At 62.5% G+C, this 104384-nt stretch overlaps 6 non-coding genes and 20 pseudogenes across 6 annotated transcripts; all 26 read right to left on the bottom strand.

The window, feature by feature from the left end:
• Window positions 1-2256: 2256 nt before the first annotated feature.
• LOC142861311 (uncharacterized) lies at window positions 2257-2375 on the bottom strand (annotated as a pseudogene).
• Window positions 2376-6269: 3894 nt separating this feature from the next.
• Window positions 6270-6388, bottom strand: LOC142861310 (uncharacterized; annotated as a pseudogene).
• A 3898-nt stretch (window positions 6389-10286) lies between these two features.
• Window positions 10287-10405, bottom strand: LOC142861309 (uncharacterized; annotated as a pseudogene).
• Window positions 10406-14283: 3878 nt separating this feature from the next.
• On the bottom strand, window positions 14284-14402 carry LOC142861308 (uncharacterized; annotated as a pseudogene).
• Window positions 14403-18305: 3903 nt separating this feature from the next.
• LOC142861405 (5S ribosomal RNA) lies at window positions 18306-18424 on the bottom strand. The gene has a single exon (XR_012912646.1). It is a non-coding gene; the product is annotated as a 5S ribosomal RNA (ribosomal RNA).
• A 3784-nt stretch (window positions 18425-22208) lies between these two features.
• Window positions 22209-22327, bottom strand: LOC142861404 (5S ribosomal RNA). Its single transcript, XR_012912645.1, has one exon. It is a non-coding gene; the product is annotated as a 5S ribosomal RNA (ribosomal RNA).
• A 3796-nt stretch (window positions 22328-26123) lies between these two features.
• On the bottom strand, window positions 26124-26242 carry LOC142861402 (5S ribosomal RNA). The gene has a single exon (XR_012912643.1). It is a non-coding gene; the product is annotated as a 5S ribosomal RNA (ribosomal RNA).
• Window positions 26243-30031: 3789 nt separating this feature from the next.
• Window positions 30032-30150, bottom strand: LOC142861401 (5S ribosomal RNA). Its single transcript, XR_012912642.1, has one exon. It is a non-coding gene; the product is annotated as a 5S ribosomal RNA (ribosomal RNA).
• A 3791-nt stretch (window positions 30151-33941) lies between these two features.
• Window positions 33942-34060, bottom strand: LOC142861396 (5S ribosomal RNA). The gene has a single exon (XR_012912641.1). It is a non-coding gene; the product is annotated as a 5S ribosomal RNA (ribosomal RNA).
• A 3785-nt stretch (window positions 34061-37845) lies between these two features.
• Window positions 37846-37964, bottom strand: LOC142861385 (5S ribosomal RNA). The gene has a single exon (XR_012912640.1). It is a non-coding gene; the product is annotated as a 5S ribosomal RNA (ribosomal RNA).
• Window positions 37965-41746: 3782 nt separating this feature from the next.
• On the bottom strand, window positions 41747-41865 carry LOC142861307 (uncharacterized; annotated as a pseudogene).
• Window positions 41866-45758: 3893 nt separating this feature from the next.
• On the bottom strand, window positions 45759-45877 carry LOC142861305 (uncharacterized; annotated as a pseudogene).
• A 3903-nt stretch (window positions 45878-49780) lies between these two features.
• On the bottom strand, window positions 49781-49899 carry LOC142861304 (uncharacterized; annotated as a pseudogene).
• A 3905-nt stretch (window positions 49900-53804) lies between these two features.
• LOC142861303 (uncharacterized) lies at window positions 53805-53923 on the bottom strand (annotated as a pseudogene).
• A 3781-nt stretch (window positions 53924-57704) lies between these two features.
• Window positions 57705-57823, bottom strand: LOC142861302 (uncharacterized; annotated as a pseudogene).
• A 3904-nt stretch (window positions 57824-61727) lies between these two features.
• LOC142861301 (uncharacterized) lies at window positions 61728-61846 on the bottom strand (annotated as a pseudogene).
• A 3770-nt stretch (window positions 61847-65616) lies between these two features.
• LOC142861300 (uncharacterized) lies at window positions 65617-65735 on the bottom strand (annotated as a pseudogene).
• A 3914-nt stretch (window positions 65736-69649) lies between these two features.
• On the bottom strand, window positions 69650-69768 carry LOC142861299 (uncharacterized; annotated as a pseudogene).
• A 3800-nt stretch (window positions 69769-73568) lies between these two features.
• LOC142861298 (uncharacterized) lies at window positions 73569-73687 on the bottom strand (annotated as a pseudogene).
• A 3888-nt stretch (window positions 73688-77575) lies between these two features.
• LOC142861297 (uncharacterized) lies at window positions 77576-77694 on the bottom strand (annotated as a pseudogene).
• Window positions 77695-81489: 3795 nt separating this feature from the next.
• On the bottom strand, window positions 81490-81608 carry LOC142861296 (uncharacterized; annotated as a pseudogene).
• Window positions 81609-85494: 3886 nt separating this feature from the next.
• On the bottom strand, window positions 85495-85613 carry LOC142861294 (uncharacterized; annotated as a pseudogene).
• Window positions 85614-89512: 3899 nt separating this feature from the next.
• Window positions 89513-89631, bottom strand: LOC142861293 (uncharacterized; annotated as a pseudogene).
• A 3800-nt stretch (window positions 89632-93431) lies between these two features.
• On the bottom strand, window positions 93432-93550 carry LOC142861292 (uncharacterized; annotated as a pseudogene).
• Window positions 93551-97439: 3889 nt separating this feature from the next.
• Window positions 97440-97558, bottom strand: LOC142861291 (uncharacterized; annotated as a pseudogene).
• Window positions 97559-101447: 3889 nt separating this feature from the next.
• Window positions 101448-101566, bottom strand: LOC142861290 (uncharacterized; annotated as a pseudogene).
• Between the last annotated feature and the right edge of the window lie 2818 nt (window positions 101567-104384).

Raw genomic sequence — 104384 nt, 5'->3', positions numbered from 1 at the left:
TTGTGGGCATGGCCCGCTGGGGCTCTGCCCGACCCAGGGCTGAGAGATGCCACCTCCCAGCTCTGGGTCCCTGCAGGAAGTGTTGGCAAGCACAGGGCCGGTCCTCCAAAGGCCCAGGTGCAGGGAGCCCAGGCCAAGCAGCCTGTGGAAGAAGCCACATGCTGTGCCACCCCGGGGAACACGACTGCAGGCCACGGCCCTTCCCACCTCCTCCTCCTCCTCCTCCTCCTCCTCCTCCTCCTCCTCCTCCTCCTCCTCCCACCCCGCCCCCGCCCCCGCCCCCACATGGCACAGGGCCCAGAGACACCTCAGACACTTGCTACCCAAAGTGCAAAGGGCATCAGTTGCTCCTCCAAACCGCCCCCCCCAGCCCAGCAGACCGCGTTGTCCAGCCAGCCCCCGGGCCTCCCTGGGGTGCCCAGCACAAAAGTGCAGACACCCACCGGACCCTCAATCTCAGTTTTCGGATGTTTTTGCCACTCTAAGGACCCGCAGGCCAGCTGGGCCTTCTGGCAGGACAGAGAGCCCCGGAATCCGACGTGGAGAGCTGGGTGTACGTCCCCATGAGGAGGCGGTCCCCACCTCCGCGGCTATCCCCTTGCGGGGAGCGGCAGCCGCGGGGCCTCAGAGAAGACACCAGGCTGGGCCCCCACGGCACAGCGGGAGCACGTCCCCCGCAGGCCACTTAGCGATGGCGGCCAGCCGGCGGACGGTTGGGTTGCGCGAGACGCTGCGGACGGTGACGGCCCGGGCGGGGAGGAGCGTGTCAGGCAGGGGCAGAGGACGGGAAGGAGTCAGTCAGGCAGGGGCCGTGGAGGGGACGGGCTGGGTAAGGGTTAGGGTTAGAGTCAGGGCACAAGTCACAATCGCAAAGACCTGGAAGCGACCCGAGTGCCCATCGACCCACGAGTGGGTAAATAAAATGTGGCGCGTGGACACCACGGAGTGCTATTCGGCTATGAGGAGCAGCGGTGAGGGGGCACCTCTCGTGGTTCTCCTGGCCAGAGCTGGAACCCGTTCCAGTAAGCCAAGTATCCCAAGAATGGACACACGAGCACCACGTGCTCGCGCTCACCAGCAAATGGGTACGAACCGATGGACACCTAAGTGGACACAGAGGAATCACCTTCTTCGGGTGGGTGTCGGGCGGGTGGGGGGAGGGGATGGGCATACACATCCATTAGGAATGGGGTGGGTGCGCACCGACTGGGGGATGGGCGCACTTGAAGCTCTGACCCGAGGGGGGAGGCTGGGAGAGGGCAACGCACCCGACCTTAACATTGGTGCCCCCACAATATGCTGGAACAACATGAGAGGTAAATGAATAAGAACACGGGGGGGGGGAGGGGGGCACGGGCAACACATGTCACCTTAATACTTGGACTCCCATCATCTGCTTGAAAAGAGAGAGGAAAGAAAATGCAATAATAGAGATAAGAGACACTTTTTAAAAATAATGAATCCGGCCGGGCGCTGTGGCTCACGCCTGTAATCCTAGCTCTTGGGAGGCCGAGGCGGGCGGATTGCTCAAGGTCAGGAGTTCAAAACCAGCCTGAGCAAGAGCGAGACTCCGTCTCTACTATAAATAGAAAGAAATTAATTGGCCAACTGATATATATATAAAGAATTAGCGGGGCATGGTGGCGCATGCCTGCAGTCCCAGCTACCCGGGAGGCTGAGGCAGAAGGATCACTCGAGCCCAGGAGTTTGAAGTTGCTGTGAGCTAGGCTGACGCCACGGCACTCACTCTAGCCTGGGCAACAAACCGAGACTCTGTCTCAAAAAAAAAAAAAAAAAAAATGAATCCGAAGAGAAAAGTAAAAGGAGGCCTGTGGAGCAGGTCTGGGTGTGACTCCGGATCCCCCAACATCAGGTGCCACCACCAAAGATTCCTACGTGTAGCCCATAGAACCCCAAAAGCAACGGGACGAGTTCTGGTCACATACTCCCTCAAAATGACATCCTGGCCTTCTTCTGGAACTCCCTCCCCTCTCAGACTCTCAAGGTTTCCTCCAGCGTGTGTCGGTTCCCACAGAGCAGACCTTTGGTCTGAGACCTGACAGTCCAGAAGCCACGCATGCTGCCGCGTGGCGGCGGTGTCGCGGCTCGGGACAAGAGGAGGCCCCACGGTGCGGGCTGGGGCGCCAGGCACCGCGGCGGGCGCTGAGGGTGGGGGTCACCCCCACCCCGGGCCGCCCCCGCACTCCCAGAAACGGGACAGAACCAGAGGCAAAAAAAAAAAAAAAAAGAAGAAGAAGCCTACGGCACCCGGGATTCCCGGGCGGTCTCCCATCCAAGTTCTAACCAGGCCCCACCCTGCTTAGCTTCCGAGACCAGACGGGATCGGGCGCGTTCGGGGTGGTGTGGCCGTGGACGGCGGAGGGCGCCCCTGCCCCGCTCAAGAAGCCGAGCCTCTCTGCGCTTCCCCGCCGCCTCCTCCCGCCCCAGGCCCCGCGCCGGGCCGGGCCTGTTGAGTTCTGTTGAGTTCGCCGGCCGGGTCCGGCGGGCTCCGAGGGACGGGGGTGACAGGCGGGGCGGGCAGGGAGCGGCGGGCCGGGGTTGGGGGCTGTCTCTCTATACACACACACTCACACTCACACTCACTCACTCACTCACTCACACTCACACAAGATGCGCCTCCACGGCTGGACCCGCCAAGGTGGAGCCCTTCCAGCCCCCCTCCTCTCCTCGCCTGGCCTCCTTCACCTCCCCGCCCCCCACCCCCAGCGCGCCGCGGCCGCTGACTTTGCACGGGCGGGCGGGGCGCTCGCCCTTTGACCCCAGCCGGGGGCCGCCCTCCCCCACAACCCCTTTCAGCTGCGCCCCCCACCCTGTGGCCCGGCGGCCGCCTATTCCCCCGGGCCAGGGCTGGGGCACAGCGCACGGGGGAGGGGAGCGAGTGTATGGGGCGTGTCTCTCTCTCTCTCTCTCTCTCTCTCTCTCTCTCTCTCTCTCTCTCTCTCTCTCTCTCTCTCTCTCTCGACGTGTCCCATGGGTGGGGTGGGGTGGCGTGGTTTGTGGGGCGCTGAAGAAATCAGTCCCCTCCATCTCCTCCCTCTGGAAAACACCCAAGCCCTTTGAGAACTGCCCGCACCGCTACCGTGGGGGCCGGGACCCTCCTCTGTGTCCTCCTGTGGCCCAGTCCAAGGGGCCTGGGCCTGGCCGGGGCTGCATTGGACCCCAACCACCCTGGCGTGTGGACTCGCTAAAAATCGGCGATTAGATATTGGATTCCAGCGTCATTGAGGTCATTTCACTAATGAGTGCACCGCAAAGAGTTTCCTAATCCATCTGTGAGGGTGGCAACCGAAAGAGAATTTGAAAGCTGACAGAATAGGCGAGGAAAGGCATAGGAGATTTCCACACCCAGTAAGGAAGCCTTTCCCGAAATGGAAGAAAGAAAGGAGCAAACAGAGACACCGGTAGCCCGCCCGGATCACAGTCTGCCCCTGAGAGAAAGTACCCTGACCAGGTTCACCCGTGGGTGGGTGGCGAGCTAGCGGCATTCAGAAGAGCCAGGCCCGCAGTCTGTGCAGAAGACACCTGCACTCGGGCGTGTGTGGCGGCACGATTCCCAAGCAGCTCCAGATGTTAAACCAAGGAGAAGCCAGGGAGTTCCCAACGCCCCAGGTGTCCTCAGCCCACGACTGGCTGCTGTGGGAATGCGAAGCCCGGCTCCTTGTCTCAGAGCGGGGCAACCAGGAGGTGTGATGTCCACCCCGGGGTTCCCAGGAGGATCAGGCTGAAGCTGGGACTTGGCCTGAAAGTGTCCCCTCGCATGGCCACCCCCTTCCCCTTCCTGCTCCTCTACTCCTGGTGCCCCTCCATCCAGGGGCCAGACCTTAAAGAGTCACCCGCAAGAGAATCCTGGTCCCAAAGGAGCCTTCTGGGGGACCCGTGCTGAGAGAGGTTGTGGGCATGGCCCGCTGGGGCTCTGCCCGACCCAGGGCTGAGAGATGCCACCTCCCAGCTCTGGGTCCCTGCAGGAAGTGTTGGCAAGCACAGGGCCAGTCCTCCAAAGGCCCAGGTGCAGGGAGTCCAGGCCAAGCAGCCTGTGGAAGAAGCCACATGCTGTGCCACGCCGGGGAACACGACTGCAGGCCACGGCCCTTCCCACCTCCTCCTCCTCCTCCTCCTCCTCCTCCTCCTCCTCCTCCTCCCACCCCGCCCCCGCCCCCGCCCCCACATGGCACAGGGCCCAGAGACACCTCAGACACTTGCTACCCAAAGTGCAAAGGGCATCAGTTGCTCCTCCAAACCGCCCCCCCCAGCCCAGCAGACCGCGTTGTCCAGCCAGCCCCCGGGCCTCCCTGGGGTGCCCAGCACAAAAGTGCAGACACCCACCGGACCCTCAATCTCAGTTTTCGGATGTTTTTGCCACTCTAAGGACCCGCAGGCCAGCTGGGCCTTCTGGCAGGACAGAGAGCCCCGGAATCCGACGTGGAGAGCTGGGTGTACGTCCCCATGAGGAGGCGGTCCCCACCTCCGCGGCTATCCCCTTGCGGGGAGCGGCAGCCCCGGGGCCTCAGAGAAGACACCAGGCTGGGCCCCCACGGCACAGCGGGAGCACGTCCCCCGCAGGCCACTTAGCGACGGCGGCCAGCCGGCGTACGGTTGGGTTGCGCGAGACGCTGCGGCCGCCCTGCTACCGGGTTCCTGGGAGGGCGTCCTGGAACCAGCGTCCACACCAAGCCCTTGGAAGGCCCAGGCGACGGAGGAGCCCCGTCAGGCAGGGGCCGAGGACGGTGACGGCCCGGGCGGGGAGGAGCGTGTCAGGCAGGGGCAGAGGACGGGAAGGAGTCAGTCAGGCAGGGGCCGTGGAGGGGACGGGCTGGGTAAGGGTTAGGGTTAGAGTCAGGGCACAAGTCACAATCGCAAAGACCTGGAAGCGACCCGAGTGCCCATCGACCCACGAGTGGGTAAATAAAATGTGGCACGTGGACACCACGGAGTGCTATTCGGCTATGAGGAGCAGCGGTGAGGGGGCACCTCTCGTGGTTCTCCTGGCCAGAGCTGGAACCCGTTCCAGTAAGCCAAGTATCCCAAGAATGGACACACGAGCACCACGTGCTCGCGCTCACCAGCAAATGGGTACGAACCGATGGACACCTAAGTGGACACAGAGGAATCACCTTCTTCGGGTGGGTGTCGGGCGGGTGGGGGGAGGGGATGGGCATACACATCCATTAGGAATGGGGTGGGTGCGCACCGACTGGGGGATGGGCGCACTTGAAGCTCTGACCCGAGGGGGGAGGCTGGGAGAGGGCAACGCACCCGACCTTAACATTGGTGCCCCCACAATATGCTGGAACAACATGAGAGGTAAATGAATAAGAACACGGGGGGGGGGAGGGGGGCACGGGCAACACATGTCACCTTAATACTTGGACTCCCATCATCTGCTTGAAAAGAGAGAGAAAAGAAAATGCAATAATAGAGATAAGAGACACTTTTTAAAAATAATGAATCCGGCCGGGCGCTGTGGCTCACGCCTGTAATCCTAGCTCTTGGGAGGCCGAGGCGGGCGGATTGCTCAAGGTCAGGAGTTCAAAACCAGCCTGAGCAAGAGCGAGACTCCGTCTCTACTATAAATAGAAAGAAATTAATTGGCCAACTGATATATATATAAAGAATTAGCGGGGCATGGTGGCGCATGCCTGCAGTCCCAGCTACCCGGGAGGCTGAGGCAGAAGGATCACTCGAGCCCAGGAGTTTGAAGTTGCTGTGAGCTAGGCTGACGCCACGGCACTCACTCTAGCCTGGGCAACAAACCGAGACTCTGTCTCAAAAAAAAAAAAAAAAAAAAAAAAAAATGAATCCGAAGAGAAAAGTAAAAGGAGGCCTGTGGAGCAGGTCTGGGTGTGACTCCGGATCCCCCAACATCAGGTGCCACCACCAAAGATTCCTACGTGTAGCCCATAGAACCCCAAAAGCAACGGGACGAGTTCTGGTCACATACTCCCTCAAAATGACATCCTGGCCTTCTTCTGGAACTCCCTCCCCTCTCAGACTCTCAAGGTTTCCTCCAGCGTGTGTCGGTTCCCACAGAGCAGACCTTTGGTCTGAGACCTGACAGTCCAGAAGCCACGCATGCTGCCGCGTGGCGGCGGTGTCGCGGCTCGGGACAAGAGGAGGCCCCACGGTGCGGGCTGGGGCGCCAGGCACCGCGGCGGGCGCTGAGGGTGGGGGTCACCCCCACCCCGGGCCGCCCCCGCACTCCCAGAAACGGGACAGAACCAGAGGCAAAAAAAAAAAAAAAAAGAAGAAGAAGCCTACGGCACCCGGGATTCCCGGGCGGTCTCCCATCCAAGTTCTAACCAGGCCCCACCCTGCTTAGCTTCCGAGACCAGACGGGATCGGGCGCGTTCGGGGTGGTGTGGCCGTGGACGGCGGAGGGCGCCCCTGCCCCGCTCAAGAAGCCGAGCCTCTCTGCGCTTCCCCGCCGCCTCCTCCCGCCCCAGGCCCCGCGCCGGTCCGGGACTGTTGAGTTCTGTTGAGTTCGCCGGCCGGGTCCGGCGGGCTCCGAGGGACGGGGGTGACAGGCGGGGCGGGCAGGGAGCGGCGGGCCGGGGTTGGGGGCTGTCTCTCTATACACACACACTCACACTCACACTCACTCACTCACTCACACTCACACAAGATGCGCCTCCACGGCTGGACCCGCCAAGGTGGAGCCCTTCCAGCCCCCCTCCTCTCCTCGCCTGGCCTCCTTCACCTCCCCGCCCCCCACCCCCAGCGCGCCGCGGCCGCTGACTGCGCACGGGCGGGCGGGGCGCTCGCCCTTTGACCCCAGCCGGGGGCCGCCCTCCCCCACAACCCCTTTCAGCTGCGCCCCCCACCCTGTGGCCCGGCGGCCGCCTATTCCCCCGGGCCAGGGCTGGGGCACAGCGCACGGGGGAGGGGAGCGAGTGTATGGGGCGTGTCTCTCTCTCTCTCTCTCTCTCTCTCTCTCTCTCTCTCTCTCTCTCTCTCTCTCTCTCTCTCTCTCTCTCTCGACGTGTCCCATGGGTGGGGTGGGGTGGCGTGGTTTGTGGGGCGCTGAAGAAATCAGTCCCCTCCATCTCCTCCCTCTGGAAAACACCCAAGCCCTTTGAGAACTGCCCGCACCGCTACCGTGGGGGCCGGGACCCTCCTCTGTGTCCTCCTGTGGCCCAGTCCAAGGGGCCTGGGCCTGGCCGGGGCTGCATTGGACCCCAACCACCCTGGCGTGTGGACTCGCTAAAAATCGGCGATTAGATATTGGATTCCAGCGTCATTGAGGTCATTTCACTAATGAGTGCACCGCAAAGAGTTTCCTAATCCATCTGTGAGGGTGGCAACCGAAAGAGAATTTGAAAGCTGACAGAATAGGCGAGGAAAGGCATAGGAGATTTCCACACCCAGTAAGGAAGCCTTTCCCGAAATGGAAGAAAGAAAGGAGCAAACAGAGACACCGGTAGCCCACCCGGATCACAGTCTGCCCCTGAGAGAAAGTACCCTGACCAGGTTCACCCGTGGGTGGGTGGCGAGCTAGCGGCATTCAGAAGAGCCAGGCCCGCAGTCTGTGCAGAAGACACCTGCACTCGGGCGTGTGTGGCGGCACGATTCCCAAGCAGCTCCAGATGTTAAACCAAGGAGAAGCCAGGGAGTTCCCAACGCCCCAGGTGTCCTCAGCCCACGACTGGCTGCTGTGGGAATGCGAAGCCCGGCTCCTTGTCTCAGAGCGGGGCAACCAGGAGGTGTGATGTCCACCCCGGGGTTCCCAGGAGGATCAGGCTGAAGCTGGGACTTGGCCTGAAAGTGTCCCCTCGCATGGGCACCCCCTTCCCCTTCCTGCTCCTCTACTCCTGGTGCCCCTCCATCCAGGGGCCAGACCTTAAAGAGTCACCCGCAAGAGAATCCTGGTCCCAAAGGAGCCTTCTGGGGGACCCGTGCTGAGAGAGGTTGTGGGCATGGCCCGCTGGGGCTCTGCCCGACCCAGGGCTGAGAGATGCCACCTCCCAGCTCTGGGTCCCTGCAGGAAGTGTTGGCAAGCACAGGGCCGGTCCTCCAAAGGCCCAGGTGCAGGGAGCCCAGGCCAAGCAGCCTGTGGAAGAAGCCACATGCTGTGCCACCCCGGGGAACACGACTGCAGGCCACGGCCCTTCCCACCTCCTCCTCCTCCTCCTCCTCCTCCTCCTCCTCCTCCTCCTCCTCCTCCCACCCCGCCCCCGCCCCCGCCCCCACATGGCACAGGGCCCAGAGACACCTCAGACACTTGCTACCCAAAGTGCAAAGGGCATCAGTTGCTCCTCCAAACCGCCCCCCCCAGCCCAGCAGACCGCGTTGTCCAGCCAGCCCCCGGGCCTCCCTGGGGTGCCCAGCACAAAAGTGCAGACACCCACCGGACCCTCAATCTCAGTTTTCGGATGTTTTTGCCACTCTAAGGACCCGCAGGCCAGCTGGGCCTTCTGGCAGGACAGAGAGCCCCGGAATCCGACGTGGAGAGCTGGGTGTACGTCCCCATGAGGAGGCGGTCCCCACCTCCGCGGCTATCCCCTTGCGGGGAGCGGCAGCCGCGGGGCCTCAGAGAAGACACCAGGCTGGGCCCCCACGGCACAGCGGGAGCACGTCCCCCGCAGGCCACTTAGCGACGGCGGCCAGCCGGCGTACGGTTGGGTTGCGGGAGACGCTGCGGCCGCCCTGCTACCGGGTTCCTGGGAGGGCGTCCTGGAACCAGCGTCCACACCAAGCCCTTGGAAGGCCCAGGCGACGGAGGAGCCCCGTCAGGCAGGGGCCGAGGACGGTGACGGCCCGGGCGGGGAGGAGCGTGTCAGGCAGGGGCAGAGGACGGGAAGGAGTCAGTCAGGCAGGGGCCGTGGAGGGGACGGGCTGGGTAAGGGTTAGGGTTAGAGTCAGGGCACAAGTCACAATCGCAAAGACCTGGAAGCGACCCGAGTGCCCATCGACCCACGAGTGGGTAAATAAAATGTGGCACGTGGACACCACGGAGTGCTATTCGGCTATGAGGAGCAGCGGTGAGGGGGCACCTCTCGTGGTTCTCCTGGCCAGAGCTGGAACCCGTTCCAGTAAGCCAAGTATCCCAAGAATGGACACACGAGCACCACGTGCTCGCGCTCACCAGCAAATGGGTACGAACCGATGGACACCTAAGTGGACACAGAGGAATCACCTTCTTCGGGTGGGTGTCGGGCGGGTGGGGGGAGGGGATGGGCATACACATCCATTAGGAATGGGGTGGGTGCGCACCGACTGGGGGATGGGCGCACTTGAAGCTCTGACCCGAGGGGGGAGGCTGGGAGAGGGCAACGCACCCGACCTTAACATTGGTGCCCCCACAATATGCTGGAACAACATGAGAGGTAAATGAATAAGAACACGGGGGGGGGGAGGGGGGCACGGGCAACACATGTCACCTTAATACTTGGACTCCCATCATCTGCTTGAAAAGAGAGAGGAAAGAAAATGCAATAATAGAGATAAGAGACACTTTTTAAAAATAATGAATCCGGCCGGGCGCTGTGGCTCACGCCTGTAATCCTAGCTCTTGGGAGGCCGAGGCGGGCGGATTGCTCAAGGTCAGGAGTTCAAAACCAGCCTGAGCAAGAGCGAGACTCCGTCTCTACTATAAATAGAAAGAAATTAATTGGCCAACTGATATATATATAAAGAATTAGCGGGGCATGGTGGCGCATGCCTGCAGTCCCAGCTACCCGGGAGGCTGAGGCAGAAGGATCACTCGAGCCCAGGAGTTTGAAGTTGCTGTGAGCTAGGCTGACGCCACGGCACTCACTCTAGCCTGGGCAACAAACCGAGACTCTGTCTCAAAAAAAAAAAAAAAAAAAAAAAATGAATCCGAAGAGAAAAGTAAAAGGAGGCCTGTGGAGCAGGTCTGGGTGTGACTCCGGATCCCCCAACATCAGGTGCCACCACCAAAGATTCCTACGTGTAGCCCATAGAACCCCAAAAGCAACGGGACGAGTTCTGGTCACATACTCCCTCAAAATGACATCCTGGCCTTCTTCTGGAACTCCCTCCCCTCTCAGACTCTCAAGGTTTCCTCCAGCGTGTGTCGGTTCCCACAGAGCAGACCTTTGGTCTGAGACCTGACAGTCCAGAAGCCACGCATGCTGCCGCGTGGCGGCGGTGTCGCGGCTCGGGACAAGAGGAGGCCCCACGGTGCGGGCTGGGGCGCCAGGCACCGCGGCGGGCGCTGAGGGTGGGGGTCACCCCCACCCCGGGCCGCCCCCGCACTCCCAGAAACGGGACAGAACCAGAGGCAAAAAAAAAAAAAAAAAAGAAGAAGAAGCCTACGGCACCCGGGATTCCCGGGCGGTCTCCCATCCAAGTTCTAACCAGGCCCCACCCTGCTTAGCTTCCGAGACCAGACGGGATCGGGCGCGTTCGGGGTGGTGTGGCCGTGGACGGCGGAGGGCGCCCCTGCCCCGCTCAAGAAGCCGAGCCTCTCTGCGCTTCCCCGCCGCCTCCTCCCGCCCCAGGCCCCGCGCCGGGCCGGGCCTGTTGAGTTCTGTTGAGTTCGCCGGCCGGGTCCGGCGGGCTCCGAGGGACGGGGGTGACAGGCGGGGCGGGCAGGGAGCGGCGGGCCGGGGTTGGGGGCTGTCTCTCTATACACACACACTCACACTCACACTCACTCACTCACTCACACTCACACAAGATGCGCCTCCACGGCTGGACCCGCCAAGGTGGAGCCCTTCCAGCCCCCCTCCTCTCCTCGCCTGGCCTCCTTCACCTCCCCGCCCCCCACCCCCAGCGCGCCGCGGCCGCTGACTGCGCACGGGCGGGCGGGGCGCTCGCCCTTTGACCCCAGCCGGGGGCCGCCCTCCCCCACAACCCCTTTCAGCTGCGCCCCCCACCCTGTGGCCCGGCGGCCGCCTATTCCCCCGGGCCAGGGCTGGGGCACAGCGCACGGGGGAGGGGAGCGAGTGTATGGGGCGTGTGTCTCTCTCTCTCTCTCTCTCTCTCTCTCTCTCTCTCTCTCTCTCTCTCTCTCTCTCTCTCTCTCTCTCTCTCGACGTGTCCCATGGGTGCGGTGGGGTGGCGTGGTTTGTGGGGCGCTGAAGAAATCAGTCCCCTCCATCTCCTCCCTCTGGAAAACACCCAAGCCCTTTGAGAACTGCCCGCACCGCTACCGTGGGGGCCGGGACCCTCCTCTGTGTCCTCCTGTGGCCCAGTCCAAGGGGCCTGGGCCTGGCCGGGGCTGCATTGGACCCCAACCACCCTGGCGTGTGGACTCGCTAAAAATCGGCGATTAGATATTGGATTCCAGCGTCATTGAGGTCATTTCACTAATGAGTGCACCGCAAAGAGTTTCCTAATCCATCTGTGAGGGTGGCAACCGAAAGAGAATTTGAAAGCTGACAGAATAGGCGAGGAAAGGCATAGGAGATTTCCACACCCAGTAAGGAAGCCTTTCCCGAAATGGAAGAAAGAAAGGAGCAAACAGAGACACCGGTAGCCCGCCCGGATCACAGTCTGCCCCTGAGAGAAAGTACCCTGACCAGGTTCACCCGTGGGTGGGTGGCGAGCTAGCGGCATTCAGAAGAGCCAGGCCCGCAGTCTGTGCAGAAGACACCTGCACTCGGGCGTGTGTGGCGGCACGATTCCCAAGCAGCTCCAGATGTTAAACCAAGGAGAAGCCAGGGAGTTCCCAACGCCCCAGGTGTCCTCAGCCCACGACTGGCTGCTGTGGGAATGCGAAGCCCGGCTCCTTGTCTCAGAGCGGGGCAACCAGGAGGTGTGATGTCCACCCCGGGGTTCCCAGGAGGATCAGGCTGAAGCTGGGACTTGGCCTGAAAGTGTCCCCTCGCATGGCCACCCCCTTCCCCTTCCTGCTCCTCTACTCCTGGTGCCCCTCCATCCAGGGGCCAGACCTTAAAGAGTCACCCGCAAGAGAATCCTGGTCCCAAAGGAGCCTTCTGGGGGACCCGTGCTGAGAGAGGTTGTGGGCATGGCCCGCTGGGGCTCTGCCCGACCCAGGGCTGAGAGATGCAACCTCCCAGCTCTGGGTCCCTGCAGGAAGTGTTGGCAAGCACAGGGCCAGTCCTCCAAAGGCCCAGGTGCAGGGAGCCCAGGCCAAGCAGCCTGTGGAAGAAGCCACATGCTGTGCCACCCCGGGGAACACGACTGCAGGCCACGGCCCTTCCCACCTCCTCCTCCTCCTCCTCCTCCTCCTCCTCCCACCCCGCCCCCGCCCCCGCCCCCACATGGCACAGGGCCCAGAGACACCTCAGACACTTGCTACCCAAAGTGCAAAGGGCATCAGTTGCTCCTCCAAACCGCCCCCCCCAGCCCAGCAGACCGCGTTGTCCAGCCAGCCCCCGGGCCTCCCTGGGGTGCCCAGCACAAAAGTGCAGACACCCACCGGACCCTCAATCTCAGTTTTCGGATGTTTTTGCCACTCTAAGGACCCGCAGGCCAGCTGGGCCTTCTGGCAGGACAGAGAGCCCCGGAATCCGACGTGGAGAGCTGGGTGTACGTCCCCATGAGGAGGCGGTCCCCACCTCCGCGGCTATCCCCTTGCGGGGAGCGGCAGCCGCGGGGCCTCAGAGAAGACACCAGGCTGGGCCCCCACGGCACAGCGGGAGCACGTCCCCCGCAGGCCACTTAGCGACGGCGGCCAGCCGGCGGACGGTTGGGTTGCGCGAGACGCTGCGGCCGCCCTGCTACCGGGTTCCTGGGAGGGCGTCCTGGAACCAGCGTCCACACCAAGCCCTTGGAAGGCCCAGGCGACGGAGGAGCCCCGTCAGGCAGGGGCCGAGGACGGTGACGGCCCGGGCGGGGAGGAGCGTGTCAGGCAGGGGCAGAGGACGGGAAGGAGTCAGTCAGGCAGGGGCCGTGGAGGGGACGGGCTGGGTAAGGGTTAGGGTTAGAGTCAGGGCACAAGTCACAATCGCAAAGACCTGGAAGCGACCCGAGTGCCCATCGACCCACGAGTGGGTAAATAAAATGTGGCACGTGGACACCACGGAGTGCTATTCGGCTATGAGGAGCAGCGGTGAGGGGGCACCTCTCGTGGTTCTCCTGGCCAGAGCTGGAACCCGTTCCAGTAAGCCAAGTATCCCAAGAATGGACACACGAGCACCACGTGCTCGCGCTCACCAGCAAATGGGTACGAACCGATGGACACCTAAGTGGACACAGAGGAATCACCTTCTTCGGGTGGGTGTCGGGCGGGTGGGGGGAGGGGATGGGCATACACATCCATTAGGAATGGGGTGGGTGCGCACCGACTGGGGGATGGGCGCACTTGAAGCTCTGACCCGAGGGGGGAGGCTGGGAGAGGGCAACGCACCCGACCTTAACATTGGTGCCCCCACAATATGCTGGAACAACATGAGAGGTAAATGAATAAGAACACGGGGGGGGGAGGGGGGCACGGGCAACACATGTCACCTTAATACTTGGACTCCCATCATCTGCTTGAAAAGAGAGAGGAAAGAAAATGCAATAATAGAGATAAGAGACACTTTTTAAAAATAATGAATCCGGCCGGGCGCTGTGGCTCACGCCTGTAATCCTAGCTCTTGGGAGGCCGAGGCGGGCGGATTGCTCAAGGTCAGGAGTTCAAAACCAGCCTGAGCAAGAGCGAGACCCCGTCTCTACTATAAATAGAAAGAAATTAATTGGCCAACTGATATATATATAAAGAATTAGCGGGGCATGGTGGCGCATGCCTGCAGTCCCAGCTACCCGGGAGGCTGAGGCAGAAGGATCACTCGAGCCCAGGAGTTTGAAGTTGCTGTGAGCTAGGCTGACGCCACGGCACTCACTCTAGCCTGGGCAACAAACCGAGACTCTGTCTCAAAAAAAAAAAAAAAAAAAAATGAATCCGAAGAGAAAAGTAAAAGGAGGCCTGTGGAGCAGGTCTGGGTGTGACTCCGGATCCCCCAACATCAGGTGCCACCACCAAAGATTCCTACGTGTAGCCCATAGAACCCCAAAAGCAACGGGACGAGTTCTGGTCACATACTCCCTCAAAATGACATCCTGGCCTTCTTCTGGAACTCCCTCCCCTCTCAGACTCTCAAGGTTTCCTCCAGCGTGTGTCGGTTCCCACAGAGCAGACCTTTGGTCTGAGACCTGACAGTCCAGAAGCCACGCATGCTGCCGCGTGGCGGCGGTGTCGCGGCTCGGGACAAGAGGAGGCCCCACGGTGCGGGCTGGGGCGCCAGGCACCGCGGCGGGCGCTGAGGGTGGGGGTCACCCCCACCCCGGGCCGCCCCCGCACTCCCAGAAACGGGACAGAACCAGAGGCAAAAAAAAAAAAAAAAAAGAAGAAGAAGCCTACGGCACCCGGGATTCCCGGGCGGTCTCCCATCCAAGTTCTAACCAGGCCCCACCCTGCTTAGCTTCCGAGACCAGACGGGATCGGGCGCGTTCGGGGTGGTGTGGCCGTGGACGGCGGAGGGCGCCCCTGCCCCGCTCAAGAAGCCGAGCCTCTCTGCGCTTCCCCGCCGCCTCCTCCCGCCCCAGGCCCCGCGCCGGGCCGGGCCTGTTGAGTTCTGTTGAGTTCGCCGGCCGGGTCCGGCGGGCTCCGAGGGACGGGGGTGACAGGCGGGGCGGGCAGGGAGCGGCGGGCCGGGGTTGGGGGCTGTCTCTCTATACACACACACTCACACTCACACTCACTCACTCACTCACACTCACACAAGATGCGCCTCCACGGCTGGACCCGCCAAGGTGGAGCCCTTCCAGCCCCCCTCCTCTCCTCGCCTGGCCTCCTTCACCTCCCCGCCCCCCACCCCCAGCGCGCCGCGGCCGCTGACTGCGCACGGGCGGGCGGGGCGCTCGCCCTTTGACCCCAGCCGGGGGCCGCCCTCCCCCACAACCCCTTTCAGCTGCGCCCCCCACCCTGTGGCCCGGCGGCCGCCTATTCCCCCGGGCCAGGGCTGGGGCACAGCGCACGGGGGAGGGGAGCGAGTGTATGGGGCGTGTGTCTCTCTCTCTCTCTCTCTCTCTCTCTCTCTCTCTCTCTCTCTCTCTCTCTCTCTCTCTCTCTCTCTCTCTCTCTCTCGACGTGTCCCATGGGTGCGGTGGGGTGGCGTGGTTTGTGGGGCGCTGAAGAAATCAGTCCCCTCCATCTCCTCCCTCTGGAAAACACCCAAGCCCTTTGAGAACTGCCCGCACCGCTACCGTGGGGGCCGGGACCCTCCTCTGTGTCCTCCTGTGGCCCAGTCCAAGGGGCCTGGGCCTGGCCGGGGCTGCATTGGACCCCAACCACCCTGGCGTGTGGACTCGCTAAAAATCGGCGATTAGATATTGGATTCCAGCGTCATTGAGGTCATTTCACTAATGAGTGCACCGCAAAGAGTTTCCTAATCCATCTGTGAGGGTGGCAACCGAAAGAGAATTTGAAAGCTGACAGAATAGGCGAGGAAAGGCATAGGAGATTTCCACACCCAGCAAGGAAGACTTTCCCGAAATGGAAGAAAGAAACGAGCAAACAGAGACACCGGTAGCCCGCCCGGAAAAGAGTCTGCCCCTGAGAGAAAGCACCCTGACCAGGTTCACCCGTGGGTGGGTGGCGAGCTAGCGGCATTCAGAAGAGCGAGGCCCGCAGTCTGTGCGGAAGACACCTGCGCTCGGGTGTGTGTGGCGGCGCGATTCACAAGCAGCTCTAGACGTTAAACCAAGGAGAAGCCAGGGAGTTCCCAACGCCCCAGGTGTCCTCAGCCCACGACTGGCTGCTGTGGGAATGCGAAGCCCGGCTCCTTGTCTCAGAGCGGGGTTCCCAGGAGGATCAGGCTGAAGCTGGGACTTGGCCTCCAAGTGTCCCCTCGCATGGCCACCCCCTTCCCCTTCCTGCTCCTCTACTCCTGGTGCCCCTCCATCCAGGGGCCAGACCTTAAAGAGTCACCGCAAGAGAATCCTGGTCCCAAAGGAGCCTTCTGGGGGACCGGTGCTGAGAGAGGTTGTGGGCATGGCCCGCTGGGGCTCTGCCCGACCCAGGGCTGAGAGATGCCACCTCCCAGCTCTGGGTCCCTGCAGGAAGTGTTGGCAAGCACAGGGCCGGTCCTCCAAAGGCCCAGGTGCAGGGAGCCCAGGCCAAGCAGCCTGTGGAAGAAGCCACTTGCCGTGCCACCCCGGGAACAGGACTGCAGGCCCCGGCCCTTCCCACCTCCTCCTCCTCCTCCTCCTCCTCCTCCCCCCCGCCCCGCCCCCACAGGGCACAGGGCTCAGAGACACCTCAGACTCTTGCTACCCAAAGTGCAAAGGGCATCAGTTGCTCCTCCAACTTCCCCCCCCCCCGCCCAGCAGACCACGTTGTCCAGCCAGCCCCCGGGCCTCCCTGGGGTGCCCAGCACAAAAGTGCAGACACCCACCGGACCCTCAGTCTCAGTTTTCGGAGGTTTTTGCCACTCTAAGGACCCGCAGGCCAGCTGGGCCTTCGGGCAGGACAGAGAGCCCCGGAATCCGACGTGGAGAGCTGCGTGTACGTCCCCATCAGGAGGCGGTCCCCACCTCCGCGGCTCTCCCCTTGCGGGGAGCGGCAGCCCAGCCGGCAGCCGCAGGGCCTCAGGGAAGACACCAGGCTGGGCCCCCGCGGCACAGCGGGGGCACGTCCCCCGCACTCACGCGACTTAGGGACGGCTGCTGGAGACTGCTGCGGCCACCCTGCTGCCGGGTTTCTGGAGGGCTTCCTGGAAGCAGCATCCACACCAAGCCCTTGGAAGGCCCAGGCGACGGAGGAGCCGGTCAGGCAGGGGCCGAGGACGGTGAGAGGCCGGGCGGGAAGGAGCGTGTCAGGCAGGGGCAGAGGACGGTGACAGGCCGGGCGGGGAGGAGCCGGTCAGGCGGGGGCCCAGGACAGTGACGGGCCTGGCCGGGGAGGAGTGCGTCAGGCAGGGGCAGAGGAGACGGGCTGGGTAAGGGTTAGGGTGACAGTTAGGGCACAATTCACAATCCCAAAGACGTGGAAGCGACCCGAGTGCCCATCCATCCAGGAGTGCATCAATAAAATGTGGCGCGTGGACACCACGGAGTGCCATTCGGCTGTGAGGAGCAGCGGTGAGAGGGCGCCTCTCGTGTTCTCCTGGCCAGAGCTGGAACCCGTTCCAGTAAGCCAAGTATCCCAAGAATGGACACACGAGCACCACGTGAGCGCGCTCACCGGCAAATTGGTACGAACGGATGGACGCCTAAGTGGACAGAGAGGAATCACCTTCATCGGGTGGGTGTCGGGCGGGTGGGGGGAGGGGAGGGGCATACACATCCATTAGGCATGGGGTGGGTGCGCACCGACTGGGGGATGGGCGCACTTGAAGCTCTGACCCGAGGGGGGAGGCTTGGAGAGGGCAAGGCACCCGACCTTAACATTGGTACCCCCACAATACGCTGGAACAACATGAGAGGTATATGAATAAGAACACAGGGGGGGCCGGGCGCGGTGGCTCACGCCTGTAATCCTAGCTCTCTGGGAGGCCGAGGCGGGCGGATTGCTCCAGGTCAGGAGTTCGAAACCAGCCTGAGCAAGAGCGAGACCCCGTCTCTACTAAAAATAGAAAGAAATTAATTGGCCAACTAATATATATAGAAAAACACAGCCGGGCGTGGTGGTGCATGCCTGTAGTCCCAACTACTCGGGAGGCTGAGGCAGCAGGATTGCTTGAGCCCGGAGATTGAGGTTGCTGTGAGCTAGGCTGACGCCATGGCACTCACTCTAGCCTGGGCAGCAAAACGAGACTCTGTCTCAAAAAAAAAAAAAAAAAAAAGAACACAGGGGGGAGGGCGGCACGGGCAACACATGTCACCTGAATACTTGTACTCCCATCATCTGCTTGAAAAGAGAGAGAAAAGAAAATGCAATCCTAGAGGTAAGAGACACTTTTTAAAAATAATGAATCCGAAGAGAAAAGTAAAAGGAGGCCTGTGGAGCAGGTCTGGGTGTGACTCCGGATCCCCCAACATCAGGTGCCACCACCAAAGATTCCTGCGTGTAGCCCATAGAACCCCAAAAGCAACGGGACGAGTTCTGGTCACATACTCCCTCAAAATGACATCCTGGCCTTCTTCTGGAACTCCCTCCCCTCTCAGACTCTCCAGGTTTCCTCCAGCGTGTCGGTTCCCACAGAGCAGACCTTTGGTCTGAGACCTGACAGTCCAGATGCCACGCATGCTGCCGCGTGGCGGCGGTGTCGCGGCTTGGGACAAGAGGAGGCCCCACGGTGCGGGCTGGGGCGCCAGGCACCGCGCGCGCGGGCGCTGAGGGTGGGGGTGACCCCCACCCCGGGCCGCCGCCGCGCTCCCAGAAAGGGGACAGAACAAGAGGCAAAAAAAAAAAAAAAAAAAAAAAAAAAAGCAGCAGCCTGTGGCACCCGGTATTCCCAGGCGGTCTCCCATCCAAGTACTAACCAGGCCCGACCCTGCTTAGCTTCCGAGACCAGACGAGATCGGGGGCGTTCAGGGTGGTGTGGCCCTAGACGGCGGCGGAGGGCGCCCCTGCCCCGCTCGAGAAGCCGAGCCTCTCTGGGCTTCCCCGCCGCCGCCTCCCGCCCCAGGCCCCGCGCCGGGCCGGGCCGGTTGAGTTCGCCGGCCGGGTCCCGCGGGCTCCCAGGGACGGGGGTGATGGGCGGGGCGGGGCGGGGTGGGGGGCTGTCTCTCTCTACACACACACACACACTCACACTCACTCACACTCACACAAGATGCGCCTCCACGGCTGGACTCGCCAAGGTGGAGCCCTCCCAGCCCCCCTCGTCTCCTCGCCCGGCCTCCTTCACCTACCCGCTGCCCACCCCCAGCGCGTCGCTGCCGCTGACTGCGCACGCGCGGGACGCTCGCCCTTTGACCCCAGCCAGGGGCCGCCCTCCCCCACAACCCCTTTCAGCTGCGCCCCCCCCTCGCCCTGTGGGTGGGCTGCCGCCTATTCCCCCGGGCCAGGGCTGGGGCACAGCCAGTGTATGGGGCGTCTCTCTCTGGGGATGTGTCCCATGGGTGGGGTGGGGTGGCGTGGTTTGGGGGGCGCTGAAGAAATCAGTCCCCTCCATCTCCTACCTCTGGAAAACGCCCAAGCCCGTGGAGAACTGCCGGCACCGCTTCGTGGGGGCCGGGACCCTCCTCCGTGTCCTCCTGTGGCCCAGTCCAAGGGGCCTGGGCCTGGCCGGGGCTGCATTGGACCCCGACCACCCTGGCGTGTGGACTCGCTAAAAATCGGCCATTAGATATTGGATTCCAGCTTCCTTGAGGTCATTTCACTAATGAGTGCACCGGAAAGAGTTTCCTAATCCATCTGTGAGGGTGGCAACTGAAAGAGAATTTTAAAGCTGACAGAATAGGCGAGGGAAGGCATAGGAGATTTCCACACCCAGCAAGGAAGACTTTCCCGAAATGGAAGAAAGAAACGAGCAAACAGAGACACCGGTAGCCCGCCCGGAAAAGAGTCTGCCCCTGAGAGAAAGCACCCTGACCAGGTTCACCCGTGGGTGGGTGGCGAGCTAGCGGCATTCAGAAGAGCGAGGCCCGCAGTCTGTGCGGAAGACACCTGCGCTCGGGTGTGTGTGGCGGCGCGATTCACAAGCAGCTCTAGACGTTAAACCCAGGAGAAGCCAGGGAGTTCCCAACGCCCCAGGTGTCCTCAGCCCACGACTGGCTGCTGTGGGAATGCGAAGCCCGGCTCCTTGTCTCAGAGCGGGGTTCCCAGGAGGATCAGGCTGAAGCTGGGACTTGGCCTCAAAGTGTCCCCTCGCATGGCCACCCCCTTCCCCTTCCTGCTCCTCTACTCCTGGTGCCCCTCCATCCAGGGGCCAGACCTTAAAGAGTCACCGCAAGAGAATCCTGGTCCCAAAGGAGCCTTCTGGGGGACCGGTGCTGAGAGAGGTTGTGGGCATGGCCCGCTGGGGCTCTGCCCGACCCAGGGCTGAGAGATGCCACCTCCCAGCTCTGGGTCCCTGCAGGAAGTGTTGGCAAGCACAGGGCCGGTCCTCCAAAGGCCCAGGTGCAGGGAGCCCAGGCCAAGCAGCCTGTGGAAGAAGCCACTTGCCGTGCCACCCCGGGAACAGGACTGCAGGCCCCAGCCCTTCCCACCTCCTCCTCCTCCTCCTCCTCCTCCTCCCCCCCGCCCCGCCCCCACAGGGCACAGGGCTCAGAGACACCTCAGACTCTTGCTACCCAAAGTGCAAAGGGCATCAGTTGCTCCTCCAACCCCCCCCCCCCCCCCCGCCCAGCAGACCACGTTGTCCAGCCAGCCCCCGGGCCTCCCTGGGGTGCCCAGCACAAAAGTGCAGACACCCACCGGACCCTCAGTCTCAGTTTTCGGAGGTTTCTGCCACTCTAAGGACCCGCAGGCCAGCTGGGCCTTCGGGCAGGACAGAGAGCCCCGGAATCCGACGTGGAGAGCTGCGTGTACGTCCCCATCAGGAGGCGGTCCCCACCTCCGCGGCTCTCCCCTTGCGGGGAGCGGCAGCCCAGCCGGCAGCCGCAGGGCCTCAGGGAAGACACCAGGCTGGGCCCCCGCGGCACAGCGGGGGCACGTCCCCCGCACTCACGCTACTTAGGGACGGCTGCTGGAGACTGCTGCGGCCACCCTGCTGCCGGGTTTCTGGAGGGCTTCCTGGAAGCAGCATCCACACCAAGCCCTTGGAAGGCCCAGGCGACGGAGGAGCCGGTCAGGCAGGGGCCGAGGACGGTGAGAGGCCGGGCGGGAAGGAGCGTGTCAGGCAGGGGCAGAGGACGGTGACAGGCCGGGCGGGGAGGAGCCGGTCAGGCGGGGGCCCAGGACAGTGACGGGCCTGGCCGGGGAGGAGTGCGTCAGGCAGGGGCAGAGGAGACGGGCTGGGTAAGGGTTAGGGTGACAGTTAGGGCACAATTCACAATCCCAAAGACGTGGAAGCGACCCGAGTGCCCATCCATCCAGGAGTGCATCAATAAAATGTGGCGCGTGGACACCACGGAGTGCCATTCGGCTGTGAGGAGCAGCGGTGAGAGGGCGCCTCTCGTGTTCTCCTGGCCAGAGCTGGAACCCGTTCCAGTAAGCCAAGTATCCCAAGAATGGACACACGAGCACCACGTGAGCGCGCTCACCGGCAAATTGGTACGAACGGATGGACGCCTAAGTGGACAGAGAGGAATCACCTTCATCGGGTGGGTGTCGGGCGGGTGGGGGGAGGGGAGGGGCATACACATCCATTAGGCATGGGGTGGGTGCGCACCGACTGGGGGATGGGCGCACTTGAAGCTCTGACCCGAGGGGGGAGGCTTGGAGAGGGCAAGGCACCCGACCTTAACATTGGTACCCCCACAATACGCTGGAACAACATGAGAGGTATATGAATAAGAACACAGGGGGGGCCGGGCGCGGTGGCTCACGCCTGTAATCCTAGCTCTCTGGGAGGCCGAGGCGGGCGGATTGCTCCAGGTCAGGAGTTCGAAACCAGCCTGAGCAAGAGCGAGACCCCGTCTCTACTAAAAATAGAAAGAAATTAATTGGCCAACTAATATATATAGAAAAACACAGCCGGGCGTGGTGGTGCATGCCTGTAGTCCCAACTACTCGGGAGGCTGAGGCAGCAGGATTGCTTGAGCCCGGAGATTGAGGTTGCTGTGAGCTAGGCTGACGCCATGGCACTCACTCTAGCCTGGGCAGCAAAACGAGACTCTGTCTCAAAAAAAAAAAAAAAAAAAGAACACAGGGGGGAGGGCGGCACGGGCAACACATGTCACCTGAATACTTGTACTCCCATCATCTGCTTGAAAAGAGAGAGAAAAGAAAATGCAATCCTAGAGGTAAGAGACACTTTTTAAAAATAATGAATCCGAAGAGAAAAGTAAAAGGAGGCCTGTGGAGCAGGTCTGGGTGTGACTCCGGATCCCCCAACATCAGGTGCCACCACCAAAGATTCCTGCGTGTAGCCCATAGAACCCCAAAAGCAACGGGACGAGTTCTGGTCACATACTCCCTCAAAATGACATCCTGGCCTTCTTCTGGAACTCCCTCCCCTCTCAGACTCTCCAGGTTTCCTCCAGCGTGTCGGTTCCCACAGAGCAGACCTTTGGTCTGAGACCTGACAGTCCAGATGCCACGCATGCTGCCGCGTGGCGGCGGTGTCGCGGCTTGGGACAAGAGGAGGCCCCACGGTGCGGGCTGGGGCGCCAGGCACCGCGCGCGCGGGCGCTGAGGGTGGGGGTGACCCCCACCCCGGGCCGCCGCCGCGCTCCCAGAAAGGGGACAGAACAAGAGGCAAAAAAAAAAAAAAAAAAAAAAAAGCAGCAGCCTGTGGCACCCGGTATTCCCAGGCGGTCTCCCATCCAAGTACTAACCAGGCCCGACCCTGCTTAGCTTCCGAGACCAGACGAGATCGGGGGCGTTCAGGGTGGTGTGGCCCTAGACGGCGGCGGAGGGCGCCCCTGCCCCGCTCGAGAAGCCGAGCCTCTCTGGGCTTCCCCGCCGCCGCCTCCCGCCCCAGGCCCCGCGCCGGGCCGGGCCGGTTGAGTTCGCCGGCCGGGTCCCGCGGGCTCCCAGGGACGGGGGTGATGGGCGGGGCGGGGCGGGGTGGGGGGCTGTCTCTCTCTACACACACACACACACTCACACTCACTCACACTCACACAAGATGCGCCTCCACGGCTGGACTCGCCAAGGTGGAGCCCTCCCAGCCCCCCTCGTCTCCTCGCCCGGCCTCCTTCACCTACCCGCTGCCCACCCCCAGCGCGTCGCTGCCGCTGACTGCGCACGCGCGGGACGCTCGCCCTTTGACCCCAGGCAGGGGCCGCCCTCCCCCACAACCCCTTTCAGCTGCGCCCCCCCCTCGCCCTGTGGGTGGGCTGCCGCCTATTCCCCCGGGCCAGGGCTGGGGCACAGCCAGTGTATGGGGCGTCTCTCTCTGGGGATGTGTCCCATGGGTGGGGTGGGGTGGCGTGGTTTGGGGGGCGCTGAAGAAATCAGTCCCCTCCATCTCCTACCTCTGGAAAACGCCCAAGCCCGTGGAGAACTGCCGGCACCGCTTCGTGGGGGCCGGGACCCTCCTCCGTGTCCTCCTGTGGCCCAGTCCAAGGGGCCTGGGCCTGGCCGGGGCTGCATTGGACCCCGACCACCCTGGCGTGTGGACTCGCTAAAAATCGGCCATTAGATATTGGATTCCAGCTTCCTTGAGGTCATTTCACTAATGAGTGCACCGGAAAGAGTTTCCTAATCCATCTGTGAGGGTGGCAACTGAAAGAGAATTTTAAAGCTGACAGAATAGGCGAGGGAAGGCATAGGAGATTTCCACACCCAGCAAGGAAGACTTTCCCGAAATGGAAGAAAGAAACGAGCAAACAGAGACACCGGTAGCCCGCCCGGAAAAGAGTCTGCCCCTGAGAGAAAGCACCCTGACCAGGTTCACCCGTGGGTGGGTGGCGAGCTAGCGGCATTCAGAAGAGCGAGGCCCGCAGTCTGTGCGGAAGACACCTGCGCTCGGGTGTGTGTGGCGGCGCGATTCACAAGCAGCTCTAGATGTTAAACCAAGGAGAAGCCAGGGAGTTCCCAACGCCCCAGGTGTCCTCAGCCCACGACTGGCTGCTGTGGGAATGCGAAGCCCGGCTCCTTGTCTCAGAGCGGGGTTCCCAGGAGGATCAGGCTGAAGCTGGGACTTGGCCTCCAAGTGTCCCCTCGCATGGCCACCCCCTTCCCCTTCCTGCTCCTCTACTCCTGGTGCCCCTCCATCCAGGGGCCAGACCTTAAAGAGTCACCGCAAGAGAATCCTGGTCCCAAAGGAGCCTTCTGGGGGACCGGTGCTGAGAGAGGTTGTGGGCATGGCCCGCTGGGGCTCTGCCCGACCCAGGGCTGAGAGATGCCACCTCCCAGCTCTGGGTCCCTGCAGGAAGTGTTGGCAAGCACAGGGCCGGTCCTCCAAAGGCCCAGGTGCAGGGAGCCCAGGCCAAGCAGCCTGTGGAAGAAGCCACTTGCCGTGCCACCCCGGGAACAGGACTGCAGGCCCCGGCCCTTCCCACCTCCTCCTCCTCCTCCTCCTCCTCCTCCCCCCCGCCCCGCCCCCACAGGGCACAGGGCTCAGAGACACCTCAGACTCTTGCTACCCAAAGTGCAAAGGGCATCAGTTGCTCCTCCAACCCCCCCCCCCCCCCCCCCCCCCCCCCCGCCCAGCAGACCACGTTGTCCAGCCAGCCCCCGGGCCTCCCTGGGGTGCCCAGCACAAAAGTGCAGACACCCACCGGACCCTCAGTCTCAGTTTTCGGAGGTTTCTGCCACTCTAAGGACCCGCAGGCCAGCTGGGCCTTCGGGCAGGACAGAGAGCCCCGGAATCCGACGTGGAGAGCTGCGTGTACGTCCCCATCAGGAGGCGGTCCCCACCTCCGCGGCTCTCCCCTTGCGGGGAGCGGCAGCCCAGCCGGCAGCCGCAGGGCCTCAGGGAAGACACCAGGCTGGGCCCCCGCGGCACAGCGGGGGCACGTCCCCCGCACTCACGCGACTTAGGGACGGCTGCTGGAGACTGCTGCGGCCACCCTGCTGCCGGGTTTCTGGAGGGCTTCCTGGAAGCAGCATCCACACCAAGCCCTTGGAAGGCCCAGGCGACGGAGGAGCCGGTCAGGCAGGGGCCGAGGACGGTGAGAGGCCGGGCGGGAAGGAGCGTGTCAGGCAGGGGCAGAGGACGGTGACAGGCCGGGCGGGGAGGAGCCGGTCAGGCGGGGGCCCAGGACAGTGACGGGCCTGGCCGGGGAGGAGTGCGTCAGGCAGGGGCAGAGGAGACGGGCTGGGTAAGGGTTAGGGTGACAGTTAGGGCACAATTCACAATCCCAAAGACGTGGAAGCGACCCGAGTGCCCATCCATCCAGGAGTGCATCAATAAAATGTGGCGCGTGGACACCACGGAGTGCCATTCGGCTGTGAGGAGCAGCGGTGAGAGGGCGCCTCTCGTGTTCTCCTGGCCAGAGCTGGAACCCGTTCCAGTAAGCCAAGTATCCCAAGAATGGACACACGAGCACCACGTGAGCGCGCTCACCGGCAAATTGGTACGAACGGATGGACGCCTAAGTGGACAGAGAGGAATCACCTTCATCGGGTGGGTGTCGGGCGGGTGGGGGGAGGGGAGGGGCATACACATCCATTAGGCATGGGGTGGGTGCGCACCGACTGGGGGATGGGCGCACTTGAAGCTCTGACCCGAGGGGGGAGGCTTGGAGAGGGCAAGGCACCCGACCTTAACATTGGTACCCCCACAATACGCTGGAACAACATGAGAGGTATATGAATAAGAACACAGGGGGGGCCGGGCGCGGTGGCTCACGCCTGTAATCCTAGCTCTCTGGGAGGCCGAGGCGGGCGGATTGCTCCAGGTCAGGAGTTCGAAACCAGCCTGAGCAAGAGCGAGACCCCGTCTCTACTAAAAATAGAAAGAAATTAATTGGCCAACTAATATATATAGAAAAACACAGCCGGGCGTGGTGGTGCATGCCTGTAGTCCCAACTACTCGGGAGGCTGAGGCAGCAGGATTGCTTGAGCCCGGAGATTGAGGTTGCTGTGAGCTAGGCTGACGCCATGGCACTCACTCTAGCCTGGGCAGCAAAACGAGACTCTGTCTCAAAAAAAAAAAAAAAAAAAGAACACAGGGGGGAGGGCGGCACGGGCAACACATGTCACCTGAATACTTGTACTCCCATCATCTGCTTGAAAAGAGAGAGAAAAGAAAATGCAATCCTAGAGGTAAGAGACACTTTTTAAAAATAATGAATCCGAAGAGAAAAGTAAAAGGAGGCCTGTGGAGCAGGTCTGGGTGTGACTCCGGATCCCCCAACATCAGGTGCCACCACCAAAGATTCCTGCGTGTAGCCCATAGAACCCCAAAAGCAACGGGACGAGTTCTGGTCACATACTCCCTCAAAATGACATCCTGGCCTTCTTCTGGAACTCCCTCCCCTCTCAGACTCTCCAGGTTTCCTCCAGCGTGTCGGTTCCCACAGAGCAGACCTTTGGTCTGAGACCTGACAGTCCAGATGCCACGCATGCTGCCGCGTGGCGGCGGTGTCGCGGCTTGGGACAAGAGGAGGCCCCACGGTGCGGGCTGGGGCGCCAGGCACCGCGCGCGCGGGCGCTGAGGGTGGGGGTGACCCCCACCCCGGGCCGCCGCCGCGCTCCCAGAAAGGGGACAGAACAAGAGGCAAAAAAAAAAAAAAAAAAAAAAAAAGCAGCAGCCTGTGGCACCCGGTATTCCCAGGCGGTCTCCCATCCAAGTACTAACCAGGCCCGACCCTGCTTAGCTTCCGAGACCAGACGAGATCGGGGGCGTTCAGGGTGGTGTGGCCCTAGACGGCGGCGGAGGGCGCCCCTGCCCCGCTCGAGAAGCCGAGCCTCTCTGGGCTTCCCCGCCGCCGCCTCCCGCCCCAGGCCCCGCGCCGGGCCGGGCCGGTTGAGTTCGCCGGCCGGGTCCCGCGGGCTCCCAGGGACGGGGGTGATGGGCGGGGCGGGGCGGGGTGGGGGGCTGTCTCTCTCTACACACACACACACACTCACACTCACTCACACTCACACAAGATGCGCCTCCACGGCTGGACTCGCCAAGGTGGAGCCCTCCCAGCCCCCCTCGTCTCCTCGCCCGGCCTCCTTCACCTACCCGCTGCCCACCCCCAGCGCGTCGCTGCCGCTGACTGCGCACGCGCGGGACGCTCGCCCTTTGACCCCAGGCAGGGGCCGCCCTCCCCCACAACCCCTTTCAGCTGCGCCCCCCCCTCGCCCTGTGGGTGGGCTGCCGCCTATTCCCCCGGGCCAGGGCTGGGGCACAGCCAGTGTATGGGGCGTCTCTCTCTGGGGATGTGTCCCATGGGTGGGGTGGGGTGGCGTGGTTTGGGGGGCGCTGAAGAAATCAGTCCCCTCCATCTCCTACCTCTGGAAAACGCCCAAGCCCGTGGAGAACTGCCGGCACCGCTTCGTGGGGGCCGGGACCCTCCTCCGTGTCCTCCTGTGGCCCAGTCCAAGGGGCCTGGGCCTGGCCGGGGCTGCATTGGACCCCGACCACCCTGGCGTGTGGACTCGCTAAAAATCGGCCATTAGATATTGGATTCCAGCTTCCTTGAGGTCATTTCACTAATGAGTGCACCGGAAAGAGTTTCCTAATCCATCTGTGAGGGTGGCAACTGAAAGAGAATTTTAAAGCTGACAGAATAGGCGAGGGAAGGCATAGGAGATTTCCACACCCAGCAAGGAAGACTTTCCCGAAATGGAAGAAAGAAACGAGCAAACAGAGACACCGGTAGCCCGCCCGGAAAAGAGTCTGCCCCTGAGAGAAAGCACCCTGACCAGGTTCACCCGTGGGTGGGTGGCGAGCTAGCGGCATTCAGAAGAGCGAGGCCCGCAGTCTGTGCGGAAGACACCTGCGCTCGGGTGTGTGTGGCGGCGCGATTCACAAGCAGCTCTAGATGTTAAACCAAGGAGAAGCCAGGGAGTTCCCAACGCCCCAGGTGTCCTCAGCCCACGACTGGCTGCTGTGGGAATGCGAAGCCCGGCTCCTTGTCTCAGAGCGGGGTTCCCAGGAGGATCAGGCTGAAGCTGGGACTTGGCCTCCAAGTGTCCCCTCGCATGGCCACCCCCTTCCCCTTCCTGCTCCTCTACTCCTGGTGCCCCTCCATCCAGGGGCCAGACCTTAAAGAGTCACCGCAAGAGAATCCTGGTCCCAAAGGAGCCTTCTGGGGGACCGGTGCTGAGAGAGGTTGTGGGCATGGCCCGCTGGGGCTCTGCCCGACCCAGGGCTGAGAGATGCCACCTCCCAGCTCTGGGTCCCTGCAGGAAGTGTTGGCAAGCACAGGGCCGGTCCTCCAAAGGCCCAGGTGCAGGGAGCCCAGGCCAAGCAGCCTGTGGAAGAAGCCACTTGCCGTGCCACCCCGGGAACAGGACTGCAGGCCCCGGCCCTTCCCACCTCCTCCTCCTCCTCCTCCTCCTCCTCCCCCCCGCCCCGCCCCCACAGGGCACAGGGCTCAGAGACACCTCAGACTCTTGCTACCCAAAGTGCAAAGGGCATCAGTTGCTCCTCCAACCCCCCCCCCCCCCCCCCCCCGCCCAGCAGACCACGTTGTCCAGCCAGCCCCCGGGCCTCCCTGGGGTGCCCAGCACAAAAGTGCAGACACCCACCGGACCCTCAGTCTCAGTTTTCGGAGGTTTCTGCCACTCTAAGGACCCGCAGGCCAGCTGGGCCTTCGGGCAGGACAGAGAGCCCCGGAATCCGACGTGGAGAGCTGCGTGTACGTCCCCATCAGGAGGCGGTCCCCACCTCCGCGGCTCTCCCCTTGCGGGGAGCGGCAGCCCAGCCGGCAGCCGCAGGGCCTCAGGGAAGACACCAGGCTGGGCCCCCGCGGCACAGCGGGGGCACGTCCCCCGCACTCACGCGACTTAGGGACGGCTGCTGGAGACTGCTGCGGCCACCCTGCTGCCGGGTTTCTGGAGGGCTTCCTGGAAGCAGCATCCACACCAAGCCCTTGGAAGGCCCAGGCGACGGAGGAGCCGGTCAGGCAGGGGCCGAGGACGGTGAGAGGCCGGGCGGGAAGGAGCGTGTCAGGCAGGGGCAGAGGACGGTGACAGGCCGGGCGGGGAGGAGCCGGTCAGGCGGGGGCCCAGGACAGTGACGGGCCTGGCCGGGGAGGAGTGCGTCAGGCAGGGGCAGAGGAGACGGGCTGGGTAAGGGTTAGGGTGACAGTTAGGGCACAATTCACAATCCCAAAGACGTGGAAGCGACCCGAGTGCCCATCCATCCAGGAGTGCATCAATAAAATGTGGCGCGTGGACACCACGGAGTGCCATTCGGCTGTGAGGAGCAGCGGTGAGAGGGCGCCTCTCGTGTTCTCCTGGCCAGAGCTGGAACCCGTTCCAGTAAGCCAAGTATCCCAAGAATGGACACACGAGCACCACGTGAGCGCGCTCACCGGCAAATTGGTACGAACGGATGGACGCCTAAGTGGACAGAGAGGAATCACCTTCATCGGGTGGGTGTCGGGCGGGTGGGGGGAGGGGAGGGGCATACACATCCATTAGGCATGGGGTGGGTGCGCACCGACTGGGGGATGGGCGCACTTGAAGCTCTGACCCGAGGGGGGAGGCTTGGAGAGGGCAAGGCACCCGACCTTAACATTGGTACCCCCACAATACGCTGGAACAACATGAGAGGTATATGAATAAGAACACAGGGGGGGCCGGGCGCGGTGGCTCACGCCTGTAATCCTAGCTCTCTGGGAGGCCGAGGCGGGCGGATTGCTCCAGGTCAGGAGTTCGAAACCAGCCTGAGCAAGAGCGAGACCCCGTCTCTACTAAAAATAGAAAGAAATTAATTGGCCAACTAATATATATAGAAAAACACAGCCGGGCGTGGTGGTGCATGCCTGTAGTCCCAACTACTCGGGAGGCTGAGGCAGCAGGATTGCTTGAGCCCGGAGATTGAGGTTGCTGTGAGCTAGGCTGACGCCATGGCACTCACTCTAGCCTGGGCAGCAAAACGAGACTCTGTCTCAAAAAAAAAAAAAAAAAAAAGAACACAGGGGGGAGGGCGGCACGGGCAACACATGTCACCTGAATACTTGTACTCCCATCATCTCTTGAAAAGAGAGAGAAAAGAAAATGCAATCCTAGAGGTAAGAGACACTTTTTAAAAATAATGAATCCGAAGAGAAAAGTAAAAGGAGGCCTGTGGAGCAGGTCTGGGTGTGACTCCGGATCCCCCAACATCAGGTGCCACCACCAAAGATTCCTGCGTGTAGCCCATAGAACCCCAAAAGCAACGGGACGAGTTCTGGTCACATACTCCCTCAAAATGACATCCTGGCCTTCTTCTGGAACTCCCTCCCCTCTCAGACTCTCCAGGTTTCCTCCAGCGTGTCGGTTCCCACAGAGCAGACCTTTGGTCTGAGACCTGACAGTCCAGATGCCACGCATGCTGCCGCGTGGCGGCGGTGTCGCGGCTTGGGACAAGAGGAGGCCCCACGGTGCGGGCTGGGGCGCCAGGCACCGCGCGCGCGGGCGCTGAGGGTGGGGGTGACCCCCACCCCGGGCCGCCGCCGCGCTCCCAGAAAGGGGACAGAACAAGAGGCAAAAAAAAAAAAAAAAAAAAAAAAAGCAGCAGCCTGTGGCACCCGGTATTCCCAGGCGGTCTCCCATCCAAGTACTAACCAGGCCCGACCCTGCTTAGCTTCCGAGACCAGACGAGATCGGGGGCGTTCAGGGTGGTGTGGCCCTAGACGGCGGCGGAGGGCGCCCCTGCCCCGCTCGAGAAGCCGAGCCTCTCTGGGCTTCCCCGCCGCCGCCTCCCGCCCCAGGCCCCGCGCCGGGCCGGGCCGGTTGAGTTCGCCGGCCGGGTCCCGCGGGCTCCCAGGGACGGGGGTGATGGGCGGGGCGGGGCGGGGTGGGGGGCTGTCTCTCTCTACACACACACACACACTCACACTCACTCACACTCACACAAGATGCGCCTCCACGGCTGGACTCGCCAAGGTGGAGCCCTCCCAGCCCCCCTCGTCTCCTCGCCCGGCCTCCTTCACCTACCCGCTGCCCACCCCCAGCGCGTCGCTGCCGCTGACTGCGCACGCGCGGGACGCTCGCCCTTTGACCCCAGCCAGGGGCCGCCCTCCCCCACAACCCCTTTCAGCTGCGCCCCCCCCTCGCCCTGTGGGTGGGCTGCCGCCTATTCCCCCGGGCCAGGGCTGGGGCACAGCCAGTGTATGGGGCGTCTCTCTCTGGGGATGTGTCCCATGGGTGGGGTGGGGTGGCGTGGTTTGGGGGGCGCTGAAGAAATCAGTCCCCTCCATCTCCTACCTCTGGAAAACGCCCAAGCCCGTGGAGAACTGCCGGCACCGCTTCGTGGGGGCCGGGACCCTCCTCCGTGTCCTCCTGTGGCCCAGTCCAAGGGGCCTGGGCCTGGCCGGGGCTGCATTGGACCCCGACCACCCTGGCGTGTGGACTCGCTAAAAATCGGCCATTAGATATTGGATTCCAGCTTCCTTGAGGTCATTTCACTAATGAGTGCACCGGAAAGAGTTTCCTAATCCATCTGTGAGGGTGGCAACTGAAAGAGAATTTTAAAGCTGACAGAATAGGCGAGGGAAGGCATAGGAGATTTCCACACCCAGCAAGGAAGACTTTCCCGAAATGGAAGAAAGAAACGAGCAAACAGAGACACCGGTAGCCCGCCCGGAAAAGAGTCTGCCCCTGAGAGAAAGCACCCTGACCAGGTTCACCCGTGGGTGGGTGGCGAGCTAGCGGCATTCAGAAGAGCGAGGCCCGCAGTCTGTGCGGAAGACACCTGCGCTCGGGTGTGTGTGGCGGCGCGATTCACAAGCAGCTCTAGATGTTAAACCAAGGAGAAGCCAGGGAGTTCCCAACGCCCCAGGTGTCCTCAGCCCACGACTGGCTGCTGTGGGAATGCGAAGCCCGGCTCCTTGTCTCAGAGCGGGGTTCCCAGGAGGATCAGGCTGAAGCTGGGACTTGGCCTCCAAGTGTCCCCTAGCATGGCCACCCCCTTCCCCTTCCTGCTCCTCTACTCCTGGTGCCCCTCCATCCAGGGGCCAGACCTTAAAGAGTCACCGCAAGAGAATCCTGGTCCCAAAGGAGCCTTCTGGGGGACCGGTGCTGAGAGAGGTTGTGGGCATGGCCCGCTGGGGCTCTGCCCGACCCAGGGCTGAGAGATGCCACCTCCCAGCTCTGGGTCCCTGCAGGAAGTGTTGGCAAGCACAGGGCCGGTCCTCCAAAGGCCCAGGTGCAGGGAGCCCAGGCCAAGCAGCCTGTGGAAGAAGCCACTTGCCGTGCCACCCCGGGAACAGGACTGCAGGCCCCGGCCCTTCCCACCACCTCCTCCTCCTCCTCCTCCTCCTCCTCCCCCCCGCCCCGCCCCCACAGGGCACAGGGCTCAGAGACACCTCAGACTCTTGCTACCCAAAGTGCAAAGGGCATCAGTTGCTCCTCCAACCCCCCCCCCCCCCCCGCCCAGCAGACCACGTTGTCCAGCCAGCCCCCGGGCCTCCCTGGGGTGCCCAGCACAAAAGTGCAGACACCCACCGGACCCTCAGTCTCAGTTTTCGGAGGTTTTTGCCACTCTAAGGACCCGCAGGCCAGCTGGGCCTTCGGGCAGGACAGAGAGCCCCGGAATCCGACGTGGAGAGCTGCGTGTACGTCCCCATCAGGAGGCGGTCCCCACCTCCGCGGCTCTCCCCTTGCGGGGAGCGGCAGCCCAGCCGGCAGCCGCAGGGCCTCAGGGAAGACACCAGGCTGGGCCCCCGCGGCACAGCGGGGGCACGTCCCCCGCACTCACGCGACTTAGGGACGGCTGCTGGAGACTGCTGCGGCCACCCTGCTGCCGGGTTTCTGGAGGGCTTCCTGGAAGCAGCATCCACACCAAGCCCTTGGAAGGCCCAGGCGACGGAGGAGCCGGTCAGGCAGGGGCCGAGGACGGTGAGAGGCCGGGCGGGAAGGAGCGTGTCAGGCAGGGGCAGAGGACGGTGACAGGCCGGGCGGGGAGGAGCCGGTCAGGCGGGGGCCCAGGACAGTGACGGGCCTGGCCGGGGAGGAGTGCGTCAGGCAGGGGCAGAGGAGACGGGCTGGGTAAGGGTTAGGGTGACAGTTAGGGCACAATTCACAATCCCAAAGACGTGGAAGCGACCCGAGTGCCCATCCATCCAGGAGTGCATCAATAAAATGTGGCGCGTGGACACCACGGAGTGCCATTCGGCTGTGAGGAGCAGCGGTGAGAGGGCGCCTCTCGTGTTCTCCTGGCCAGAGCTGGAACCCGTTCCAGTAAGCCAAGTATCCCAAGAATGGACACACGAGCACCACGTGAGCGCGCTCACCGGCAAATTGGTACGAACGGATGGACGCCTAAGTGGACAGAGAGGAATCACCTTCATCGGGTGGGTGTCGGGCGGGTGGGGGGAGGGGAGGGGCATACACATCCATTAGGCATGGGGTGGGTGCGCACCGACTGGGGGATGGGCGCACTTGAAGCTCTGACCCGAGGGGGGAGGCTTGGAGAGGGCAAGGCACCCGACCTTAACATTGGTACCCCCACAATACGCTGGAACAACATGAGAGGTATATGAATAAGAACACAGGGGGGGCCGGGCGCGGTGGCTCACGCCTGTAATCCTAGCTCTCTGGGAGGCCGAGGCGGGCGGATTGCTCCAGGTCAGGAGTTTGAAACCAGCCTGAGCAAGAGCGAGACCCCGTCTCTACTAAAAATAGAAAGAAATTAATTGGCCAACTAATATATATAGAAAAACACAGCCGGGCGTGGTGGTGCATGCCTGTAGTCCCAACTACTCGGGAGGCTGAGGCAGCAGGATTGCTTGAGCCCGGAGATTGAGGTTGCTGTGAGCTAGGCTGACGCCATGGCACTCACTCTAGCCTGGGCAGCAAAACGAGACTCTGTCTCAAAAAAAAAAAAAAAAAAAGAACACAGGGGGGAGGGCGGCACGGGCAACACATGTCACCTGAATACTTGTACTCCCATCATCTGCTTGAAAAGAGAGAGAAAAGAAAATGCAATCCTAGAGGTAAGAGACACTTTTTAAAAATAATGAATCCGAAGAGAAAAGTAAAAGGAGGCCTGTGGAGCAGGTCTGGGTGTGACTCCGGATCCCCCAACATCAGGTGCCACCACCAAAGATTCCTGCGTGTAGCCCATAGAACCCCAAAAGCAACGGGACGAGTTCTGGTCACATACTCCCTCAAAATGACATCCTGGCCTTCTTCTGGAACTCCCTCCCCTCTCAGACTCTCCAGGTTTCCTCCAGCGTGTCGGTTCCCACAGAGCAGACCTTTGGTCTGAGACCTGACAGTCCAGATGCCACGCATGCTGCCGCGTGGCGGCGGTGTCGCGGCTTGGGACAAGAGGAGGCCCCACGGTGCGGGCTGGGGCGCCAGGCACCGCGCGCGCGGGCGCTGAGGGTGGGGGTGACCCCCACCCCGGGCCGCCGCCGCGCTCCCAGAAAGGGGACAGAACAAGAGGCATAAAAAAAAAAAAAAAAAAAAAAAAAAAGCAGCAGCCTGTGGCACCCGGTATTCCCAGGCGGTCTCCCATCCAAGTACTAACCAGGCCCGACCCTGCTTAGCTTCCGAGACCAGACGAGATCGGGGGCGTTCAGGGTGGTGTGGCCCTAGACGGCGGCGGAGGGCGCCCCTGCCCCGCTCGAGAAGCCGAGCCTCTCTGGGCTTCCCCGCCGCCGCCTCCCGCCCCAGGCCCCGCGCCGGGCCGGGCCGGTTGAGTTCGCCGGCCGGGTCCCGCGGGCTCCCAGGGACGGGGGTGATGGGCGGGGCGGGGCGGGGTGGGGGGCTGTCTCTCTCTACACACACACACACACTCACACTCACTCACACTCACACAAGATGCGCCTCCACGGCTGGACTCGCCAAGGTGGAGCCCTCCCAGCCCCCCTCGTCTCCTCGCCCGGCCTCCTTCACCTACCCGCTGCCCACCCCCAGCGCGTCGCTGCCGCTGACTGCGCACGCGCGGGACGCTCGCCCTTTGACCCCAGGCAGGGGCCGCCCTCCCCCACAACCCCTTTCAGCTGCGCCCCCCCCTCGCCCTGTGGGTGGGCTGCCGCCTATTCCCCCGGGCCAGGGCTGGGGCACAGCCAGTGTATGGGGCGTCTCTCTCTGGGGATGTGTCCCATGGGTGGGGTGGGGTGGCGTGGTTTGGGGGGCGCTGAAGAAATCAGTCCCCTCCATCTCCTACCTCTGGAAAACGCCCAAGCCCGTGGAGAACTGCCGGCACCGCTTCGTGGGGGCCGGGACCCTCCTCCGTGTCCTCCTGTGGCCCAGTCCAAGGGGCCTGGGCCTGGCCGGGGCTGCATTGGACCCCGACCACCCTGGCGTGTGGACTCGCTAAAAATCGGCCATTAGATATTGGATTCCAGCTTCCTTGAGGTCATTTCACTAATGAGTGCACCGGAAAGAGTTTCCTAATCCATCTGTGAGGGTGGCAACTGAAAGAGAATTTTAAAGCTGACAGAATAGGCGAGGGAAGGCATAGGAGATTTCCACACCCAGCAAGGAAGACTTTCCCGAAATGGAAGAAAGAAACGAGCAAACAGAGACACCGGTAGCCCGCCCGGAAAAGAGTCTGCCCCTGAGAGAAAGCACCCTGACCAGGTTCACCCGTGGGTGGGTGACGAGCTAGCGGCATTCAGAAGAGCGAGGCCCGCAGTCTGTGCGGAAGACACCTGCGCTCGGGTGTGTGTGGCGGCGCGATTCACAAGCAGCTCTAGACGTTAAACCAAGGAGAAGCCAGGGAGTTCCCAACGCCCCAGGTGTCCTCAGCCCACGACTGGCTGCTGTGGGAATGCGAAGCCCGGCTCCTTGTCTCAGAGCGGGGTTCCCAGGAGGATCAGGCTGAAGCTGGGACTTGGCCTCCAAGTGTCCCCTCGCATGGCCACCCCCTTCCCCTTCCTGCTCCTCTACTCCTGGTGCCCCTCCATCCAGGGGCCAGACCTTAAAGAGTCACCGCAAGAGAATCCTGGTCCCAAAGGAGCCTTCTGGGGGACCGGTGCTGAGAGAGGTTGTGGGCATGGCCCGCTGGGGCTCTGCCCGACCCAGGGCTGAGAGATGCCACCTCCCAGCTCTGGGTCCCTGCAGGAAGTGTTGGCAAGCACAGGGCCGGTCCTCCAAAGGCCCAGGTGCAGGGAGCCCAGGCCAAGCAGCCTGTGGAAGAAGCCACTTGCCGTGCCACCCCGGGAACAGGACTGCAGGCCCCGGCCCTTCCCACCTCCTCCTCCTCCTCCTCCTCCTCCTCCCCCCCGCCCCGCCCCCACAGGGCACAGGGCTCAGAGACACCTCAGACTCTTGCTACCCAAAGTGCAAAGGGCATCAGTTGCTCCTCCAACTTCCCCCCCCCCGCCCAGCAGACCACGTTGTCCAGCCAGCCCCCGGGCCTCCCTGGGGTGCCCAGCACAAAAGTGCAGACACCCACCGGACCCTCAGTCTCAGTTTTCGGAGGTTTTTGCCACTCTAAGGACCCGCAGGCCAGCTGGGCCTTCGGGCAGGACAGAGAGCCCCGGAATCCGACGTGGAGAGCTGCGTGTACGTCCCCATCAGGAGGCGGTCCCCACCTCCGCGGCTCTCCCCTTGCGGGGAGCGGCAGCCCAGCCGGCAGCCGCAGGGCCTCAGGGAAGACACCAGGCTGGGCCCCCGCGGCACAGCGGGGGCACGTCCCCCGCACTCACGCGACTTAGGGACGGCTGCTGGAGACTGCTGCGGCCACCCTGCTGCCGGGTTTCTGGAGGGCTTCCTGGAAGCAGCATCCACACCAAGCCCTTGGAAGGCCCAGGCGACGGAGGAGCCGGTCAGGCAGGGGCCGAGGACGGTGAGAGGCCGGGCGGGAAGGAGCGTGTCAGGCAGGGGCAGAGGACGGTGACAGGCCGGGCGGGGAGGAGCCGGTCAGGCGGGGGCCCAGGACAGTGACGGGCCTGGCCGGGGAGGAGTGCGTCAGGCAGGGGCAGAGGAGACGGGCTGGGTAAGGGTTAGGGTGACAGTTAGGGCACAATTCACAATCCCAAAGACGTGGAAGCGACCCGAGTGCCCATCCATCCAGGAGTGCATCAATAAAATGTGGCGCGTGGACACCACGGAGTGCCATTCGGCTGTGAGGAGCAGCGGTGAGAGGGCGCCTCTCGTGTTCTCCTGGCCAGAGCTGGAACCCGTTCCAGTAAGCCAAGTATCCCAAGAATGGACACACGAGCACCACGTGAGCGCGCTCACCGGCAAATTGGTACGAACGGATGGACGCCTAAGTGGACAGAGAGGAATCACCTTCATCGGGTGGGTGTCGGGCGGGTGGGGGGAGGGGAGGGGCATACACATCCATTAGGCATGGGGTGGGTGCGCACCGACTGGGGGATGGGCGCACTTGAAGCTCTGACCCGAGGGGGGAGGCTTGGAGAGGGCAAGGCACCCGACCTTAACATTGGTACCCCCACAATACGCTGGAACAACATGAGAGGTATATGAATAAGAACACAGGGGGGGCCGGGCGCGGTGGCTCACGCCTGTAATCCTAGCTCTCTGGGAGGCCGAGGCGGGCGGATTGCTCCAGGTCAGGAGTTCGAAACCAGCCTGAGCAAGAGCGAGACCCCGTCTCTACTAAAAATAGAAAGAAATTAATTGGCCAACTAATATATATAGAAAAACACAGCCGGGCGTGGTGGTGCATGCCTGTAGTCCCAACTACTCGGGAGGCTGAGGCAGCAGGATTGCTTGAGCCCGGAGATTGAGGTTGCTGTGAGCTAGGCTGACGCCATGGCACTCACTCTAGCCTGGGCAGCAAAACGAGACTCTGTCTCAAAAAAAAAAAAAAAAAAAAGAACACAGGGGGGAGGGCGGCACGGGCAACACATGTCACCTGAATACTTGTACTCCCATCATCTGCTTGAAAAGAGAGAGAAAAGAAAATGCAATCCTAGAGGTAAGAGACACTTTTTAAAAATAATGAATCCGAAGAGAAAAGTAAAAGGAGGCCTGTGGAGCAGGTCTGGGTGTGACTCCGGATCCCCCAACATCAGGTGCCACCACCAAAGATTCCTGCGTGTAGCCCATAGAACCCCAAAAGCAACGGGACGAGTTCTGGTCACATACTCCCTCAAAATGACATCCTGGCCTTCTTCTGGAACTCCCTCCCCTCTCAGACTCTCCAGGTTTCCTCCAGCGTGTCGGTTCCCACAGAGCAGACCTTTGGTCTGAGACCTGACAGTCCAGATGCCACGCATGCTGCCGCGTGGCGGCGGTGTCGCGGCTTGGGACAAGAGGAGGCCCCACGGTGCGGGCTGGGGCGCCAGGCACCGCGCGCGCGGGCGCTGAGGGTGGGGGTGACCCCCACCCCGGGCCGCCGCCGCGCTCCCAGAAAGGGGACAGAACAAGAGGCAAAAAAAAAAAAAAAAAAAAAAAAAAAAGCAGCAGCCTGTGGCACCCGGTATTCCCAGGCGGTCTCCCATCCAAGTACTAACCAGGCCCGACCCTGCTTAGCTTCCGAGACCAGACGAGATCGGGGGCGTTCAGGGTGGTGTGGCCCTAGACGGCGGCGGAGGGCGCCCCTGCCCCGCTCGAGAAGCCGAGCCTCTCTGGGCTTCCCCGCCGCCGCCTCCCGCCCCAGGCCCCGCGCCGGGCCGGGCCGGTTGAGTTCGCCGGCCGGGTCCCGCGGGCTCCCAGGGACGGGGGTGATGGGCGGGGCGGGGCGGGGTGGGGGGCTGTCTCTCTCTACACACACACACACACTCACACTCACTCACACTCACACAAGATGCGCCTCCACGGCTGGACTCGCCAAGGTGGAGCCCTCCCAGCCCCCCTCGTCTCCTCGCCCGGCCTCCTTCACCTACCCGCTGCCCACCCCCAGCGCGTCGCTGCCGCTGACTGCGCACGCGCGGGACGCTCGCCCTTTGACCCCAGCCAGGGGCCGCCCTCCCCCACAACCCCTTTCAGCTGCGCCCCCCCCTCGCCCTGTGGGTGGGCTGCCGCCTATTCCCCCGGGCCAGGGCTGGGGCACAGCCAGTGTATGGGGCGTCTCTCTCTGGGGATGTGTCCCATGGGTGGGGTGGGGTGGCGTGGTTTGGGGGGCGCTGAAGAAATCAGTCCCCTCCATCTCCTACCTCTGGAAAACGCCCAAGCCCGTGGAGAACTGCCGGCACCGCTTCGTGGGGGCCGGGACCCTCCTCCGTGTCCTCCTGTGGCCCAGTCCAAGGGGCCTGGGCCTGGCCGGGGCTGCATTGGACCCCGACCACCCTGGCGTGTGGACTCGCTAAAAATCGGCCATTAGATATTGGATTCCAGCTTCCTGGAGGTCATTTCACTAATGAGTGCACCGGAAAGAGTTTCCTAATCCATCTGTGAGGGTGGCAACTGAAAGAGAATTTTAAAGCTGACAGAATAGGCGAGGGAAGGCATAGGAGATTTCCACACCCAGCAAGGAAGACTTTCCCGAAATGGAAGAAAGAAACGAGCAAACAGAGACACCGGTAGCCCGCCCGGAAAAGAGTCTGCCCCTGAGAGAAAGCACCCTGACCAGGTTCACCCGTGGGTGGGTGGCGAGCTAGCGGCATTCAGAAGAGCGAGGCCCGCAGTCTGTGCGGAAGACACCTGCGCTCGGGTGTGTGTGGCGGCGCGATTCACAAGCAGCTCTAGACGTTAAACCAAGGAGAAGCCAGGGAGTTCCCAACGCCCCAGGTGTCCTCAGCCCACGACTGGCTGCTGTGGGAATGCGAAGCCCGGCTCCTTGTCTCAGAGCGGGGTTCCCAGGAGGATCAGGCTGAAGCTGGGACTTGGCCTCCAAGTGTCCCCTCGCATGGCCACCCCCTTCCCCTTCCTGCTCCTCTACTCCTGGTGCCCCTCCATCCAGGGGCCAGACCTTAAAGAGTCACCGCAAGAGAATCCTGGTCCCAAAGGAGCCTTCTGGGGGACCGGTGCTGAGAGAGGTTGTGGGCATGGCCCGCTGGGGCTCTGCCCGACCCAGGGCTGAGAGATGCCACCTCCCAGCTCTGGGTCCCTGCAGGAAGTGTTGGCAAGCACAGGGCCGGTCCTCCAAAGGCCCAGGTGCAGGGAGCCCAGGCCAAGCAGCCTGTGGAAGAAGCCACTTGCCGTGCCACCCCGGGAACAGGACTGCAGGCCCCGGCCCTTCCCACCTCCTCCTCCTCCTCCTCCTCCTCCTCCCCCCCGCCCCGCCCCCACAGGGCACAGGGCTCAGAGACACCTCAGACTCTTGCTACCCAAAGTGCAAAGGGCATCAGTTGCTCCTCCAACCCCCCCCCCCCCCCCCCCCGCCCAGCAGACCACGTTGTCCAGCCAGCCCCCGGGCCTCCCTGGGGTGCCCAGCACAAAAGTGCAGACACCCACCGGACCCTCAGTCTCAGTTTTCGGAGGTTTCTGCCACTCTAAGGACCCGCAGGCCAGCTGGGCCTTCGGGCAGGACAGAGAGCCCCGGAATCCGACGTGGAGAGCTGCGTGTACGTCCCCATCAGGAGGCGGTCCCCACCTCCGCGGCTCTCCCCTTGCGGGGAGCGGCAGCCCAGCCGGCAGCCGCAGGGCCTCAGGGAAGACACCAGGCTGGGCCCCCGCGGCACAGCGGGGGCACGTCCCCCGCACTCACGCGACTTAGGGACGGCTGCTGGAGACTGCTGCGGCCACCCTGCTGCCGGGTTTCTGGAGGGCTTCCTGGAAGCAGCATCCACACCAAGCCCTTGGAAGGCCCAGGCGACGGAGGAGCCGGTCAGGCAGGGGCCGAGGACGGTGAGAGGCCGGGCGGGAAGGAGCGTGTCAGGCAGGGGCAGAGGACGGTGACAGGCCGGGCGGGGAGGAGCCGGTCAGGCGGGGGCCCAGGACAGTGACGGGCCTGGCCGGGGAGGAGTGCGTCAGGCAGGGGCAGAGGAGACGGGCTGGGTAAGGGTTAGGGTGACAGTTAGGGCACAATTCACAATCCCAAAGACGTGGAAGCGACCCGAGTGCCCATCCATCCAGGAGTGCATCAATAAAATGTGGCGCGTGGACACCACGGACTGCCATTCGGCTGTGAGGAGCAGCGGTGAGAGGGCGCCTCTCGTGTTCTCCTGGCCAGAGCTGGAACCCGTTCCAGTAAGCCAAGTATCCCAAGAATGGACACACGAGCACCACGTGAGCGCGCTCACCGGCAAATTGGTACGAACGGATGGACGCCTAAGTGGACAGAGAGGAATCACCTTCATCGGGTGGGTGTCGGGCGGGTGGGGGGAGGGGAGGGGCATACACATCCATTAGGCATGGGGTGGGTGCGCACCGACTGGGGGATGGGCGCACTTGAAGCTCTGACCCGAGGGGGGAGGCTTGGAGAGGGCAAGGCACCCGACCTTAACATTGGTACCCCCACAATACGCTGGAACAACATGAGAGGTATATGAATAAGAACACAGGGGGGGCCGGGCGCGGTGGCTCACGCCTGTAATCCTAGCTCTCTGGGAGGCCGAGGCGGGCGGATTGCTCCAGGTCAGGAGTTTGAAACCAGCCTGAGCAAGAGCGAGACCCCGTCTCTACTAAAAATAGAAAGAAATTAATTGGCCAACTAATATATATAGAAAAACACAGCCGGGCGTGGTGGTGCATGCCTGTAGTCCCAACTACTCGGGAGGCTGAGGCAGCAGGATTGCTTGAGCCCGGAGATTGAGGTTGCTGTGAGCTAGGCTGACGCCATGGCACTCACTCTAGCCTGGGCAGCAAAACGAGACTCTGTCTCAAAAAAAAAAAAAAAAAAAGAACACAGGGGGGAGGGCGGCACGGGCAACACATGTCACCTGAATACTTGTACTCCCATCATCTGCTTGAAAAGAGAGAGAAAAGAAAATGCAATCCTAGAGGTAAGAGACACTTTTTAAAAATAATGAATCCGAAGAGAAAAGTAAAAGGAGGCCTGTGGAGCAGGTCTGGGTGTGACTCCGGATCCCCCAACATCAGGTGCCACCACCAAAGATTCCTACGTGTAGCCCATAGAACCCCAAAAGCAACGGGACGAGTTCTGGTCACATACTCCCTCAAAATGACATCCTGGCCTTCTTCTGGAACTCCCTCCCCTCTCAGACTCTCAAGGTTTCCTCCAGCGTGTGTCGGTTCCCACAGAGCAGACCTTTGGTCTGAGACCTGACAGTCCAGAAGCCACGCATGCTGCCGCGTGGCGGCGGTGTCGCGGCTCGGGACAAGAGGAGGCCCCACGGTGCGGGCTGGGGCGCCAGGCACCGCGGCGGGCGCTGAGGGTGGGGGTCACCCCCACCCCGGGCCGCCCCCGCACTCCCAGAAACGGGACAGAACCAGAGGCAAAAAAAAAAAAAAAAAGAAGAAGAAGCCTACGGCACCCGGGATTCCCGGGCGGTCTCCCATCCAAGTTCTAACCAGGCCCCACCCTGCTTAGCTTCCGAGACCAGACGGGATCGGGCGCGTTCGGGGTGGTGTGGCCGTGGACGGCGGAGGGCGCCCCTGCCCCGCTCAAGAAGCCGAGCCTCTCTGCGCTTCCCCGCCGCCTCCTCCCGCCCCAGGCCCCGCGCCGGGCCGGGCCTGTTGAGTTCTGTTGAGTTCGCCGGCCGGGTCCGGCGGGCTCCGAGGGACGGGGGTGACAGGCGGGGCGGGCAGGGAGCGGCGGGCCGGGGTTGGGGGCTGTCTCTCTATACACACACACTCACACTCACACTCACTCACTCACTCACACTCACACAAGATGCGCCTCCACGGCTGGACCCGCCAAGGTGGAGCCCTTCCAGCCCCCCTCCTCTCCTCGCCTGGCCTCCTTCACCTCCCCGCCCCCCACCCCCAGCGCGCCGCGGCCGCTGACTGCGCACGGGCGGGCGGGGCGCTCGCCCTTTGACCCCAGCCGGGGGCCGCCCTCCCCCACAACCCCTTTCAGCTGCGCCCCCCACCCTGTGGCCCGGTGGCCGCCTATTCCCCCGGGCCAGGGCTGGGGCACAGCGCACGGGGGAGGGGAGCGAGTGTATGGGGCGTGTGTGACTCTCTCTCTCTCTCTCTCTCTCTCTCTCTCTCTCTCTCTCTCTCTCTCTCTCTCTCTCTCTCTCTCTCTCTCGACGTGTCCCATGGGTGGGGTGGGGTGGCGTGGTTTGTGGGGCGCTGAAGAAATCAGTCCCCTCCATCTCCTCCTTCTGGAAAACACCCAAGCCCTTTGAGAACTGCCCGCACCGCTACCGTGGGGGCCGGGACCCCCCTCTGTGTCCTCCTGTGGCCCAGTCCAAGGGGCCTGGGCCTGGCCGGGGCTGCATTGGACCCCAACCACCCTGGCGTGTGGACTCGCTAAAAATCGGCGATTAGATATTGGATTCCAGCGTCATTGAGGTCATTTCACTAATGAGTGCACCGCAAAGAGTTTCCTAATCCATCTGTGAGGGTGGCAACCGAAAGAGAATTTGAAAGCTGACAGAATAGGCGAGGAAAGGCATAGGAGATTTCCACACCCAGTAAGGAAGCCTTTCCCGAAATGGAAGAAAGAAAGGAGCAAACAGAGACACCGGTAGCCCGCCCGGATCACAGTCTGCCCCTGAGAGAAAGTACCCTGACCAGGTTCACCCGTGGGTGGGTGGCGAGCTAGCGGCATTCAGAAGAGCCAGGCCCGCAGTCTGTGCAGAAGACACCTGCACTCGGGCGTGTGTGGCGGCACGATTCCCAAGCAGCTCCAGATGTTAAACCAAGGAGAAGCCAGGGAGTTCCCAACGCCCCAGGTGTCCTCAGCCCACGACTGGCTGCTGTGGGAATGCGAAGCCCGGCTCCTTGTCTCAGAGCGGGGCAACCAGGAGGTGTGATGTCCACCCCGGGGTTCCCAGGAGGATCAGGCTGAAGCTGGGACTTGGCCTGAAAGTGTCCCCTCGCATGGCCACCCCCTTCCCCTTCCTGCTCCTCTACTCCTGGTGCCCCTCCATCCAGGGGCCAGACCTTAAAGAGTCACCCGCAAGAGAATCCTGGTCCCAAAGGAGCCTTCTGGGGGACCCGTGCTGAGAGAGGTTGTGGGCATGGCCCGCTGGGGCTCTGCCCGACCCAGGGCTGAGAGATGCCACCTCCCAGCTCTGGGTCCCTGCAGGAAGTGTTGGCAAGCACAGGGCCAGTCCTCCAAAGGCCCAGGTGCAGGGAGCCCAGGCCAAGCAGCCTGTGGAAGAAGCCACATGCTGTGCCACCCCGGGGAACACGACTGCAGGCCACGGCCCTTCCCACCTCCTCCTCCTCCTCCTCCTCCTCCTCCTCCTCCTCCTCCTCCCACCCCGCCCCCGCCCCCGCCCCCACATGGCACAGGGCCCAGAGACACCTCAGACACTTGCTACCCAAAGTGCAAAGGGCATCAGTTGCTCCTCCAAACCGCCCCCCCCAGCCCAGCAGACCGCGTTGTCCAGCCAGCCCCCGGGCCTCCCTGGGGTGCCCAGCACAAAAGTGCAGACACCCACCGGACCCTCAATCTCAGTTTTCGGATGTTTTTGCCACTCTAAGGACCCGCAGGCCAGCTGGGCCTTCTGGCAGGACAGAGAGCCCCAGAATCCGACGTGGAGAGCTGGGTGTACGTCCCCATGAGGAGGCGGTCCCCACCTCCGCGGCTATCCCCTTGCGGGGAGCGGCAGCCGCGGGGCCTCAGAGAAGACACCAGGCTGGGCCCCCACGGCACAGCGGGAGCACGTCCCCCGCAGGCCACTTAGCGACGGCGGCCAGCCGGCGTACGGTTGGGTTGCGCGAGACGCTGCGGCCGCCCTGCTACCGGGTTCCTGGGAGGGCGTCCTGGAACCAGCGTCCACACCAAGCCCTTGGAAGGCCCAGGCGACGGAGGAGCCCCGTCAGGCAGGGGCCGAGGACGGTGACGGCCCGGGCGGGGAGGAGCGTGTCAGGCAGGGGCAGAGGACGGGAAGGAGTCAGTCAGGCAGGGGCCGTGGAGGGGACGGGCTGGGTAAGGGTTAGGGTTAGAGTCAGGGCACAAGTCACAATCGCAAAGACCTGGAAGCGACCCGAGTGCCCATCGACCCACGAGTGGGTAAATAAAATGTGGCACGTGGACACCACGGAGTGCTATTCGGCTATGAGGAGCAGCGGTGAGGGGGCACCTCTCGTGGTTCTCCTGGCCAGAGCTGGAACCCGTTCCAGTAAGCCAAGTATCCCAAGAATGGACACACGAGCACCACGTGCTCGCGCTCACCAGCAAATGGGTACGAACCGATGGACACCTAAGTGGACACAGAGGAATCACCTTCTTCGGGTGGGTGTCGGGCGGGTGGGGGGAGGGGATGGGCATACACATCCATTAGGAATGGGGTGGGTGCGCACCGACTGGGGGATGGGCGCACTTGAAGCTCTGACCCGAGGGGGGAGGCTGGGAGAGGGCAACGCACCCGACCTTAACATTGGTGCCCCCACAATATGCTGGAACAACATGAGAGGTAAATGAATAAGAACACGGGGGGGGGGGAGGGGGGCACGGGCAACACATGTCACCTTAATACTTGGACTCCCATCATCTGCTTGAAAAGAGAGAGGAAAGAAAATGCAATAATAGAGATAAGAGACACTTTTTAAAAATAATGAATCCGGCCGGGCGCTGTGGCTCACGCCTGTAATCCTAGCTCTTGGGAGGCCGAGGCGGGCGGATTGCTCAAGGTCAGGAGTTCAAAACCAGCCTGAGCAAGAGCGAGACTCCGTCTCTACTATAAATAGAAAGAAATTAATTGGCCAACTGATATATATATAAAGAATTAGCGGGGCATGGTGGCGCATGCCTGCAGTCCCAGCTACCCGGGAGGCTGAGGCAGAAGGATCACTCGAGCCCAGGAGTTTGAAGTTGCTGTGAGCTAGGCTGACGCCACGGCACTCACTCTAGCCTGGGCAACAAACCGAGACTCTGTCTCAAAAAAAAAAAAAAAAAAATGAATCCGAAGAGAAAAGTAAAAGGAGGCCTGTGGAGCAGGTCTGGGTGTGACTCCGGATCCCCCAACATCAGGTGCCACCACCAAAGATTCCTACGTGTAGCCCATAGAACCCCAAAAGCAACGGGACGAGTTCTGGTCACATACTCCCTCAAAATGACATCCTGGCCTTCTTCTGGAACTCCCTCCCCTCTCAGACTCTCAAGGTTTCCTCCAGCGTGTGTCGGTTCCCACAGAGCAGACCTTTGGTCTGAGACCTGACAGTCCAGAAGCCACGCATGCTGCCGCGTGGCGGCGGTGTCGCGGCTCGGGACAAGAGGAGGCCCCACGGTGCGGGCTGGGGCGCCAGGCACCGCGGCGGGCGCTGAGGGTGGGGGTCACCCCCACCCCGGGCCGCCCCCGCACTCCCAGAAACGGGACAGAACCAGAGGCAAAAAAAAAAAAAAAAAGAAGAAGAAGCCTACGGCACCCGGGATTCCCGGGCGGTCTCCCATCCAAGTTCTAACCAGGCCCCACCCTGCTTAGCTTCCGAGACCAGACGGGATCGGGCGCGTTCGGGGTGGTGTGGCCGTGGACGGCGGAGGGCGCCCCTGCCCCGCTCAAGAAGCCGAGCCTCTCTGCGCTTCCCCGCCGCCTCCTCCCGCCCCAGGCCCCGCGCCGGGCCGGGCCTGTTGAGTTCTGTTGAGTTCGCCGGCCGGGTCCGGCGGGCTCCGAGGGACCGGGGTGACAGGCGGGGCGGGCAGGGAGCGGCGGGCCGGGGTTGGGGGCTGTCTCTCTATACACACACACTCACACTCACACTCACTCACTCACTCACACTCACACAAGATGCGCCTCCACGGCTGGACCCGCCAAGGTGGAGCCCTTCCAGCCCCCCTCCTCTCCTCGCCTGGCCTCCTTCACCTCCCCGCCCCCCACCCCCAGCGCGCCGCGGCCGCTGACTGCGCACGGGCGGGCGGGGCGCTCGCCCTTTGACCCCAGCCGGGGGCCGCCCTCCCCCACAACCCCTTTCAGCTGCGCCCCCCACCCTGTGGCCCGGCGGCCGCCTATTCCCCCGGGCCAGGGCTGGGGCACAGCGCACGGGGGAGGGGAGCGAGTGTATGGGGCGTGTGTGACTCTCTCTCTCTCTCTCTCTCTCTCTCTCTCTCTCTCTCTCTCTCTCTCTCTCTCTCTCTCTCTCTCTCTCTCTCTCGACGTGTCCCATGGGTGGGGTGGGGTGGCGTGGTTTGTGGGGCGCTGAAGAAATCAGTCCCCTCCATCTCCTCCCTCTGGAAAACACCCAAGCCCTTTGAGAACTGCCCGCACCGCTACCGTGGGGGCCGGGACCCCCCTCTGTGTCCTCCTGTGGCCCAGTCCAAGGGGCCTGGGCCTGGCCGGGGCTGCATTGGACCCCAACCACCCTGGCGTGTGGACTCGCTAAAAATCGGCGATTAGATATTGGATTCCAGCGTCATTGAGGTCATTTCACTAATGAGTGCACCGCAAAGAGTTTCCTAATCCATCTGTGAGGGTGGCAACCGAAAGAGAATTTGAAAGCTGACAGAATAGGCGAGGAAAGGCATAGGAGATTTCCACACCCAGTAAGGAAGCCTTTCCCGAAATGGAAGAAAGAAAGGAGCAAACAGAGACACCGGTAGCCCGCCCGGATCACAGTCTGCCCCTGAGAGAAAGTACCCTGACCAGGTTCACCCGTGGGTGGGTGGCGAGCTAGCGGCATTCAGAAGAGCCAGGCCCGCAGTCTGTGCAGAAGACACCTGCACTCGGGCGTGTGTGGCGGCACGATTCCCAAGCAGCTCCAGATGTTAAACCAAGGAGAAGCCAGGGAGTTCCCAACGCCCCAGGTGTCCTCAGCCCACGACTGGCTGCTGTGGGAATGCGAAGCCCGGCTCCTTGTCTCAGAGCGGGGCAACCAGGAGGTGTGATGTCCACCCCGGGGTTCCCAGGAGGATCAGGCTGAAGCTGGGACTTGGCCTGAAAGTGTCCCCTCGCATGGCCACCCCCTTCCCCTTCCTGCTCCTCTACTCCTGGTGCCCCTCCATCCAGGGGCCAGACCTTAAAGAGTCACCCGCAAGAGAATCCTGGTCCCAAAGGAGCCTTCTGGGGGACCCGTGCTGAGAGAGGTTGTGGGCATGGCCCGCTGGGGCTCTGCCCGACCCAGGGCTGAGAGATGCCACCTCCCAGCTCTGGGTCCCTGCAGGAAGTGTTGGCAAGCACAGGGCCAGTCCTCCAAAGGCCCAGGTGCAGGGAGCCCAGGCCAAGCAGCCTGTGGAAGAAGCCACATGCTGTGCCACCCCGGGGAACACGACTGCAGGCCACGGCCCTTCCCACCTCCTCCTCCTCCTCCTCCTCCTCCTCCTCCTCCTCCTCCTCCCACCCCGCCCCCGCCCCCGCCCCCACATGGCACAGGGCCCAGAGACACCTCAGACACTTGCTACCCAAAGTGCAAAGGGCATCAGTTGCTCCTCCAAACCGCCCCCCCCAGCCCAGCAGACCGCGTTGTCCAGCCAGCCCCCGGGCCTCCCTGGGGTGCCCAGCACAAAAGTGCAGACACCCACCGGACCCTCAATCTCAGTTTTCGGATGTTTTTGCCACTCTAAGGACCCGCAGGCCAGCTGGGCCTTCTGGCAGGACAGAGAGCCCCAGAATCCGACGTGGAGAGCTGGGTGTACGTCCCCATGAGGAGGCGGTCCCCACCTCCGCGGCTATCCCCTTGCGGGGAGCGGCAGCCGCGGGGCCTCAGAGAAGACACCAGGCTGGGCCCCCACGGCACAGCGGGAGCACGTCCCCCGCAGGCCACTTAGCGACGGCGGCCAGCCGGCGTACGGTTGGGTTGCGCGAGACGCTGCGGCCGCCCTGCTACCGGGTTCCTGGGAGGGCGTCCTGGAACCAGCGTCCACACCAAGCCCTTGGAAGGCCCAGGCGACGGAGGAGCCCCGTCAGGCAGGGGCCGAGGACGGTGACGGCCCGGGCGGGGAGGAGCGTGTCAGGCAGGGGCAGAGGACGGGAAGGAGTCAGTCAGGCAGGGGCCGTGGAGGGGACGGGCTGGGTAAGGGTTAGGGTTAGAGTCAGGGCACAAGTCACAATCGCAAAGACCTGGAAGCGACCCGAGTGCCCATCGACCCACGAGTGGGTAAATAAAATGTGGCGCGTGGACACCACGGAGTGCTATTCGGCTATGAGGAGCAGCGGTGAGGGGGCACCTCTCGTGGTTCTCCTGGCCAGAGCTGGAACCCGTTCCAGTAAGCCAAGTATCCCAAGAATGGACACACGAGCACCACGTGCTCGCGCTCACCAGCAAATGGGTACGAACCGATGGACACCTAAGTGGACACAGAGGAATCACCTTCTTCGGGTGGGTGTCGGGCGGGTGGGGGGAGGGGATGGGCATACACATCCATTAGGAATGGGGTGGGTGCGCACCGACTGGGGGATGGGCGCACTTGAAGCTCTGACCCGAGGGGGGAGGCTGGGAGAGGGCAACGCACCCGACCTTAACATTGGTGCCCCCACAATATGCTGGAACAACATGAGAGGTAAATGAATAAGAACACGGGGGGGGGTGGGAGGGGGGCACGGGCAACACATGTCACCTTAATACTTGGACTCCCATCATCTGCTTGAAAAGAGAGAGGAAAGAAAATGCAATAATAGAGATAAGAGACACTTTTTAAAAATAATGAATCCGGCCGGGCGCTGTGGCTCACGCCTGTAATCCTAGCTCTTGGGAGGCCGAGGCGGGCGGATTGCTCAAGGTCAGGAGTTCAAAACCAGCCTGAGCAAGAGCGAGACTCCGTCTCTACTATAAATAGAAAGAAATTAATTGGCCAACTGATATATATATAAAGAATTAGCGGGGCATGGTGGCGCATGCCTGCAGTCCCAGCTACCCGGGAGGCTGAGGCAGAAGGATCACTCGAGCCCAGGAGTTTGAAGTTGCTGTGAGCTAGGCTGACGCCACGGCACTCACTCTAGCCTGGGCAACAAACCGAGACTCTGTCTCAAAAAAAAAAAAAAAAAAAAAATGAATCCGAAGAGAAAAGTAAAAGGAGGCCTGTGGAGCAGGTCTGGGTGTGACTCCGGATCCCCCAACATCAGGTGCCACCACCAAAGATTCCTACGTGTAGCCCATAGAACCCCAAAAGCAACGGGACGAGTTCTGGTCACATACTCCCTCAAAATGACATCCTGGCCTTCTTCTGGAACTCCCTCCCCTCTCAGACTCTCAAGGTTTCCTCCAGCGTGTGTCGGTTCCCACAGAGCAGACCTTTGGTCTGAGACCTGACAGTCCAGAAGCCACGCATGCTGCCGCGTGGCGGCGGTGTCGCGGCTCGGGACAAGAGGAGGCCCCACGGTGCGGGCTGGGGCGCCAGGCACCGCGGCGGGCGCTGAGGGTGGGGGTCACCCCCACCCCGGGCCGCCCCCGCACTCCCAGAAACGGGACAGAACCAGAGGCAAAAAAAAAAAAAAAAAAGAAGAAGAAGCCTACGGCACCCGGGATTCCCGGGCGGTCTCCCATCCAAGTTCTAACCAGGCCCCACCCTGCTTAGCTTCCGAGACCAGACGGGATCGGGCGCGTTCGGGGTGGTGTGGCCGTGGACGGCGGAGGGCGCCCCTGCCCCGCTCAAGAAGCCGAGCCTCTCTGCGCTTCCCCGCCGCCTCCTCCCGCCCCAGGCCCCGCGCCGGGCCGGGCCTGTTGAGTTCTGTTGAGTTCGCCGGCCGGGTCCGGCGGGCTCCGAGGGACCGGGGTGACAGGCGGGGCGGGCAGGGAGCGGCGGGCCGGGGTTGGGGGCTGTCTCTCTATACACACACACTCACACTCACACTCACTCACTCACTCACACTCACACAAGATGCGCCTCCACGGCTGGACCCGCCAAGGTGGAGCCCTTCCAGCCCCCCTCCTCTCCTCGCCTGGCCTCCTTCACCTCCCCGCCCCCCACCCCCAGCGCGCCGCGGCCGCTGACTGCGCACGGGCGGGCGGGGCGCTCGCCCTTTGACCCCAGCCGGGGGCCGCCCTCCCCCACAACCCCTTTCAGCTGCGCCCCCCACCCTGTGGCCCGGCGGCCGCCTATTCCCCCGGGCCAGGGCTGGGGCACAGCGCACGGGGGAGGGGAGCGAGTGTATGGGGCGTGTGTGACTCTCTCTCTCTCTCTCTCTCTCTCTCTCTCTCTCTCTCTCTCTCTCTCTCTCTCTCTCTCTCTCTCTCTCTCTCTCTCGACGTGTCCCATGGGTGGGGTGGGGTGGCGTGGTTTGTGGGGCGCTGAAGAAATCAGTCCCCTCCATCTCCTCCCTCTGGAAAACACCCAAGCCCTTTGAGAACTGCCCGCACCGCTACCGTGGGGGCCGGGACCCCCCTCTGTGTCCTCCTGTGGCCCAGTCCAAGGGGCCTGGGCCTGGCCGGGGCTGCATTGGACCCCAACCACCCTGGCGTGTGGACTCGCTAAAAATCGGCGATTAGATATTGGATTCCAGCGTCATTGAGGTCATTTCACTAATGAGTGCACCGCAAAGAGTTTCCTAATCCATCTGTGAGGGTGGCAACCGAAAGAGAATTTGAAAGCTGACAGAATAGGCGAGGAAAGGCATAGGAGATTTCCACACCCAGTAAGGAAGCCTTTCCCGAAATGGAAGAAAGAAAGGAGCAAACAGAGACACCGGTAGCCCGCCCGGATCACAGTCTGCCCCTGAGAGAAAGTACCCTGACCAGGTTCACCCGTGGGTGGGTGGCGAGCTAGCGGCATTCAGAAGAGCCAGGCCCGCAGTCTGTGCAGAAGACACCTGCACTCGGGCGTGTGTGGCGGCACGATTCCCAAGCAGCTCCAGATGTTAAACCAAGGAGAAGCCAGGGAGTTCCCAACGCCCCAGGTGTCCTCAGCCCACGACTGGCTGCTGTGGGAATGCGAAGCCCGGCTCCTTGTCTCAGAGCGGGGCAACCAGGAGGTGTGATGTCCACCCCGGGGTTCCCAGGAGGATCAGGCTGAAGCTGGGACTTGGCCTGAAAGTGTCCCCTCGCATGGCCACCCCCTTCCCCTTCCTGCTCCTCTACTCCTGGTGCCCCTCCATCCAGGGGCCAGACCTTAAAGAGTCACCCGCAAGAGAATCCTGGTCCCAAAGGAGCCTTCTGGGGGACCCGTGCTGAGAGAGGTTGTGGGCATGGCCCGCTGGGGCTCTGCCCGACCCAGGGCTGAGAGATGCCACCTCCCAGCTCTGGGTCCCTGCAGGAAGTGTTGGCAAGCACAGGGCCAGTCCTCCAAAGGCCCAGGTGCAGGGAGCCCAGGCCAAGCAGCCTGTGGAAGAAGCCACATGCTGTGCCACCCCGGGGAACACGACTGCAGGCCACGGCCCTTCCCACCTCCTCCTCCTCCTCCTCCTCCTCCTCCTCCTCCTCCTCCTCCCACCCCGCCCCCGCCCCCGCCCCCACATGGCACAGGGCCCAGAGACACCTCAGACACTTGCTACCCAAAGTGCAAAGGGCATCAGTTGCTCCTCCAAACCGCCCCCCCCAGCCCAGCAGACCGCGTTGTCCAGCCAGCCCCCGGGCCTCCCTGGGGTGCCCAGCACAAAAGTGCAGACACCCACCGGACCCTCAATCTCAGTTTTCGGATGTTTTTGCCACTCTAAGGACCCGCAGGCCAGCTGGGCCTTCTGGCAGGACAGAGAGCCCCAGAATCCGACGTGGAGAGCTGGGTGTACGTCCCCATGAGGAGGCGGTCCCCACCTCCGCGGCTATCCCCTTGCGGGGAGCGGCAGCCGCGGGGCCTCAGAGAAGACACCAGGCTGGGCCCCCACGGCACAGCGGGAGCACGTCCCCCGCAGGCCACTTAGCGACGGCGGCCAGCCGGCGTACGGTTGGGTTGCGCGAGACGCTGCGGCCGCCCTGCTACCGGGTTCCTGGGAGGGCGTCCTGGAACCAGCGTCCACACCAAGCCCTTGGAAGGCCCAGGCGACGGAGGAGCCCCGTCAGGCAGGGGCCGAGGACGGTGACGGCCCGGGCGGGGAGGAGCGTGTCAGGCAGGGGCAGAGGACGGGAAGGAGTCAGTCAGGCAGGGGCCGTGGAGGGGACGGGCTGGGTAAGGGTTAGGGTTAGAGTCAGGGCACAAGTCACAATCGCAAAGACCTGGAAGCGACCCGAGTGCCCATCGACCCACGAGTGGGTAAATAAAATGTGGCGCGTGGACACCACGGAGTGCTATTCGGCTATGAGGAGCAGCGGTGAGGGGGCACCTCTCGTGGTTCTCCTGGCCAGAGCTGGAACCCGTTCCAGTAAGCCAAGTATCCCAAGAATGGACACACGAGCACCACGTGCTCGCGCTCACCAGCAAATGGGTACGAACCGATGGACACCTAAGTGGACACAGAGGAATCACCTTCTTCGGGTGGGTGTCGGGCGGGTGGGGGGAGGGGATGGGCATACACATCCATTAGGAATGGGGTGGGTGCGCACCGACTGGGGGATGGGCGCACTTGAAGCTCTGACCCGAGGGGGGAGGCTGGGAGAGGGCAACGCACCCGACCTTAACATTGGTGCCCCCACAATATGCTGGAACAACATGAGAGGTAAATGAATAAGAACACGGGGGGGGGTGGGAGGGGGGCACGGGCAACACATGTCACCTTAATACTTGGACTCCCATCATCTGCTTGAAAAGAGAGAGGAAAGAAAATGCAATAATAGAGATAAGAGACACTTTTTAAAAATAATGAATCCGGCCGGGCGCTGTGGCTCACGCCTGTAATCCTAGCTCTTGGGAGGCCGAGGCGGGCGGATTGCTCAAGGTCAGGAGTTCAAAACCAGCCTGAGCAAGAGCGAGACTCCGTCTCTACTATAAATAGAAAGAAATTAATTGGCCAACTGATATATATATAAAGAATTAGCGGGGCATGGTGGCGCATGCCTGCAGTCCCAGCTACCCGGGAGGCTGAGGCAGAAGGATCACTCGAGCCCAGGAGTTTGAAGTTGCTGTGAGCTAGGCTGACGCCACGGCACTCACTCTAGCCTGGGCAACAAACCGAGACTCTGTCTCAAAAAAAAAAAAAAAAAAAAAAATGAATCCGAAGAGAAAAGTAAAAGGAGGCCTGTGGAGCAGGTCTGGGTGTGACTCCGGATCCCCCAACATCAGGTGCCACCACCAAAGATTCCTACGTGTAGCCCATAGAACCCCAAAAGCAACGGGACGAGTTCTGGTCACATACTCCCTCAAAATGACATCCTGGCCTTCTTCTGGAACTCCCTCCCCTCTCAGACTCTCAAGGTTTCCTCCAGCGTGTGTCGGTTCCCACAGAGCAGACCTTTGGTCTGAGACCTGACAGTCCAGAAGCCACGCATGCTGCCGCGTGGCGGCGGTGTCGCGGCTCGGGACAAGAGGAGGCCCCACGGTGCGGGCTGGGGCGCCAGGCACCGCGGCGGGCGCTGAGGGTGGGGGTCACCCCCACCCCGGGCCGCCCCCGCACTCCCAGAAACGGGACAGAACCAGAGGCAAAAAAAAAAAAAAAAAGAAGAAGAAGCCTACGGCACCCGGGATTCCCGGGCGGTCTCCCATCCAAGTTCTAACCAGGCCCCACCCTGCTTAGCTTCCGAGACCAGACGGGATCGGGCGCGTTCGGGGTGGTGTGGCCGTGGACGGCGGAGGGCGCCCCTGCCCCGCTCAAGAAGCCGAGCCTCTCTGCGCTTCCCCGCCGCCTCCTCCCGCCCCAGGCCCCGCGCCGGGCCGGGCCTGTTGAGTTCTGTTGAGTTCGCCGGCCGGGTCCGGCGGGCTCCGAGGGACGGGGGTGACAGGCGGGGCGGGCAGGGAGCGGCGGGCCGGGGTTGGGGGCTGTCTCTCTATACACACACACTCACACTCACACTCACTCACTCACTCACACTCACACAAGATGCGCCTCCACGGCTGGACCCGCCAAGGTGGAGCCCTTCCAGCCCCCCTCCTCTCCTCGCCTGGCCTCCTTCACCTCCCCGCCCCCCACCCCCAGCGCGCCGCGGCCGCTGACTGCGCACGGGCGGGCGGGGCGCTCGCCCTTTGACCCCAGCCGGGGGCCGCCCTCCCCCACAACCCCTTTCAGCTGCGCCCCCCACCCTGTGGCCCGGCGGCCGCCTATTCCCCCGGGCCAGGGCTGGGGCACAGCGCACGGGGGAGGGGAGCGAGTGTATGGGGCGTGTGTCTCTCTCTCTCTCTCTCTCTCTCTCTCTCTCTCTCTCTCTCTCTCTCTCTCTCTCTCTCTCTCTCGACGTGTCCCATGGGTGGGGTGGGGTGGCGTGGTTTGTGGGGCGCTGAAGAAATCAGTCCCCTCCATCTCCTCCCTCTGGAAAACACCCAAGCCCTTTGAGAACTGCCCGCACCGCTACCGTGGGGGCCGGGACCCCCCTCTGTGTCCTCCTGTGGCCCAGTCCAAGGGGCCTGGGCCTGGCCGGGGCTGCATTGGACCCCAACCACCCTGGCGTGTGGACTCGCTAAAAATCGGCGATTAGATATTGGATTCCAGCGTCATTGAGGTCATTTCACTAATGAGTGCACCGCAAAGAGTTTCCTAATCCATCTGTGAGGGTGGCAACCGAAAGAGAATTTGAAAGCTGACAGAATAGGCGAGGAAAGGCATAGGAGATTTCCACACCCAGTAAGGAAGCCTTTCCCGAAATGGAAGAAAGAAAGGAGCAAACAGAGACACCGGTAGCCCGCCCGGATCACAGTCTGCCCCTGAGAGAAAGTACCCTGACCAGGTTCACCCGTGGGTGGGTGGCGAGCTAGCGGCATTCAGAAGAGCCAGGCCCGCAGTCTGTGCAGAAGACACCTGCACTCGGGCGTGTGTGGCGGCACGATTCCCAAGCAGCTCCAGATGTTAAACCAAGGAGAAGCCAGGGAGTTCCCAACGCCCCAGGTGTCCTCAGCCCACGACTGGCTGCTGTGGGAATGCGAAGCCCGGCTCCTTGTCTCAGAGCGGGGCAACCAGGAGGTGTGATGTCCACCCCGGGGTTCCCAGGAGGATCAGGCTGAAGCTGGGACTTGGCCTGAAAGTGTCCCCTCGCATGGCCACCCCCTTCCCCTTCCTGCTCCTCTACTCCTGGTGCCCCTCCATCCAGGGGCCAGACCTTAAAGAGTCACCCGCAAGAGAATCCTGGTCCCAAAGGAGCCTTCTGGGGGACCCGTGCTGAGAGAGGTTGTGGGCATGGCCCGCTGGGGCTCTGCCCGACCCAGGGCTGAGAGATGCAACCTCCCAGCTCTGGGTCCCTGCAGGAAGTGTTGGCAAGCACAGGGCCAGTCCTCCAAAGGCCCAGGTGCAGGGAGCCCAGGCCAAGCAGCCTGTGGAAGAAGCCACATGCTGTGCCACCCCGGGGAACACGACTGCAGGCCACGGCCCTTCCCACCTCCTCCTCCTCCTCCTCCTCCTCCTCCTCCTCCTCCTCCTCCCACCCCGCCCCCGCCCCCGCCCCCACATGGCACAGGGCCCAGAGACACCTCAGACACTTGCTACCCAAAGTGCAAAGGGCATCAGTTGCTCCTCCAAACCGCCCCCCCCAGCCCAGCAGACCGCGTTGTCCAGCCAGCCCCCGGGCCTCCCTGGGGTGCCCAGCACAAAAGTGCAGACACCCACCGGACCCTCAATCTCAGTTTTCGGATGTTTTTGCCACTCTAAGGACCCGCAGGCCAGCTGGGCCTTCTGGCAGGACAGAGAGCCCCGGAATCCGACGTGGAGAGCTGGGTGTACGTCCCCATGAGGAGGCGGTCCCCACCTCCGCGGCTATCCCCTTGCGGGGAGCGGCAGCCGCGGGGCCTCAGAGAAGACACCAGGCTGGGCCCCCACGGCACAGCGGGAGCACGTCCCCCGCAGGCCACTTAGCGATGGCGGCCAGCCAGCGGACGGTTGGGTTGCGCGAGACGCTGCGGACGGTGACGGCCCGGGCGGGGAGGAGCGTGTCAGGCAGGGGCAGAGGACGGGAAGGAGTCAGTCAGGCAGGGGCCGTGGAGGGGACGGGCTGGGTAAGGGTTAGGGTTAGAGTCAGGGCACAAGTCACAATCGCAAAGACCTGGAAGCGACCCGAGTGCCCATCGACCCACGAGTGGGTAAATAAAATGTGGCGCGTGGACACCACGGAGTGCTATTCGGCTATGAGGAGCAGCGGTGAGGGGGCACCTCTCGTGGTTCTCCTGGCCAGAGCTGGAACCCGTTCCAGTAAGCCAAGTATCCCAAGAATGGACACACGAGCACCACGTGCTCGCGCTCACCAGCAAATGGGTACGAACCGATGGACACCTAAGTGGACACAGAGGAATCACCTTCTTCGGGTGGGTGTCGGGCGGGTGGGGGGAGGGGATGGGCATACACATCCATTAGGAATGGGGTGGGTGCGCACCGACTGGGGGATGGGCGCACTTGAAGCTCTGACCCGAGGGGGGAGGCTGGGAGAGGGCAACGCACCCGACCTTAACATTGGTGCCCCCACAATATGCTGGAACAACATGAGAGGTAAATGAATAAGAACACGGGGGGGGGAGGGGGGCACGGGCAACACATGTCACCTTAATACTTGGACTCCCATCATCTGCTTGAAAAGAGAGAGAAAAGAAAATGCAATAATAGAGATAAGAGACACTTTTTAAAAATAATGAATCCGGCCGGGCGCTGTGGCTCACGCCTGTAATCCTAGCTCTTGGGAGGCCGAGGCGGGCGGATTGCTCAAGGTCAGGAGTTCAAAACCAGCCTGAGCAAGAGCGAGACCCCGTCTCTACTATAAATAGAAAGAAATTAATTGGCCAACTGATATATATATAAAGAATTAGCGGGGCATGGTGGCGCATGCCTGCAGTCCCAGCTACCCGGGAGGCTGAGGCAGAAGGATCACTCGAGCCCAGGAGTTTGAAGTTGCTGTGAGCTAGGCTGACGCCACGGCACTCACTCTAGCCTGGGCAACAAACCGAGACTCTGTCTCAAAAAAAAAAAAAAAAAAAAAAAATGAATCCGAAGAGAAAAGTAAAAGGAGGCCTGTGGAGCAGGTCTGGGTGTGACTCCGGATCCCCCAACATCAGGTGCCACCACCAAAGATTCCTACGTGTAGCCCATAGAACCCCAAAAGCAACGGGACGAGTTCTGGTCACATACTCCCTCAAAATGACATCCTGGCCTTCTTCTGGAACTCCCTCCCCTCTCAGACTCTCAAGGTTTCCTCCAGCGTGTGTCGGTTCCCACAGAGCAGACCTTTGGTCTGAGACCTGACAGTCCAGAAGCCACGCATGCTGCCGCGTGGCGGCGGTGTCGCGGCTCGGGACAAGAGGAGGCCCCACGGTGCGGGCTGGGGCGCCAGGCACCGCGGCGGGCGCTGAGGGTGGGGGTCACCCCCACCCCGGGCCGCCCCCGCACTCCCAGAAAGGGGACAGAACCAGAGGCAAAAAAAAAAAAAAAAAGAAGAAGAAGCCTACGGCACCCGGGATTCCCGGGCGGTCTCCCATCCAAGTTCTAACCAGGCCCCACCCTGCTTAGCTTCCGAGACCAGACGGGATCGGGCGCGTTCGGGGTGGTGTGGCCGTGGACGGCGGAGGGCGCCCCTGCCCCGCTCAAGAAGCCGAGCCTCTCTGCGCTTCCCCGCCGCCTCCTCCCGCCCCAGGCCCCGCGCCGGGCCGGGCCTGTTGAGTTCTGTTGAGTTCGCCGGCCGGGTCCGGCGGGCTCCGAGGGACGGGGGTGACAGGCGGGGCGGGCAGGGAGCGGCGGGCCGGGGTTGGGGGCTGTCTCTCTATACACACACACTCACACTCACACTCACTCACTCACTCACACTCACACAAGATGCGCCTCCACGGCTGGACCCGCCAAGGTGGAGCCCTTCCAGCCCCCCTCCTCTCCTCGCCTGGCCTCCTTCACCTCCCCGCCCCCCACCCCCAGCGCGCCGCGGCCGCTGACTGCGCACGGGCGGGCGGGGCGCTCGCCCTTTGACCCCAGCCGGGGGCCGCCCTCCCCCACAACCCCTTTCAGCTGCGCCCCCCACCCTGTGGCCCGGCGGCCGCCTATTCCCCCAGGCCAGGGCTGGGGCACAGCGCACGGGGGAGGGGAGCGAGTGTATGGGGCGTGTGTCTCTCTCTCTCTCTCTCTCTCTCTCTCTCTCTCTCTCTCTCTCTCTCTCTCTCTCTCTCTCTCTCTCTCTCTCTCTCGACGTGTCCCATGGGTGGGGTGGGGTGGCGTGGTTTGTGGGGCGCTGAAGAAATCAGTCCCCTCCATCTCCTCCCTCTGGAAAACACCCAAGCCCTTTGAGAACTGCCCGCACCGCTACCGTGGGGGCCGGGACCCTCCTCTGTGTCCTCCTGTGGCCCAGTCCAAGGGGCCTGGGCCTGGCCGGGGCTGCATTGGACCCCAACCACCCTGGCGTGTGGACTCGCTAAAAATCGGCGATTAGATATTGGATTCCAGCGTCATTGAGGTCATTTCACTAATGAGTGCACCGCAAAGAGTTTCCTAATCCATCTGTGAGGGTGGCAACCGAAAGAGAATTTGAAAGCTGACAGAATAGGCGAGGAAAGGCATAGGAGATTTCCACACCCAGTAAGGAAGCCTTTCCCGAAATGGAAGAAAGAAAGGAGCAAACAGAGACACCGGTAGCCCGCCCGGATCAGAGTCTGCCCCTGAGAGAAAGTACCCTGACCAGGTTCACCCGTGGGTGGGTGGGGAGCTAGCGGCATTCAGAAGAGCCAGGCCCGCAGTCTGTGCAGAAGACACCTGCACTCGGGCGTGTGTGGCGGCACGATTCCCAAGCAGCTCCAGATGTTAAACCAAGGAGAAGCCAGGGAGTTCCCAACGCCCCAGGTGTCCTCAGCCCACGACTGGCTGCTGTGGGAATGCGAAGCCCGGCTCCTTGTCTCAGAGCGGGGCAACCAGGAGGTGTGATGTCCACCCCGGGGTTCCCAGGAGGATCAGGCTGAAGCTGGGACTTGGCCTGAAAGTGTCCCCTCGCATGGCCACCCCCTTCCCCTTCCTGCTCCTCTACTCCTGGTGCCCCTCCATCCAGGGGCCAGACCTTAAAGAGTCACCCGCAAGAGAATCCTGGTCCCAAAGGAGCCTTCTGGGGGACCCGTGCTGAGAGAGGTTGTGGGCATGGCCCGCTGGGGCTCTGCCCGACCCAGGGCTGAGAGATGCCACCTCCCAGCTCTGGGTCCCTGCAGGAAGTGTTGGCAAGCACAGGGCCGGTCCTCCAAAGGCCCAGGTGCAGGGAGCCCAGGCCAAGCAGCCTGTGGAAGAAGCCACATGCTGTGCCACCCCGGGGAACACGACTGCAGGCCACGGCCCTTCCCACCTCCTCCTCCTCCTCCTCCTCCTCCTCCTCCTCCTCCTCCTCCTCCTCCCACCCCGCCCCCGCCCCCGCCCCCACATGGCACAGGGCCCAGAGACACCTCAGACACTTGCTACCCAAAGTGCAAAGGGCATCAGTTGCTCCTCCAAACCGCCCCCCCCAGCCCAGCAGACCGCGTTGTCCAGCCAGCCCCCGGGCCTCCCTGGGGTGCCCAGCACAAAAGTGCAGACACCCACCTGACCCTCAATCTCAGTTTTCGGATGTTTTTGCCACTCTAAGGACCCGCAGGCCAGCTGGGCCTTCTGGCAGGACAGAGAGCCCCGGAATCCGACGTGGAGAGCTGGGTGTACGTCCCCATGAGGAGGCGGTCCCCACCTCCGCGGCTATCCCCTTGCGGGGAGCGGCAGCCGCGGGGCCTCAGAGAAGACACCAGGCTGGGCCCCCACGGCACAGCGGGAGCACGTCCCCCGCAGGCCACTTAGCGACGGCGGCCAGCCGGGGTACGGTTGGGTTGCGCGAGACGCTGCGGCCGCCCTGCTACCGGGTTCCTGGGAGGGCGTCCTGGAACCAGCGTCCACACCAAGCCCTTGGAAGGCCCAGGCGACGGAGGAGCCCCGTCAGGCAGGGGCCGAGGACGGTGACGGCCCGGGCGGGGAGGAGCGTGTCAGGCAGGGGCAGAGGACGGGAAGGAGTCAGTCAGGCAGGGGCCGTGGAGGGGACGGGCTGGGTAAGGGTTAGGGTTAGAGTCAGGGCACAAGTCACAATCGCAAAGACCTGGAAGCGACCCGAGTGCCCATCGACCCACGAGTGGGTAAATAAAATGTGGCACGTGGATACCACGGAGTGCTATTCGGCTATGAGGAGCAGCGGTGAGGGGGCACCTCTCGTGGTTCTCCTGGCCAGAGCTGGAACCCGTTCCAGTAAGCCAAGTATCCCAAGAATGGACACACGAGCACCACGTGCTCGCGCTCACCAGCAAATGGGTACGAACCGATGGACACCTAAGTGGACACAGAGGAATCACCTTCTTCGGGTGGGTGTCGGGCGGGTGGGGGGAGGGGATGGGCATACACATCCATTAGGAATGGGGTGGGTGCGCACCGACTGGGGGATGGGCGCACTTGAAGCTCTGACCCGAGGGGGGAGGCTGGGAGAGGGCAACGCACCCGACCTTAACATTGGTGCCCCCACAATATGCTGGAACAACATGAGAGGTAAATGAATAAGAACACGGGGGGGGGGAGGGGGGCACGGGCAACACATGTCACCTTAATACTTGGACTCCCATCATCTGCTTGAAAAGAGAGAGGAAAGAAAATGCAATAATAGAGATAAGAGACACTTTTTAAAAATAATGAATCCGGCCGGGCGCTGTGGCTCACGCCTGTAATCCTAGCTCTTGGGAGGCCGAGGCGGGCGGATTGCTCAAGGTCAGGAGTTCAAAACCAGCCTGAGCAAGAGCGAGACTCCGTCTCTACTATAAATAGAAAGAAATTAATTGGCCAACTGATATATATATAAAGAATTAGCGGGGCATGGTGGCGCATGCCTGCAGTCCCAGCTACCCGGGAGGCTGAGGCAGAAGGATCACTCGAGCCCAGGAGTTTGAAGTTGCTGTGAGCTAGGCTGACGCCACGGCACTCACTCTAGCCTGGGCAACAAACCGAGACTCTGTCTCAAAAAAAAAAAAAAAAAAAAAAATGAATCCGAAGAGAAAAGTAAAAGGAGGCCTGTGGAGCAGGTCTGGGTGTGACTCCGGATCCCCCAACATCAGGTGCCACCACCAAAGATTCCTACGTGTAGCCCATAGAACCCCAAAAGCAACGGGACGAGTTCTGGTCACATACTCCCTCAAAATGACATCCTGGCCTTCTTCTGGAACTCCCTCCCCTCTCAGACTCTCAAGGTTTCCTCCAGCGTGTGTCGGTTCCCACAGAGCAGACCTTTGGTCTGAGACCTGACAGTCCAGAAGCCACGCATGCTGCCGCGTGGCGGCGGTGTCGCGGCTCGGGACAAGAGGAGGCCCCACGGTGCGGGCTGGGGCGCCAGGCACCGCGGCGGTCGCTGAGGGTGGGGGTCACCCCCACCCCGGGCCGCCCCCGCACTCCCAGAAACGGGACAGAACCAGAGGCAAAAAAAAAAAAAAAAAGAAGAAGAAGCCTACGGCACCCGGGATTCCCGGGCGGTCTCCCATCCAAGTTCTAACCAGGCCCCACCCTGCTTAGCTTCCGAGACCAGACGGGATCGGGCGCGTTCGGGGTGGTGTGGCCGTGGACGGCGGAGGGCGCCCCTGCCCTGCTCAAGAAGCCGAGCCTCTCTGCGCTTCCCCGCCGCCTCCTCCCGCCCCAGGCCCCGCGCCGGGCCGGGCCTGTTGAGTTCTGTTGAGTTCGCCGGCCGGGTCCGGCGGGCTCCGAGGGACCGGGGTGACAGGCGGGGCGGGCAGGGAGCGGCGGGCCGGGGTTGGGGGCTGTCTCTCTATACACACACACTCACACTCACACTCACTCACTCACTCACACTCACACAAGATGCGCCTCCACGGCTGGACCCGCCAAGGTGGAGCCCTTCCAGCCCCCCTCCTCTCCTCGCCTGGCCTCCTTCACCTCCCCGCCCCCCACCCCCAGCGCGCCGCGGCCGCTGACTGCGCACGGGCGGGCGGGGCGCTCGCCCTTTGACCCCAGCCGGGGGCCGCCCTCCCCCACAACCCCTTTCAGCTGCGCCCCCCACCCTGTGGCCCGGCGGCCGCCTATTCCCCCGGGCCAGGGCTGGGGCACAGCGCACGGGGGAGGGGAGCGAGTGTATGGGGCGTGTGTCTCTCTCTCTCTCTCTCTCTCTCTCTCTCTCTCTCTCTCTCTCTCTCTCTCTCGACGTGTCCCATGGGTGGGGTGGGGTGGCGTGGTTTGTGGGGCGCTGAAGAAATCAGTCCCCTCCATCTCCTCCCTCTGGAAAACACCCAAGCCCTTTGAGAACTGCCCGCACCGCTACCGTGGGGGCCGGGACCCCCCTCTGTGTCCTCCTGTGGCCCAGTCCAAGGGGCCTGGGCCTGGCCGGGGCTGCATTGGACCCCAACCACCCTGGCGTGTGGACTCGCTAAAAATCGGCGATTAGATATTGGATTCCAGCGTCATTGAGGTCATTTCACTAATGAGTGCACCGCAAAGAGTTTCCTAATCCATCTGTGAGGGTGGCAACCGAAAGAGAATTTGAAAGCTGACAGAATAGGCGAGGAAAGGCATAGGAGATTTCCACACCCAGTAAGGAAGCCTTTCCCGAAATGGAAGAAAGAAAGGAGCAAACAGAGACACCGGTAGCCCGCCCGGATCACAGTCTGCCCCTGAGAGAAAGTACCCTGACCAGGTTCACCCGTGGGTGGGTGGCGAGCTAGCGGCATTCAGAAGAGCCAGGCCCGCAGTCTGTGCAGAAGACACCTGCACTCGGGCGTGTGTGGCGGCACGATTCCCAAGCAGCTCCAGATGTTAAACCAAGGAGAAGCCAGGGAGTTCCCAACGCCCCAGGTGTCCTCAGCCCACGACTGGCTGCTGTGGGAATGCGAAGCCCGGCTCCTTGTCTCAGAGCGGGGCAACCAGGAGGTGTGATGTCCACCCCGGGGTTCCCAGGAGGATCAGGCTGAAGCTGGGACTTGGCCTGAAAGTGTCCCCTCGCATGGCCACCCCCTTCCCCTTCCTGCTCCTCTACTCCTGGTGCCCCTCCATCCAGGGGCCAGACCTTAAAGAGTCACCCGCAAGAGAATCCTGGTCCCAAAGGAGCCTTCTGGGGGACCCGTGCTGAGAGAGGTTGTGGGCATGGCCCGCTGGGGCTCTGCCCGACCCAGGGCTGAGAGATGCAACCTCCCAGCTCTGGGTCCCTGCAGGAAGTGTTGGCAAGCACAGGGCCAGTCCTCCAAAGGCCCAGGTGCAGGGAGCCCAGGCCAAGCAGCCTGTGGAAGAAGCCACATGCTGTGCCACCCCGGGGAACACGACTGCAGGCCACGGCCCTTCCCACCTCCTCCTCCTCCTCCTCCTCCTCCTCCTCCTCCTCCTCCTCCCACCCCGCCCCCGCCCCCGCCCCCACATGGCACAGGGCCCAGAGACACCTCAGACACTTGCTACCCAAAGTGCAAAGGGCATCAGTTGCTCCTCCAAACCGCCCCCCCCAGCCCAGCAGACCGCGTTGTCCAGCCAGCCCCCGGGCCTCCCTGGGGTGCCCAGCACAAAAGTGCAGACACCCACCGGACCCTCAATCTCAGTTTTCGGATGTTTTTGCCACTCTAAGGACCCGCAGGCCAGCTGGGCCTTCTGGCAGGACAGAGAGCCCCGGAATCCGACGTGGAGAGCTGGGTGTACGTCCCCATGAGGAGGCGGTCCCCACCTCCGCGGCTATCCCCTTGCGGGGAGCGGCAGCCGCGGGGCCTCAGAGAAGACACCAGGCTGGGCCCCCACGGCACAGCGGGAGCACGTCCCCCGCAGGCCACTTAGCGATGGCGGCCAGCCGGCGGACGGTTGGGTTGCGCGAGACGCTGCGGACGGTGACGGCCCGGGCGGGGAGGAGCGTGTCAGGCAGGGGCAGAGGACGGGAAGGAGTCAGTCAGGCAGGGGCCGTGGAGGGGACGGGCTGGGTAAGGGTTAGGGTTAGAGTCAGGGCACAAGTCACAATCGCAAAGACCTGGAAGCGACCCGAGTGCCCATCGACCCACGAGTGGGTAAATAAAATGTGGCGCGTGGACACCACGGAGTGCTATTCGGCTATGAGGAGCAGCGGTGAGGGGGCACCTCTCGTGGTTCTCCTGGCCAGAGCTGGAACCCGTTCCAGTAAGCCAAGTATCCCAAGAATGGACACACGAGCACCACGTGCTCGCGCTCACCAGCAAATGGGTACGAACCGATGGACACCTAAGTGGACACAGAGGAATCACCTTCTTCGGGTGGGTGTCGGGCGGGTGGGGGGAGGGGATGGGCATACACATCCATTAGGAATGGGGTGGGTGCGCACCGACTGGGGGATGGGCGCACTTGAAGCTCTGACCCGAGGGGGGAGGCTGGGAGAGGGCAACGCACCCGACCTTAACATTGGTGCCCCCACAATATGCTGGAACAACATGAGAGGTAAATGAATAAGAACACGGGGGGGGGAGGGGGGCACGGGCAACACATGTCACCTTAATACTTGGACTCCCATCATCTGCTTGAAAAGAGAGAGAAAAGAAAATGCAATAATAGAGATAAGAGACACTTTTTAAAAATAATGAATCCGGCCGGGCGCTGTGGCTCACGCCTGTAATCCTAGCTCTTGGGAGGCCGAGGCGGGCGGATTGCTCAAGGTCAGGAGTTCAAAACCAGCCTGAGCAAGAGCGAGACCCCGTCTCTACTATAAATAGAAAGAAATTAATTGGCCAACTGATATATATATAAAGAATTAGCGGGGCATGGTGGCGCATGCCTGCAGTCCCAGCTACCCGGGAGGCTGAGGCAGAAGGATCACTCGAGCCCAGGAGTTTGAAGTTGCTGTGAGCTAGGCTGACGCCACGGCACTCACTCTAGCCTGGGCAACAAACCGAGACTCTGTCTCAAAAAAAAAAAAAAAAAAAAAAAAATGAATCCGAAGAGAAAAGTAAAAGGAGGCCTGTGGAGCAGGTCTGGGTGTGACTCCGGATCCCCCAACATCAGGTGCCACCACCAAAGATTCCTACGTGTAGCCCATAGAACCCCAAAAGCAACGGGACGAGTTCTGGTCACATACTCCCTCCAAATGACATCCTGGCCTTCTTCTGGAACTCCCTCCCCTCTCAGACTCTCAAGGTTTCCTCCAGCGTGTGTCGGTTCCCACAGAGCAGACCTTTGGTCTGAGACCTGACAGTCCAGAAGCCACGCATGCTGCCGCGTGGCGGCGGTGTCGCGGCTCGGGACAAGAGGAGGCCCCACGGTGCGGGCTGGGGCGCCAGGCACCGCGGCGGGCGCTGAGGGTGGGGGTCACCCCCACCCCGGGCCGCCCCCGCACTCCCAGAAACGGGACAGAACCAGAGGCAAAAAAAAAAAAAAAAAGAAGAAGAAGCCTACGGCACCCGGGATTCCCGGGCGGTCTCCCATCCAAGTTCTAACCAGGCCCCACCCTGCTTAGCTTCCGAGACCAGACGGGATCGGGCGCGTTCGGGGTGGTGTGGCCGTGGACGGCGGAGGGCGCCCCTGCCCCGCTCAAGAAGCCGAGCCTCTCTGCGCTTCCCCGCCGCCTCCTCCCGCCCCAGGCCCCGCGCCGGGCCGGGCCTGTTGAGTTCTGTTGAGTTCGCCGGCCGGGTCCGGCGGGCTCCGAGGGACGGGGGTGACAGGCGGGGCGGGCAGGGAGCGGCGGGCCGGGGTTGGGGGCTGTCTCTCTATACACACACACTCACACTCACACTCACTCACTCACTCACACTCACACAAGATGCGCCTCCACGGCTGGACCCGCCAAGGTGGAGCCCTTCCAGCCCCCCTCCTCTCCTCGCCTGGCCTCCTTCACCTCCCCGCCCCCCACCCCCAGCGCGCCGCGGCCGCTGACTGCGCACGGGCGGGCGGGGCGCTCGCCCTTTGACCCCAGCCGGGGGCCGCCCTCCCCCACAACCCCTTTCAGCTGCGCCCCCCACCCTGTGGCCCGGCGGCCGCCTATTCCCCCAGGCCAGGGCTGGGGCACAGCGCACGGGGGAGGGGAGCGAGTGTATGGGGCGTGTGTCTCTCTCTCTCTCTCTCTCTCTCTCTCTCTCTCTCTCTCTCTCTCTCTCTCTCTCTCTCTCTCTCTCTCTCTCTCTCTCTCTCGACGTGTCCCATGGGTGCGGTGGGGTGGCGTGGTTTGTGGGGCGCTGAAGAAATCAGTCCCCTCCATCTCCTCCCTCTGGAAAACACCCAAGCCCTTTGAGAACTGCCCGCACCGCTACCGTGGGGGCCGGGACCCTCCTCTGTGTCCTCCTGTGGCCCAGTCCAAGGGGCCTGGGCCTGGCCGGGGCTGCATTGGACCCCAACCACCCTGGCGTGTGGACTCGCTAAAAATCGGCGATTAGATATTGGATTCCAGCGTCATTGAGGTCATTTCACTAATGAGTGCACCGCAAAGAGTTTCCTAATCCATCTGTGAGGGTGGCAACCGAAAGAGAATTTGAAAGCTGACAGAATAGGCGAGGAAAGGCATAGGAGATTTCCACACCCAGTAAGGAAGCCTTTCCCGAAATGGAAGAAAGAAAGGAGCAAACAGAGACACCGGTAGCCCGCCCGGATCAGAGTCTGCCCCTGAGAGAAAGTACCCTGACCAGGTTCACCCGTGGGTGGGTGGGGAGCTAGCGGCATTCAGAAGAGCCAGGCCCGCAGTCTGTGCAGAAGACACCTGCACTCGGGCGTGTGTGGCGGCACGATTCCCAAGCAGCTCCAGATGTTAAACCAAGGAGAAGCCAGGGAGTTCCCAACGCCCCAGGTGTCCTCAGCCCACGACTGGCTGCTGTGGGAATGCGAAGCCCGGCTCCTTGTCTCAGAGCGGGGCAACCAGGAGGTGTGATGTCCACCCCGGGGTTCCCAGGAGGATCAGGCTGAAGCTGGGACTTGGCCTGAAAGTGTCCCCTCGCATGGCCACCCCCTTCCCCTTCCTGCTCCTCTACTCCTGGTGCCCCTCCATCCAGGGGCCAGACCTTAAAGAGTCACCCGCAAGAGAATCCAGTTCCAAAGGAGCCTTCTGGGGGACCCGTGCTGAGAGAGGTTGTGGGCATGGCCCGCTGGGGCTCTGCCCGACCCAGGGCTGAGAGATGCCACCTCCCAGCTCTGGGTCCCTGCAGGAAGTGTTGGCAAGCACAGGGCCGGTCCTCCAAAGGCCCAGGTGCAGGGAGCCCAGGCCAAGCAGCCTGTGGAAGAAGCCACATGCTGTGCCACCCCGGGGAACACGACTGCAGGCCACGGCCCTTCCCACCTCCTCCTCCTCCTCCTCCTCCTCCTCCTCCTCCTCCTCCTCCTCCTCCTCCCACCCCGCCCCCGCCCCCGCCCCCACATGGCACAGGGCCCAGAGACACCTCAGACACTTGCTACCCAAAGTGCAAAGGGCATCAGTTGCTCCTCCAAACCGCCCCCCCCAGCCCAGCAGACCGCGTTGTCCAGCCAGCCCCCGGGCCTCCCTGGGGTGCCCAGCACAAAAGTGCAGACACCCACCTGACCCTCAATCTCAGTTTTCGGATGTTTTTGCCACTCTAAGGACCCGCAGGCCAGCTGGGCCTTCTGGCAGGACAGAGAGCCCCGGAATCCGACGTGGAGAGCTGGGTGTACGTCCCCATGAGGAGGCGGTCCCCACCTCCGCGGCTATCCCCTTGCGGGGAGCGGCAGCCGCGGGGCCTCAGAGAAGACACCAGGCTGGGCCCCCACGGCACAGCGGGAGCACGTCCCCCGCAGGCCACTTAGCGACGGCGGCCAGCCGGCGTACGGTTGGGTTGCGCGAGACGCTGCGGCCGCCCTGCTACCGGGTTCATGGGAGGGCGTCCTGGAACCAGCGTCCACACCAAGCCCTTGGAAGGCCCAGGCGACGGAGGAGCCCCGTCAGGCAGGGGCCGAGGACGGTGACGGCCCGGGCGGGGAGGAGCGTGTCAGGCAGGGGCAGAGGACGGGAAGGAGTCAGTCAGGCAGGGGCCGTGGAGGGGACGGGCTGGGTAAGGGTTAGGGTTAGAGTCAGGGCACAAGTCACAATCGCAAAGACCTGGAAGCGACCCGAGTGCCCATCGACCCACGAGTGGGTAAATAAAATGTGGCACGTGGATACCACGGAGTGCTATTCGGCTATGAGGAGCAGCGGTGAGGGGGCACCTCTCGTGGTTCTCCTGGCCAGAGCTGGAACCCGTTCCAGTAAGCCAAGTATCCCAAGAATGGACACACGAGCACCACGTGCTCGCGCTCACCAGCAAATGGGTACGAACCGATGGACACCTAAGTGGACACAGAGGAATCACCTTCTTCGGGTGGGTGTCGGGCGGGTGGGGGGAGGGGATGGGCATACACATCCATTAGGAATGGGGTGGGTGCGCACCGACTGGGGGATGGGCGCACTTGAAGCTCTGACCCGAGGGGGGAGGCTGGGAGAGGGCAACGCACCCGACCTTAACATTGGTGCCCCCACAATATGCTGGAACAACATGAGAGGTAAATGAATAAGAACACGGGGGGGGGGAGGGGGGCACGGGCAACACATGTCACCTTAATACTTGGACTCCCATCATCTGCTTGAAAAGAGAGAGGAAAGAAAATGCAATAATAGAGATAAGAGACACTTTTTAAAAATAATGAATCCGGCCGGGCGCTGTGGCTCACGCCTGTAATCCTAGCTCTTGGGAGGCCGAGGCGGGCGGATTGCTCAAGGTCAGGAGTTCAAAACCAGCCTGAGCAAGAGCGAGACTCCGTCTCTACTATAAATAGAAAGAAATTAATTGGCCAACTGATATATATATAAAGAATTAGCGGGGCATGGTGGCGCATGCCTGCAGTCCCAGCTACCCGGGAGGCTGAGGCAGAAGGATCACTCGAGCCCAGGAGTTTGAAGTTGCTGTGAGCTAGGCTGACGCCACGGCACTCACTCTAGCCTGGGCAACAAACCGAGACTCTGTCTCAAAAAAAAAAAAAAAAAAAAAAAAATGAATCCGAAGAGAAAAGTAAAAGGAGGCCTGTGGAGCAGGTCTGGGTGTGACTCCGGATCCCCCAACATCAGGTGCCACCACCAAAGATTCCTACGTGTAGCCCATAGAACCCCAAAAGCAACGGGACGAGTTCTGGTCACATACTCCCTCAAAATGACATCCTGGCCTTCTTCTGGAACTCCCTCCCCTCTCAGACTCTCAAGGTTTCCTCCAGCGTGTGTCGGTTCCCACAGAGCAGACCTTTGGTCTGAGACCTGACAGTCCAGAAGCCACGCATGCTGCCGCGTGGCGGCGGTGTCGCGGCTCGGGACAAGAGGAGGCCCCACGGTGCGGGCTGGGGCGCCAGGCACCGCGGCGGTCGCTGAGGGTGGGGGTCACCCCCACCCCGGGCCGCCCCCGCACTCCCAGAAACGGGACAGAACCAGAGGCAAAAAAAAAAAAAAAAAGAAGAAGAAGCCTACGGCACCCGGGATTCCCGGGCGGTCTCCCATCCAAGTTCTAACCAGGCCCCACCCTGCTTAGCTTCCGAGACCAGACGGGATCGGGCGCGTTCGGGGTGGTGTGGCCGTGGACGGCGGAGGGCGCCCCTGCCCTGCTCAAGAAGCCGAGCCTCTCTGCGCTTCCCCGCCGCCTCCTCCCGCCCCAGGCCCCGCGCCGGGCCGGGCCTGTTGAGTTCTGTTGAGTTCGCCGGCCGGGTCCGGCGGGCTCCGAGGGACCGGGGTGACAGGCGGGGCGGGCAGGGAGCGGCGGGCCGGGGTTGGGGGCTGTCTCTCTATACACACACACTCACACTCACACTCACTCACTCACTCACACTCACACAAGATGCGCCTCCACGGCTGGACCCGCCAAGGTGGAGCCCTTCCAGCCCCCCTCCTCTCCTCGCCTGGCCTCCTTCACCTCCCCGCCCCCCACCCCCAGCGCGCCGCGGCCGCTGACTGCGCACGGGCGGGCGGGGCGCTCGCCCTTTGACCCCAGCCGGGGGCCGCCCTCCCCCACAACCCCTTTCAGCTGCGCCCCCCACCCTGTGGCCCGGCGGCCGCCTATTCCCCCGGGCCAGGGCTGGGGCACAGCGCACGGGGGAGGGGAGCGAGTGTATGGGGCGTGTCTCTCTCTCTCTCTCTCTCTCTCTCTCTCTCTCTCTCTCTCTCTCTCTCTCTCTCTCTCTCTCTCTCTCTCTCTCTCGACGTGTCCCATGGGTGGGGTGGGGTGGCGTGGTTTGTGGGGCGCTGAAGAAATCAGTCCCCTCCATCTCCTCCCTCTGGAAAACACCCAAGCCCTTTGAGAACTGCCCGCACCGCTACCGTGGGGGCCGGGACCCTCCTCTGTGTCCTCCTGTGGCCCAGTCCAAGGGGCCTGGGCCTGGCCGGGGCTGCATTGGACCCCAACCACCCTGGCGTGTGGACTCGCTAAAAATCGGCGATTAGATATTGGATTCCAGCGTCATTGAGGTCATTTCACTAATGAGTGCACCGCAAAGAGTTTCCTAATCCATCTGTGAGGGTGGCAACCGAAAGAGAATTTGAAAGCTGACAGAATAGGCGAGGAAAGGCATAGGAGATTTCCACACCCAGTAAGGAAGCCTTTCCCGAAATGGAAGAAAGAAAGGAGCAAACAGAGACACCGGTAGCCCGCCCGGATCACAGTCTGCCCCTGAGAGAAAGTACCCTGACCAGGTTCACCCGTGGGTGGGTGGCGAGCTAGCGGCATTCAGAAGAGCCAGGCCCGCAGTCTGTGCAGAAGACACCTGCACTCGGGCGTGTGTGGCGGCACGATTCCCAAGCAGCTCCAGATGTTAAACCAAGGAGAAGCCAGGGAGTTCCCAACGCCCCAGGTGTCCTCAGCCCACGACTGGCTGCTGTGGGAATGCGAAGCCCGGCTCCTTGTCTCAGAGCGGGGCAACCAGGAGGTGTGATGTCCACCCCGGGGTTCCCAGGAGGATCAGGCTGAAGCTGGGACTTGGCCTGAAAGTGTCCCCTCGCATGGCCACCCCCTTCCCCTTCCTGCTCCTCTACTCCTGGTGCCCCTCCATCCAGGGGCCAGACCTTAAAGAGTCACCCGCAAGAGAATCCTGGTCCCAAAGGAGCCTTCTGGGGGACCCGTGCTGAGAGAGGTTGTGGGCATGGCCCGCTGGGGCTCTGCCCGACCCAGGGCTGAGAGATGCCACCTCCCAGCTCTGGGTCCCTGCAGGAAGTGTTGGCAAGCACAGGGCCGGTCCTCCAAAGGCCCAGGTGCAGGGAGCCCAGGCCAAGCAGCCTGTGGAAGAAGCCACATGCTGTGCCACCCCGGGGAACACGACTGCAGGCCACGGCCCTTCCCACCTCCTCCTCCTCCTCCTCCTCCTCCTCCTCCTCCTCCTCCTCCTCCTCCTCCCACCCCGCCCCCGCCCCCGCCCCCACATGGCACAGGGCCCAGAGACACCTCAGACACTTGCTACCCAAAGTGCAAAGGGCATCAGTTGCTCCTCCAAACCGCCCCCCCCAGCCCAGCAGACCGCGTTGTCCAGCCAGCCCCCGGGCCTCCCTGGGGTGCCCAGCACAAAAGTGCAGACACCCACCGGACCCTCAATCTCAGTTTTCGGATGTTTTTGCCACTCTAAGGACCCGCAGGCCAGCTGGGCCTTCTGGCAGGACAGAGAGCCCCGGAATCCGACGTGGAGAGCTGGGTGTACGTCCCCATGAGGAGGCGGTCCCCACCTCCGCGGCTATCCCCTTGCGGGGAGCGGCAGCCGCGGGGCCTCAGAGAAGACACCAGGCTGGGCCCCCACGGCACAGCGGGAGCACGTCCCCCGCAGGCCACTTAGCGACGGCGGCCAGCCGGCGGACGGTTGGGTTGCGCGAGACGCTGCGGACGGTGACGGCCCGGGCGGGGAGGAGCGTGTCAGGCAGGGGCAGAGGACGGGAAGGAGTCAGTCAGGCAGGGGCCGTGGAGGGGACGGGCTGGGTAAGGGTTAGGGTTAGAGTCAGGGCACAAGTCACAATCGCAAAGACCTGGAAGCGACCCGAGTGCCCATCGACCCACGAGTGGGTAAATAAAATGTGGCGCGTGGACACCACGGAGTGCTATTCGGCTATGAGGAGCAGCGGTGAGGGGGCACCTCTCGTGGTTCTCCTGGCCAGAGCTGGAACCCGTTCCAGTAAGCCAAGTATCCCAAGAATGGACACACGAGCACCACGTGCTCGCGCTCACCAGCAAATGGGTACGAACCGATGGACACCTAAGTGGACACAGAGGAATCACCTTCTTCGGGTGGGTGTCGGGCGGGTGGGGGGAGGGGATGGGCATACACATCCATTAGGAATGGGGTGGGTGCGCACCGACTGGGGGATGGGCGCACTTGAAGCTCTGACCCGAGGGGGGAGGCTGGGAGAGGGCAACGCACCCGACCTTAACATTGGTGCCCCCACAATATGCTGGAACAACATGAGAGGTAAATGAATAAGAACACGGGGGGGGGGGGAGGGGGGCACGGGCAACACATGTCACCTTAATACTTGGACTCCCATCATCTGCTTGAAAAGAGAGAGGAAAGAAAATGCAATAATAGAGATAAGAGACACTTTTTAAAAATAATGAATCCGGCCGGGCGCTGTGGCTCACGCCTGTAATCCTAGCTCTTGGGAGGCCGAGGCGGGCGGATTGCTCAAGGTCAGGAGTTCAAAACCAGCCTGAGCAAGAGCGAGACTCCGTCTCTACTATAAATAGAAAGAAATTAATTGGCCAACTGATATATATATAAAGAATTAGCGGGGCATGGTGGCGCATGCCTGCAGTCCCAGCTACCCGGGAGGCTGAGGCAGAAGGATCACTCGAGCCCAGGAGTTTGAAGTTGCTGTGAGCTAGGCTGACGCCACGGCACTCACTCTAGCCTGGGCAACAAACCGAGACTCTGTCTCAAAAAAAAAAAAAAAAAAAATGAATCCGAAGAGAAAAGTAAAAGGAGGCCTGTGGAGCAGGTCTGGGTGTGACTCCGGATCCCCCAACATCAGGTGCCACCACCAAAGATTCCTACGTGTAGCCCATAGAACCCCAAAAGCAACGGGACGAGTTCTGGTCACATACTCCCTCAAAATGACATCCTGGCCTTCTTCTGGAACTCCCTCCCCTCTCAGACTCTCAAGGTTTCCTCCAGCGTGTGTCGGTTCCCACAGAGCAGACCTTTGGTCTGAGACCTGACAGTCCAGAAGCCACGCATGCTGCCGCGTGGCGGCGGTGTCGCGGCTCGGGACAAGAGGAGGCCCCACGGTGCGGGCTGGGGCGCCAGGCACCGCGGCGGGCGCTGAGGGTGGGGGTCACCCCCACCCCGGGCCGCCCCCGCACTCCCAGAAACGGGACAGAACCAGAGGCAAAAAAAAAAAAAAAAAAGAAGAAGAAGCCTACGGCACCCGGGATTCCCGGGCGGTCTCCCATCCAAGTTCTAACCAGGCCCCACCCTGCTTAGCTTCCGAGACCAGACGGGATCGGGCGCGTTCGGGGTGGTGTGGCCGTGGACGGCGGAGGGCGCCCCTGCCCCGCTCAAGAAGCCGAGCCTCTCTGCGCTTCCCCGCCGCCTCCTCCCGCCCCAGGCCCCGCGCCGGGCCGGGCCTGTTGAGTTCTGTTGAGTTCGCCGGCCGGGTCCGGCGGGCTCCGAGGGACGGGGGTGACAGGCGGGGCGGGCAGGGAGCGGCGGGCCGGGGTTGGGGGCTGTCTCTCTATACACACACACTCACACTCACACTCACTCACTCACTCACACTCACACAAGATGCGCCTCCACGGCTGGACCCGCCAAGGTGGAGCCCTTCCAGCCCCCCTCCTCTCCTCGCCTGGCCTCCTTCACCTCCCCGCCCCCCACCCCCAGCGCGCCGCGGCCGCTGACTGCGCACGGGCGGGCGGGGCGCTCGCCCTTTGACCCCAGCCGGGGGCCGCCCTCCCCCACAACCCCTTTCAGCTGCGCCCCCCACCCTGTGGCCCGGCGGCCGCCTATTCCCCCGGGCCAGGGCTGGGGCACAGCGCACGGGGGAGGGGAGCGAGTGTATGGGGCGTGTCTCTCTCTCTCTCTCTCTCTCTCTCTCTCTCTCTCTCTCTCTCTCTCTCTCTCTCTCTCTCTCTCTCGACGTGTCCCATGGGTGGGGTGGGGTGGCGTGGTTTGTGGGGCGCTGAAGAAATCAGTCCCCTCCATCTCCTCCCTCTGGAAAACACCCAAGCCCTTTGAGAACTGCCCGCACCGCTACCGTGGGGGCCGGGACCCTCCTCTGTGTCCTCCTGTGGCCCAGTCCAAGGGGCCTGGGCCTGGCCGGGGCTGCATTGGACCCCAACCACCCTGGCGTGTGGACTCGCTAAAAATCGGCGATTAGATATTGGATTCCAGCGTCATTGAGGTCATTTCACTAATGAGTGCACCGCAAAGAGTTTCCTAATCCATCTGTGAGGGTGGCAACCGAAAGAGAATTTGAAAGCTGACAGAATAGGCGAGGAAAGGCATAGGAGATTTCCACACCCAGTAAGGAAGCCTTTCCCGAAATGGAAGAAAGAAAGGAGCAAACAGAGACACCGGTAGCCCGCCCGGATCACAGTCTGCCCCTGAGAGAAAGTACCCTGACCAGGTTCACCCGTGGGTGGGTGGCGAGCTAGCGGCATTCAGAAGAGCCAGGCCCGCAGTCTGTGCAGAAGACACCTGCACTCGGGCGTGTGTGGCGGCACGATTCCCAAGCAGCTCCAGATGTTAAACCAAGGAGAAGCCAGGGAGTTCCCAACGCCCCAGGTGTCCTCAGCCCACGACTGGCTGCTGTGGGAATGCGAAGCCCGGCTCCTTGTCTCAGAGCGGGGCAACCAGGAGGTGTGATGTCCACCCCGGGGTTCCCAGGAGGATCAGGCTGAAGCTGGGACTTGGCCTGAAAGTGTCCCCTCGCATGGCCACCCCCTTCCCCTTCCTGCTCCTCTACTCCTGGTGCCCCTCCATCCAGGGGCCAGACCTTAAAGAGTCACCCGCAAGAGAATCCTGGTCCCAAAGGAGCCTTCTGGGGGACCCGTGCTGAGAGAGGTTGTGGGCATGGCCCGCTGGGGCTCTGCCCGACCCAGGGCTGAGAGATGCCACCTCCCAGCTCTGGGTCCCTGCAGGAAGTGTTGGCAAGCACAGGGCCAGTCCTCCAAAGGCCCAGGTGCAGGGAGTCCAGGCCAAGCAGCCTGTGGAAGAAGCCACATGCTGTGCCACGCCGGGGAACACGACTGCAGGCCACGGCCCTTCCCACCTCCTCCTCCTCCTCCTCCTCCTCCTCCTCCTCCTCCTCCTCCTCCCACCCCGCCCCCGCCCCCGCCCCCACATGGCACAGGGCCCAGAGACACCTCAGACACTTGCTACCCAAAGTGCAAAGGGCATCAGTTGCTCCTCCAAACCGCCCCCCCCAGCCCAGCAGACCGCGTTGTCCAGCCAGCCCCCGGGCCTCCCTGGGGTGCCCAGCACAAAAGTGCAGACACCCACCGGACCCTCAATCTCAGTTTTCGGATGTTTTTGCCACTCTAAGGACCCGCAGGCCAGCTGGGCCTTCTGGCAGGACAGAGAGCCCCGGAATCCGACGTGGAGAGCTGGGTGTACGTCCCCATGAGGAGGCGGTCCCCACCTCCGCGGCTATCCCCTTGCGGGGAGCGGCAGCCCCGGGGCCTCAGAGAAGACACCAGGCTGGGCCCCCACGGCACAGCGGGAGCACGTCCCCCGCAGGCCACTTAGCGACGGCGGCCAGCCGGCGGACGGTTGGGTTGCGCGAGACGCTGCGGCCGCCCTGCTACCGGGTTCCTGGGAGGGCGTCCTGGAACCAGCGTCCACACCAAGCCCTTGGAAGGCCCAGGCGACGGAGGAGCCCCGTCAGGCAGGGGCCGAGGACGGTGACGGCCCGGGCGGGGAGGAGCGTGTCAGGCAGGGGCAGAGGACGGGAAGGAGTCAGTCAGGCAGGGGCCGTGGAGGGGACGGGCTGGGTAAGGGTTAGGGTTAGAGTCAGGGCACAAGTCACAATCGCAAAGACCTGGAAGCGACCCGAGTGCCCATCGACCCACGATTGGGTAAATAAAATGTGGCACGTGGACACCACGGAGTGCTATTCGGCTATGAGGAGCAGCGGTGAGGGGGCACCTCTCGTGGTTCTCCTGGCCAGAGCTGGAACCCGTTCCAGTAAGCCAAGTATCCCAAGAATGGACACACGAGCACCACGTGCTCGCGCTCACCAGCAAATGGGTACGAACCGATGGACACCTAAGTGGACACAGAGGAATCACCTTCTTCGGGTGGGTGTCGGGCGGGTGGGGGGAGGGGATGGGCATACACATCCATTAGGAATGGGGTGGGTGCGCACCGACTGGGGGATGGGCGCACTTGAAGCTCTGACCCGAGGGGGGAGGCTGGGAGAGGGCAACGCACCCGACCTTAACATTGGTGCCCCCACAATATGCTGGAACAACATGAGAGGTAAATGAATAAGAACACGGGGGGGGGAGGGGGGCACGGGCAACACATGTCACCTTAATACTTGGACTCCCATCATCTGCTTGAAAAGAGAGAGAAAAGAAAATGCAATAATAGAGATAAGAGACACTTTTTAAAAATAATGAATCCGGCCGGGCGCTGTGGCTCACGCCTGTAATCCTAGCTCTTGGGAGGCCGAGGCGGGCGGATTGCTCAAGGTCAGGAGTTCAAACCAGCCTGAGCAAGAGCGAGACTCCGTCTCTACTATAAATAGAAAGAAATTAATTGGCCAACTGATATATATATAAAGAATTAGCGGGGCATGGTGGCGCATGCCTGCAGTCCAGCTACCCGGGAGGCTGAGGCAGAAGGATCACTCGAGCCCAGGAGTTTTGAAGTTGCTGTGAGCTAGGCTGACGCCACGGCACTCACTCTAGCCTGGGCAACAAACCGAGACTCTGTCTCAAAAAAAAAAAAAAAAAAAAAAAAAATGAATCCGAAGAGAAAAGTAAAAGGAGGCCTGTGGAGCAGGTCTGGGTGTGACTCCGGATCCCCCAACATCAGGTGCCACCACCAAAGATTCCTACGTGTAGCCCATAGAACCCCAAAAGCAACGGGACGAGTTCTGGTCACATACTCCCTCCAAATGACATCCTGGCCTTCTTCTGGAACTCCCTCCCCTCTCAGACTCTCAAGGTTTCCTCCAGCGTGTGTCGGTTCCCACAGAGCAGACCTTTGGTCTGAGACCTGACAGTCCAGAAGCCACGCATGCTGCCGCGTGGCGGCGGTGTCGCGGCTCGGGACAAGAGGAGGCCCCACGGTGCGGGCTGGGGCGCCAGCACCGCGGCGGGCGCTGAGGGTGGGGGTCACCCCCACCCCGGGCCGCCCCCGCACTCCCAGAAACGGGACAGAACCAGAGGCAAAAAAAAAAAAAAAAGAAGAAGAAGCCTACGGCACCCGGGATTCCCGGGCGGTCTCCCATCCAAGTTCTAACCAGGCCCCACCCTGCTTAGCTTCCGAGACCAGACGGGATCGGGCGCGTTCGGGGTGGTGTGGCCGTGGACGGCGGAGGGCGCCCCTGCCCCGCTCAAGAAGCCGAGCCTCTCTGCGCTTCCCCGCCGCCTCCTCCCGCCCCAGGCCCCGCGCCGGGCCGGGCCTGTTGAGTTCTGTTGAGTTCGCCGGCCGGGTCCGGCGGGGCTCCGAGGGACGGGGGTGACAGGCGGGGCGGGCAGGGAGCGGCGGGCCGGGGTTGGGGGCTGTCTCTCTATACACACACACTCACACTCACACTCACTCACTCACTCACACTCACACAAGATGCGCCTCCACGGCTGGACCCGCCAAGGTGGAGCCCTTCCAGCCCCCCTCCTCTCCTCCTCGCCTGGCCTCCTTCACCTCCCCGCCCCCAGCCGCGCGCGGCCGCTGACTGCGCACGGGGCGGGCGGGGCGCTCGCCCTTTGACCCCAGCCGGGGGGCCGCCCTCCCCCACAACCCCTTTCAGCTGCGCCCCCCACCCTGTGGCCCGGCGGCCGCCTATTCCCCCGGGCCAGGGCTGGGGCACAGCGCACGGGGGAGGGGAGCGAGTGTATGGGGCGTGTCTCTCTCTCTCTCTCTCTCTCTCTCTCTCTCTCTCTCTCTCTCTCTCTCTCTCTCTCTCTCTCTCTCTCTCTCGACGTGTCCCATGGGTGGGGGTGGTGGCGTGGTTTGTGGGGCGCTGAAGAAATCAGTCCCCTCCATCTCCTCCCTCTGGAAAACACCCAAGCCCTTTGAGAACTGCCCGCACCGCTACCGTGGGGGGCCGGGACCCTCCTCTGTGTCCTCCTGTGGCCCAGTCCAAGGGGCCTGGGCCTGGCCGGGGCTGCATTGGACCCCAACCACCCTGGCGTGTGGACTCGCTAAAAATCGGCGATTAGATATTGGAATTCCAGCGTCATTGAGGTCATTTCACTAATGAGTGCACCGCAAAGAGTTTCCTAATCCATCTGTGAGGGTGGCAACCGAAAGAGAATTTGAAAGCTGACAGAATAGGCGAGGAAAGGCATAGGAGATTTCCACACCCAGTAAGGAAGCCTTTCCCGAAATGGAAGAAAGAAAGGAGCAAACAGAGACACCGGTAGCCCGCCCGGATCACAGTCTGCCCCTGAGAGAAAGTACCCTGACCAGGTTCACCCGTGGGTGGGTGGCGAGCTAGCGGCATTCAGAAGAGCCAGGCCCGCAGTCTGTGCAGAAGACACCTGCACTCGGGCGTGTGTGGCGGCACGATTCCCAAGCAGCTCCAGATGTTAAACCAAGGAGAAGCCAGGGAGTTCCCAACGCCCCAGGTGTCCTCAGCCCACGACTGGCTGCTGTGGGGAAGCGAAGCCCGGCTTCCTTGTCTCAGAGCGGGGCAACCAGGAGGTGTGATGTCCACCCCGGGGTTCCCAGGAGGATCAGGCTGAAGCTGGGACTTGGCCTGAAAGTGTCCCCTCGCATGGCCACCCCCTTCCCCTTCCTGCTCCTCTACTCCTGGTGCCCCTCCATCCAGGGGCCAGACCTTAAAGAGTCACCCGCAAGAGAATCCTGGTCCCAAAGGAGCCTTCTGGGGGACCCGTGCTGAGAGAGGTTGTGGGCATGGGCCCGCTGGGGCTCTGGCCCGACCCAGGGCTGAGAGATGCCACCTCCCAGCTCTGGGTCCCTGCAGGAATGGTTGGCAAGCACAGGGCCGGGTCCTCCAAAGCCCAGGTGCAGGGAGCCCAGGCCAAGCAGCCTGTGGAAGAAGCCACATGCTGTGCCACCCCGGGGAACACGACTGCAGGCCACGGCCCTTCCCACCTCCTCCTCCTCCTCCTCCTCCTCCCTCCTCCTCCTCCTCCTCCTCCTCTCCCACCCCGCCCCCGCCCCGCCCCACATGGCACAGGGCCCAGAGACACCTCAGACACTTGCTACCCAAAGTGCAAAGGGCATCAGTTGCTCCTCCAAACCGCCCCCCCCAGCCCAGCAGACCGCGTTGTCCAGCCCAGCCCCCGGGCCTCCCTGGGGTGCCCAGCAACAAAAGTGCGACACCCACCGGACCCTCAATCTCAGTTTTCGGATGTTTTTGCCACTCTAAGGACCCGCAGGCCAGCTGGGCCTTCTGGCAGGACAGAGAGCCCCGGAATCCGACGTGGAGAGCTGGTGTACGTCCCCATGAGGAGGCGGTCCCCACCTCCGCGGCTATCCCCTTGCGGGGAGCGGCAGCCGCGGGGCCTCAGAGAAGACACCAGGCTGGGCCCCCACGGCACAGCGGGAGCACGTCCCCCGCAGGCCACTTAGCGACGGCGGCCAGCCGGCGGACGGTTGGGTTGCGCGAGACGCTGCGGACGGTGACGGCCCGGGCGGGGAGGAGCGTGTCAGGCAGGGGCAGAGGACGGGAAGGAGTCAGTCAGGCAGGGGCCGTGGAGGGGACGGGCTGGGTAAGGGTTAGGGTTAGAGTCAGGGCACAAGTCACAATCGCAAAGACCTGGAAGCGACCCGAGTGCCCATCGACCCACGAGTGGGTAAATAAAATGTGGCGCGTGGACACCACGGAGTGCTATTCGGCTATGAGGAGCAGCGGTGAGGGGGCACCTCTCGTGGTTCTCCTGGCCAGAGCTGGAACCCGTTCCAGTAAGCCAAGTATCCCAAGAATGGACACACGAGCACCACGTGCTCGCGCTCACCAGCAAATGGGTACGAACCGATGGACACCTAAGTGGACACAGAGGAATCACCTTCTTCGGGTGGGTGTCGGGCGGGTGGGGGGAGGGGATGGGCATACACATCCATTAGGAATGGGGTGGGTGCGCACCGACTGGGGGATGGGCGCACTTGAAGCTCTGACCCGAGGGGGGAGGCTGGGAGAGGGCAACGCACCCGACCTTAACATTGGTGCCCCCACAATATGCTGGAACAACATGAGAGGTAAATGAATAAGAACACGGGGGGGGGGGAGGGGGGCACGGGCAACACATGTCACCTTAATACTTGGACTCCCATCATCTGCTTGAAAAGAGAGAGGAAAGAAAATGCAATAATAGAGATAAGAGACACTTTTTAAAAATAATGAATCCGGCCGGGCGCTGTGGCTCACGCCTGTAATCCTAGCTCTTGGGAGGCCGAGGCGGGCGGATTGCTCAAGGTCAGGAGTTCAAAACCAGCCTGAGCAAGAGCGAGACTCCGTCTCTACTATAAATAGAAAGAAATTAATTGGCCAACTGATATATATATAAAGAATTAGCGGGGCATGGTGGCGCATGCCTGCAGTCCCAGCTACCCGGGAGGCTGAGGCAGAAGGATCACTCGAGCCCAGGAGTTTGAAGTTGCTGTGAGCTAGGCTGACGCCACGGCACTCACTCTAGCCTGGGCAACAAACCGAGACTCTGTCTCAAAAAAAAAAAAAAAAAAAATGAATCCGAAGAGAAAAGTAAAAGGAGGCCTGTGGAGCAGGTCTGGGTGTGACTCCGGATCCCCCAACATCAGGTGCCACCACCAAAGATTCCTACGTGTAGCCCATAGAACCCCAAAAGCAACGGGACGAGTTCTGGTCACATACTCCCTCAAAATGACATCCTGGCCTTCTTCTGGAACTCCCTCCCCTCTCAGACTCTCAAGGTTTCCTCCAGCGTGTGTCGGTTCCCACAGAGCAGACCTTTGGTCTGAGACCTGACAGTCCAGAAGCCACGCATGCTGCCGCGTGGCGGCGGTGTCGCGGCTCGGGACAAGAGGAGGCCCCACGGTGCGGGCTGGGGCGCCAGGCACCGCGGCGGGCGCTGAGGGTGGGGGTCACCCCCACCCCGGGCCGCCCCCGCACTCCCAGAAACGGGACAGAACCAGAGGCAAAAAAAAAAAAAAAAAGAAGAAGAAGCCTACGGCACCCGGGATTCCCGGGCGGTCTCCCATCCAAGTTCTAACCAGGCCCCACCCTGCTTAGCTTCCGAGACCAGACGGGATCGGGCGCGTTCGGGGTGGTGTGGCCGTGGACGGCGGAGGGCGCCCCTGCCCCGCTCAAGAAGCCGAGCCTCTCTGCGCTTCCCCGCCGCCTCCTCCCGCCCCAGGCCCCGCGCCGGGCCGGGCCTGTTGAGTTCTGTTGAGTTCGCCGGCCGGGTCCGGCGGGCTCCGAGGGACGGGGGTGACAGGCGGGGCGGGCAGGGAGCGGCGGGCCGGGGTTGGGGGCTGTCTCTCTATACACACACACTCACACTCACACTCACTCACTCACTCACTCACACTCACACAAGATGCGCCTCCACGGCTGGACCCGCCAAGGTGGAGCCCTTCCAGCCCCCCTCCTCTCCTCGCCTGGCCTCCTTCACCTCCCCGCCCCCCACCCCCAGCGCGCCGCGGCCGCTGACTGCGCACGGGCGGGCGGGGCGCTCGCCCTTTGACCCCAGCCGGGGGCCGCCCTCCCCCACAACCCCTTTCAGCTGCGCCCCCCACCCTGTGGCCCGGCGGCCGCCTATTCCCCCGGGCCAGGGCTGGGGCACAGCGCACGGGGGAGGGGAGCGAGTGTATGGGGCGTGTCTCTCTCTCTCTCTCTCTCTCTCTCTCTCTCTCTCTCTCTCTCTCTCTCTCTCTCTCTCTCTCGACGTGTCCCATGGGTGGGGTGGGGTGGCGTGGTTTGTGGGGCGCTGAAGAAATCAGTCCCCTCCATCTCCTCCCTCTGGAAAACACCCAAGCCCTTTGAGAACTGCCCGCACCGCTACCGTGGGGGCCGGGACCCTCCTCTGTGTCCTCCTGTGGCCCAGTCCAAGGGGCCTGGGCCTGGCCGGGGCTGCATTGGACCCCAACCACCCTGGCGTGTGGACTCGCTAAAAATCGGCGATTAGATATTGGATTCCAGCGTCATTGAGGTCATTTCACTAATGAGTGCACCGCAAAGAGTTTCCTAATCCATCTGTGAGGGTGGCAACCGAAAGAGAATTTGAAAGCTGACAGAATAGGCGAGGAAAGGCATAGGAGATTTCCACACCCAGTAAGGAAGCCTTTCCCGAAATGGAAGAAAGAAAGGAGCAAACAGAGACACCGGTAGCCCGCCCGGATCACAGTCTGCCCCTGAGAGAAAGTACCCTGACCAGGTTCACCCGTGGGTGGGTGGCGAGCTAGCGGCATTCAGAAGAGCCAGGCCCGCAGTCTGTGCAGAAGACACCTGCACTCGGGCGTGTGTGGCGGCACGATTCCCAAGCAGCTCCAGATGTTAAACCAAGGAGAAGCCAGGGAGTTCCCAACGCCCCAGGTGTCCTCAGCCCACGACTGGCTGCTGTGGGAATGCGAAGCCCGGCTCCTTGTCTCAGAGCGGGGCAACCAGGAGGTGTGATGTCCACCCCGGGGTTCCCAGGAGGATCAGGCTGAAGCTGGGACTTGGCCTGAAAGTGTCCCCTCGCATGGCCACCCCCTTCCCCTTCCTGCTCCTCTACTCCTGGTGCCCCTCCATCCAGGGGCCAGACCTTAAAGAGTCACCCGCAAGAGAATCCTGGTCCCAAAGGAGCCTTCTGGGGGACCCGTGCTGAGAGAGGTTGTGGGCATGGCCCGCTGGGGCTCTGCCCGACCCAGGGCTGAGAGATGCCACCTCCCAGCTCTGGGTCCCTGCAGGAAGTGTTGGCAAGCACAGGGCCAGTCCTCCAAAGGCCCAGGTGCAGGGAGTCCAGGCCAAGCAGCCTGTGGAAGAAGCCACATGCTGTGCCACGCCGGGGAACACGACTGCAGGCCACGGCCCTTCCCACCTCCTCCTCCTCCTCCTCCTCCTCCTCCTCCTCCTCCTCCTCCCACCCCGCCCCCGCCCCCGCCCCCACATGGCACAGGGCCCAGAGACACCTCAGACACTTGCTACCCAAAGTGCAAAGGGCATCAGTTGCTCCTCCAAACCGCCCCCCCCAGCCCAGCAGACCGCGTTGTCCAGCCAGCCCCCGGGCCTCCCTGGGGTGCCCAGCACAAAAGTGCAGACACCCACCGGACCCTCAATCTCAGTTTTCGGATGTTTTTGCCACTCTAAGGACCCGCAGGCCAGCTGGGCCTTCTGGCAGGACAGAGAGCCCCGGAATCCGACGTGGAGAGCTGGGTGTACGTCCCCATGAGGAGGCGGTCCCCACCTCCGCGGCTATCCCCTTGCGGGGAGCGGCAGCCCCGGGGCCTCAGAGAAGACACCAGGCTGGGCCCCCACGGCACAGCGGGAGCACGTCCCCCGCAGGCCACTTAGCGACGGCGGCCAGCCGGCGGACGGTTGGGTTGCGCGAGACGCTGCGGCCGCCCTGCTACCGGGTTCCTGGGAGGGCGTCCTGGAACCAGCGTCCACACCAAGCCCTTGGAAGGCCCAGGCGACGGAGGAGCCCCGTCAGGCAGGGGCCGAGGACGGTGACGGCCCGGGCGGGGAGGAGCGTGTCAGGCAGGGGCAGAGGACGGGAAGGAGTCAGTCAGGCAGGGGCCGTGGAGGGGACGGGCTGGGTAAGGGTTAGGGTTAGAGTCAGGGCACAAGTCACAATCGCAAAGACCTGGAAGCGACCCGAGTGCCCATCGACCCACGAGTGGGTAAATAAAATGTGGCACGTGGACACCACGGAGTGCTATTCGGCTATGAGGAGCAGCGGTGAGGGGGCACCTCTCGTGGTTCTCCTGGCCAGAGCTGGAACCCGTTCCAGTAAGCCAAGTATCCCAAGAATGGACACACGAGCACCACGTGCTCGCGCTCACCAGCAAATGGGTACGAACCGATGGACACCTAAGTGGACACAGAGGAATCACCTTCTTCGGGTGGGTGTCGGGCGGGTGGGGGGAGGGGATGGGCATACACATCCATTAGGAATGGGGTGGGTGCGCACCGACTGGGGGATGGGCGCACTTGAAGCTCTGACCCGAGGGGGGAGGCTGGGAGAGGGCAACGCACCCGACCTTAACATTGGTGCCCCCACAATATGCTGGAACAACATGAGAGGTAAATGAATAAGAACACGGGGGGGGGAGGGGGGCACGGGCAACACATGTCACCTTAATACTTGGACTCCCATCATCTGCTTGAAAAGAGAGAGAAAAGAAAATGCAATAATAGAGATAAGAGACACTTTTTAAAAATAATGAATCCGGCCGGGCGCTGTGGCTCACGCCTGTAATCCTAGCTCTTGGGAGGCCGAGGCGGGCGGATTGCTCAAGGTCAGGAGTTCAAAACCAGCCTGAGCAAGAGCGAGACTCCGTCTCTACTATAAATAGAAAGAAATTAATTGGCCAACTGATATATATATAAAGAATTAGCGGGGCATGGTGGCGCATGCCTGCAGTCCCAGCTACCCGGGAGGCTGAGGCAGAAGGATCACTCGAGCCCAGGAGTTTGAAGTTGCTGTGAGCTAGGCTGACGCCACGGCACTCACTCTAGCCTGGGCAACAAACCGAGACTCTGTCTCAAAAAAAAAAAAAAAAAAAAAAAATGAATCCGAAGAGAAAAGTAAAAGGAGGCCTGTGGAGCAGGTCTGGGTGTGACTCCGGATCCCCCAACATCAGGTGCCACCACCAAAGATTCCTACGTGTAGCCCATAGAACCCCAAAAGCAACGGGACGAGTTCTGGTCACATACTCCCTCCAAATGACATCCTGGCCTTCTTCTGGAACTCCCTCCCCTCTCAGACTCTCAAGGTTTCCTCCAGCGTGTGTCGGTTCCCACAGAGCAGACCTTTGGTCTGAGACCTGACAGTCCAGAAGCCACGCATGCTGCCGCGTGGCGGCGGTGTCGCGGCTCGGGACAAGAGGAGGCCCCACGGTGCGGGCTGGGGCGCCAGGCACCGCGGCGGGCGCTGAGGGTGGGGGTCACCCCCACCCCGGGCCGCCCCCGCACTCCCAGAAACGGGACAGAACCAGAGGCAAAAAAAAAAAAAAAAAGAAGAAGAAGCCTACGGCACCCGGGATTCCCGGGCGGTCTCCCATCCAAGTTCTAACCAGGCCCCACCCTGCTTAGCTTCCGAGACCAGACGGGATCGGGCGCGTTCGGGGTGGTGTGGCCGTGGACGGCGGAGGGCGCCCCTGCCCCGCTCAAGAAGCCGAGCCTCTCTGCGCTTCCCCGCCGCCTCCTCCCGCCCCAGGCCCCGCGCCGGGCCGGGCCTGTTGAGTTCTGTTGAGTTCGCCGGCCGGGTCCGGCGGGCTCCGAGGGACGGGGGTGACAGGCGGGGCGGGCAGGGAGCGGCGGGCCGGGGTTGGGGGCTGTCTCTCTATACACACACACTCACACTCACACTCACTCACTCACTCACACTCACACAAGATGCGCCTCCACGGCTGGACCCGCCAAGGTGGAGCCCTTCCAGCCCCCCTCCTCTCCTCGCCTGGCCTCCTTCACCTCCCCGCCCCCCACCCCCAGCGCGCCGCGGCCGCTGACTGCGCACGGGCGGGCGGGGCGCTCGCCCTTTGACCCCAGCCGGGGGCCGCCCTCCCCCACAACCCCTTTCAGCTGCGCCCCCCACCCTGTGGCCCGGCGGCCGCCTATTCCCCCGGGCCAGGGCTGGGGCACAGCGCACGGGGGAGGGGAGCGAGTGTATGGGGCGTGTCTCTCTCTCTCTCTCTCTCTCTCTCTCTCTCTCTCTCTCTCTCTCTCTCTCTCTCTCTCTCTCTCTCTCTCTCGACGTGTCCCATGGGTGGGGTGGGGTGGCGTGGTTTGTGGGGCGCTGAAGAAATCAGTCCCCTCCATCTCCTCCCTCTGGAAAACACCCAAGCCCTTTGAGAACTGCCCGCACCGCTACCGTGGGGGCCGGGACCCTCCTCTGTGTCCTCCTGTGGCCCAGTCCAAGGGGCCTGGGCCTGGCCGGGGCTGCATTGGACCCCAACCACCCTGGCGTGTGGACTCGCTAAAAATCGGCGATTAGATATTGGATTCCAGCGTCATTGAGGTCATTTCACTAATGAGTGCACCGCAAAGAGTTTCCTAATCCATCTGTGAGGGTGGCAACCGAAAGAGAATTTGAAAGCTGACAGAATAGGCGAGGAAAGGCATAGGAGATTTCCACACCCAGTAAGGAAGCCTTTCCCGAAATGGAAGAAAGAAAGGAGCAAACAGAGACACCGGTAGCCCGCCCGGATCACAGTCTGCCCCTGAGAGAAAGTACCCTGACCAGGTTCACCCGTGGGTGGGTGGCGAGCTAGCGGCATTCAGAAGAGCCAGGCCCGCAGTCTGTGCAGAAGACACCTGCACTCGGGCGTGTGTGGCGGCACGATTCCCAAGCAGCTCCAGATGTTAAACCAAGGAGAAGCCAGGGAGTTCCCAACGCCCCAGGTGTCCTCAGCCCACGACTGGCTGCTGTGGGAATGCGAAGCCCGGCTCCTTGTCTCAGAGCGGGGCAACCAGGAGGTGTGATGTCCACCCCGGGGTTCCCAGGAGGATCAGGCTGAAGCTGGGACTTGGCCTGAAAGTGTCCCCTCGCATGGCCACCCCCTTCCCCTTCCTGCTCCTCTACTCCTGGTGCCCCTCCATCCAGGGGCCAGACCTTAAAGAGTCACCCGCAAGAGAATCCTGGTCCCAAAGGAGCCTTCTGGGGGACCCGTGCTGAGAGAGGTTGTGGGCATGGCCCGCTGGGGCTCTGCCCGACCCAGGGCTGAGAGATGCCACCTCCCAGCTCTGGGTCCCTGCAGGAAGTGTTGGCAAGCACAGGGCCGGTCCTCCAAAGGCCCAGGTGCAGGGAGCCCAGGCCAAGCAGCCTGTGGAAGAAGCCACATGCTGTGCCACCCCGGGGAACACGACTGCAGGCCACGGCCCTTCCCACCTCCTCCTCCTCCTCCTCCTCCTCCTCCTCCTCCTCCTCCTCCTCCTCCCACCCCGCCCCCGCCCCCGCCCCCACATGGCACAGGGCCCAGAGACACCTCAGACACTTGCTACCCAAAGTGCAAAGGGCATCAGTTGCTCCTCCAAACCGCCCCCCCCAGCCCAGCAGACCGCGTTGTCCAGCCAGCCCCCGGGCCTCCCTGGGGTGCCCAGCACAAAAGTGCAGACACCCACCGGACCCTCAATCTCAGTTTTCGGATGTTTTTGCCACTCTAAGGACCCGCAGGCCAGCTGGGCCTTCTGGCAGGACAGAGAGCCCCGGAATCCGACGTGGAGAGCTGGGTGTACGTCCCCATGAGGAGGCGGTCCCCACCTCCGCGGCTATCCCCTTGCGGGGAGCGGCAGCCGCGGGGCCTCAGAGAAGACACCAGGCTGGGCCCCCACGGCACAGCGGGAGCACGTCCCCCGCAGGCCACTTAGCGACGGCGGCCAGCCGGCGTACGGTTGGGTTGCGCGAGACGCTGCGGCCGCCCTGCTACCGGGTTCCTGGGAGGGCGTCCTGGAACCAGCGTCCACACCAAGCCCTTGGAAGGCCCAGGCGACGGAGGAGCCCCGTCAGGCAGGGGCCGAGGACGGTGACGGCCCGGGCGGGGAGGAGCGTGTCAGGCAGGGGCAGAGGACGGGAAGGAGTCAGTCAGGCAGGGGCCGTGGAGGGGACGGGCTGGGTAAGGGTTAGGGTTAGAGTCAGGGCACAAGTCACAATCGCAAAGACCTGGAAGCGACCCGAGTGCCCATCGACCCACGAGTGGGTAAATAAAATGTGGCACGTGGATACCACGGAGTGCTATTCGGCTATGAGGAGCAGCGGTGAGGGGGCACCTCTCGTGGTTCTCCTGGCCAGAGCTGGAACCCGTTCCAGTAAGCCAAGTATCCCAAGAATGGACACACGAGCACCACGTGCTCGCGCTCACCAGCAAATGGGTACGAACCGATGGACACCTAAGTGGACACAGAGGAATCACCTTCTTCGGGTGGGTGTCGGGCGGGTGGGGGGAGGGGATGGGCATACACATCCATTAGGAATGGGGTGGGTGCGCACCGACTGGGGGATGGGCGCACTTGAAGCTCTGACCCGAGGGGGGAGGCTGGGAGAGGGCAACGCACCCGACCTTAACATTGGTGCCCCCACAATATGCTGGAACAACATGAGAGGTAAATGAATAAGAACACGGGGGGGGGGAGGGGGGCACGGGCAACACATGTCACCTTAATACTTGGACTCCCATCATCTGCTTGAAAAGAGAGAGGAAAGAAAATGCAATAATAGAGATAAGAGACACTTTTTAAAAATAATGAATCCGGCCGGGCGCTGTGGCTCACGCCTGTAATCCTAGCTCTTGGGAGGCCGAGGCGGGCGGATTGCTCAAGGTCAGGAGTTCAAAACCAGCCTGAGCAAGAGCGAGACTCCGTCTCTACTATAAATAGAAAGAAATTAATTGGCCAACTGATATATATATAAAGAATTAGCGGGGCATGGTGGCGCATGCCTGCAGTCCCAGCTACCCGGGAGGCTGAGGCAGAAGGATCACTCGAGCCCAGGAGTTTGAAGTTGCTGTGAGCTAGGCTGACGCCACGGCACTCACTCTAGCCTGGGCAACAAACCGAGACTCTGTCTCAAAAAAAAAAAAAAAAAAAAAAAATGAATCCGAAGAGAAAAGTAAAAGGAGGCCTGTGGAGCAGGTCTGGGTGTGACTCCGGATCCCCCAACATCAGGTGCCACCACCAAAGATTCCTACGTGTAGCCCATAGAACCCCAAAAGCAACGGGACGAGTTCTGGTCACATACTCCCTCAAAATGACATCCTGGCCTTCTTCTGGAACTCCCTCCCCTCTCAGACTCTCAAGGTTTCCTCCAGCGTGTGTCGGTTCCCACAGAGCAGACCTTTGGTCTGAGACCTGACAGTCCAGAAGCCACGCATGCTGCCGCGTGGCGGCGGTGTCGCGGCTCGGGACAAGAGGAGGCCCCACGGTGCGGGCTGGGGCGCCAGGCACCGCGGCGGTCGCTGAGGGTGGGGGTCACCCCCACCCCGGGCCGCCCCCGCACTCCCAGAAACGGGACAGAACCAGAGGCAAAAAAAAAAAAAAAAAGAAGAAGAAGCCTACGGCACCCGGGATTCCCGGGCGGTCTCCCATCCAAGTTCTAACCAGGCCCCACCCTGCTTAGCTTCCGAGACCAGACGGGATCGGGCGCGTTCGGGGTGGTGTGGCCGTGGACGGCGGAGGGCGCCCCTGCCCTGCTCAAGAAGCCGAGCCTCTCTGCGCTTCCCCGCCGCCTCCTCCCGCCCCAGGCCCCGCGCCGGGCCGGGCCTGTTGAGTTCTGTTGAGTTCGCCGGCCGGGTCCGGCGGGCTCCGAGGGACCGGGGTGACAGGCGGGGCGGGCAGGGAGCGGCGGGCCGGGGTTGGGGGCTGTCTCTCTATACACACACACTCACACTCACACTCACTCACTCACTCACACTCACACAAGATGCGCCTCCACGGCTGGACCCGCCAAGGTGGAGCCCTTCCAGCCCCCCTCCTCTCCTCGCCTGGCCTCCTTCACCTCCCCGCCCCCCACCCCCAGCGCGCCGCGGCCGCTGACTGCGCACGGGCGGGCGGGGCGCTCGCCCTTTGACCCCAGCCGGGGGCCGCCCTCCCCCACAACCCCTTTCAGCTGCGCCCCCCACCCTGTGGCCCGGCGGCCGCCTATTCCCCCGGGCCAGGGCTGGGGCACAGCGCACGGGGGAGGGGAGCGAGTGTATGGGGCGTGTGTGACTCTCTCTCTCTCTCTCTCTCTCTCTCTCTCTCTCTCTCTCTCTCTCTCTCTCTCTCTCTCTCTCTCTCTCTCTCGACGTGTCCCATGGGTGGGGTGGGGTGGCGTGGTTTGTGGGGCACTGAAGAAATCAGTCCCCTCCATCTCCTCCCTCTGGAAAACACCCAAGCCCTTTGAGAACTGCCCGCACCGCTACCGTGGGGGCCGGGACCCTCCTCTGTGTCCTCCTGTGGCCCAGTCCAAGGGGCCTGGGCCTGGCCGGGGCTGCATTGGACCCCAACCACCCTGGCGTGTGGACTCGCTAAAAATCGGCGATTAGATATTGGATTCCAGCGTCATTGAGGTCATTTCACTAATGAGTGCACCGCAAAGAGTTTCCTAATCCATCTGTGAGGGTGGCAACCGAAAGAGAATTTGAAAGCTGACAGAATAGGCGAGGAAAGGCATAGGAGATTTCCACACCCAGTAAGGAAGCCTTTCCCGAAATGGAAGAAAGAAAGGAGCAAACAGAGACACCGGTAGCCCGCCCGGATCACAGTCTGCCCCTGAGAGAAAGTACCCTGACCAGGTTCACCCGTGGGTGGGTGGCGAGCTAGCGGCATTCAGAAGAGCCAGGCCCGCAGTCTGTGCAGAAGACACCTGCACTCGGGCGTGTGTGGCGGCACGATTCCCAAGCAGCTCCAGATGTTAAACCAAGGAGAAGCCAGGGAGTTCCCAACGCCCCAGGTGTCCTCAGCCCACGACTGGCTGCTGTGGGAATGCGAAGCCCGGCTCCTTGTCTCAGAGCGGGGCAACCAGGAGGTGTGATGTCCACCCCGGGGTTCCCAGGAGGATCAGGCTGAAGCTGGGACTTGGCCTGAAAGTGTCCCCTCGCATGGCCACCCCCTTCCCCTTCCTGCTCCTCTACTCCTGGTGCCCCTCCATCCAGGGGCCAGACCTTAAAGAGTCACCCGCAAGAGAATCCTGGTCCCAAAGGAGCCTTCTGGGGGACCCGTGCTGAGAGAGGTTGTGGGCATGGCCCGCTGGGGCTCTGCCCGACCCAGGGCTGAGAGATGCCACCTCCCAGCTCTGGGTCCCTGCAGGAAGTGTTGGCAAGCACAGGGCCGGTCCTCCAAAGGCCCAGGTGCAGGGAGCCCAGGCCAAGCAGCCTGTGGAAGAAGCCACATGCTGTGCCACCCCGGGGAACACGACTGCAGGCCACGGCCCTTCCCACCTCCTCCTCCTCCTCCTCCTCCTCCTCCTCCTCCTCCTCCTCCTCCTCCTCCCACCCCGCCCCCGCCCCCGCCCCCACATGGCACAGGGCCCAGAGACACCTCAGACACTTGCTACCCAAAGTGCAAAGGGCATCAGTTGCTCCTCCAAACCGCCCCCCCCAGCCCAGCAGACCGCGTTGTCCAGCCAGCCCCCGGGCCTCCCTGGGGTGCCCAGCACAAAAGTGCAGACACCCACCGGACCCTCAATCTCAGTTTTCGGATGTTTTTGCCACTCTAAGGACCCGCAGGCCAGCTGGGCCTTCTGGCAGGACAGAGAGCCCCGGAATCCGACGTGGAGAGCTGGGTGTACGTCCCCATGAGGAGGCGGTCCCCACCTCCGCGGCTATCCCCTTGCGGGGAGCGGCAGCCGCGGGGCCTCAGAGAAGACACCAGGCTGGGCCCCCACGGCACAGCGGGAGCACGTCCCCCGCAGGCCACTTAGCGATGGCGGCCAGCCGGCGGACGGTTGGGTTGCGCGAGACGCTGCGGACGGTGACGGCCCGGGCGGGGAGGAGCGTGTCAGGCAGGGGCAGAGGACGGGAAGGAGTCAGTCAGGCAGGGGCCGTGGAGGGGACGGGCTGGGTAAGGGTTAGGGTTAGAGTCAGGGCACAAGTCACAATCGCAAAGACCTGGAAGCGACCCGAGTGCCCATCGACCCACGAGTGGGTAAATAAAATGTGGCGCGTGGACACCACGGAGTGCTATTCGGCTATGAGGAGCAGCGGTGAGGGGGCACCTCTCGTGGTTCTCCTGGCCAGAGCTGGAACCCGTTCCAGTAAGCCAAGTATCCCAAGAATGGACACACGAGCACCACGTGCTCGCGCTCACCAGCAAATGGGTACGAACCGATGGACACCTAAGTGGACACAGAGGAATCACCTTCTTCGGGTGGGTGTCGGGCGGGTGGGGGGAGGGGATGGGCATACACATCCATTAGGAATGGGGTGGGTGCGCACCGACTGGGGGATGGGCGCACTTGAAGCTCTGACCCGAGGGGGGAGGCTGGGAGAGGGCAACGCACCCGACCTTAACATTGGTGCCCCCACAATATGCTGGAACAACATGAGAGGTAAATGAATAAGAACACGGGGGGGGGGAGGGGGGCACGGGCAACACATGTCACCTTAATACTTGGACTCCCATCATCTGCTTGAAAAGAGAGAGGAAAGAAAATGCAATAATAGAGATAAGAGACACTTTTTAAAAATAATGAATCCGGCCGGGCGCTGTGGCTCACGCCTGTAATCCTAGCTCTTGGGAGGCCGAGGCGGGCGGATTGCTCAAGGTCAGGAGTTCAAAACCAGCCTGAGCAAGAGCGAGACTCCGTCTCTACTATAAATAGAAAGAAATTAATTGGCCAACTGATATATATATAAAGAATTAGCGGGGCATGGTGGCGCATGCCTGCAGTCCCAGCTACCCGGGAGGCTGAGGCAGAAGGATCACTCGAGCCCAGGAGTTTGAAGTTGCTGTGAGCTAGGCTGACGCCACGGCACTCACTCTAGCCTGGGCAACAAACCGAGACTCTGTCTCAAAAAAAAAAAAAAAAAAAAATGAATCCGAAGAGAAAAGTAAAAGGAGGCCTGTGGAGCAGGTCTGGGTGTGACTCCGGATCCCCCAACATCAGGTGCCACCACCAAAGATTCCTACGTGTAGCCCATAGAACCCCAAAAGCAACGGGACGAGTTCTGGTCACATACTCCCTCAAAATGACATCCTGGCCTTCTTCTGGAACTCCCTCCCCTCTCAGACTCTCAAGGTTTCCTCCAGCGTGTGTCGGTTCCCACAGAGCAGACCTTTGGTCTGAGACCTGACAGTCCAGAAGCCACGCATGCTGCCGCGTGGCGGCGGTGTCGCGGCTCGGGACAAGAGGAGGCCCCACGGTGCGGGCTGGGGCGCCAGGCACCGCGGCGGGCGCTGAGGGTGGGGGTCACCCCCACCCCGGGCCGCCCCCGCACTCCCAGAAACGGGACAGAACCAGAGGCAAAAAAAAAAAAAAAAAGAAGAAGAAGCCTACGGCACCCGGGATTCCCGGGCGGTCTCCCATCCAAGTTCTAACCAGGCCCCACCCTGCTTAGCTTCCGAGACCAGACGGGATCGGGCGCGTTCGGGGTGGTGTGGCCGTGGACGGCGGAGGGCGCCCCTGCCCCGCTCAAGAAGCCGAGCCTCTCTGCGCTTCCCCGCCGCCTCCTCCCGCCCCAGGCCCCGCGCCGGGCCGGGCCTGTTGAGTTCTGTTGAGTTCGCCGGCCGGGTCCGGCGGGCTCCGAGGGACGGGGGTGACAGGCGGGGCGGGCAGGGAGCGGCGGGCCGGGGTTGGGGGCTGTCTCTCTATACACACACACTCACACTCACACTCACTCACTCACTCACTCACACTCACACAAGATGCGCCTCCACGGCTGGACCCGCCAAGGTGGAGCCCTTCCAGCCCCCCTCCTCTCCTCGCCTGGCCTCCTTCACCTCCCCGCCCCCCACCCCCAGCGCGCCGCGGCCGCTGACTTTGCACGGGCGGGCGGGGCGCTCGCCCTTTGACCCCAGCCGGGGGCCGCCCTCCCCCACAACCCCTTTCAGCTGCGCCCCCCACCCTGTGGCCCGGCGGCCGCCTATTCCCCCGGGCCAGGGCTGGGGCACAGCGCACGGGGGAGGGGAGCGAGTGTATGGGGCGTGTCTCTCTCTCTCTCTCTCTCTCTCTCTCTCTCTCTCTCTCTCTCTCTCTCTCTCTCTCTCTCTCTCGACGTGTCCCATGGGTGGGGTGGGGTGGCGTGGTTTGTGGGGCGCTGAAGAAATCAGTCCCCTCCATCTCCTCCCTCTGGAAAACACCCAAGCCCTTTGAGAACTGCCCGCACCGCTACCGTGGGGGCCGGGACCCTCCTCTGTGTCCTCCTGTGGCCCAGTCCAAGGGGCCTGGGCCTGGCCGGGGCTGCATTGGACCCCAACCACCCTGGCGTGTGGACTCGCTAAAAATCGGCGATTAGATATTGGATTCCAGCGTCATTGAGGTCATTTCACTAATGAGTGCACCGCAAAGAGTTTCCTAATCCATCTGTGAGGGTGGCAACCGAAAGAGAATTTGAAAGCTGACAGAATAGGCGAGGAAAGGCATAGGAGATTTCCACACCCAGTAAGGAAGCCTTTCCCGAAATGGAAGAAAGAAAGGAGCAAACAGAGACACCGGTAGCCCGCCCGGATCACAGTCTGCCCCTGAGAGAAAGTACCCTGACCAGGTTCACCCGTGGGTGGGTGGCGAGCTAGCGGCATTCAGAAGAGCCAGGCCCGCAGTCTGTGCAGAAGACACCTGCACTCGGGCGTGTGTGGCGGCACGATTCCCAAGCAGCTCCAGATGTTAAACCAAGGAGAAGCCAGGGAGTTCCCAACGCCCCAGGTGTCCTCAGCCCACGACTGGCTGCTGTGGGAATGCGAAGCCCGGCTCCTTGTCTCAGAGCGGGGCAACCAGGAGGTGTGATGTCCACCCCGGGGTTCCCAGGAGGATCAGGCTGAAGCTGGGACTTGGCCTGAAAGTGTCCCCTCGCATGGCCACCCCCTTCCCCTTCCTGCTCCTCTACTCCTGGTGCCCCTCCATCCAGGGGCCAGACCTTAAAGAGTCACCCGCAAGAGAATCCTGGTCCCAAAGGAGCCTTCTGGGGGACCCGTGCTGAGAGAGGTTGTGGGCATGGCCCGCTGGGGCTCTGCCCGACCCAGGGCTGAGAGATGCCACCTCCCAGCTCTGGGTCCCTGCAGGAAGTGTTGGCAAGCACAGGGCCAGTCCTCCAAAGGCCCAGGTGCAGGGAGTCCAGGCCAAGCAGCCTGTGGAAGAAGCCACATGCTGTGCCACGCCGGGGAACACGACTGCAGGCCACGGCCCTTCCCACCTCCTCCTCCTCCTCCTCCTCCTCCTCCTCCTCCTCCTCCTCCCACCCCGCCCCCGCCCCCGCCCCCACATGGCACAGGGCCCAGAGACACCTCAGACACTTGCTACCCAAAGTGCAAAGGGCATCAGTTGCTCCTCCAAACCGCCCCCCCCAGCCCAGCAGACCGCGTTGTCCAGCCAGCCCCCGGGCCTCCCTGGGGTGCCCAGCACAAAAGTGCAGACACCCACCGGACCCTCAATCTCAGTTTTCGGATGTTTTTGCCACTCTAAGGACCCGCAGGCCAGCTGGGCCTTCTGGCAGGACAGAGAGCCCCGGAATCCGACGTGGAGAGCTGGGTGTACGTCCCCATGAGGAGGCGGTCCCCACCTCCGCGGCTATCCCCTTGCGGGGAGCGGCAGCCCCGGGGCCTCAGAGAAGACACCAGGCTGGGCCCCCACGGCACAGCGGGAGCACGTCCCCCGCAGGCCACTTAGCGACGGCGGCCAGCCGGCGGACGGTTGGGTTGCGCGAGACGCTGCGGCCGCCCTGCTACCGGGTTCCTGGGAGGGCGTCCTGGAACCAGCGTCCACACCAAGCCCTTGGAAGGCCCAGGCGACGGAGGAGCCCCGTCAGGCAGGGGCCGAGGACGGTGACGGCCCGGGCGGGGAGGAGCGTGTCAGGCAGGGGCAGAGGACGGGAAGGAGTCAGTCAGGCAGGGGCCGTGGAGGGGACGGGCTGGGTAAGGGTTAGGGTTAGAGTCAGGGCACAAGTCACAATCGCAAAGACCTGGAAGCGACCCGAGTGCCCATCGACCCACGAGTGGGTAAATAAAATGTGGCACGTGGACACCACGGAGTGCTATTCGGCTATGAGGAGCAGCGGTGAGGGGGCACCTCTCGTGGTTCTCCTGGCCAGAGCTGGAACCCGTTCCAGTAAGCCAAGTATCCCAAGAATGGACACACGAGCACCACGTGCTCGCGCTCACCAGCAAATGGGTACGAACCGATGGACACCTAAGTGGACACAGAGGAATCACCTTCTTCGGGTGGGTGTCGGGCGGGTGGGGGGAGGGGATGGGCATACACATCCATTAGGAATGGGGTGGGTGCGCACCGACTGGGGGATGGGCGCACTTGAAGCTCTGACCCGAGGGGGGAGGCTGGGAGAGGGCAACGCACCCGACCTTAACATTGGTGCCCCCACAATATGCTGGAACAACATGAGAGGTAAATGAATAAGAACACGGGGGGGGGGAGGGGGGCACGGGCAACACATGTCACCTTAATACTTGGACTCCCATCATCTGCTTGAAAAGAGAGAGAAAAGAAAATGCAATAATAGAGATAAGAGACACTTTTTAAAAATAATGAATCCGGCCGGGCGCTGTGGCTCACGCCTGTAATCCTAGCTCTTGGGAGGCCGAGGCGGGCGGATTGCTCAAGGTCAGGAGTTCAAAACCAGCCTGAGCAAGAGCGAGACTCCGTCTCTACTATAAATAGAAAGAAATTAATTGGCCAACTGATATATATATAAAGAATTAGCGGGGCATGGTGGCGCATGCCTGCAGTCCCAGCTACCCGGGAGGCTGAGGCAGAAGGATCACTCGAGCCCAGGAGTTTGAAGTTGCTGTGAGCTAGGCTGACGCCACGGCACTCACTCTAGCCTGGGCAACAAACCGAGACTCTGTCTCAAAAAAAAAAAAAAAAAAAAAAAATGAATCCGAAGAGAAAAGTAAAAGGAGGCCTGTGGAGCAGGTCTGGGTGTGACTCCGGATCCCCCAACATCAGGTGCCACCACCAAAGATTCCTACGTGTAGCCCATAGAACCCCAAAAGCAACGGGACGAGTTCTGGTCACATACTCCCTCCAAATGACATCCTGGCCTTCTTCTGGAACTCCCTCCCCTCTCAGACTCTCAAGGTTTCCTCCAGCGTGTGTCGGTTCCCACAGAGCAGACCTTTGGTCTGAGACCTGACAGTCCAGAAGCCACGCATGCTGCCGCGTGGCGGCGGTGTCGCGGCTCGGGACAAGAGGAGGCCCCACGGTGCGGGCTGGGGCGCCAGGCACCGCGGCGGGCGCTGAGGGTGGGGGTCACCCCCACCCCGGGCCGCCCCCGCACTCCCAGAAACGGGACAGAACCAGAGGCAAAAAAAAAAAAAAAAAGAAGAAGAAGCCTACGGCACCCGGGATTCCCGGGCGGTCTCCCATCCAAGTTCTAACCAGGCCCCACCCTGCTTAGCTTCCGAGACCAGACGGGATCGGGCGCGTTCGGGGTGGTGTGGCCGTGGACGGCGGAGGGCGCCCCTGCCCCGCTCAAGAAGCCGAGCCTCTCTGCGCTTCCCCGCCGCCTCCTCCCGCCCCAGGCCCCGCGCCGGGCCGGGCCTGTTGAGTTCTGTTGAGTTCGCCGGCCGGGTCCGGCGGGCTCCGAGGGACGGGGGTGACAGGCGGGGCGGGCAGGGAGCGGCGGGCCGGGGTTGGGGGCTGTCTCTCTATACACACACACTCACACTCACACTCACTCACTCACTCACACTCACACAAGATGCGCCTCCACGGCTGGACCCGCCAAGGTGGAGCCCTTCCAGCCCCCCTCCTCTCCTCGCCTGGCCTCCTTCACCTCCCCGCCCCCCACCCCCAGCGCGCCGCGGCCGCTGACTGCGCACGGGCGGGCGGGGCGCTCGCCCTTTGACCCCAGCCGGGGGCCGCCCTCCCCCACAACCCCTTTCAGCTGCGCCCCCCACCCTGTGGCCCGGCGGCCGCCTATTCCCCCGGGCCAGGGCTGGGGCACAGCGCACGGGGGAGGGGAGCGAGTGTATGGGGCGTGTCTCTCTCTCTCTCTCTCTCTCTCTCTCTCTCTCTCTCTCTCTCTCTCTCTCTCTCTCTCTCGACGTGTCCCATGGGTGGGGTGGGGTGGCGTGGTTTGTGGGGCGCTGAAGAAATCAGTCCCCTCCATCTCCTCCCTCTGGAAAACACCCAAGCCCTTTGAGAACTGCCCGCACCGCTACCGTGGGGGCCGGGACCCTCCTCTGTGTCCTCCTGTGGCCCAGTCCAAGGGGCCTGGGCCTGGCCGGGGCTGCATTGGACCCCAACCACCCTGGCGTGTGGACTCGCTAAAAATCGGCGATTAGATATTGGATTCCAGCGTCATTGAGGTCATTTCACTAATGAGTGCACCGCAAAGAGTTTCCTAATCCATCTGTGAGGGTGGCAACCGAAAGAGAATTTGAAAGCTGACAGAATAGGCGAGGAAAGGCATAGGAGATTTCCACACCCAGTAAGGAAGCCTTTCCCGAAATGGAAGAAAGAAAGGAGCAAACAGAGACACCGGTAGCCCGCCCGGATCACAGTCTGCCCCTGAGAGAAAGTACCCTGACCAGGTTCACCCGTGGGTGGGTGGCGAGCTAGCGGCATTCAGAAGAGCCAGGCCCGCAGTCTGTGCAGAAGACACCTGCACTCGGGCGTGTGTGGCGGCACGATTCCCAAGCAGCTCCAGATGTTAAACCAAGGAGAAGCCAGGGAGTTCCCAACGCCCCAGGTGTCCTCAGCCCACGACTGGCTGCTGTGGGAATGCGAAGCCCGGCTCCTTGTCTCAGAGCGGGGCAACCAGGAGGTGTGATGTCCACCCCGGGGTTCCCAGGAGGATCAGGCTGAAGCTGGGACTTGGCCTGAAAGTGTCCCCTCGCATGGCCACCCCCTTCCCCTTCCTGCTCCTCTACTCCTGGTGCCCCTCCATCCAGGGGCCAGACCTTAAAGAGTCACCCGCAAGAGAATCCTGGTCCCAAAGGAGCCTTCTGGGGGACCCGTGCTGAGAGAGGTTGTGGGCATGGCCCGCTGGGGCTCTGCCCGACCCAGGGCTGAGAGATGCCACCTCCCAGCTCTGGGTCCCTGCAGGAAGTGTTGGCAAGCACAGGGCCGGTCCTCCAAAGGCCCAGGTGCAGGGAGCCCAGGCCAAGCAGCCTGTGGAAGAAGCCACATGCTGTGCCACCCCGGGGAACACGACTGCAGGCCACGGCCCTTCCCACCTCCTCCTCCTCCTCCTCCTCCTCCTCCTCCTCCTCCTCCTCCTCCTCCCACCCCGCCCCCGCCCCCGCCCCCACATGGCACAGGGCCCAGAGACACCTCAGACACTTGCTACCCAAAGTGCAAAGGGCATCAGTTGCTCCTCCAAACCGCCCCCCCCAGCCCAGCAGACCGCGTTGTCCAGCCAGCCCCCGGGCCTCCCTGGGGTGCCCAGCACAAAAGTGCAGACACCCACCGGACCCTCAATCTCAGTTTTCGGATGTTTTTGCCACTCTAAGGACCCGCAGGCCAGCTGGGCCTTCTGGCAGGACAGAGAGCCCCGGAATCCGACGTGGAGAGCTGGGTGTACGTCCCCATGAGGAGGCGGTCCCCACCTCCGCGGCTATCCCCTTGCGGGGAGCGGCAGCCGCGGGGCCTCAGAGAAGACACCAGGCTGGGCCCCCACGGCACAGCGGGAGCACGTCCCCCGCAGGCCACTTAGCGACGGCGGCCAGCCGGCGTACGGTTGGGTTGCGCGAGACGCTGCGGCCGCCCTGCTACCGGGTTCCTGGGAGGGCGTCCTGGAACCAGCGTCCACACCAAGCCCTTGGAAGGCCCAGGCGACGGAGGAGCCCCGTCAGGCAGGGGCCGAGGACGGTGACGGCCCGGGCGGGGAGGAGCGTGTCAGGCAGGGGCAGAGGACGGGAAGGAGTCAGTCAGGCAGGGGCCGTGGAGGGGACGGGCTGGGTAAGGGTTAGGGTTAGAGTCAGGGCACAAGTCACAATCGCAAAGACCTGGAAGCGACCCGAGTGCCCATCGACCCACGAGTGGGTAAATAAAATGTGGCACGTGGACACCACGGAGTGCTATTCGGCTATGAGGAGCAGCGGTGAGGGGGCACCTCTCGTGGTTCTCCTGGCCAGAGCTGGAACCCGTTCCAGTAAGCCAAGTATCCCAAGAATGGACACACGAGCACCACGTGCTCGCGCTCACCAGCAAATGGGTACGAACCGATGGACACCTAAGTGGACACAGAGGAATCACCTTCTTCGGGTGGGTGTCGGGCGGGTGGGGGGAGGGGATGGGCATACACATCCATTAGGAATGGGGTGGGTGCGCACCGACTGGGGGATGGGCGCACTTGAAGCTCTGACCCGAGGGGGGAGGCTGGGAGAGGGCAACGCACCCGACCTTAACATTGGTGCCCCCACAATATGCTGGAACAACATGAGAGGTAAATGAATAAGAACACGGGGGGGGGAGGGGGGCACGGGCAACACATGTCACCTTAATACTTGGACTCCCATCATCTGCTTGAAAAGAGAGAGAAAAGAAAATGCAATAATAGAGATAAGAGACACTTTTTAAAAATAATGAATCCGGCCGGGCGCTGTGGCTCACGCCTGTAATCCTAGCTCTTGGGAGGCCGAGGCGGGCGGATTGCTCAAGGTCAGGAGTTCAAAACCAGCCTGAGCAAGAGCGAGACTCCGTCTCTACTATAAATAGAAAGAAATTAATTGGCCAACTGATATATATATAAAGAATTAGCGGGGCATGGTGGCGCATGCCTGCAGTCCCAGCTACCCGGGAGGCTGAGGCAGAAGGATCACTCGAGCCCAGGAGTTTGAAGTTGCTGTGAGCTAGGCTGACGCCACGGCACTCACTCTAGCCTGGGCAACAAACCGAGACTCTGTCTCAAAAAAAAAAAAAAAAAAAAAAAAAAATGAATCCGAAGAGAAAAGTAAAAGGAGGCCTGTGGAGCAGGTCTGGGTGTGACTCCGGATCCCCCAACATCAGGTGCCACCACCAAAGATTCCTACGTGTAGCCCATAGAACCCCAAAAGCAACGGGACGAGTTCTGGTCACATACTCCCTCAAAATGACATCCTGGCCTTCTTCTGGAACTCCCTCCCCTCTCAGACTCTCAAGGTTTCCTCCAGCGTGTGTCGGTTCCCACAGAGCAGACCTTTGGTCTGAGACCTGACAGTCCAGAAGCCACGCATGCTGCCGCGTGGCGGCGGTGTCGCGGCTCGGGACAAGAGGAGGCCCCACGGTGCGGGCTGGGGCGCCAGGCACCGCGGCGGGCGCTGAGGGTGGGGGTCACCCCCACCCCGGGCCGCCCCCGCACTCCCAGAAACGGGACAGAACCAGAGGCAAAAAAAAAAAAAAAAAGAAGAAGAAGCCTACGGCACCCGGGATTCCCGGGCGGTCTCCCATCCAAGTTCTAACCAGGCCCCACCCTGCTTAGCTTCCGAGACCAGACGGGATCGGGCGCGTTCGGGGTGGTGTGGCCGTGGACGGCGGAGGGCGCCCCTGCCCCGCTCAAGAAGCCGAGCCTCTCTGCGCTTCCCCGCCGCCTCCTCCCGCCCCAGGCCCCGCGCCGGGCCGGGACTGTTGAGTTCTGTTGAGTTCGCCGGCCGGGTCCGGCGGGCTCCGAGGGACGGGGGTGACAGGCGGGGCGGGCAGGGAGCGGCGGGCCGGGGTTGGGGGCTGTCTCTCTATACACACACACTCACACTCACACTCACTCACTCACTCACACTCACACAAGATGCGCCTCCACGGCTGGACCCGCCAAGGTGGAGCCCTTCCAGCCCCCCTCCTCTCCTCGCCTGGCCTCCTTCACCTCCCCGCCCCCCACCCCCAGCGCGCCGCGGCCGCTGACTGCGCACGGGCGGGCGGGGCGCTCGCCCTTTGACCCCAGCCGGGGGCCGCCCTCCCCCACAACCCCTTTCAGCTGCGCCCCCCACCCTGTGGCCCGGCGGCCGCCTATTCCCCCGGGCCAGGGCTGGGGCACAGCGCACGGGGGAGGGGAGCGAGTGTATGGGGCGTGTCTCTCTCTCTCTCTCTCTCTCTCTCTCTCTCTCTCTCTCTCTCTCTCTCTCTCTCTCTCTCTCTCTCTCGACGTGTCCCATGGGTGGGGTGGGGTGGCGTGGTTTGTGGGGCGCTGAAGAAATCAGTCCCCTCCATCTCCTCCCTCTGGAAAACACCCAAGCCCTTTGAGAACTGCCCGCACCGCTACCGTGGGGGCCGGGACCCTCCTCTGTGTCCTCCTGTGGCCCAGTCCAAGGGGCCTGGGCCTGGCCGGGGCTGCATTGGACCCCAACCACCCTGGCGTGTGGACTCGCTAAAAATCGGCGATTAGATATTGGATTCCAGCGTCATTGAGGTCATTTCACTAATGAGTGCACCGCAAAGAGTTTCCTAATCCATCTGTGAGGGTGGCAACCGAAAGAGAATTTGAAAGCTGACAGAATAGGCGAGGAAAGGCATAGGAGATTTCCACACCCAGTAAGGAAGCCTTTCCCGAAATGGAAGAAAGAAAGGAGCAAACAGAGACACCGGTAGCCCACCCGGATCACAGTCTGCCCCTGAGAGAAAGTACCCTGACCAGGTTCACCCGTGGGTGGGTGGCGAGCTAGCGGCATTCAGAAGAGCCAGGCCCGCAGTCTGTGCAGAAGACACCTGCACTCGGGCGTGTGTGGCGGCACGATTCCCAAGCAGCTCCAGATGTTAAACCAAGGAGAAGCCAGGGAGTTCCCAACGCCCCAGGTGTCCTCAGCCCACGACTGGCTGCTGTGGGAATGCGAAGCCCGGCTCCTTGTCTCAGAGCGGGGCAACCAGGAGGTGTGATGTCCACCCCGGGGTTCCCAGGAGGATCAGGCTGAAGCTGGGACTTGGCCTGAAAGTGTCCCCTCGCATGGCCACCCCCTTCCCCTTCCTGCTCCTCTACTCCTGGTGCCCCTCCATCCAGGGGCCAGACCTTAAAGAGTCACCCGCAAGAGAATCCTGGTCCCAAAGGAGCCTTCTGGGGGACCCGTGCTGAGAGAGGTTGTGGGCATGGCCCGCTGGGGCTCTGCCCGACCCAGGGCTGAGAGATGCCACCTCCCAGCTCTGGGTCCCTGCAGGAAGTGTTGGCAAGCACAGGGCCGGTCCTCCAAAGGCCCAGGTGCAGGGAGCCCAGGCCAAGCAGCCTGTGGAAGAAGCCACATGCTGTGCCACCCCGGGGAACACGACTGCAGGCCACGGCCCTTCCCACCTCCTCCTCCTCCTCCTCCTCCTCCTCCTCCTCCTCCTCCTCCTCCTCCCACCCCGCCCCCGCCCCCGCCCCCACATGGCACAGGGCCCAGAGACACCTCAGACACTTGCTACCCAAAGTGCAAAGGGCATCAGTTGCTCCTCCAAACCGCCCCCCCCAGCCCAGCAGACCGCGTTGTCCAGCCAGCCCCCGGGCCTCCCTGGGGTGCCCAGCACAAAAGTGCAGACACCCACCGGACCCTCAATCTCAGTTTTCGGATGTTTTTGCCACTCTAAGGACCCGCAGGCCAGCTGGGCCTTCTGGCAGGACAGAGAGCCCCGGAATCCGACGTGGAGAGCTGGGTGTACGTCCCCATGAGGAGGCGGTCCCCACCTCCGCGGCTATCCCCTTGCGGGGAGCGGCAGCCGCGGGGCCTCAGAGAAGACACCAGGCTGGGCCCCCACGGCACAGCGGGAGCACGTCCCCCGCAGGCCACTTAGCGACGGCGGCCAGCCGGCGTACGGTTGGGTTGCGGGAGACGCTGCGGCCGCCCTGCTACCGGGTTCCTGGGAGGGCGTCCTGGAACCAGCGTCCACACCAAGCCCTTGGAAGGCCCAGGCGACGGAGGAGCCCCGTCAGGCAGGGGCCGAGGACGGTGACGGCCCGGGCGGGGAGGAGCGTGTCAGGCAGGGGCAGAGGACGGGAAGGAGTCAGTCAGGCAGGGGCCGTGGAGGGGACGGGCTGGGTAAGGGTTAGGGTTAGAGTCAGGGCACAAGTCACAATCGCAAAGACCTGGAAGCGACCCGAGTGCCCATCGACCCACGAGTGGGTAAATAAAATGTGGCACGTGGACACCACGGAGTGCTATTCGGCTATGAGGAGCAGCGGTGAGGGGGCACCTCTCGTGGTTCTCCTGGCCAGAGCTGGAACCCGTTCCAGTAAGCCAAGTATCCCAAGAATGGACACACGAGCACCACGTGCTCGCGCTCACCAGCAAATGGGTACGAACCGATGGACACCTAAGTGGACACAGAGGAATCACCTTCTTCGGGTGGGTGTCGGGCGGGTGGGGGGAGGGGATGGGCATACACATCCATTA

This window comes from Microcebus murinus, chromosome 16 (assembly GCF_040939455.1).
Source record: "Microcebus murinus isolate Inina chromosome 16, M.murinus_Inina_mat1.0, whole genome shotgun sequence".
NCBI lineage: Eukaryota > Metazoa > Chordata > Mammalia > Primates > Cheirogaleidae > Microcebus > Microcebus murinus.
This window is presented reverse-complemented; position numbering and strand designations above follow the sequence as displayed.